Genomic DNA, 144,179 nt, shown 5'->3' with positions numbered 1-144,179 from the left:
TAAGCTTGCTAATTTCTTCAGCATTCAACAAATAGATTTCAGATCCTTTGACTTAGCTTGTGGAGGACTCCTTCTCCGTGTAGGGCTTTAAAGACATTTCCAAGAAAGATTTGGAGGCATGGGAATCCAGAAAGTGGTATGTTTCCCCCGAAGACACAGTTTGGGTGTATACTCAGCTTTCCACATTTGTTAGAATGAGGGGCACAAGACCCCCATGAAAGTGAAAAACTATGAATAAAGAAATTGCCCTTTTTAACAAACCTGAGAGGACACCTCTGTATGAATGTCTACTTCTTTCAGTACAACTCTGCAGTCACCTTCTGCTTGAAACTGGTTGTAGAAGTGCATTGGACAACCTAGAAATTAGCCATTATAGAATCATAGAATCATAAAATAATAATATTGGAAGAGACCACATGGGCCATCTAGACCAACCCCCTGCCATGCAGGAAAAGCACAATCAAAGCCCCACTGACAGATGGCCATCCAACCTCTGTTTAAAATTCTCCAAAGAAGGAGCTTCCTCTAGACTCCAAGGCAGAGAGTTCCACAGTTGAACAATGATATTAGAGGATCTAGAGAATCCTGGGGATTCACCAATTCCATGAATAACCAAATCCCGCAAAGTCAAAGCTGCCAATGTGGAGGGACAATTGCACTCCCAGTGGCATCACTATGGTAGTGTCACCTAAGGTGTATCTACTTCTATAGTTAATGCACTTATCCTTTTAACTGCCATGACTCAATGCTTTGGATATCTGGGAGTTATAGTTTGGTGAGGCACCAGTGTTCTGATAGAGAAGGATAACAACCTTGTTAAACTACAGTAAAGTCTCACTTATCCGACATTCGCTTATCCAACGTTCTGGATTATCCAACACATTTTGTAGTCAATGTTTTCAATATATCATGATATTTTGGTGCTAAGTTCATAAATACAGTAATTACTACGTAGCATTACTGCATATTGAACTACTTTTTCTGTCAAATTTGTTGTATAACATGATGTTTTGGTGCTTCATTTGTAAAATCATTACCTAATTTGATGTTTAATAGGCTTCTCCTTAATCTCTCCTTATTATCCAGCATATTCACTTATCCAACGTTCTGCCGGCCCGTTTATGTTGGATAAGTGAGACTCTACTGTATAACTAACTCCTATGGTTTCTTATAATTGAATCATGACAGAAAGTGGTGTTGATTTGCATAAATTCTGCAGTGTAGATGCATTCTGAAATGGAATCCAACAGCTGCCCATAGAAAAAAGGAAGAGCTTCTGAAGCAGAATGGGGAAAAATGTGGGGCATGAATCCAGTGGGACATCCTTTCCTTCACTTTTCTCCACTACAGATATCCTTCAGGCCTGCCTTTAGCACAGCCGGCTAATCGCCAGCAGCAATAGATCTCTACTGACTGAAAGGTTGGTAGTTCAAAGCCCAGGTTGGGGTGAGCACCCGACCTTCAGCCCAGCTCACTGTCCACCTAAGCAGATCAAAAACAGCTGTGAGTAAAGAAATTAAACACTGCTTAAGCGGGGAGGTATTTTACGGCACCATAAAAGGAAATATCAGACATGCCAGCGATCAAAGAACAGGAGGAAAAGTTTGTGATCAAGGGTTTGTCATCATAGAGGACAGACCAACAGCACCCCCTGTGGCCGGAATCGAGCACAACCTCCAGGATGCCGAAGTTGGAAAAATGCCGACATATCTATTGTCTGTTCTGTATGTCTAACGGCATTTAATGTTTGCCATGTATATGTTCTGTGGTTCACCCTGAGTTCCCTTCAGGGTGAGAAGGGTGGAATATAAATGCTGCAAATAAATAAATAATAAATAATAAGCGGGGGGGGGGGGGGGCTGTATTAAAAACAGCTTACAGGTAGTGGTGTAAGAAGGAACTGACAAACAAATGAGACAAATTGGGAAAGGGAAAGAATTAAGTGACACTCAAGTGCCTTGTGTGCCCAATGGCATTCTCAAAGGGAAAGCAGGTCTCCTTTAGGCCATTGAGAGCTTTCTGGTGGAAGGATTCTGGGTGTGATACTTTCCTGATTTGCCATTGACAGTCAAAATTTATTCTCAAAGCTCCCATTGTTCCAGCTACTTTGAAACAACCACAATTTCAGTCTCCTGCTCCCACTTTCCCCCCTTCATTCTCATATTATTCCAGTTGCTACAAACTGAGTTCGAAGTCTAAACATCATTTGTTTGGAATTAATTCAGGAAGGGAAGGAAAAAGAGGAAAGAGTGGAATTTTGGCCTTCCCAGTTGACTCAGACAAAAGCAAACTGCTACAAATTACACTGCTACATTACCCTATACTTTCCCTTTAAGAATCTCTAACATATGCCCTTGAATTAAAAGAAAATTGGATGAAGCTATTTTACAGATGGTATATGACACCAAAAAAACTTGGCTACATAAACAAAAATTTAAATACGAACTGCTGGAAATGTGGTAGGGAGGAAGGTGGCTTTTACCACCTATGGTGGAAATGTTGCAAAGCAAGGGAATATTGGACTATGATACACAACAATATACAAAAAATATTAGAGACGAAATTTATCCAATTACCGGAAACCTATTTATTAGGTATATCCAAACTACAAGCAGGGACGAACGACGAGAAACTGATGATCTTCCTCACAACAGCGGCTAGAATAGTTTATGCCAGACACTGGCGACAAAAGGAAGTACCCACAAAAACAGAATGGTTAGTAAAAGTTCTCGAAATAAAAAACATGGATAGATTAACATTTTTATTAGCAAAACAAAAGGGAACTCCAAGAACAGAAACTAAGTGGCAACAGGTGGACAGATATATTAGTACAAATGAACTAAAAGAATAAAACAGACAGGGGATGCCACTCAAGAATAATCCACATTTTTTATTACAAGGTAATAAATAAAAAAATAAACAATCAATATAAAACAAAATAAATGTAAAGAGGGAAGGAAAAAAAAGGAACTTAATCAATAAAAATGACTCCCGACTACATCTTAAATTGAGCTATAAGAAATAGACTCGACCTCGAGCCGAACCTGATGGGAATCTAAATTCCCACATAACCTAAAATCAAATAAAAAGAGGATAAATAAACAATAAACAAATAAATAAACAAATAATTTAATTTTTTTTCTTTCTCTTCTTAGACAGAAATAAATATATAGATATACGTATAAATAAATAGATAATTAAACATCCTAAACATCTTACAACAGACATTGAGAAGAACAGAACTCTTAAAGGAACAGAATAATCGAACGAAGACTGCAAGAGAATATGGACTAAGCAAAACTCAAGCCTCTACGATGCGTCGCGGAAGTCCCCTCTGTTTTTAACTCTCTATGTGTTTCTTTTTTTTTTTTGTCTCCCTCTTTTTCTACTGTCCCTTTTAATTTTATTACATTTCAAGCCTCCCCAGCACCCATTCCCCTATTCCCTCACATCCTTGCAACCCATTGTTTTATGTTGTATTTGTCTTCTTGAAAATCCTAATAAAATTATTTAAAAATAAAAGAAAAAAAAGAATCTCAGTGTCCTGGTTTTCATTTCTGAAATGTTGAAGGGTACACCATGTGCCAAAAGTAATATGCCTGATCTTCGGTTTTGGGAACATGAAGCACACAATCCACAGCCCTGGCTGACTGAGCTGACTTCCCTCCATCCATTGTGGAAAGAAATGCTATTTCTCTTCCTTTGAGCTCTAGATCTTGAGCTGACTCACTCAAGACATTTGGTTTTCAGTCTCTGGTCAAATGAGCGGAGCCAAAACCTACACAGCTTCGAGGCGAGGAAAATGTCGGGTTTGGCAGCCTTGTCCCCGTTTTGCTGACAAAGGCTCTATCCAGTGGGAAGGGAGTCAATTTCACCGTGGCAAGAAATAAAATCATTATGTAACCGCCTCCTGGGATCCAACTCAGCCCTGGATGCCTCTCAATGTGGTTTGGGATCAGCCGGCCTTTTCTTCCAGCTTTGGCTCCGTTGGCTAAGAGGGAAAAGGAGCTGGGAGGGCCCCAGTGCCAAATTGATGGCGTGTCCACACACCCCAAAATTGCTACACAACAGAAAAGGAGAAAAACATCCAAACTGTATACAGGAAGGTTTCTTGCCAGGACTGAGGACGAAAAGGATAGTGGATCTGAGAAAAGGAGTGGGGCTCTCTCCTCATAAGACAATCCCTGGTGAGACAAATGATCTTTCTGATCAACAAGCATCCAGTCAAGTCTGTCACTGTATATACACACTCCACTTACCTCACTGCCAACAGAACCTCTGAAGATGCCCGTCACAGATGCAGGTGAAACATCAGGAGAGAATGCTACTGGAACATGGTTATGCTGCTCGAAAAACTCGCAGCAAGCCAACCTTGATATTTCTTCTTCATGGTCTCTCAGTCCAAATAGTAAGCACTGCAGCCTTGCTCAGGTTCTGAAACCAGAGAAGATCAGTTGTGTTCAAGGTGGTGTGGTGGAGGTAGACATTCTCTTTATTAAGGTGATGGAGATTCCTTCTCTGGAGTTTTTTAAATCAAGGTCGGTGTCGCACCTCAGGTTAGCTTCACCTTGCTAAAGACACCAGACTGCACACCAAATGTAGCCTTTTGTAGTTTATTAGGAAATAGGGAAAAGAGAGTTAATAAAAGGCAAAAGTTCAGTTACAAAAGATAGTTACAAAAACAAGGCTGTAAGAACAAATCCATGGAAACATTAAGCATGAAACAAAGTCCTTAAAATGAAGCCAAAGTCCCAGAAATGAGGAAACATCCAGGCTATACAGGAAAGCAGACTTGGTTCTTGATTCAAGCGAGGAAAATTGATGAAGATTTCCCTCTCAGCAGACTGTTTTAATAGCATGACATGAAGGCATTTCTTTGCCCTTTGAACTCCCTATTATGTGCTATTCTGAAACTTCTGTGCAACCCCCGAATTTCCAAATGACTAGCCCGATCTAGAGACACAGCCTCATTGCTTTCGCTTTCAATGCCACAGAGCTCGTTAGTGTTATCAGACTGAGGCTGGGAACCGCTCTCCCTTTCTGCTACTTGCACCTGAAAACCATCATCATTAGCAACATCATTTCTTCCTGTGGGAAAGCCTCCCTGCTCCTCATCTCCCACAGCAGGAACACTCTGCACCTGAATCCCATAATCCCCATCAGAGTCATCTTGAAACTCATCCTGAACTTGAATCCCATCATCTGGAAACTGCATCCCAAAATCCTCATCAGAGTCACACAAAGGTGGCTGAGTCACAACAGTCGGATGGCCATCTGTTGTGGGTGCTTTGAATGTGTGTTCTTTCATGGCAGGGGGTTGGACTGGATGATCCTTGGGGTTTCTTCCAACTCTATGATTTTAAGGATTGATTTCTTTTACAAACTCAATGTTGCACCCCTAGGCCATGTAGGCACCTCAAAACCACACTGAAGCTTCAGAATATAGCAAGCAAGCTGTTTATTGAAGATTATATAGGAGCAATAGCAAAATCAGAGTTCAAAGTCAATAAAATGGGTTTAAGTCCACAAGAACAAAGTACTTGAAAATCTTGAAGCAAGAGTCTATAAAAGTCACTCAAAGAACATAGTCCAAACCGGATATCAAAGTAAGTCCCAAGAAAGGTATCAAGAATAATCCAAACCAGCTATCAAGGATTAATTCCAAGGCATGAGACAAACTGGAAATACAGGAAACAAGGCTAAAATGCAAGATCAAACTCCAAGGCAGTCCAAGGTACAAAGTCAATGCTGGAAAACAAGGCCACAGTCTTGGCTAGAATAGAGATCCAAACGGCAAAGTCACTGGAACATTCAACTTGAATCACAGGCAGAAGTGAGGCTGGAACTTGAAGCAAGATACAGGCTGCACAGGAACACAGAGCAAAGATCTTTCTCTCTTGGATTAGCAATGTTACCATCTCTGGCTATGTCAGAGAAAGCAAACCTTTTAAAGGGAAATTCAAGGTCTTTTTTCCGTGAGAAGATTGCTCATTATTTTGCTTCAAAAGCAACCATCTACTTCTTTTCACAAACTCCCGTTCCCTCCTCAAGTGAGTTATCGCTTTCTTCCTGTCAAACTCATTATCCCTCTCCACTTTATCAGCTCCTACATCCAAACTAGAATGTCCATCTGGCACCTGGAGATCCGACCTTGACTGCTGTGAGGAATGTGGTTCACAATGCCTGCTTGCAACCACTCTGTCTCTGGTCCCAGAATCCACTGGGACAAACGGTGGTTGCATCTCAGGCCCAAAACCAGAGTCCTCTGGCAAGGCAGGTGCAGGGACAATCACAGGCTGAATAGGCCCAATCTCAGGCTCACTTGACAGCTCAGATGGAGGCTGGGCTACAACACTCAAGAAGACATTGTCTTCTGTGAACGCAATGTCTTTTAGTGTATCTTTCTTAGGTGGAAACAAGGGAAGTAAACTCCCAGCAGCTCCTAAATGTCCTGCTCCCAGCTTCAAACAAGATCCAGGCTTCCTAGGTCAGAAGCTATGGAGGCAAGAAGCATCTGGTGCCCAAACAATCCATGGTCAAAAAACTGCAAATCAGAGACAAGATTCCAAGGAGTCTTAATTCTGATGAGGAGCATCACACTACGCAGTTGGGACTTGCGTTGTGATCCCGAAGGCAGTGAATTGGCACTCTGATCAGCCGTAACCAGTATGTCCAACTGGTTACAGCATAGCTAAAGGTGGGAAAACTGGGAGATTCAAGTCAACCACATCTGGAAGTCAAGTGATTCATTCTCTGGCTCATGGGACATGTGATTCTTTCTTAAAACATTCTTTATAGTCACATTTTAAAAACTCATCATTTCCAGATTCACTAAGAAGTCTATGGCTAATGATCCTCTTTCAAAGAGACCATGTTGCATGCCAGCTTTTCTCAATGCTACTGTCATTATCTGGGTTGTATTGTCAATGGGAGCTGTGATCCAGTATTATTGGATGATGTTAGGTTAACATCTGCAGCCAGTGAGAGGCATCCTCCTCCATTATTGATAAACCTGAGATAGACACAACCCATCGACTCAGTGCCAGTGAAGCTACAGGGCACTGTTGTATTGTTACACTTGGCAGCGGCAGTGGATGGCGGCTCTTCTGATTCAGATGAATTCTGACATAATCCCACAGATGGTTGTTTCACCCTCCTGGCTTCTCAGCCAAGCACATCAAGCACATCTCCGTAGCTTCTCTTGCAGAGAACGGCATCAGTATTGGAACGAACACCATCAAGTTGTCAGCTTGGATCAAATCATCTGTACCATATGAGTCATCTGTGTCCTTTCCTTTGCAAACACCTGTCAATGTCTTGCCATCCCATTTGCTCTCAGATGTGTTTTCCCAAGGCTGAGTGAGGAATGCCATCGATTGAATACCGGGAAATGGCCTCGCTCCTTTTTGCTTTCCGACAGGCCAGTGTTGATGTTCCAAGACTAGGTGGATAAGTGTTCTGTCATGCGCTGGGCCTGTAACTATTGTCTTTGTATAGGACGTATATTTTATGCCCAGCAGGAAGCCAGGATGCCTTGAAAGAGAGGTTCTTGAGGATTTCCCTGAAAAGGATGGCCTTTTGAGTCTTTCTTGAAATAACAAAGTCTTTATTGATGAACAAATAATAAATCTTCAAGGAGTCAAATAACACTTCAAGGTTTCCTTAATAAACTGTTGGCTTTTCATTCTTGTCCCCAGGGGACGGGCAATTGGCTTTGGATGACTGTACTTTCTCTGTAAAGGGAAAATCCCCTTATAAGCTCTCCCAGGCTGTCTATCATATGGGCCTAGCTGATGTGTGACCTACTACCGATTCCAAATGCGTCTGGGCATCGAGTAGACCTACCAACCAAGGCTTGCAGATGTTTCAGCTGGGGTTCCGTGGATCTGTGATGCTGTTCTCTCTCCAAGGTTTCTTTGGAAACTTGGGACTGTTTCCCTCAGGAGCTGTGAGTCTGAGAGGCTGTGATCTCTCAGCCAGAGCTTTTAGGACCTTTTCCCCTGGAATCTCTGTTTCTGTTTCTCGGATGTTCTATATCCCCGGATGTTAATGAGATATGAAGCTTTTCTATGGGTCAAGCTGGTCTACGTCCCTATAGCTTAGCTTCCTTAAGTGAGACTGACTTAAAAATGGCTCTTTCCCTCCCAGAGCCCTGAACAAGGGGCCGAACCAAACTTAATGATGATTGACAGGCGGCCTGTCCTATGACTGCAAACATTAGCAGCAAGAAAATAAAGTCAGAGCTTCTGGTACAGCCGTACCAGCACAATAAGAGATGACAAGACATTCAGCTTCTTCTTGGGACCTTTCACTCTATTGCATGGAGGTGCCAAACCAGTACTGAAGAAGGATCTTCACCTTGGTGATGGTTTCTATTACACGAGGCCATGTTCAACCTGTAGCCGGTCCACAACTTCACTGTGGCAAACCTTTCCCCTGATATTGACAGGGATACTTTGCACTTTTCCTGCATGATAGGGAGTTGGAGTAAATGGCCCATGTGGTCTCTTCCAACTCATGATTCTATGATGGGTTGATTTCTGGCTGTCATTAAAATAATACAGCACTTTTGGTGAGAACCATGGTTTCTTCTGGGCTTAACTGGCTTTGCCCTGCTTATGGCAAAGTCAGGGGATGCTTTGCGACTTGCTACACTGTAAAATCATTGCAGTTTGATGCTACTTTCAGTGCCCTGATTCATGCTATGGAATCCTGAAAGTTTTACAACTATAGTAGAGTCTCACTTATCCAACATAAACGGGCCGGCAGAATGTTGGATAAGCGAATATGTTGGATAATAAGGAGAGATTAAGAAAAAGCCTATTAAACATCAAAATAGGTTATGATTTTACAAATTAAGCACCAAAACATCATGCTATACAACAAATCTGACAGAAAAAGTAGTTCATTACACATTAATGCTACAGTAGTCTCTCACTTATCCAACACTCGCTTATCCAACATTCTGGATTATCCAACGCATTTTTGTAGTCAATGTTTTCAATACATCATGATATTTTGGTGCTAAATTCGTAAATACAGTAATTACTACATAGCATTACTGTGTATTGAACTACTTTTTCTGTCAAATTTGTTGTATAACATGATGTTTTGGTGCTTAATTTGCAAAATCATAACCTAATTTAATGTTTAATAGGCTTTTCCTTAATCCCTCCTTATTATCCAACATATTCACTTATCCAACGTTCTGCCGGCCCGTTTATGTTGGATAAGTGAGACTTTACTGTATGTAGTAATTACTGTATTTACGAACTTAGCACCAAAATATCACAATGCATTGAAAACATTGACTATAAAAATGCGTTGGATAATCCGGAACGTTGGATAAGTGAGTGTTGGATAAGTGAGACTCTACTGTAATTACAATTTTTCTGTCTCACCAAACTACATCTCCTAGAATTTTGTAGCATTCAGCCATGGCAATTCCAGTGGTGTCAAACTGCATTAACTTTACAGTGTAGACACACTCTTGATTCATTTCCAAGCGACTGATTCTTTGTTGCTGCTCATAATATATTCATTGGCACATTGTGTAAGAGCTTGGAAGAAAGGTGTTTTCCCTCCCTTGAGTCATTCTTGCCTAATGTCATCCTCACCTGGGCATTTCCCTCTTCTTACGTAACAGCTCACAAATCGTCTCCACTCCACATCACTGGGCCAATTCCCGTCTTTTCTCAAAGAATCATGCTTGACACCGATGACTAAAAATTGCAAGAAAATTCAGGACAATTCTTGTTCCTGAGCTGAGATCTTCCCTTTCTTTTCTCCCCAAATGAAAATATATCATGGTACATTCTTAATGATTTACACTTGTGTGCCTTCCCTTGAGCATGAAGTTATCCTTTTTGCATGCATGGCATAACATCTGTCTTCAGCAGAACATTGTAAAAGTAGAGTATTGTAAAAGTTTATTATTATTATTATTATTATTATTATTATTATTATTATTATTTTTTTTTTTTTTTCCAACAGTGGTACTGGAACAACAATGACTGTTTAGTTTAACTTTAACAGTTTTTGGCAGTTCTTTGTTAGAACATTACCAATGTTAGCTGCTTCTAACCTAGCAATTTTACTCAAAGTGTTTAAAGCTAGTGCTAATGCTTTTTTTTGCTTTTTGGTGTGTTTCTTTGCCAAGTACTTTTGCATTATTATATCGCCATTTGTTCAGATATATCTATCTATCTATCTATCTATCTATCTATCTATCTATCTATCTTTCTATCTCAAAATATGGATACTTTAGCTTTGTTTTTGTTTTTTGTTTTTATTCTCTCTCTCCCTTTTTGATCCTTTTTTAATCGCAGTTTTCCTACTTTCTATACAATCAAATGTTCTCACTCTTTTGATGTTAATTTACTCTATCTTATAAGGTAAAACTTCAATAAAAATATATTTTAAAAAAAGTAGAGTTGAGCATGGAGTTATTGAGCATATTGATATGGATTGTGTGTTGCATTATGTAAGAGTCACATTTGTTTCCTCATTTGGTGGCAGAGTGTTTGTTTGTTTGTTTGTTTCATTTATATGCCACCTTTCTTTCAGAATACTTCAAAAAAAAATCCAATATGGACAATATCACACCACACTGTTAAAGCATTATTGTTTCACTTTAACCCCTATAGCTGCCTCCTGAGAAATTCTGGATTTTGTAGTGGGATAGAACCACTTCAACAGTGTAGTGTGATTACTGCTACTGTACTACTATTACTACACTACTAGGATCTATGTCCACTGTCATGTAATAGAGTTTGGAACCATTATATGGTCCCCATCTACACTGCCAGTTTAAATCTGCATTGTATGGTCAGTGTAGATTCATAGAATGCAGTTTTAAACTGCATTACATGTTACAAGTAAATAAATAAATAAAACTTTATTGATCTACTGCTTCATCTTCTTGAGAGAACTCAAGGTAATTTCCAACATGCAAAAACATTCAATTGTCAAAAAACACCAGACAATTTATCAAAAGGGTTCTGGCTCAGAAGGCAAATCAGGCAAAAAAATCCCAGTCCTGTGAGAGTACAAAAGGTAAAGTATTAATTGTTATAATAGTTATTATAAGGCAAACAGCCTTACACACACAAAGGTTTATACCATGCAAAATGGCTACTGCGAAGCGTGTTGCAGTTAACAAAGAATATATATCTTGGCTTATCTAAACTTGACCAATTGCTGATGGTCTTCCTCACCTTCCACACCTATTTTGGCACAAGTGATGTCTGTGACCTAACTTGTTTACTCTGAGCTAGCTTCTCTCCTCAGAACTTTCTGGAGAAAGGCACCAGCGCACAAGAAGAGAGGGGCACAGGCCCTGTGTCACAAGCACTACTTTGGTTTATGCAAAGAGCTTACATTGTCTGTATAAAAAGCTAATATGATATATGCAGAGGCAAAGCCACATATGCAAAAGTTTACCATTTTCTGGCTTATGGTCCCTTCAATACACCAAAGTTAAACATAGTAAACATAATAAACGACATCATAAGACAGAACCAAAACAATTCTATTAAAAACAGACATAAAATTACAACTAAAAATCAATATACTCCATTAAGGGTTCAAATTCCAGTAAATGGGACTTCAAGGTAGACATGGTCAGTTATAAGAGATAGGTAAAACATGTGCATCAGAGTTTCATAGGGCCAGGGAGTGGATAAAGTACAGAGCAGGGTCTTTGTTGACAACCGGGGGTGAGGGGTGTCTATGGACTAATTTTGCTCAAAACCCTGCAGGAACCACCAGGTCTTCAGTTCCTTGCGCAAAGAGGACAATGTAGGGCAGTGATTCCCAAAGTGGGCACTACCACCCCCTGGTGGGCGCTGCAGTGATCCAGGGGGGCGGTGATGGTCACAGGTGTGTTTGGGGGCAATGAAAATATAAAAGAAAGAAGAAAAGATTTAGAAAAAGTACTTTATGTATTCCGCTTCCAAGAGCGCGAGACAGGGTTGAACCTCTACCTCTCTCCTGAGGCACCTATTAGGACATGGGGGCGGGACCAGGGGAGGGGCGGGGCCATTTCCCAAGTGCCGGAGACATGGCTGAGCCCCCAAGATGCCTGTTAGGACACAGGGGGCGGAGCTAGAGGAGGGGGCGTGGCTTCTTCCCAAGAGCCCGAGACAGGGCTGAGAATCTATACCTCTCCTGAGGCGCTTGTTGGGACATAGAGGACAGAGCTAGAGCCTGAGACAGGGCTGAGCCTCTATACCTCTCCTGAGAGGCCTTTTAGGACTAAAGGGCGGGGCTAGGGGCGGGGCCTCTTCCCAAGAGACTGAGACAGGGCTGAGCCTCTATACCTCTCCTGAGAGGCCTTTTAGGACTAAAGGGCGGGGCTAGGGGTGGGGCTTCTTCCCAAGAGACTGAGACAGGGCTGAGCCTCTATACCTCTCCTAAGAGGCCTTTTAGGACTAAAGGGCGAGGCTAGGGGCGGGGCCTCTTCCCAAGAGCACAAGACAGGGCTGAGCCTCTATACCTCTCCTGAGAGGCCTTTTAGGACTAAAGGGCGGGGCTAGGGGCGGGGCCTCTTCCCAAGAGACTGAGACAGGGCTGAGCCTCTATACCTCTCCTGAGAGGCCTTTTAGGACTAAAGGGCGAGGCTAGGGGTGGGGCTTCTTCCCAAGAGACTGAGACAGGGCTGAGCCTCTATACCTCTCCTAAGAGGCCTTTTAGGACTAAAGGGCGGGGCTAGGGGCGGGGCCACTTCCCAAGAGCACAAGACAGGGCTGAGCCTCTATACCTCTCCTGAGAGGCCTTTTAGGACTAAAGGGCGGGGCTAGGGGCGGGGCCTCTTCCCAAGAGCACAAGACAGGGCTGAGCCTCTATACCTCTCCTGAGAGGCCTTTTAGGACTAAAGGGCGGGGCTAGGGGCGGGGCCTCTTCCCAAGAGCACGAGACAGGGCTGAGCCTCTATACCTCTCCTGAGAGGCCTTTTAGGACTAAAGGGCGGGGCTAGGGGCGGGGCCTCTTCCCAAGAGACTGAGACAGGGCTGAGCCTCTATACCTCTCCTGAGAGGCCTTTTAGGACTAAAGGGCGAGGCTAGGGGTGGGGCTTCTTCCCAAGAGACTGAGACAGGGCTGAGCCTCTATACCAGGGGTCCCCAAACTAAGGCCCGCGGGCCACATGCGGCCCATCGGAGCCATTTATCCGGCCCCTGGGGTGGTGGCTCCCTCCTCTGCCAAGAAAGTGTGGTGTGGAGAAGGAGGAGAAGTTTCTTGTCAACCTCTCCTCATGGGCACTTTTCCGGCTGCTGCCGCCGAGGAAGGGCCTCATGAGGCGAGGAAAAGGTGTGCGGCTTTCCTCCCTCACACCATGGGCAGCTTTCCTGCTGCCACCACTAAGGAAGGGCCGCACGGGGCGAGGAAAAAGCATGCACCTTTCAGCCCTCGCCCCGCGGGCAGCTTTCCTGCTACTGCCGCCGAGGGAGGCAACGGGAAAGGTGCGCGCGGGGTGAGGGAGGAAAGAAAGGTGCACGCCTTTTCTTCGCCCTGCATGCACCTTTCCTGCTGCCTCCACTGAGAAAGAGCCGCACTGGGCGAGGGAAAGGCATGTGCCTTTCCTCTCTCACCTCGCGGGCAGCTTTCCCGCTGCCGCCGCCGAGGAAAGCAGCGTGAAAGGTGCGCGTGGGGTGAGAGAAGAGAGAAAGGCTCATGCCTTTTCCTCGTCCCACACACACCTTTCCCGCTGCCGCCGAGGAAGGGATGCACGGGGCGAGAAAAAGGCATGCGCCTTTCCTCCCTCGCCCTGCAGGCATCTTTCCCGCCGCCGCCTCTGACGAAGGCCTGCACGGGGCGAGGGAGGAGGGAAAGGTGCACGCTTTTCCTGCCTCCTTGCTCGCCTTGCATGCTCCTTTTCCGCCTCCTCCCCCACCTGGGATGGAGGAGTCAAAACAACAATGGAGGCATGCCTGTGGCAAAAGGTAGAGACCTCCCGTTTTATCTTGCCACGTAGACTCCCTCCTTTGCAACCCTGTCATGGATTCATTTTTCTTGAAGGCTAGCACTCTTCCAACCCCGAACATTACAGTATTATTATTATTATTATTATTATTATTATTATTATTATTATTATTGCCATTGTTGGTCAGGGGTGCTTTATGTTTTGGTTCACAAAGGGAGAAAGGGGTTGGACTATATGGCCCATGGGGTCTCTTCCAACCATGTTTATTATGGTGGTGTTGTTGTTGTTGTTGTTGTTGTTGTTGTTGTCGTCATTGGGTGGCTATCTGTCAGCGGTGCTTTGATTATGGTGTGGTGCACAAAAGCAGAAGGGGGTTGGAGTAGATATCCCAAGGGGTCTCTTCCAACCCTCTATTATTTTTATGATGATGATGATGATGATGATTAACATTGAGGCTGTATTTGTTCCCTTTTTGTTTTGTTTTTTACTTCAAAATAAGATATGTGCAGTGTGCATAGGAATTTGTTCATAGTTTTTAAAAAAACTATAATTTGGCCCTCCAATGGTCTGAGGGACCGTGAACTGGCCCCCTGTTAAAAAAGTTTGGGGACCCCTGCTCTATACCTCTCCTGAGAGGCCTTTTAGGACTAAAGGGCGGGGCTAGGGGCGGGGCCTCTTCCCAAGAGCACAAGACAGGGCTGAGCCTCTATACCTCTCCTGAGAGGCCTTTTAGGACTAAAGGGCGGGGCTAGGGGCGGGGCCTCTTCCCAAGAGCACAAGACAGGGCTGAGCCTCTATACCTCTCCTGAGAGGCCTTTTAGGACTAAAGGGCGGGGCTAGGGGCGGGGCCTCTTCCCAAGAGCACAAGACAGGGCTGAGCCTCTATACCTCTCCTGAGAGGCCTTTTAGGACTAAAGGGCGGGGCTAGGGGCGGGGCCTCTTCCCAAGAGACTGAGACAGGGCTGAGCCTCTATACCTCTCCTGAGAGGCCTTTTAGGACTAAAGGGTGGGGCTAGGGGCGGGGCCTCTTCCCAAGAGCACGAGACAGGGCTGAGCCTCTATACCTCTCCTGAGAGGCCTTTTAGGACTAAAGGGCGGGGCTAGGGGCGGGGCCTCTTCCCAAGAGCACAAGACAGGGCTGAGCCTCTATACCTCTCCTGAGAGGCCTTTTAGGACTAAAGGGCGGGGCTAGGGGCGGGGCCTCTTCCCAAGAGACTGAGACAGGGCTGAGCCTCTATACCTCTCCTGAGAGGCCTTTTAGGACTAAAGGGCGGGGCTAGGGGCGGGGCCTCTTCCCAAGAGCACAAGACAGGGCTGAGCCTCTATACCTCTCCTGAGAGGCCTTTTAGGACTAAAGGGCGGGGCTAGGGGCGGGGCCTCTTCCCAAGAGACTGAGACAGGGCTGAGCCTCTATACCTCTCCTGAGAGGCCTTTTAGGACTAAAGGGTGGGGCTAGGGGCGGGGCCTCTTCCCAAGAGCACGAGACAGGGCTGAGCCTCTATACCTCTCCTGAGAGGCCTTTTAGGACTAAAGGGCGGGGCTAGGGGCGGGGCCTCTTCCCAAGAGCACAAGACAGGGCTGAGCCTCTATACCTCTCCTGAGAGGCCTTTTAGGACTAAAGGGCGGGGCTAGGGGCGGGGCCTCTTCCCAAGAGACTGAGACAGGGCTGAGCCTCTATACCTCTCCTGAGAGGCCTTTTAGGACTAAAGGGCGGGGCTAGGGGCGGGGCCTCTTCCCAAGAGACTGAGACAGGGCTGAGCCTCTATACCTCTCCTGAGAGGCCTTTTAGGACTAAAGGGCGGGGCTAGGGGCGGGGCCTCTTCCCAAGAGACTGAGACAGGGCTGAGCCTCTATACCTCTCCTGAGAGGCCTTTTAGGACTAAAGGGCGGGGCTAGGGGCGGGGCCTCTTCCCAAGAGACTGAGACAGGGCTGAGCCTCTATACCTCTCCTGAGAGGCCTTTTAGGACTAAAGGGCGAGGCTAGGGGTGGGGCTTCTTCCCAAGAGACTGAGACAGGGCTGAGCCTCTATACCTCTCCTAAGAGGCCTTTTAGGACTAAAGGGCGGGGCTAGGGGCGGGGCCTCTTCCCAAGAGCACAAGACAGGGCTGAGCCTCTATACCTCTCCTGAGAGGCCTTTTAGGACTAAAGGGCGGGGCTAGGGGCGGGGCCTCTTCCCAAGAGCACAAGACAGGGCTGAGCCTCTATACCTCTCCTGAGAGGCCTTTTAGGACTAAAGGGCGGGGCTAGGGGCGGGGCCTCTTCCCAAGAGACTGAGACAGGGCTGAGCCTCTATACCTCTCCTGAGAGGCCTTTTAGGACTAAAGGGCGGGGCTAGGGGCGGGGCCTCTTCCCAAGAGCACGAGACAGGGCTGAGCCTCTATACCTCCCCTGAGGCACTTGTTAGACCACGGGGGTGGGGTATAGAGGTTCAGCCCCGTTAGGCACTTGGGAAGAGGCCCCGCCCCCTCCTCTAGCCCCGCCCCCTGTATCCTGGCAGGTGCTGCAGAACAGGGATAGAAGCTCAGCCCTGCCACAGAGCTCGTAACTCCGGCCATCCCAGTCCTGGCTGCCCATTTGTGGCCCCGCCCACCTCCCCTCCCAGCCCTGCATCTTGGACTAGAGGAGAGGCTCAGCCCTGCCCTCTGGAGCAGGAGCCACACCCACCCCTCTAAGCCATGCCCCTTTCCAGTAATATTTGAGTAATATTTTTTCTGGAAAGGGGCAGTAGGCCAAATAAGTTTGGGAACCACTGATGTAGGGGCTTGCCTGATCTCTCTGGGGAGGGCGTTCCAGAGCCAGGAGGCCACCACTGAGAAGGCCTTCTCCTTTGTCCCCACCAGCCACGCTTGCGATGGCAGTGGGAGCGAGAGGAGGGCCTCCCCGGCAGATCTTAAAGCCTGTGCCAGTTCATAGGGGGAGATGTGGTCACGAAGATAGACAGGGACCAAGCCGTATAGGGCTTTATAGGTCAAAACCTGCATCTTGAATTGGGACTGGCAGCTTATCAGCAGCCAGTGGAGTTGTTTTAGTAGGGGCTCCCAATAGCTAGCTCCCGTTAGGAGTCTGGCTGCCAATCTTTGAACCAATTGAAATTTACGGGCTGTCTTCAAGGGCAGTCCCACATAGAGAGCATTGCAGTAATCCAATCTGGATGTAACCAAGGCGTGGACCACCATGGCCAAGTCAGACTTTTCGAGCTGACACACTCCTAAGTCAAAAGCATTTCCCACGCTTCTGCAAATGTACGTTCAGCTGTGGAGATGGTTAGAAATTTCTCTCAGATGTGAAACATCTGCATTTTGCTCAAGCTTTGGCACAATTGGGTTGGGAGAGCAGTTGAAAAACATGTTTCTCAAGTGTTGAGAAACCCTGGTGAGAAAAGTCTTGAACTGATAAGGATATTCAGATCTTGAGACCCAATCTGTACAAAATTCACAGATGACTGTTCCTTCCTAGAAATGCTCTTGACTTGTGAATGGTCTCGGAAACTGGAGCTTTCAAAGACATTTTTGCACTGTAACAAAAATGCTAAAAGTACCTTTTACTTTGGAGACTAAAATGAGGAAAGAATTGCAGACCTCATTTGGGATAATCCTAACCCTAACCCTATGTCCAGTTCTGGGCAATAATTCCAGAAGAAAATTGAGAAGCTGGAAGGTGTCCAGAGAAGGGTGACCAAAATGGTCAAAGGTATGGAAGTCATGAATCCCTATGGTTTAGGAAACTGGGGATGTTTGTTTACCCTGGAGAAGAAGTGGCATAATAGCCATGTTTAAATAAGTCATGGATCCATGGATCCAAATTGAAGGAAAAGAGATTAGGAAGAACCTCCTGATGATTATTGCTGTTCGGCAGAGGAATACGCTTCCTGGGAGTCTGGTGGAGCTTTCTTCTCTGGAGGTTTTTAAGGAGAGGTTGGATGGCCATCTGTTGGGAGAGCTTTGATTGTATTTTCCTGCATCACAGGGAGTTGGACTGGATGGCCCTTAAAGTCTGCTCCAGCTCTATGATTCTATGATTTATACAATCCTGATGTAAAAAGGTGGCCAACATCTTTCCAACCCAAGCAGGATTCATTGATTTGCTGTCCTTGATTTGCTGTCCAAGAGCGCTTGCAAGTGAGAGACAAAAGTTACCAAACTTTTGTAAAAAGCCCATAACTACCAGTCACAAACAACAATGATGAGCTGCCCAATCAATGGAAATAAACTGAAACCTTTGGCAAGAAGGGTGTTGTGTCCCATCTGATCTGGCCCGGGAGGAGTTTAAGGAGAAACGAACGGGTGTGCATAGACACAGAACTTAGCACCTTATGGCTTTGATGGCCCACTGGGACCCCGGCGACATATTCCATTACCGTATAAATAATTGAGAACAGAAGGGAGGTCGGCCCATCTGGCCCTTTAATTATACATGAATCCCTCTTATTTTTCTTCTTTTAATGTGGTCCGAGGACTCATCACCGCCATGCCTCCGGGGAAGAGCCTTGAAAGGAGGATCCAGCTTGTAATTACGTTTGCCGCCCGTCTGCAGGAAGACTTGGGCACCGACTGCAGAGAGACCCAAACTGGGGAGAGATGGAGAAATAAGTGCAAACAGGGAGAATGTTGTATTTCCTTCTGTTCAGGGTCCTAATATTTGGGGACAACATCCAGACCCAGGACAAGGGGAGGACAATTTTTGGGATGGAAGAGACAGACAATGTACACCCAAACCAGAACTTGGGGAATCATGGTAAAGGATTCCCCTTGACATTAAGTCTAGTAGAGTCTGACTCTGCAGGTTGGTGCTCATGTTTTTGAACTGCTAGGTTGGCAGAAGCTGGGGCTAATGACAGGAGCTCACCCTACCCACAGATTCAAACTGACTTTCCCGTCAGCAAATTCTGCAGTTTAACTCACTGCGTCACCATATATCCTTCTGGGTAATCATAGCAACATAGAAATTGGAAGAAACCCAAAAGGCCATCCAGTCCAACCCTCTTCTGTCATGCAGGAAGGCACAATCAAAGCCCTCTCAAAACATAGCCATCCAGTCTCTGTTTAAACACCTCCAGAGAAGGGATTTTTTGGGAGGAGGGGAGATAATATTTCATAGAATCTTCCATTTAAAACGGATTGATCCCTATAACTTTTCTATAAAAAGGGAGCCTTACCTATTCTTGGTGGAAACCAGCAACAGAGATGTAGAGCTTCAAGGAAAAGACCTTGCGTTCAACACTGCTGTGGCATTAGGAGAGTCTGGATATTGTCCATGTTAAATTTCCTACAGAAAAAGCAAAAATAAAAATAAAAAATAGCAATGGCTGCAGAATTGCCACAAAATAATTGCACATTAGTAAGGATACCTCCATACAGAAATACATGTAGGTTTTCTGTGCAGAAATCACATTTTTGTACAAGGAACAGCGTGTTTCCTTTCTGTCCAGAAAATGCTGTTCTTGGGAGGAGAAAAGACCGCATGTATTTCTGCACAAATACCTACTGAAGTGTAACTTGCCAGAGGTTTTTCCATCTTTGCCTGGCAGCTAGTATTTCAGGAGGTCTTCTGAGGACAATCCTCGGTTCTGTCTGAAACTTGAACTATATCATCAGCAACAAAAATAAGGAATTCACCTTCCTTTTTTGCTCATTTTCCGTTTTGGATCTGTGAGTGGTATCATTGCACCCCACAGACATCCTTTCCATAGAAAACTTTTCAGTCCAAAGTAAGGAGTGAGGTTTATAGTACAACACAAAGGATAAAATTATTTAGTTGCACCCCCTGCTATGGAGGAAGACACAATCAAAGCACCTCCAACAGATGGCCATCCAGCCTCTGCTTAAAACCCCCCAGAGAAGGAGATTGTATCGTATTCTTGGGCAGGATCTCTTTCTATGGGTGTCTTAACAAAGAAGCTGCCTCACTCCTGCTAGGGATGTTTCAGCTGGAGATCCTGCGAGGAGCAGTAGTTAGTTAGATGAGCAAGATGAGTAACATATCTGCTCTTTCTGAACTCCATCTCCTCTGATACACAGCTGGCATTTATTTAGCTTTAGTCCTTTGAGAGAGTGAATAATTTGCCATGGTTCTCCTTGCCTATTCCCACTCTAGGTCACAAGGATTCCAAGTAGGTAACTTTTCCAGCATCTATTTATTTATTTATTTACAGTATTTATATTCCACTCTTCTCACCCCGAAGGGGACTCAGGGCGGATTACAATGAACACATATATGGCAAACATTCAATGCCAACAGACAAACAACATATATAGACAGACACAGAGGCATTTAACATTTTTTTTCCAGCTTCACAATTCCGGCCACAGGGGGAGCTGTTGCTTCACTGTCCACTAGTGGCTGTACTTCCTCATTCCTTTCCTCGTGTTTTGCTGGCAGTTTTATGATGTTGTAAATTAGTTAAATTAGCCTCCCGCATAAAGCGTACCTAAATTTCCCTAATTGACAGATGCAACTGTCTTTCGGGGCTGCATAGGTCAACAACAAGCCGGGCTATTTAATGGTCAGGGGGCTTAACCTGACCCGGGCTTCGAACTCATGACCTCTCGGTCAGTAGTGATTTATTGCAGCTGGTTACTAGCCAGCTGCGCCACAGCCCAGCCCTAATAAGTGTAAACATATGTCCATCCTCGTATGAGCAAATGACAGGAAAGCTTAACCTATAGCCAGACAGCACATGATATGAGACCAGATACTATATGAGTTGTTGTTGTTGTTGTTGATGATGATGATGATGATGTTGCTGTTGTTATTGTTATTTAGAAGTGGATCAGTACCTTCATTTTTCTGCCTCTGAATCTGATGCTGGTGGCAAGCTTAACCTATAGCCAGACAGCACATGATATGAGACCAGATACTATATGAGTTGTTGTTGTTGTTGTTGTTGTTGTTGTTGTTGTTGTTGTTGATGATGATGTTGCTGTTGTTATTGTTATTTAGAAGTGGATCAGTACCTTCATTTTTCTGCCTCTGAATCTGATGTTGGTGGCAAGCTTAACCTATAGCCAGACAGCACATGATATGAGACCAGATACTATATGAGTTGTTGTTGTTGTTGTTGTTGTTGTTGTTGATGATGATGATGTTGCTGTTGTTATTGTTATTTAGAAGTGGATCAGTACCTTCATTTTTCTGCCTCTGAATCTGATGTTGGTGGCAAGCTTAACCTATAGCCAGACAGCACATGATATGAGACCAGATACTATATGAGTTGTTGTTGTTGTTGTTGTTGTTGTTGTTGTTGTTGTTGTTGTTGATGATGATGTTGCTGTTGTTATTGTTATTTAGAAGTGGATCAGTACCTTCATTTTTCTGCCTCTGAATCTGATGTTGGTGGCAAGCTTAACCTATAGCCAGACAGCACATGATATGAGACCAGATACTATATGAGTTGTTGTTGTTGTTGTTGTTGTTGTTGTTGTTGTTGTTGTTGATGATGATGTTGCTGTTGTTATTGTTATTTAGAAGTGGATCAGTACCTTCATTTTTCTGCCTCTGAATCTGATGTTGGTGGCAAGCTTAACCTATAGCCAGACAGCACATGATATGAGACCAGATACTATATGAGTTGTTGTTGTTGTTGTTGTTGATGATGATGATGATGATGCTGTTGTTATTGTTATTTAGAAGTGGATCAGTACCTTCATTTTTCTGCCTCTGAATCTGATGTTGGTGGCAAGCTTAACCTATAGCCAGACAGCACATGATATGAGACCAGATACTATATGAGTTGTTGTTGTTGTTGTTGTTGTTGTTGTTGTTGTTGTTGTTGTTGTTGTTGTTGTTGATGATGATGATGTTGCTGTTGTTATTGTTATTTAGAAGTGGATCAGTACCTTCATTTTTCTGCCTCTGAATCTGATGTTGGTGGCATTTTCTGTGCCATCAGCTTCTCATAGGCTCTCCACTGGAAAAAGGCACTTTCGTTTCCAACCTCTGGGAAGTTTGTATAATTCAGGAAGGGGAAAAAATGCCTCTGGACATTTGGGAGAGTTCAAAAGTTGATGGGACTGTTTTGCTACTGTGCTTCTTATTAATGTTTAAGCCTCAAATGGTGATAAGAAGCTTTCAGCATTTACAGACAGAACCGGCTTTTGTGCAAGAAGGGTGGGAAAACCTCCCAAGGGAGGAAAGCTGTCCGGCATGCTGTGCTGCTTTCTCTCTCTCTCTCTCTCTTGCTCCCAAATCATAAATTCTTTATGAAACCATGTTGAATGTCACTTTCTCTACATGTGACTTGTCTCATCTTGTTTGCAAATCGTTCTGGAAGATCAAAGCAAGGATGGGTTTGCTTGCAAAATGGAAAACAACAATAATTAACCACTCCGCTCTCCGATGCTGTAGGTGGATCATGCCATGGCAACATTTAGTCACTAGGTGGCACTGGGTACATCCCTGTGTAATTAATGCAGTTCGACAGCACTTTAATTGCCAGGACTTAATGCTATAGAACAGGGGTCCTCAAACTTTTTAAGTGGAGGGCCAATTCACAGTCCCTCAGAGTGTTGGGGGGGCCAGACTATGATTAAATAGTCCAAAATTAGGATTGTTGTTGTTGTGTGCCTTCAAGTCATTTCAGATTTAGGTCATTTCAGATTTTGGGGCCGGGCTGTGGCGCAGCTGGCTAGTAACCAGCTGCTATAAATCACTACTGACCGAGAGGTCATGAGTTCGAAGCCCGGGTCGGGTTAAGCCTCCGATCATTAATAGCCCCGGCTTGCTGTTGACCTATGCCGCCCCGAAAGACAGTTGCACCTGTCAATTAGGGAAATTTAGGGACGCTTTATGCGGGAGGCTAATTTACAACACCATAAAACTGCCAGCAAAACACGAGGAAAGGAATGAGGAAGTACAGCCACTACTGGACGGTGAAGCAACAGCTCCCCCTGTGGCCGGAATCGTGAAGCTGGAAAAATGTTAAAAATGCCTCTGAGTCCGTCTAATGTATGTTGTTTGTCTGTTGGCATTGAATGTTTGCCATATATGTGTTCATTGTAATCCTCCCTGAGTCCCCTTCGGGGTGAGAAGGGCAGAATATAAATACTGTAAATAATAAATAAATAAATAAATAAATAAATAGGTCAACCCTAAGTCTAAAATTTAGGACAGAGGCCAGGTCAATGACCTCGGAGGGCCACATCCAGCCTACGGGCCTTAGTTTGAGGACCCCTGATCTAGACGATCTCATAAGACCATAGGTAAGCCAAGAGACCGCCAAAGACTATCTAGATGGTCTCATAAGACCATAGGTAAGGAAAGGGACCCTCAAAGGCCATCCAGATGATCTCATCAGGCCATCAGAAGATCATAGATAAGGAAAGGGACCCTCAAAGACCATCTAGATTGTATCATAGGACCATAGGTAAGGAAAGTGACCCCCAAAAGCCAACTAGATGGTCTCATAAGGCTGTAGCTAAGCAAAGAGACCTTCAAAGACCATCTGGATGATCTCATAAGGCCATAAGTAAGCAAAGAGACCTCCAAAGACCAGGTAGACTTAGGTCAACCCTAAGTCTAAAGTTTAGGACAGGGGCCAGGTACATGACCTTGGAGAGCCGCATCCGGCCCACGGGCCTTAGTTTGGGGACCCCTGCTATAGAATCTTGGAAGTTGTAGTTTTAGAAGGTCTTTAGCCTTCTCTGCCAAAAATTGCTGGGGCCTCACCAAACTACAATTCCCATGATTCCATAGCATTGAGCGATGACAGTTGAAGTGGGATCAAAATGCAAAGCAGATGCACCCAAAGAAAACTCTATGCACTCCATAGGTTTGCCATAAGGCAACAGGTGACTTGAAGGCATGCAGGTAAAGGTTTACCCCTGACCTTAAGTCAAGTCGTGTTCGACTCTGGGGATTGGTGCTCATTTCTAAGCTGAAAAGCCGGCGTTGTCCATAGACACTTCCAAGGTCACGTGACTGGCATGACTGCATGGAGCGCTATTACCTTCCTGGTACCTATTGATCTACTCACCTTTGCATGTTTTTGAACTGCTAGGTTGGCAGAAGCTGGGGCTAACAGCGGGAGCTCACCCCGCTCCCCAGATTCAAACCACCGACCTTTTGGTCTCAAGTTCAGCAGCTCAGCGGTTTGACCCGCTGTGCCACCGCTGTGCCATACCCTTAAAATCTATTACTATGAAATATTTATTTCCGTCTCTTCTTTTTTGGGAGTTATAGTTTGGTGAGGCACTGACACTCTTTGGTGGAAAAAAGCTCAAGACCATATAAAACTAGAGCTCCCATGAATCCATAGCCTTGAGCCATGGCAGCTGAAGTGGTTCAAACTGTATCAGTTCTACAATGTAGATGCATCCCAGGTTGAGCCACAGGTTACAATCAAATTGGTGTTTTACACATGTGTACATTCTCTTATGGAAGTGGTTTGGTTATAACAGATTTACACCACATTAACTGCCATGGCTCAATGCAATGGAATGCTGGGATATGTAGTTTTGAGAGGCATGTACACATCTCTGTTAGAGAGATCAGGGTGACATGAAATACAAATCCCAGGATCCCATAGGACAGAGCCATGGCAGTTAAATTGGCTTGGTGTCCAGACTTTTTACCATTTGGGTTGCCTTTCTCTGGTCACTGGTCACCCTTCTTGACTTGCTTTGTCCACAACTGGACACAGGGTCATTCCAGGTGAGAAGATCAGGCCAAAGCAGAAGGGAGTGGGACCATGAATTCACTTGATTTAGACGCTTATCCAAAGTTCTGAACTCAATTAGGAAGAAAGTGTTAGGATTTTAGGATAGCAACATTTTGTTTTGTACTAAAACTCAGAGTTAATTCACCGCCCTACAGACATGAAAGACAGGATGAAACAACAACAACAAGATCAATGACAATGATGATGGTGATGATGATGATGATGATGATGGAAGCAACCATGCATCCTTTGCCTCCCTGGGTTTCTTTTGGAGATGGATCCTGGGACTGACAAAATTGAAGATTGTTGGCTATTGCTTCCATTATGTTCTGCCTTCAAAAATAGATTTTTACATGTGGCTCTAAGGTAAAGGTAAAGGTTTTCCCCTGACATTAAGTCTAGTTGTGTCCGACTCTGGGGGTTGGTGCTCATCTCCATTTCTGAGCTGAAGATCCAGCATTGTCCATAGACACCTCCAAGGTCATGCGGCTGGCATGACTGCATGGAGTGCAGTTACCTTCCTGCCAGAGCAGTACCTATTGAGCTACTCACATTTGCATGTTTTTGAACTGTTAGGTTGACAGAAGCTAAGCACTCATTTCGCTCCCTGGATTCAAACCGCCAACCTTTCAATCAGCAAATTCAGCAGCTCAGCGGTTTAATCCGCTGCACCACTGGGGGCCTCATTTTTAGTCCAAAAAAAGAGTATACCCATTGATTCATTGAGATTTGCCCCACCAGTCAAAAACTGATGACATAACTCCTTTTCAGTTGGAAGCAGCAAATTGCGCCTTCTCCGTGTAGCACCTTTGTGTTTATTCCAACTCCCATCATCCTGGCTAGGCGTGATGGGCATTGCATTCCCACAGATCTGGCCACAGCAGCACCCCTTGATTTCCAACATTTTCTTGCCCTTTTTTCCAAAGACATGGCAAAGAAAGGCTAACCCTCTGAAGGCTGCACTCAGAGATATTCTGGCACATCGGCAGGAAACGATAAACTTTCTGACAACCTGGCCCCGGGCTGTTGTTTTGAGCTGCGCAGGATCTGTTTCATTGCCAAGGCCACGCTGGTCCCTCCTGCCGGGAGAGAAATGTGCTTGAAGAGACAAGGGAGATGCCATTTCCCTGCTATCAAGACTCACAAAAGGAATGGTCACAAAAGGACTTATGGAATCGTAGAATTGGAAGACAACTCCAAGGGCCATCCAGTCCTTGTGTCGAAACACACAAGCAAAACACTCTCAGCAGACGGCCATCTAGCCTCTGCTTAAAAACCTCCAAAGGAGCAAACTCCACTGGACTCCTAGAAAGCATATTCCATTGTTTAACAGTTCTAACCATCAGGAAGTTCTTTCTAACATTTATGCGGAATCTCTTTTTCCCTCCTGCAGCTTAAATTCGTTGTGCCATTATGTCCTTGTCTATAAAAGGTAAAGGTTTCCCCTGATGTTAAGTCCAGTCATGTCTGACTCTGGGGGTTGGTGCTCATCTCCATTTCTAAGCCGAAGAGCTGGCGTTGTCCGTAGACACCTCCAAGGTCATATGACTGGCATGACTGCATAGAGTGCCATTACCTTTCTGCCTGAGTGGTACCTATTGATCTACTCACATTGGCATGTTTTCGAACTGCTAGGTTGGCAGGAGCTGGGGCTAACAGCGGGCGCTCATTCCGATCCTGGGATTTGAACCTGGGAACTTTCAGTCCGCAAGTTCAGCAGCTCAGTGCTTTAACACACTGAGCCACCACAACAGCAGAAAAGAAGTTTGCCTTCTCCTTAATTTGGCCTCCTTTCAAATATTGAAACTTGGCTATCATGTCCCCTCTCAGACTTCTTTTCTCAGAGCTAAACATAAACAGTTTCTTCATCCACTCCTCAGGGAGAGTCATAGTTTCCAGAAATTGGATCATTTTGGTTGCCCTTCTTTGGACACCTTACGGTTTGTCCATCTGGACAAAGTATTATTTCAGGTGAAGTCTGACCAAAGCAGGATAGAATGTGACTATGACTTCCCTTGGACCATCTAGTATACCCCTATTGATGCAGCTTACAATCACATTGGCTTCTTTAGCTGCTGCATCACACTGATGACTTATGTTCAGCTTGTGGTCTCCTAAGATCCTTTTAACATGTTGTTTTGAAGCCAGTTGTCTCCTATCCTAGATCTGTGCATTTGATTTTATTGTGTAATATAATATGCATGCAATATGAAATCATATAGCAGCATAGGTATTTTTGGAGGCCAGTTTTCTACTTCTGGTACATCTCAGAAGTTGCACGAAGGGCCAAAATGCTAAATGCTAACCAAAATGCTAACCAGCCAAAATTTAACCATGTCTGAGCAACATATCCAAACTACTTCCACCCAAAATTAGGAAGAAGTTTCTGACAGCCTGCTGTTTAGCAAGGGACTCTGCTGTTTTGGGAGGTGATGGTGTCTCCTTCTTTGGTCTATAAACAGAGCCAGATGTCCATCTCTCAGGAGTGATTTTATTGTGTCTTCCTACATGGCAGAATGAGTTTGGATTGGATGGTCTTTAGGGTCCCTTCCAACTTGAGGATTCTATGATTTTACATCAAGGAGAGGAACTTAACTTTATGCTCACAGAGCACGTTGTTAGGGAATTGCTGATCCAAAAGTACATCTGTGTCTGTAAATGAAACCTTGCATCAGTGTGCATTGATGCAGTCTAGCACATCACTGCAATGTTTACTTCTGATGACAGCTTTACCATGGCAGATCATCATCCTCAATATCATCATCATCCCCATCCTCATCCTCATCAACTATATCCTGCTTTACCAAGTACTTCCAGGGAGAACCTATGTCTCTGTAAAACAGCAGTAGGAATCTGGTGATAATCCTGTGTCTCTGGAGCGGAAGGCACTGTTTGATGTTGAATAATTTCTTTCTTTGTAGAGGCTTAGTGATGGCATTACTTTGGAGGGAAAAAAAAACACCTGACAATATATTCCAGGAATGTCTTCAGTTTAGGATGATTTGATCCAGGGTTTATGAGTTATCAAAGTCTTTTTCTGGGATCCATTTAAAGGGATATGTTAATTCTGAAGGAGACTTTGAAAAAGGGTTATGCCAGAAGCTTGTAAACTGAAGATGGCTCTGTAAAACTTTAACTGTTTGTTATCAACCATCTCGTTAGTTGTTTATAGGTTTCCAGGAATTATAAACAAATTAATGAACATGTCTTGCATTTTTCTGCATCTTCTTATCCTTCTCCAGTAAATTCCAGTATTTACTATTTAACTGCTTTGCTTTCCACGGCCCAAATACTCTAAAAGTAACAGAGGCGAAACAGGGTCAGCTCTGGTTAGTACTTGAATGAGAGACCACCAACTAAAACCTGCTGTCGGCTCTATTTCAAAGGAAGAACTGGCAAAATTACGTCTGAGGATTCTCTCCCTAAGCTTGCATCTACACAGTAGAAATGATATAGTTTGACACCTCTTTAATTGCCACAACTCTGTTCTATGGGATCCAGAGAGTTGTAGCTTTCTGTTGTAGCCCAGCTTGCATCTGAGCTGTCAGGTGAGTTGGGCCTGTTCAGCCTGTGATTGTCTCTGCACCTGACCTGTAAGAGGATTCTGGGTTTGGACCTGAGATTCCCATGCAGCCAGATGAAGCTGTTGTTCCCAGACAGCCAGAGTTAGAGGTATTTGTGCCTGAGGATTCTGGGAGCAGGCAGCTTGAAACACATTCTTTGGGAAAGTCAAGGTCGGGCTATTCCTTGGCAGATGGGCATTCCAGTCTTGATAAGAGTAATGAGGTTGACAGAAAGAAAGCAATATGTCAACAATGGCAAGAAAGGGAGGTTGTGAGAAGAAGCAGAAGGTTGCTAATGAGAAAAGGTTTTGAGCAACCTTCCCATGGAAAGAGGCCTGGATTTTGGCATTAAGAGGAACTACTTCTGAGAGAGGTTTCAGAGGTGGTAACTTTGCTCATCAAGAGAATCACTCCTGTTTCATGGAATCTTCATGGATTCTTGTTTCGTGATACTTTTGGACTTTCATGCGAAGTTCCTGTTGCCTTGCATCTTGCATTTTGTTCCAGTTCTTGTTTTTGCTCCTGGGGATTTTGGATTGTCAAGTTCTTATTCCTAAAAGCCTTGCAGTTTGGATTTCATGTTCTGGTTAAAGATCTTGTCCTTTTGATCCTGTTTCTTGGACTAACTTTGATACCTTGTTAGAATTCATTCTTGTGTTTGATTTTTATCGACCCTTGCTTCAAGATTCTCAAGTATCTTGTACCTTGTGGGCTAAAACCTTGTTTCATTGACTTTGAACTTTGATTTGCTTTTGCTTACATATAAACTTAAATAAACAGCTTGCTTTACTTATAGTCTGGGGCTCCAGTGTGGTTTTAAGGTGTCTCTGCAGCCTAGGGGTGCAACACTTTCAAAGGTTTTTAGCCTTCTCTGCCCCAAAGTGTGGGTGCCTCAAACTACAAATCCCATGATTCCACAGCATTGAGCCATGGCAGTTAAAGTGGTGTCAAACTGAATTTATTTTGCAATGTAGATGCACCCCCTGTCTGTCTTTTCTGCTTGCCGATTCTCCTCTACAATTCTATCTGCAAGTTGTTTTTATTTTGTTTTGAATATAACCAGACATACTAAAGACCTTTTTTAAAAAATTGTTTTTATTGTTGTTTTGTTGTTTTACCCCACTCCCACCCTCCCACCCTCCCCTCCTTGTACATACACTTTATACAACAAACTACAGAAGTTACATTTGAAATATCAATCTCAATCTTAATTTTTCCACTCCACATCTTAGTACAATGTATTAAGGGAAGCAAGAAGGAAAATGTTACAAAAATGGTACAGAACTTCTGCACAACTTTCACGTTTTTTTACCAGGGATGAAAGATAGGTGTTGGCACGGTTGTGAACAAAGAAGGGTGTTTAATCGCATGGTATGGGAGTGCGATCGGGTGCAAGAATACTGGAGAATGATTGAAGGAGAAATCAATAGAATGCTAAATCTACAAATAGTAATAGTTAATAGAAATGTACTACATGCAAAAATCACGGAAGTGAAGAATATACAAAAAGAAAAAATGATTGACAAATTAATAGCATGTGCACAAATTGTTTTAGTGAGGGGTTGGAAAGAGAAAACAAAATGGACTCTGACGAATTGGTATAAGTATATAGTTGATATGTTAAATGTAGAAATCGCAAATTGCAAATGGAATAATATAGATAAAATTGAAAATATTGCAATAATCAAGGGGATGTGGGAACTAGTTAAGAACTATTTAGAGAACGTACTAAGAGGATACTAAAGACCTCATAAAAGTACTATTCCCATGATTCCGTTTAGCCATCACGGAAAAAGCGGTGTCAAACTGCATAGCAAATGCAGCAAAGAAAATTCCATGGAATTCATGCATTTGCCATAAGTCAACAGGTGACTTGAAGGAACACATACACACCTTTCGCTATCCATTGCTATGCAATACTTATTTCCCGCTCCTATCCTTGCACTTTACATAGACATTGTGTATGAATCAATTTGCAACTTGGATGCTTTGGAGCCTCTTTTTAGTAGTGATAAGGACTTTCTCATCCCTTTCCTGCACGGTCCAGACTCAACAGACAGAGAGCTGAGTAACGTTTGAGGATGTGTGATGGAGAGCCTGACTCACCACTTGGCACTATAACACCGATGTACCAACACTTGTGGCCTCAGAGGGATGCTCAGACACATTGAAGAGGGTTGGAGAGTTCCGGCTTCCTTATCAGAAGTTGACAGAACACTTCTTTTCTGATAAGCTGGGCAGTTGCTGCCTCAAGCACCTGAGCGCAATGTGCCATTATCTGCATGTACCGTAATCTTTCTTTTGGGAAAAGCAAGCCTTTGGTCATGGACGACAGCTTGTCCTTCTATATAGCGTAGAATTCCATATGTGGAACAATTATATTGTCAACCTTGCTACGGAAAGTCAAAGCCAATTAGCTAAATACGCAGCTGCATTTATAACAGAACTTGCACATATATCCAGTGGTCAGAGGAGCCGCTTTCCCCCTTCTCCCTTGCTTTCCTTCATAACCTTCCCCCCTTCTTTCCTTTGTTCCTTTCTCTTCCTTCCTTTCTTCCAGGTTATGGCACAGCTCGTTAGTAGCCATCTGCAATAAATCACTACTGATTGAGAAGTCATGAGTTCGAAGCCAGCCGGGGTCGGAGTAAGCTCCCAGCCATTAATAGTCTAGCTTGCTGTTGACCTATGCAGCCCAAAAAGACAGTTGAATCTGTTGAGTAGGAAATTTAGGTACCGCTTTATGCGGGGAGGCTAATTTAACTAATTTATGACACCATAAAACCTTCCAGCAGCGTGCGGAAGAATGAGGAAGTACTCAATCAAGGACTTGGTATCACAAGTGGACGGTGATGTGGCAGCTCCCCCTGTGACCACAATCGAGCATACCCTCATGAAGCCAGAAGCTGGAAAATGTTAAAATTGCCTCTGTGTCTGTCTATATGTGTCATATGTCTAATGGCATTGAATGTTTGCCATGTATATGTGCATTGTGATCCACCTTGAGTCCCCTTAGGGTGAGAAGGGCGGAATATAAAACAGGTAAATAAATAAATAAATAAATAAATAAATAAATATCCTTCTTTTCTCTCCCCTTCTTTCTCTTTCTTTCCTTCTCTCCCCTCATAGCCTTTTCCCTTTCCCAAAGTTATGAACAAGATAGGTTGCATGTTTAAGTGTACTTCTATATATATGTGGAGTTTCAATTGGTTTCAGAGATTGGCAGCCAGATTGCTGACAGGAGCTCCGTACACACACACACACAAACACACACACACACACACACTTTGGATAGCACAGGGAAAGGTGAACACCTTTGTGGCATTTCCTTTGCTGCCTGTGCCCCTGTTCAGAAGATTTCACCTCACTTTCTGTTCCAGTGAGAATTGAAGTTTGAAAAACGTGGCTTGTTGTGGAAACAAGAATGGATGATAATGCTTCAGTGGAGACCCCTTTTCCCCATGATAATAACTCTTCCAGGAGTGGATTTCCCTTCCTTCCTCTCACTTCTTGTTGTCTCAGCCCTGTTCTTAACTAGGAGTCATTTGTAAGTTGGATGTTTGTAACTTGTGTGTATTTATACTCCACTTTTTCTCTACCAAAGGAGTCTCAAAGCAGCAGACATTTGGGAAACAGCACAGGGTAAATCAATGGATCTTTCTTGCATTGCCACTACTCCTAGCCAGCCATTCTTTTTGCAAAGCAAGGAGCTCAAGAAAAATTAGTGTTATTGCAATAGAGCTATGACATATGTTTCAAAGCACTTTCCTCCATGGTATTAGTGCATAGTGCCTTTTTCTTTGGCTGTTCATTTAGCAGCTCAGAGAATCTGTCTTCCGTCACTTCTGAAAAGCCATCCGTTCTCTACGGATCTTAAAGTGGCGCACCTGGCCTTGAATTACCCCCAGAATGGGAAGGTTTGCTTTTTTAGACTCTTCAAGGAGGAATGCCATCAGCTCAAGACGCAGGAGGAGAGCTGTTTCCCAAATGTTTGCCTTGATGAATTGGCAGGGTAATGTGCTCAGGCGTAGCGGGAAAGGCTGTGCGCGGTCCCATTTGCCTCCCGCTTTATGGCCTGCGCATCCTCAGAGGACGGGGACCAAGGTCGGGGAGGATCCGCACGTACGGCACAGCGCGGCTGCGAGGGAGAGTACACTTTGCTCTTTTTTGAAAATCAATGGTCCCGCTGAGATTTCAGCCACATCGCGTAGAGCGCTGTCACATCTGTGAAAAGATCAAGTCGTCTCCGGGATTCAGGATATGAGCGCTCTTCTGAGTGACACTGTACTGTGCGTTGCTTCGGATTGAAGTTTTCTAAAGTAAATACTGGAAGACACTGAAGCAAAAAAGAGATACTATTGATGCAAAGTAAGGATAACTTCATAAAATGTAATGAAATGAACAAGGAAGGGGTGAGAAAGACTGGATTAGAAGACCAGAGGGTCTTGCTATCGACATCAGTGTAGACTAAAGGTAAAGGTTTTCCCCTGACGTTAAGTCCAGTCATGTCTGACTCTGAGGATTGGTGCTCATCTCAATTTCTAAGCCAAAGAGCCGGCGTTGTCCGTAGACACCTCCAAGGTCATGTGGCCGGCATGACTGCATGGAGCGCCGTTACCTTCCCGCCGGAGCGGTACCTATTGATCTACTCACATTGGCATGTTTTCGAACTGCTAGGTTGGCAGGAGCTGGAGCTAACAGCAGCCGCTCCCGGGGTTTGAACCTGGGACCTTTCGGTCTACAAGTTCACCAGCTCAGCGCTTTAATGCACTTCGCCACCGGGGCTACAGTATAGACTACAAGCCCCATCATCCCCAGAGGATTCATTCACATGAATATGATAAACGGTGAATAATAGCTAACCTTATTCCAGTGTATTACGGATTAATGATGACAAATGGAAGCTCTTGTCCTGTTTTGTCTTTCAAGAACAGCCTTAAAACACTGTGGTAAATGAAAACTGCTTTACTTCAGCAAAACATAAAGAACAACACACTCTGTGGAATAATGAAAAAGGAAGAAAGGAAGTCTTAGGGCAAACACAGTTCTTAGTCTCTGTTATATTCCTAAATCAAATAGCAGTCTTACTTCAGACAAAGAAACAGCAATAAATCCTTAGGAGCAGTTTCCCAGATGCAGACTCGAAGCAGGCACAAGGGGAGTGAAGAGTCAGTTTGTTACCAGCAAGAGCTGGCTGCACCTGCTTCTGCTTTATAGCCCTGAGTCCCCTCACAGCTGCTAGGGTGGTTCCCAATTACTCAGCTGCATTTCTGGAGCTATTCTAGCTGAACGACGTCTCCGCTCTGTTTCCTTTCGCCTCTCCTGAAAAGTGGGTACTTGCAAAATCTCCTCCTCAGATTCCAACTCACCCTCAGATTCATGAACACTTTCCTGCTCCCCTTCCTCTTCCGAAGAAGAGGAATCCCTAACATCTCTTACGTGTGCCCGCAATCCAGAGTCACCCGCAGAACAATAACATGCCACTCAGGTTTGCAGAACAAAAATACAGGAACTTTACTGATTCCAAGAGATAAAAATACAGTAGTATTTACAATGGTTCCTCTGATCACTTACAGAAGTCCATAGTCAAAAACAGTCCTTTCTCAGTCCACAAATCTGCTTCAGAGAAAAACACAGTCCTGGTTCTTCACCCTCTTTTCTCAGCAGCAAACAGGCCTCAAAATAGCAAGGCCTCTCTGAGTACACTGCTCTCTTCCCCAGCAGTATTCAGCCAGCACTGTCTGAACAGGTTCTGCAGCAGCAGAACAGAAACAGTATTGAATCAATCTCCAGGTCTTTGCAGGCTCAGCCAATCGACATCATGCATTTCATTTTCCAGTTAACACACACAGCACAGTGCCTTTGCAAACCATGACACAGTGAAAGTAGAGCACAGACTGAGAACCACTGAGCTATGCAGTCTTTGTGCTAAATGGCAATGTTGCACAACTGAGCCAAGGCTAGCGTTCTGTTAATATTGTGTACACATTAAAGTTCCCTTAAGAATGGGATTGTACTTATTTGGCCACAATACAATGTATTTATTCATCTGTGGGAAAAGAGATTCCAGATAAATATTAGGAAGAACATCCTGATGGAAAGAGCCATTCAACACTGAAATATGCTACTTCCTGAGAGTCTGGTGGAGTCTTTCTCTGGAGGTTGCTGTGAATCTTCTGGGCCATATGGCCATGCTCCAGAAGCATTCTCTCCTGACGTTTCACCCACATTTATGGCAGGCATCCTCAGAGGTTGAGGGGTCTGTTGTGGGGTTTATATATCTGTGGAATGTCCAGGCTGGGAGAAAGGATTCTTATCTGTTTGAGGCAAGTGCGAATGTTCCAATTGGACACCTTGATTAGCATTGAATGGCCTTGCAGATTCAAAGCCTGGCTGCTTCCTGCCTGAGATAATCTATTGTGAGGTGTTAGCTGGCCCTGATTGCTTCTTGTCTGGAATTCTCCTGTTTTCTGAGTTTTGTTCTTTATTTACTCTCCTGATTTTAGAGTTTTTTTCAATACTGGTAGCCAGATTTGGTTCATTTTCATGGTTTCCTCCTTTCTGTTGAAATTTTCATAGAGGCTCTCTTTATTACTATTGAGATATGGGCTTTGGTGTTATGGGTGAAGCTCTGAAATCCAGTACAGTAAAGTCTCACTTATCCAAGCTAAACGGGCCGGCAGAAGCTTGGATAAGCGAATATCTTGGATAATAAGGAGAGATTAAGGAAAAGCCTATTAAACATCAAATTAGGTTATGATTTTACAAATTAAGCACCAAAACATCATGTTATACAACAAATTTGACAGAAAAAGTAGTTCAATACGCACTAATGTTGTGTTGTAATTACCGTATTTATGAATTTAGCACCAAAATATCATGATATATTGAAAACATTGACTAAAAAAATGGCTTGGATAATCCAGAAGCTTGGATAGGCGAGGCTTGGATAAGTGAGACTCTACTGTATTTCCAAATATGAGCTGAAACCCTGCCTTGTCTCATTACAATGATGATGGAGCTTTGGTGTTGTAGTTACGACTGACAACCTCCCAGGCCAAAACCATCCCTAGTGGTCTAGTCTTTAGAAACACACCTAAACTTCTCTTTGTTGGGATACTTTCACATTCACAACAACCTCTCAACACGCTCTTTTGATCACCGAGTGTTTTGTCCTCCTTAATCCAGCCTTTGAAAAGCCTGCTATGTTGACAACAGTTGGCTTTCTCTGCTGTGTTGATAGTCTAGAAATATGTCAAACAGCCACAGGAGCAACCCATCCTTTGCGCTTGCCAAGTGACTGGGTCAAGGCCGACAGGTCTGGACTGCGGAAGAGCGCATGAGTCACTCTGTGTCATGTTCTAGCGATGGCATGAATTTGCCTCTTTTGGATGCTCACCAAGGCAAGAGAGAACTTGCTCGCCAGCATAAAAGGAGAGGCATGGCAAGGAAGGGCTTCTTTGTCCCTTGAGTGACCTGGGTATCTTAGAAGGTTCTCAGGTTGGAACCCATCCCACAGAATCATGTCACAGCTGTTGCACCTTTCAGGAAACTTTTCTATGTATTTGTGTTGTGGAGACTAGGACACAACGGAGCAATGGATTCAAATGACAGGAAAAGAGATTCCACCTAAACATTAGGAAGAACTTCCTGATGGTAAGAGCTGTTGGATAGTGGGCTATGCTGCCTGGGTGTGATGGAATCTCCTTCTCTAGGAGATTTGATGCAGAGGCTGTATGGCCATCTGTCAGGAGGGCTCAGATTGTGTGTTCTTGCCTGGAGGAAATGGGGTGGACTGGATGGCCCTAGGAAACTCTTCCAGCTCTGATTCTATATGTGGCGACCGCAGTTTCTCCAGTCTGGCTTGGAAATTTCAGCACCTTTAGACTTGGAATCATTTGCGGTGATTTTGCCTTTGGAATAAAACCTACAGCATCTGCTATTTGTTGATGGTATCCCATCCAAGTCCTAACAAGAACGGACCATGTTTTGATTCTAAGATCTGGTGCTTTTATTTATTTATTTATTTACAGCATTTATATTCCGCCCTTCTCACCCCGAAGGGGACTCAGGGCGGATCACATTGTACACATATAAGGCAAACATTCAATGCCTTTAACATAGAACAAAGACAAGACAAACATAGGCTCCGAGTAGGCCTCGAACTTATGACCTCCTGGTCAGAGTGATTCATTGCAGTTAATTGCAGCTGGCTTGCTCTCCTGCCTGCGCCACAGCCCAGGCTTTTATGGTATTGAGGCCAACGGACCATGTTTTCATTCTAAGATCTGGTGCTTTTATGGTATTGAGGCCATAGAAAGCTAAATAACAAAATGGTAACTATTGCAAAACATTCCCCCTAGAAATTCACAATGCACTGGAGAAGGATGAAGAAGACACATTAAAATGCACAGCAATTTTTTTATTAATCTGTTTATAGATTCCTGGCAAAGTCCTGGATACAGTGATGGCTGGTAACAAATGCTTAAAGTTTTACAAAGCTGCATTAAATTTACAGGCTTTTGGCAGAACCCTGTTTCAAACCTATCCTTTTAACTGGATTCCCGCAAAAGACTTTGATAACTCATAAACCCTGGATCAAATAATCTTGTGCTGACGACATTCCTGGAATATATGTTAGGTTTATTCCCTATCACTAAGCCTCTCCACACAGACAAATTATATCAGTTTGACATCATACTCTCAGTCTTATTAGAATCATAGAATCAAAGAGTTGGAAGGCCATCCGGTCCAACTTCATTCTGATAGGCAAAAAGACACAATATAAGCCCTCCCGATAGATGGCCATCTTGTCTGGAGTGCTTTGATTGTGTCCTCCTGTCTGAAAAGGGTTGGACTGGAGAGCCTTTTGTGGCCCCTTCCAATCCTATGACATAATTCTGCAAGTGTAAAATTGCACTCCATGTCTTTGATGCAAGCTCTCAGCCAAAAAGCCCTTGGTCTGAATTCTGGATCAACTGTGTGATTTCCCGAATGAGGAGTTTTTGCACAGAATATCTATCATTGCGTCCTCAGCAAATGACCGTCTTTTTCTAAATTGTTGTCTGGGACAAAGCTCAGGAATAGCTTTGTGTATAGATTTCCATGACAATGGTGCCATTAATACACCCAAGACCACTTATGCGTGGTTTGGGTGTTTACTTAAGGACATGAGCGCATCAGAACGGAAGGCTTCCTCCACGTTGACATTGTCTGCTCAGCTCAGCACAATTCTGTCCTGAATGAGCAAGTATGGCTCACAACCAAGACGTGGCTTCATCATCTTGCCAGTCCGTTTCTTTCAGTGCCTTGTTCTCCATTAAACACATTTCTCCAGTCCCAAGCAGGAAAAAAATCCTTTCAAGCATCAGAAAACTTTGAAACCTAATTTCTCTGCACATTATGTTCTTTGTGTGTTGGGCATGAGGTGCATTATGCGCTCATGCTCATGCTTATACAAATCACTCTCCATATTTGCCTGACTTAGGGGCAGAGGGCCTCCATGAAAGTAAAAAAATGCTGATAAAATAGTATTTTAATATTTGTCTATTGATCTTCTCGCTATAGAAAAGTCAGACTATGTAATACGAGGGTTGAATGAAAAGTAATGCCTGCACCTTCGTAATTCCTCAACAGATGGCAGTCCTGGTCTGCGGCAGGTCCTGGCTTGTCCAGTAGACTCTCCTCTACAGTTCCATTTGGCGGGAAGCCTTAGCATTGAACGGTTGTGTTGTTAAAGTGTGAAGTATGGAATCCTGCACAGACGGTCAGTCAATGCGACTTAAGCAATGTGCAGTCACTGAATTCTTGACAGCAGAAAGTGTCACTCCAAAGGAGATTCATCAGAGACTCCGTCTATCCCCAATAATGAAAGAAGATCTGCGGAAACATTCTTACTTCTTAGGCGATCCCTCGTCGTTCGAGGATGATGGTCTTCCAACCTTGGTATCTTGGGCGTGTGTTCTTAGGTGACTGAAGAGACCGATTCTTGACCCGCATATTCTCCCGCAGTGAGGACATCGGTTTCCAGGTGGAAGGCGGTCCCGGTCGGGGTTAGCTTGACGCTCCTTCCTCTTGGCACGTTTCTCCCTTAAGCCCTCCGTTCGTGCCTCTTCAAACTCCGCAGCACTGCTGGTCACAGCTGACCTCCAATTAGAGCGCTCAAGGGCCAGGGCTTCCCAGTTCTCAGTGTCTATGCCACAGTTTTTAAGGTTGGCTTTGAGCCCATCTTTAAATCTCTTTTCCTGCCCTCCAACATTCCGTTTCCCATTCTTGAGTTCAGAGTAGAGGAGCTGCTTTGGGAGACGGTGATCGGGCATTCGGACAACGTGGCCAGTCCAACGGAGTTGATGGCGTAAGAGCATCGCTTCAATGCTGGTGGTCTTTGCTTCCTCAAGCACGCTGACATTTGTCCGCCTGTCTTCCCAAGAGATTTGCAGGATTTTCCTGAGACAACGCTGATGGAAACGCTCCAGGAGTTTGGTGTGACGTCTGTACACAGTCCACGTTTCGCAGGCATAGAGCAGGGTTGGGAGGACAATGGCTTTATAAACAAGCACCTTGGTCTCTCTACGGATGTCCCGGTCATCGAACACTCTCTGCTTCATACGGAAAAATGCTGCACTCGCAGAGCTCAGGCGGTGTTGTATTTCAGTGTCGATGTTGACTTTTGTGGAGAGGTGGCTACCAAGGTAGCGGAAATGGTCAACATTTTCTAATGTTGCACCGTTAAGCTGTATTCCTGGCTTTGCAGAGGGATTAGCTGGTGCCTGTTGGAAGAGCACTTTGGTTTTCTCGATGTTCAGTGAGAGGCCGAGCTTCTCGTATGCTTCTGCGAAGGTGTTTAGAGTGGCTTGTAGGTCTTCTTCTGAACGCGCACAGACTACGTTGTCATCAGCATATTGGAGTTCTATAACAGATGTTGTGGTGACCTTGGTTTTGGCTCTCAGTCTGCTGAGGTTAAATAGCTTGCCATCTGTCCGATAGATGATTTCCACTCCGGTGGGAAGCTTCCCATCAACAAGGTGAAGTATCATAGCGATGAAGATGGAAAATAAGGTGGGGGCAATAACACATCCCTGCTTGACACCTGATTCAACCTTAAATGGGTCACTTTGGGAGCCGTTGCTGTCCAAGACTGTTGCCATCATGTCATCATGGAGGAGCCGCAGGATGTTCACAAATTTGTCAGGGCACCCGATTTTTTGGAGGATGGTCCAGAGAGCGCTGCGATTCACTGTGTCGAATGCCTTTGCAAGGTCAATGAATGCCATGTACAGAGGTTGGTTTTGTTCCCTGCATTTTTCTTGGAGCTGTCGAGCAGTGAAGATCATGTCCACTGTTCCTCTGGAGGGGCGGAAGCCATTCTGGGATTCTGGGAGGGTGTCTTCTGAGACAGGGAGAAGGCGGTTTGCAAGGATTCTTGCGAGGATTTTCCCGGCGGAGGTTAGAAGGGAGATACCACGATAGTTCCCGCAGTCTGTTCTGTCCCCTTTCTTGAAAAGGGTGATGATGGTGGCATCCTTGAAGTCTGCTGGGATTTTCTCGGTCATCCACACCTTTTCAATGAGCTGGTGGAGTTGTTGCATCAGCTCAGGTCCACCCTCTTTGAAGATTTCAGCGGGAATCCCATCAGGTCCGCTAGCTTTGTTGTTTTTTTGTTGGCTGATGGCATTGCTGACTTCTTCCAAACTAGGCAGTGCTGCAAGCTCATCCCTGGTTTGTTGTTGCGGGATTTGTGAGAGGGTCTCTTCGGCCACATTGGAGCTGCGATTCAGCAGGTTCTGGTAGTGCTCTTTCCAACGTAGTGCAATTGATGTTTTGTCCTTCAGAATTTTGGTTCCATCTGATGAGCGTAGGGGCTGTATGCCATGGTTTCTTGGTCCATAAATGATCTTTGTGGCTTTGAAAAATCCCTGAGCGTCATGGGTATCTGCAAGGTGTTGGATTTCTTCAGCCTTCTTTGTCCACCAGATGTTCTTGAGTTCTCTGGTCCTTCTTTGGACCTCAGCTTTTGCACTGGCATAGATCTTTTTCTTGGCAGCACAGTTGGTGTCTCTCTGCCATGTTTGGAAGGCTTTCCTTTTGTTATCAATCAGCTGTTGGATCTCTTTGTCGTTATCATCAAACCAGTCTTGATGTTTCTTAGTTAGGTATCCAATGCTTTCTTCGCAGGCTGTGATGATGGAGGTCTTCAGTTTGTTCCAATGTTCCTCAACATTTTCGGGGTGTTCTGTGGGTAGATGATCTTTGAGTGTTGTTTGGAGAAGGGCTCGTTTGGAGGGCTCCTGAAGGGCTTGGGTGTTCATTTTTCGCCTTGTTTTTCTTCCTTGGAGTCTGCGTTTGGGGACGATCTTGATAGCCATCGTGGATCGGATTAGCCTGTGGTCTGTCCAGCAGTCATCAGTACCTGTCATGGCTCTTGTGAGAAGCACATCGCGGCGGTCTCTGGCACGTGTGATAACATAGTCCAGGAGGTGCCAATGCTTTGACCGAGGGTGCTTCCATGATGTCTTGAGCTTGTTTTTCTGGCGGAAGAGCGTGTTGGTGATGACAAGGTTGTGCTCTCCGCATTTGGTGAGAAGCAAGATGCCATTCGAGTTGCTGTTTCCGACCCCGTCTTTTCCTATGATCCCTGGCCACAGGTCAGAGTCCCTTCCGACTCTTGCGTTAAAGTCCCCCAGGAGGATGATTTTGTCCTCCTTAGGTATCTCCGATAGGATGGTATCCAGCTGACAGTAAAAATTTTTCCTTGATGTCTTCGTCAGCATCTAGAGTTGGTGCATAGGCGCATATGATGGTTGCCTGTTGGTTTTTGGCAAGGTTAATTCGGAGGGTTGAAAGTCGTTCGTTGATGCCAGTGGGTGCTTCAGTCAGGTGCTTCACCAGGTCGTTTCTGATAGCAAAGCCAACTCCGTGTATTCTTCTTCGCTCTTCTTCAGGTAGTCCCTTCCAGAAGAAGGTGTAGCCTCCCTTTTCTTCCTTCAGCTGCCCCTCTCCTGCTCTCCGGGTCTCCTGAAGGGCTGCTATGTCGATCTTGAAGCGTCCCAGCTCTCTTGCAATGAGAGCAGTCCTGCGTTCGGGGCGCTCGCTGTCAGTGTTATCTAACAATGTCCGTACGTTCCATGTTCCAAAGTTCATTTTTCTTTTTTGGCCGCAGAGTGGTGACCCCTCTGGACGCGGCAGTCCAGTCAGGGTAGGAGAGGCAGACTATGTTTAGGGCACCTTTTCTAGCCCCTTCCCCGTGTGGGGTGAGCAGAGCGGATCCTAAAAAGGGCTGCTCAGTCATGGATACAGCTGCCGGACTACTCAACTGCCTCGGTCCTTGAGGTAGAACGACTGAGTCCATATCCACCGCCCATGTGCCAGTCTGTGACTAGGGGCTTCCAGATTTCACAGTCCTGCCCCCGTCGCCACTCGCTGATCGCCATGGGACTTTTGTAGGTTTGTTTTTATTTTTGTTGGAAGACGCCTGTGCGTGATTTTTTTTAATGTGTGGAGGTCGGTGCACGGCCGGTCAACACACAGTCTTCACAGAGTGAGGTTCCAGCAGTGGTGTGGTTAACACAACGACAGTGGCTTCTCAGTCTGTTGCAGCCTTCTTCCGCCTTCACAGCCGTTGTAACATGTACCATGTTATCCTCCGCCTGCTCCGCCGTTGAGGTCTTTGGGTCTTCGGATTGTGCTTGGTCTGGAACCTCCCCTGCGGCCACTCCTGGGAGTGCATCACTCCAGTGCCCACAGGATCATCGGAACACGCAAGCCCCCTCACCACGGCAAGGTGACAATCCATCGAGGGGGTGCGGAAACATTATTATGCTTCTGATGAAGACGTTGAGAAAACTGTCGACTTCTTCCATGACGGTTTCAGAAAAAAATTTCATAATTGGCAGAAATGTAGCCAATTGTCTGGTGATTATGTGGAAAAGTGAACAGTGGTAGTTAAAGAGCACATTATAAGGATTATTTCTGCGTTTGATTTATTAAAATATTCCCATTCAAACCCAAGTAACGAAGGTGGGGGCATTACTTTTCATTCAATCCTCGTAGTTTGATGAGGCATTTATTTATTTATTTATTTACAGCATTTATATTCCGCCCTTCTCACTCCGAAGGGGACTCAGGGCAGATCACATTACACATATAGGCAAACATTCAATGCCTTTTAACATAGAACAAAGACAAGACAAACATAGGCTCCAAGCGGGCCTCGAACTCATGACCTCCTGGTCAGAGTGATTCATTGCAGCTGGTTGCAGCTGGCTTGCTCTCCAGCCTGCGCCACAGCCTGGGCATCAGCACTCTTTGGCAGAGAAGGATAAAGACCTTGGGAAATTACAGCTCCCAAGATTCTATAGCAATGAGCCAGGGTAGTTAAAGTGGTGTCAAACTGCATTTATTTTGCAGTGTAGATGCACCCTAAGAGAAGCAGAGAGGAATAGCGCATTGCAGCAGCTTCCTTCTACCTCTCTGACAGTGTTTACCATGTTTTTGTTTGTTGCGTAACAGGTCTTTATTCAATGATATCGATAATTTCAATAACAAAAAAGTTATGTCAAGAACAATTGGCTGGCATCGCTTCTCTAAGCTGATTTACTGGTGTGAGCCTATTCCTTCCTCTCGAAATGATGCTTCTCTATCGGGGGAAACACACGCATCCCAGCAAGCCGCTTACTCTTTCACATTATAGAAGGAATGTAAGATGCGCTTCTTATGTAACACATTTTTATTGAGTGATTTTTGCTGTTTCATTGAAAAAGTCTCACCAAAAAATGCAAGCAGCATTTCCTAATGCAGCATCTTCTGTTGATTCCAGTTCCTTCGTCTTTCCTCTTCTTTCTATCAGAATGAACCAAAGCGCCAGCAACGTGCTAAACAGTATGTCAGAGTTATTATCAGAGCTTGGAAAAAGCTATAGTTTGATGTGTTGTCGAAGACTTTCATGGCCAGAAACAGAGAAATTCCAGACATGAATCAATCAGGGGCAGCTAACACCTCTGAACAAAAGATTCCTCCCAGGCAGGAAGAAGCCAGGACATGAAGCTTGCAAGGCCATTAATGCTAACCAAGGTGATTAATTACAACATTCACACTGGCCTCCAACAGACAAGAGTTCCTTCTCCCACCCTGGACCTTCCACAGATATATATACAGTAGAGTCTCACTTATCCAACATAAACGGGCCGGCAGAATGTTGGATAAGTGAATATGTTGGATAATAAGGAGGCATTAAGGAAAAGCCTATTAAACATCAAATTAGGTTATGACAATGAAGCACCAATACATCATGTTAGACAACAAATTTGGCAGAAAAAGTAGTTCAATATGCGGTAATAGTATGTAGTAATTACTGTATTTATGAATTTAACACCAAAATATCCCAATATATTGAAAACATTGACTACAAAAATGCGTTGGATAATCCAGAACGTTGGATAAGTGAGTGTTGGATAAGTGAGACTCTACTGTACCTTCCTTGCTTAGTTTTTTCCGATATACCTCACAACCTCTGAGGATGCCTGCCATAGATGTGGGTGAAACGTCAGGCGAGAATGCTTCTAGAACATGGCCATACACCCGGAAAACACACAACAACCCCAGATATAGTTTGGACTACATTTCCCAGAATCCCCCAGGAAGCAACTTCACCTTCTAGGCTGCTTCCACAGATGCCTTGTACCCGAATCAAGGGAAGCAACCTATCAACTTAATGCAGAGTTACTATGAGTTTTCTGGGCTGTATGGCCATATTTCTAGCAGCATTCTCTCCTGACGTTTTGCCTGCATCTGTGGCTGGAATCCTCAGAGGGTCTGCTGGCAATGAAACAAGTGTGGTGCATATATACTTGTGGAATAATGTCCAGGGTGAAAGAAAGAACCTTTGTCTATTTAAAGCAAGTGTCTCTGTTGCAATTAGCAAGCTTGAATTAGCATTTGGCTAGCCAAGAAGTTTGTAAAGTCAATCAGTGAGGGTATCTGCATAGAGGTAGCCTGGTTTTTGTTGCCTGGAGGCATCCTCTGTTTGGGAAGGTGCTAACTGGCCCTTGATTGTTTACTATCTTGAGTTCTCCTGTTTCTGAGTGGTGTTCCTTATGTACAGTAGAGTCTCACTTATCCAACATAAACGGGCCGGCAGAACACTGGATAAGTGAATATGTTGGATAGTAAGGAGAGATTAAGAAAAAGGCTATTAAACATCAAATTAGGTTATGATTTTACAAATTAAGCACCAAAACATCATATTATACAACAAATTTGACAGAAAAAGTCATTCAATATGCAGTAATGCTACGTAGTAATTACTGTATTTACTAAATTAGCACCAAAATATCACGATGTATTGAAAACATTGACTACAAAAATGCGTTGGATAATTCAGAACATTGGATAAGCGAATGTTGGATAAGTGAGATTCTACAGTACTGACTTTATTCTGGTGTATATCCATTATATCCGTTATATCCTGGCCCTTACCCACATCGAAATTTGCCCTGTCACGTTATAGTTTGATTTCCATCCCATATTTATCTTCCCTATCTACTTTTTAATATAGACACACTTTTTATCAGTTTGATTGTTTGCCCATTTATGTCCATGCTGGACCTTTTAATGCTGTGGATGATTGTTTATATTTCCTGCTCTTAATTATGTTTTTAAACTATGGCCTGTTTAGTTTGTTTTTAAATGTGATGCTTGTTGTTTTAACTGTTTGCTTTTACGATGTTATGTGATTTGTACTGGACTTGCATCAACTGGAATTATAGTGACCAGATTGAGAGATGCCATAGCTCCAATCTACTCGGTTTTGTTCAGACTTCACCTGGAATGACACTGTGTACAATGTGTTTTCGAAGGCTTGTTGTTGGTTGTTGTGGGTTTTCTGGGCTGGATGATGTCTGCCATAGATGTGGGCGAAATGTCAGGAGAGAATACTATTAACGAGTATAGCGGAATCCAGCAGCGTCCAGTTAGCACCATGTGCAAAAGACTCACACCAGGCAGAGGAATTGAAAGAACAAAAGAACTTTACTCTTGCTCGTTGAGTTGAAATATAAAACAGTTCTGCAATCGTACAATGTCCATGTAGTTGCATAAGATCAATAACATCAGCATTCTATTTACAGCATAGCATATTCAAACTGCTACTTGACCGTAGCTAGAGAGCTTCTCCATTTCAGTGCTCTCCCTGCAAGCTCAGATTACCAACTGACAAACCCAGACATCTGCCAGCAAACCGATACATTGTTTGAGGCGTGGCTTGCCTCTGCAAAAAGCTCAGCTACCTTTTTGCAGAGATGTTTTGCAAGCAACTTTGCAAGGATTTCTTTACACACACACCCATAGCAATTTGGCGCAATAAATACTTCTGGAACATGGCCATACAGCCTGGAAAACACACAACCACACTGTGTACAGTTTGGGGCAAAGCAATTCAAGATATGGATACAGACATGCTGGAAGGTATCCAGAGAAGGGTGACCATGACAAAAGTGTCCAAAGGTCTTGAAGTCATGAATTCTTCAGTTGAAGGGTTTATGGATCTGGAGATGTTTAGCTTGGAGAAGAGAAGGTTGAGAGGGGCATGATAGCCATGTTGAAATATTTGAAGGGATGTCACATTGAGGAGGGTAAAGCATGTTTTCCTCTGCTCCGTAGACTAGGACACAATGGAGCAATGGGTTCAAAATGCAGGCAAAAAGATTCCACCTGAACATTACAGAAGAACTGGGTTGCTGTGAGTTTCTGGGCTGTATGGCCATGTTCCAGAAGCATTATCTCCTGACATTTTGCCCACATCTAAGTTGTGAGATCTGTTGGAAACTAGGCAAGTGGGGTTTATATATCTGTGGAAGGTCCAGGGTATGAGAAAGAACTCTTGTCTGTTTGAGGCAAGTGTGAATGTTGCAATTGGCCACCTTGATTAGCATTGAAAAGCCTTGTAGCTTCAAAGCCTGGCTGCTTCCTGCCTTGAAGAACGTCCTGTTGTTAACAGCAGTTTGGCAGTGGGAGATATTACTGCCTTGAAGTCTACTGGAATCTTCTTCTTTGGAGATTTTAAAGCAGAGATAGGATGACTATCTGTCAGGAGTGCTTTGATTGGCACAGTGGAGTTCGACCAGTGAGTAGCCCTTGTGGTCTCTCCCAACTCCTATGAGTATAATGATAGTCCTACAAGAATGAGAGCTCTGCTGCCATCTCCTGGTCTTTGATTCCCATGACACACCAAAAACTACTAATTTGATGGCCTGCCCTGAGTATTTGTCTCTTTTGAATTTCCGAGTTTAACAATACAGTTTGATCACCATATCCGCAAGGCATACAATCGTATGTGGAAACCTGAAATTCTAGATAACAACAAATACATTATTAGAACTATATTCCTGCTGGAAGCATGGCATAGATTCCACTGGAAGAGCTAGTGAAACATGGAAACACTTCCAAGGGAGATATTTTTTGTAGCATAGCTAACTCAAACATTGATATTATTGAATCCATGCATAAGATAGTCATACTGTAAAATGTTTGGGAAGCATTAATAGAATATTAATCAGAAAAGCCTGGGTGAACTTTAAGTCATTCTCATTCTTTGGTGCTTGTTCGCTGCAGTTATGGGTGCATTTACACTGAAGAATTAACACAGTTTGATACCACTTAAACTGCTATAAGAGTTGTTTTGCAAAGTGTTTAGCTTTCTTTGTCAAAGTGTGTTGCAGCAAATCCTGCAATTCCATTGCTGTGAGAACACAGAATTAATTCTACAGTATCGATCAGGCATGGGCCAACTTTGGCCCTCCAGGTGTTTTGGACTTCAACTCCCACAATTCCTAATAGCCTACCGGCTGTTAGGAATTGTGGGAGTTGAAGTCCAAAACACCTGGAGGTCCAAAGTTGGCCCACGCCTGGTATCGATGCATCCTATGTTTCTTCTCTACTCCTGCGTTGCCATTGATATTATTATTATTATTATTATTATTATTATTATTATTATTATTATTGACACAACGACGTTGTATGACACAGCAAACAAGATAGATATGCTGGATTTCGTTTCACAAAATCACAAGTCGAACACTTCCCAAGTGTCTAGGACTGTGTGATGTATTTTCGGATGATGCGTGCAGATCCCAGTAAGGTGGCCTTTTGCAGTTGGCAGATCGTAATTTTGTCAATGTCTATTGTTTCCAAATGCCGGCTGAGATCTTTTGGCACGGCACCCAGTGTGCCCATCACCACCGGGACCACCTGCACTGGTTTCTGCCAGAGTCTTTGAAGTTCAATCTTGAGGTCCTGATAGCGGCTGAGTTTTTCCTGTTGTTTTTCTTCAATGCGACTGTCACCTGGGATGGCAACATCAATGATCCAAACCTTGTTCTTTTCCACAACTGTGATGTCTGGTGTGTTGTGTTCCAGAACTTTGTCAGTCTGGATTCGGAAGTCCCACAGTATCTTTGCGTGTTCATTTTCCACAACCTTTGCAGGTTTGTGATCCCACCAGTTCTTAACTGCAGGGAGGTGATACTTGAGGCATAGGTTCCAATGAATCATTTGGGCCACATAGTTGTGCCTCTGTTTGTAGTCTGTCTGTGCAATTTTCTTACAGCAGCTGAGGATATGATCAATGGTTTCATCGGTTTCCTTGCACAGTCTGCACTTTGGGTCATCAGCTGATTTTTCGATCTTGGCCTTGATTGCCTTTGTTCTGATGGCTTTCTCCTGGGCTGCAAGGATCAGGCCTTCTGTCTCCTTCTTCAGGGTCCCATTCGTGAGCCAGAGCCAGGTCTTCTCTTTATCAGCTTTTCCTTCAATTTTGTCAAGGAACTTTCCATGCAGTGTTTTGTTGTGCCAGCTGTCAGCTCTAGTTTGTAGTGCGGTTTTCTTGTACTGGTTTTTTGTCTGCTGTGCTTTGAGGAGTTTCTGATTTTTGACTTCAATCAAAGCAGGTTCTTCACTTTCCTTGACATATTCTGCCAGGGCATGTTCTTCTTCTTTGACTGCTTGTTTTACTTGTAAGAGTCCTCTGCCCCCTGATCTTCGAGGCAGATACAGCCGGTCAACATCACTGTGAGGGTGCAGTGAATGATGAATGGTCATGAGTTTTCTTGTTTTTCTGTCCAAATTGTCCAGTTCCACCTGTGTCCAATTTATAATGCCAGCAGTATATCTTATGACAGGTATGGCCCAGGTGTTTATGGCCTTGATGGTGTTGCCTCCATTGAGCTTGCTTTTGAGAATTTTTCTGACCCTTTGTGTGTATTCTTTACTGACCACAATCTTCACATGTTCATGCTTGATGTTGTCCAGCTGTAATATGCCCAGATATTTATAGGCCTCTGGCTGGTGACACTTTATTGTTTGGCCATTGGGCATATTGATGCCCTCACTTTCAATTATTTTTCCCTTCTTCAATGCCACTGTCGAACATTTGTCCAAACCAAACTCCATGTTTATATCAGTGCTAAAAATTCGGACAGTGTTGGTCAGAGATTGGATTTCAGTTTCCGTTTTCCCATATAGCTTCAGGTCATCCATGTACATCAAATGTGAAATTTTGTGAGAATTCTTAGATGTTTGGTAGCCGAGATTTGTTTTTTGTAAGATTGTTGACAGAGGGATCATGGCAATAATGAAAAGCAGAGGGGACAATGAGTCTCCCTGGAAAATTCCTCTCCTGATGTTGACAAGTCCATAACTTTCATTTCCAACAAACAGTTCAGTTTTCCAGTGCTCCATCATGTTTTCAATGAAGGTGCCAATGGTTTTACTAATCCCGATGGCGTCCAGGCACTTGATGATCCAGCTGTGTGGGAGTGAGTCAAAGGCCTTTTTGTAGTCAATCCACGTCATGTGAAGATTAGCTTTTCGGCTCTTACGGTTCTCCAGAATCATTTTGTCAATCAATAACTGGTCTTTTGTGCCCCTGCTTTTCCGTTTGTTGCCTTTCTGTTCATCTGGCAAGATGTTTTTTTCTTCAAGATAGTCTTGAATTCTGTCAGCTATGATGCCAGTCAGTAGTTTAAACATAGTGGGCAGACACGTTATTGGCCTGTAGTTTCCTGGTGCTGCTCCTTTTGCTGGATCCTTTTGTATCAGGTATGTTCTTCCAGTTGTTAGCCATTCACTGATACTTCTTTTCTGCAGCATCTCATTGAATTGTTGGGCCATTTTTCCATGTAAACTAATCAGATGTTTGAGCCAAAATCCATGAAGTTGATCACTACCAGGCGATGTCCAGTTCTTGACTTTTTGCACTCGTTTGCTGATCATTTCAGTTGTTATTTCCATCTGTTCCATTTTGTTCTGTGAGAATTTTCCTTCAAACTCCTTTATCCACCCAGCGTTTTTGTTGTAGTTCTTATTGTTTTCCCAAAGCTCTTTCCAGAACTTCGTTGTTGCAGTTTTCTCTGGTTTTATGGTTACTGTGTCTGTTGTTTGGTTCAGGCTCTGGTAGAACCGTCTTTGGTCTGATTGAAACAGTTGATTTTGTCTGTACTGGATGATTCTGGCTTCATACCTTTCAATTTTTCTGGCTGTTGCTGTAATTTGTTCTTTCACAATTTCCAAAGCTTCTTCAATTTTTCTGGTGTTCAGCCAGTACTTTCGGATCAGGTATTGCTTGATTTTGTCATTCTTCAGTTTCTTCTCTTTATTATTATTATTATTATTATTATTATTATTATTATTATTATTATTATTATTATTATGGTCCTTCTTTGGAAATGTTTCCTTTCTTGATACAAGCCAAGGTACAGTACCGACACTGACTATGAAGAAGTTGACTCAGGTTTTGGTTCGGTTTTATATCTAAAATTTCTAGACTTATACACAAATATTTACAATACTTTGGTGTGCTAATGTGATGTGACCTGGGCACAGCGTGGCCCCTGAGCATTTGCCCATCCCTGTTTTATGGGTTTCTTTTCCACTGGTTTGACTTTTCTTCAGCTTTTTCATCTCACCATCTCCTGCTTTTCTCCTCTTCCTTCCCCAACATTTGAAGATTTTTCAACTTTTGTCAGTTGGACCCCAGGGAAGGCTCGTTATTCCACCATGTAACCATCCTTCTGACATTGACTTTGGCAAGAAACCACCTCTCCAGATGTCTGGGAACAGGTAAATCCCAATTTCATGTCATGGGGATTGTCAAGACTGCCTCTGTAACTTGGCTGCTCACATCGGAGGGGAAAAGTTTGCTTATCAAATTTGCAGGATGACACCAAATTGGGAGGGAGAGCTAATACCCCAGAGGAAAGATTTATTTATTTATTTACAGTATTTATACCCCGCCCTTCTCACCCCAAAGGGGACTCAGAGCAGCTTTATAGAACACATAGAAAGCAAGCATTCCATGCCGTTTATACAATTAACAAGGACAGGCAACACAGAAGAGGTAAAGGCAGTTTTTTCCCCATTTTATTTCCTGCATCTTTGGAGGCTGTGCTGTCGCTCCATCTTCCATGCCGAGGAATTTCTTCCTAATCGATGTCCTTAAAGACACCTTTAATAATCTCCCTGCAAAAAAATAAAATAAAAAAATCATTACCTATTTTATCTACTCGCATTTCTGCTTTCAACCTGCTAGAAAACTATCCTCCTTTGGAGGCTTTTAAGCAGAGGCTGGATGGCCATCTGTCGGGGGTGATTTGAATGCAATTTCCTGCTTCTTGGCAGAATGGTTAGACTGGATGACCCATGAGGTCTCTTCCAACTCTATGATTCTATTACTTCAGATTAAAAAATATTGGGGGGGATGTATTTGCATATTTTATTATAATGATATAATGAGAACACTTTCTCCGGCTCTGAGGGTGGTCTCATCTCCATTTCTAAGCTGAAGAGCCTGCGTTGTCCATAGACACCTCCTGAATCATGTGGCCGGCATGACTTCCTGGAGTGCCATTTACCTTCCCGCTGAGGCGGTCCATATTGATTTACTCACATTTGCATGTTTTCGAACTGCTAGGTTGGCAGAAGCTGGGGCTAGCAGCAGGAGCTTACCCCTGTCCTGCAGATTCAAAATGTCAACCTTCTGGTCAGCAAGTTCAGCAGTTTAACCCGTTGCGCCACCACAGCCTCCAGTTGCGAGGGATTGCACTCCTAACTCCAGCGAATGTGGAAGGCTGACTCTGGACTGGATGGCTGGATGGCTTCTGGAACATGGCCATACTGCCCGGAAAACACACAACATCCCTGTGATCCCGGCCATGAAAGCCTTCGACAACACAAAGTGTGAATAATTTTTGACTCATATTTGTAATATGTAATAGAATCTATCAGCTGTGACTGCAGTCACTTGGCACCATAGTTCTTTTATAGATCATGTACAGCTAAGAACCTAAATATAAAATGAGTTTAAAAAAACCCAACACAAATGACAATAGGATGTACAACAATGGAAGTTTATTGAGTTGTTCCTAAGTGTACAGGTGGCAGAGGGCAAGAGTGCGGTTCCTGCCATTTCTTCTGCTGGAATCAAGATCATTTCCTCCTCTTGTCATGGCAAAAGCAAGGCTCCAAGTACTCTAGAATCAAGGGAGAAGAAAAACCAAAAGGAAAGACTGAGTAGAGGCCAAATATATAACTTGGATACCTTCAGACTCCAAAGAAACAAGCTAGTGCATTTTGACAGCTGTCCTCCAATTTAACTCATCTATTTACTCAATTTACCCCAGACAGGATTCAAGAAATACCTATTACTCACTGTACAATCACTCTGTATGAGACTATGCTGTATGAGACCTTTATCCATGAGGGATATTTTCCAAGACCCCTGTAGATATTGAAAACCATGGATAATAATGAACCCTAAATTCTGACCATAATAGGACCATAAGGATGCCATAAAACCACATTGGAGGTCCTAGAGATGTTCATACTTTCCACAGCTGAGTTGGGATTTGAACCCTGGTCTCCAGAGTCCTAATCCATGACACTATCCTGGCTGTCCTTAAACAAAGCCTAACTACACTTTCAGAATGCTACATTCAACTAGGGCTAAAGAGGATTTAAAGTGTGGCAATGATACTTACCAGAGGTTACTTATGCAGAGATTGGGTTGACAAACCTTCCAAGGTGGTATCAGGTTGCGTTACGCAATAAGGGTCAATTTCTTGATTGTTGATACTTTCCCTGGAAAGAGTTTCTTTTCTTTCGGGGAGTTCCCCCCATTTCTTGCTGATATAGGTCACCAAATCAGCAGCCACCTCTTGAAGGTCTTGGTTGGAGCTCTTCTGAAACGTCTCCAGAGCTGAGAGGAAAAACAGATGGAGATTAGTCATTATTGGCAGAAGATGGCTGCATCCTAGTCAGCAAGGTGATGAACCAAGTTTTAGTTTGAATTTTCAAGACCCACAGAAGTGGGCCTGAATTCCTCCAAAGGATTTAGCACCTTGGATAGCTCCTCGGTGTTCAGATTATAAACTGGTGCACTGGCTTCAAATCAATCAGTATCATTGCTTTTTGGGTATTGTAAGCAAGGGATCCCATTCTGGAAAACAATATTTATATATAATCTGGAATATATAGATCGATACTCCAGCAGGCATCTATAGGTCCTCCAGAGTAAATCTTCAGTATGCTTCAGCTTTGTGATGAAGCCAGTGGAGTTTGTATGTGTTTCCTTACTGTCTGTAGTTATTCTGTTTGTTTTGCAGAAGTCCCAGTTCATTCATGCTCATGCAACCCTAAGCATGGTTTGCCATTCAAAAGGAACCACTCTTTGCAAAACACATACAAAAGGAAAAGGCATGTAATTGCCAAAGGCATATTTATAGTTTTATTAACATTTTATATTTTTGTAGGGACAGTGCTTGTGAACTTTGAAAATGTGGAAGTAGTTTAACTGCCTCAGGCACCTTCTATACTGCCATATAAAATCCAAATTATCGGCTTTGATAATCTAGCAGTGTAGACTCATATAATCCAGTTCAATGTGGATTATCTGATTTGAAAATGTGGATTATATGGCAGTATAGAAGGGGCTTCAAAGTGGCAATACATGGGTTGGGAGGAGTTATGTCCTAGCAGATGCAAAAAGCTAAAAGTGCTTTCAGCTTTCTGAGAATACTTAGAGAAAAGTTCTCTGTATTTACCTACCAGTCTCAGAACTGCCCATAATGTTGTTTAGAGATTAAAAACATGTCCAGGTTATATGCAGAGCTTTTTAAACAATTACTTACATTTCAGTAGAAACTCCCATGTTGCTTGGTCTAGATCTGTGACTTGCATGCTTTCCAACATGACTCCTTAGGAAAGAGAAATTGAGTAAACAAAGGGTTAGGTCACCAGGAGGGCTTCCTTAGGGAATTGTTACCAGGAGACTTGCTCTGAAGGAAGTTGGGAGAAAGTGTTGAATGGGAATCAACATATCAGCCTTATTGTATCCTCCCACGTGGAAGTTAGGAAGGGCCCTGAAATGGAGCAGAAAGTTAAATGGAGAACAAACAATAACTTTGGCCATGGGAACTACCACTGCTTTTGGTGCAACCTACTCACATAACTAGAAGAGGTTGATAAAAGTTATTCAAATCATCAGTATTTTACACAACTTCAGAGTTATGGAGATAATGACAAAATGCGCATGTGCAATAGCTAATGCATGCATTGTAATCTCAATTTGAAATCTCTGTGACCAGCTTAGAATGTAGTCAGGGCTTGTTTGCTATTTAGGAGGATGTTCTTAGGGTCTGGCATATACGAGGGTTGAATGAAAAGTAATGCCTCCACTTTCGTTACCTGGGTTTGGATGGGAATATTTTAATAAATCAAATGCAGAAATAATCCTTAGAATGTGCTCTTTAACTACCACTATTCGCTTTTCCACATCATCACCAGACAACTGGATACATTTTTGCCAATGATGAACAAGTTTTCTGAAGCCATCATGGAAGAAGTCGACACTGTTTCCGCAACCGGCGTCTCACAGGACCCATCGTGCACAGATCTTCCAAAAGCCAAGCAAAGCAATAATGTGACCCATACTTTCTTCTGAAATGCCGATTATGCTTGAAATTTCTCTCTGAGTGATACGACGATCGTCCTGAATCAATCTGTCAATCTGTTTTGCTCGGTGGTTGCTGTCACAGGATGTCCAACTCTTTGTTTGTCACGCAAGTCAGATGTTCCCACCTCAACATCTTTAAACTTCCTCGCCCAACGACACACAGGACTCACATCAACACAATCACCATAAATATCTTGCCTTCTCTGATGAATCTCCTTTGGGGTGACACTTTCTGCTCTCAAGAATTCAATGACTGCACGCAGGGCTGGTCCAACATGGTGACCAATTATGCCCCCGCTTGGAGCGCATGGTCCCCGGGGGCGCCGTCGAGCCCCCCCCCCCAGCGGGGACCATCGGCTCGCTCGCTGCCGAACAGGAAGGCCTAGCTCTTCTGCTGTTTGGCGAACGATGGTCCACGGCAGCGGTGGCGGCGGGGTCCATCGCTCACCAAATCGCAGAACAAGGAAGGCCAGGCTCCAGGAAGGCCAGGCTCTTCTCGAGAGACCTCGGGAGACATCGCGAGACTTCGTGAGACCTCGCGAGGTCTCCCTAGAAGAGCTAGGCATTCCTGGAGCCTGGCCTTCCTCGTTTGGCCTTTCTTCAGCTCTCAGGTATTGGTTTGTGTGGGGGGGGAATTCTGGGGGGGCACAAAGATTTGGTTCGTCTACCCCCCAAAATTACCTAGGGCCGCTTCTGACTGCACGTTGCTTAAGTCACATTGACCAACCCTCTCTGCAGGGTTCCATACTTCGCACTTTAACAACACAACCGTTCAATGCCAAGGCTTCCCGCCAAACAGAACTGTAGAGGAGAGTCTACTGAACAAGCCACTACCTGAGGCAGACCAGGACTGCCATCTGCTGAGGAGTTACGAAGGTGGAGGCATTACTTTTCATTCAACCCTCGTAATATTGTATTGACAGCCTTTTCTAGCATACCACAATGACAGAATTCAGCAAACAATGCAGGCCATGGAGAGACATCAGATATTGTCAGGATGGAGTTGAACGGATTAGAATTCTTATTTTATGCCAACAACAAAATGAAGCTTAAGGGCTTTTTGGAAGCATTGGTCTGATCCTTCTTGCTATCTATGACATTGATACCAACCTTCAGTTGTCCTATCCCAGTTCCCCACCTTTCCCAGGATCCACAAGTCAAATAAGAAGCCCGCATTTTGAAAATACTTTTCAGAAGTTTGAAAGCTACTCAAGCTCCCCTTAAATGACTTCAACTCCCACCATTCCTAACAGCCTCAGGCCCCTTCCTTTTCCCCCTCAGCCGCTTAAGCGGCTGAGGGGGAAAAGGAAAGGGCCTGAGGCTGTTAGGAATGGTGGGAGTTGAAGTCCAAAACACCTGGAGGACTCAAGTTCGCCCATGCCTGATCTAGATTCACCATTTTAGTTGAATCCATCAATAATACTTTTAACAAAATTTGGAAAAAAAACCTGTTCCTGGTCTGAAAGTGTTATTTCCTGTTTAATTGTGTGGGATTTACCTATAGTCCAAAATCTTCATTTTTGTGGCTGCCACATATTAGGTTGAGACTATGAGATATTCATTGAAAAACTAGAGCCAAATGTGCTGCAGGATGGCCCACAAAGACAACGTTTTCGCAGTTTAATAAACCTTTTCCATGTTTTTTTTTAATGACAAAACCAATTAGGAAATGATATTTATAACCCCAGAGAAAACTGTGTTACAAAGTGTAATCAAAGTGGGTCGGGCTGTGGCGCAGCTGGCTAGTAACCAGCTGCAATAAATCACTACTGACCGAGAGGTCATGAGTTCGAAGCCCGGGTCGGGTTAAGCCCCCGACCATTAAATAGCCCGGCTTGCTGTTGACCTATGCAGCCCCGAATAATAGTTGCATCTGTCAATTAGGGAAATTTAGGTACGCTTTATGCGGGAGGCTAATTTAACTAATTTACAACATCATAAAACTGCCAGCAAAACACGAGGAATGGAATGAGAAAGTACAGCCTCTACTGGACAGTGAAGCAACAGCTCCCCCTGTGGCCGGAATCGTGAAGCTGGAAAAAAAAAGTTAAATGCCTCTGTGTCTGTCTATATATGTTGTTTGTCTGTTGGCATTGAATGTTTGCCATATATGTGTTCATTGTAATCCACCCTTAGTCCCCTTCGGGGTGAGAAGGGCGGAATACTGTAAAATAAATAAAATAAAATAATCAGATCTGCATGAAGTATGACTGTAGCTGAGCATCTATCTTCTTTGATCATATTGCTTTGGTACTTATTTCATCCTAAGTCCTTCTTCCACTCCCAGCGGATTTGCATCTGCGTCCAGGAAATTTCCCAAACAGGCTTTGGTGTGCCTTTTCTCCTTTCCTACCTGTCAGTTCCAGGGCTCTTGTTTGCAGCTCTTCCCAGCTGCTTTGGAAATATCCTGCCGTCCTTCTCAGCAGCTCCCCTCTCAGCTCTGGGTGGGCATTGATCTGCAAAGATAGTATTCACTTGAGATCTGCATCTCAAGAAATGGACATCAAAAATGACACAATAATACCATGTTTCCCTGAAAATAAGACAGTGTCTTATATTAATTTTTGCTCCCAAAGATGCACTAGGTCTTATTTTCAGGGGATGTCTTATTTTTCCATGAAGAAGAATTCACATTTATTGTTGAACAAAAAAAATTGAACATTTATTATATAAATGTGGAGCCTCCGGTGGCCTAGGGGATAAAAGCCTTGTGACTTGAAGGTTGGGTTGCTGACCTGAAGGCTGCCAGGTTCGAATCCCACCTGGGGAGAGTGAGGATGAGCTCCCTCTATCAGCTCCAGCTCCATGCGGGGACATGAGAGAAGCCTCCCACAAGGATGGTAAAACATCAAAACATCCAGACGTCCCCTGGGCAACGTCCTTGCAGACAGCCAATTCTCTCACTCCAGAAGCAACTCCGGTTGCTCCTGACACACAAAAAAAATTATATACTGTACAGTAGTTGTCATCACAAACCAGCATAACCAAACAAACTGTGAATCCTATCAAGAATTTCTTGTTACTACCATTATTTCCATGCACAACAATCTATGTACCAATCCTGCATGCTCTGGTGTTCTGTTTGGCAGGCGCTGGGCCTGCTTCCAAACAAAAACTTTGCTAGGTCTTACTTTCAGGGGAGGTCTTATATTTAGCAATTCAGCAAAACTTCTACTAGGTCTTATTTTTCGGGGATGTCTTATTTTCGGGGAAACAGGGTAGGTATCTGACACATGGATTTTGTCCTGACAGATAGCCATTCACCTCTGCTTAAAAACCTCCAGAGAAGCAGATTCTACTGGACACCTATAGATTTTGGATCGTTTTATTCTTATTTAAATACCTCTCCCAATTCCCTATATAAAATCTAGTTTTCGAGTAAATCTTACCCTTTATATTTTATTAGCTTGGGTAGCCGGCAGTGCCCGGGTTATATGAAAAAGGCATTGGGGGGGGGGGGGGGGGGGTTAGATAATATTTATTTATTTATTTATTTATTTACAGTATTTATATTCCGCCCTTCTCACCCCAAAGGGGACTCATGGCGGATTACAATGAACACATATATGGCAAACATTCAATGCCAACAGACAAACAACATACAGTATAGACAGACACAGAGGCATTTAACATTTTTCCAGCTTCATGATTCCGGCCACAGGGGGAGCTGTTGCTTCACCGTCCACTAGTGGCTGTACTTCCTCATTCCTTTCCTCGTGTTTTGCTGGCAGTTTTATGGTGCTGTAAATTAGTTAAATTAGCCTCCCGCATAAAGCGTACCTAAATTTCCTAGCTGACAGATGCAACTGTCTTTCGGGGCTGCATAGGTCAACAGCAAGCCAGGCTATTTAATGGTGGGGGGTTAACCCGACCCGGGCTTTGAACTCATGACCTCTCGGTCAGTAGTGATTTATTGCAGCTGGTTACTAGCCAGATACACCACAGCCCGACCCTAATATCAATTAGTTAATTAGTAACTAGGGGCCAGGCTGTGGAGCAGCTGGCTAGTTATCAGCTGCAATAAATCACTCATGACCGAGAGGTCATGAGTTCAAAGCCCGGGTCAGGTTAAGCCCCCGGTCATTAAATAGCCTGGCTTGCTGTTTACCTAAGCAGCCTAAAAGACAGTTGCAACTGTCAACTAGGAAATTTAGGTACGCTAATGTAACTAATTTACAACACCATAAAACTGCCAGCAGCACACGGAAAAGGAATGAGGAAGTACAGTATTCGGTGTCACAAGTAGATGGTGAAGCAACATCTTCCCCTGTGGCCGGAATCGAGCATATCCTCATGAAGCTGGAAATGTTAAATGCCTCTGTGTGTGTCTTTATTGTATGTTGTTTGTCTGATGGCATTGAATGTTTGCCATATATATGTTCATTGTAATCCACCTTGAGTCCCCTTCAGGGTGAGAAGGGCGGAATAGAAATACTGTAAATAAATAAATAAATAAATAAATAGTAACACTATTTATTCAATGCCTGTTGGTTTGCTGTGTGCCATAGGAAAGGGTAGGAAAGGGTTAAGGGAGAGGCAGTGGGCGGGGTCATGCAAATTCCACACCAATGGAGAGAGAAAGGAACCCTGGGATGCCTGCCTGTGGTGGAGGAAACACATCAAATCTATGATGAAATTGTCCACGAATGAAAGCATTCCTTGGGTGTCTCTGTCTGGACAATTTCAACAGAAAGGAGGAAACTACATCAGAACAGTAAATAAGGAACAATACAGCCCGGAAAACACACAACTACTCTGTGATTCCAGCCATGAAAGCCTTCGACAACTCCAGAGCAAAGGTTTGCTAAATTACTCCTTTTCTTCTATATCAGGGGTGTATGATTTGTGATAGACAGCAATAACCATCAGCCCCAGGCAGTAGAGCCAATGGACAGGGAAGGCATGAACTGAATGTCCAAGTTATGACCCGTCTCCTTTTGTTGTAAGCTGCTGGAGGCCAGATATTGGTTTTGAGATTTTTAGCCATTGGCGGTCAAACCACTCATTTTGCCCACTTGGGGTCAAATTAAAAAACCTTTCTTTGTGACCACCCACATTGCAGATTTATACCAGTTTCACACGCCTTTAGCTGCAGTAGCTCCGTCCTATAGAATGTTAGGATTTGTAGCATTGTAGGATTTCTTGTATTTGTCTCTCAGCCAGAAAAAGATGAATACTTTACAAAACCATAGATCTTAGAATGTCATAGGATTGAGTCATGAAAATTAATGCAGTGTCAAAATGTATAATTCAGCAGTTTAGCCTCCCTCCACCTTTTCCCTGCTGAAATTGTATTGAATATATCTTCTTTTAATTCTGTTAATTCAAGATGCTCTCTCTGGGTGTAGAGTGAATGCAGTTTGATCCCACTGTAATGGCCAGGGCTCAATCCTAGGAGTTGCAGTTTGACAAAGTCTTTAGCCTTCCCTGCCAAAGAGGCCTAGTGCCACACCAAACTACAACTCCAGAGCATTGAGCCATAGCAGTTAAAGCAGATCCGACTGCCTTATTCTATCTCATTCTTTTGGTCTCACCACTTGCACACAGATGTGGCCCTGAAGATTCGGGAGGTTCAAATTGGTGACACGGTAGAGTTCTTCAATGTAGCCCCGGAGCTTCCTTTTGGCCAAAAATTGCACACACTTCAGAAAAGTAGCTCTGCAGGCCTGGAAAAACAGGAAAACTGTTTCAGAAGAACTTCTTGCAAAAAGGGAATAAGAAGACGGCATACAAACTAGTAGCAGAAACTGATTTATTTTACTTTATTTGAAACCTCTCTCTCTCGCACAAACACACAAACAAACACAATAGATAGACAGACATACAGAGATAACTGGATAGATGATAGACTTTGTAGCAACAATTAGCAACATGGGAACTGAATCATCATCATCATCATCTCTATTTATATCCTGCTCTATCTCCCCAAGGGAACTTGAGGTGGATTACAGAACATATATACGGCAAACATTCAGTGCTGTTATGCAATTAACAAGGACAGACAATACATAAACAGAGGTAAAGGCTTTTCCCAACTTTTCCATTGCTGTGCTCGACACCGGCCACTGGGAGGGGGGGAGCTTTGCCGAGGAGCTTTGTCATCCTTAGACAATCAAATCACTGGCATGTCCTGATTGATGCCTTTTATTATCTCCTCACTGCTTAAAGCGGTACCTATTTATTTACTCACTTCTGCTTTTGATCTGCTAGGTGGGCAGGGAGCTGGGGGTGATGGCAGGTGCTCACCCCAACCCAGGCTTGAACTGCCAACCTTTCAATCGGCAGGATTTTCTGCATCTTAGCGGTTTAACCCACTGTACTAAGCTCGGCCCCTGAAACCTGTTGTTAATTCTATTTATCATGATCTATCTATCTATCTATCTATCTATCTATCTATCTATCTATCTATCTATCTATCTATCTATCTGACATATACCAGTCTTTCTCCAGAGATTGGATTCAAGGAAACTTATAATAATTTAAAAAGAGCAGGTAAACATATTAATGTACAAAAAATAATCTTAATTCGAATGCCAACAAGATCTAATATACTGGCTAAGCATGGACCAGGAGGAAAGGGCAACAAAAGACAGGTAAGCAAGGCCATTTGTCCTTTCTCCATCCCTGGCCAAGAAGGAAAATGTACTTCACTGAAACCCCTCCATGCCATTTGAACTGACCACAGAGTAACATTTGAGACAGAATGCAGGTATGGGACTATAAAATCCTCATCATTTTTTCTCCTACATGATTTTTAATATCTTTGTCTGATGAAGAAGCCAGGGGTTAAGCCTCGAAAGCTTGCACTGTGCATTTCTTGAATTTTGGTGGTTGTCACTCTTTTTGCATTTTCCTGTATGCCAGGATAGTTACTCCAGAATACATATATCTTCCAGAAGCAACAAGAGTGTCAGTTACATCTGAGTCTCACCAAGAGGGAATTACTAGTTGATGATGTGAAAGCAGTAGAGACTTTGGTGGAAGATGGAAACCACTTTTGCCCCCACAGTTGGACACTTTCACAATTTCCAGCACAACTTACCTCAGAGACCTTGGGGCTGGGGTCACGCTGGTGGATGAGGAGTGGTACCAAGCTCTTCCTGACCTGCTCAATAAAAAATCTTTTGTACCTGAGCTTTGTCCATTCCGCCAGGACTCCAAAAAGGTGCAATGCGGCCTTGCGAAGATCAGTGTTGTCCTGCACACAAGGAAACAATTCCCCCTTAATATGCAAGAAATGCATTGGAATAACAGAAAGTGAGACCACGAAATTACTCCATGCTTAGACTTCTTTTATGTACAGTCAGTGGTCCATGTTCTCTGGGGCTTTGCCACTATATTTAGAAAAGGAGATTGTTCATTTTTATAAGAATTAATACTATACCCTAACTTCCATCCCAAAGGGAGCATCCACTTTTCTGAGTTGTGGCAAAAGCCTTTCTGAATACTAGGGTGGGAAATGACAATAGCCAAGGATAGTGGTTTCCCTTCTTTGCAGAATGATCTTCAACTTATCCATAAGTTATAAGTTTTGGTCTCAAGATCTGCCCCCAATATATGCATGAACCCAACTTATACATGAATAGGTACCATGCATCTATACAGAAAACAGTAACAAAAAGGAAGAAGATGGACAAAATCTTGAGTAGAGAAATGGAACAAAAGGTCTACTCTGTAAGAAAAGACTGCTAAATAGAGTTCAGTGAGGTGAAGAGGAGTTCTGTTATGGTTATCTTACGTCAGACATGTAGGTGGTAGTCTTCAGCGTGATGTCTTTGAAGAGGAAACTCACTTCCTTCTGTTTCAACCGAGGAAGAACCAGGGCAAGCATCTCCAGACTCTCAAGGACCACCTTGGCATCGTACAAAGCGCCAAGGAGAATCGCCACAATGGTCTTCTTCTGTTTTTTAACCTGAGTGGACACATTGGATGCACCTGAGATGCTGAGGATTGACAAGGGCCTCTTAAAGGCAGAGGAGACAAAGTGTTTGTTAATGTGGGATTTGTGTATTGATAGTGTTTAAATGCAATTTGTGCCATAATTGTATTGCAACTGATTGCATCATCCAGAATGTACCATAGTGTGGAAAGAGTTAATTGCCAAGAAGCTATGATGACCTTGATGTGTGGCTGGAACTAGGGAGTATCCAGACACAAGTATTTGTGCATTACTGATTGTGTCAGTTCAGTTCTGAGTTCAGTTGAGTTCTGTCTGCCTATCCTGTTTCCCCTAAAATAAGACATCCCCAGAAAATAAGACCTAGTAGAGGTTTTGCTGAATTGCTAAATATAAGGCCTCCCCTGAAAGTAAGACCTAGCAAAGTTTTTGTTTGGTAGCATACCCAACGAACAGAACACCAGAGCATGCAGGATCGGTAAATGTACATATCATAAAATGTACATGGAAATATAGGTAACAAGAAATTCTTGATAGGATTCACAGTTTGTCTGGTTATGCTGGTTTATGATAACTACTGTACAGTATATAATAATAATAATAATAATAATAATAATAATAATAATAATAATAATAATACTTTATTTATACTCCGCCACCATCTCCCCGTGGGGACTCTGGGCGGCTCACAATGTTACAAAAGTAACAGCGCAAATACACTGACAATATACACAGTTTAAAACACAAGAAGATGATAAAACAGAAGTTAAAACAAAGGTTTATACAACAGTAATAATATCAAACAACCACCAATGCAATTCAATGCAATAAATGTTCAATTTTTTTGTTCAATAATAAATGTGAATTCTTCTTCATGGAAAAATAAGACATCCCCTGAAAATAAGACCTAGAGCATCTTTGGGAGCAAAAATTAATATAAGACACTGTCTTATTTTCGGGGAAACACGGTAGGAGTTGAGTTCTGTCTGCCTAGAGTTTGAGTCCTATGTTCATCTGTCATCTGTTAGTCTGTTTCTGTTGATACAGTAAAACTTTGTAAATAGTTTTACCAACATCTCTGAGTGTCTCTTCGTTCTGCGCTCCACAGCTTCCATCCAACTACTGCTGCGCTGCAAATACTCTGACAGTGTTGCCCACAGGTGAACCCTTGGAATGGCGAAATCCAACTTCTGAAGTTCATCAAAGACCCCAGGATGATTTTTTTCCTCACTAGGAATTGGCCAAATCCACCCAAGACCAGTTGCAAATGTGGCATTTTACTTAAAAGAGCAAGATTTACCTTGTCAGGTGCCACAAGGACAATGTTGCCAAGGCCTTTGAGGGCCATCCGTCGGATGCCTGGATGCTGGTCTCCTGCTCTCTGTAGCAGGGTCGTAAGGATCGATCTCAGTTGCTCCCTCTCTCTTAGCATGGGATCCTGAATCACCTGCAGGAATCGAAAGTGTTCATGTTGCACATTAGAGAAGTGATCCAATGGAAAGGACAGTGGATGTAACTTGGTGATCAAATAGTTGCAACTGCATGTCATGATGCATTCATGAATTGCAACATGTGCATGATGGCATTCCATGCACAGTTTTGCATCTGCAACTTTGAGCTGAATGCAAGTGATCTACCGTATATACTCGAGTATAAGCCGACCCGAATATAAGCCGAGGCACTTAAATTTACCACAAAAAAACTGGGGAAAAATTGACTCCAGTATAAGCCGAGATACCAATAAAATTACATTAATTGAGGCATCAGTAGTTTAAATGTTTTTGAATCTTTACATCAAACTGTAATTTAAGATATGACTGTTCAACTCTGATTAAATCATTATTTTCATCTTCTTCAATGTAAATGTGCTTTATGTATCCTTTTAATAATAATAGTGAAATAATAAATGTAATAATAATAATAAATGCAGTAAAATAATAAATGTAATAATAGAGTAAAATAATAAATGTAACAATACCAATAATGGAGAAAAATAATAAATATACCATATATACTTGAGTATTTATTTATTTATTTTATTTATTTACATCACTTTTACCCCGCCTTTCTCTCCAAGGAGACTCAAAGCGGCTTACAGTAAATAGGCAAAAATTCAATGCCTAAAAACAATGTAAAAACAACAATTCATATAAAACAATCTACAAAACAACAGTTCATATAAAACAGGTACCATTACAAAATAAAATCACATTATATAAAATTTTAAGAATGTTCAAGATTAAAATCCATTCATCCAGAATCCTCAGGTCTTCGTACAGGTCATGTAAAGTCCATGTTCTTATTCATTAAAAGCTTGTGAAGCCTAGGAGAGTTGGTATCTGCCGTATGTTGCTGGGGAGGGTGTTCCACAGCTGAGGAGCCACCACCGAGAAGGCCCTGTCCCTCTTTCCCACCAGCCTTACCTGCGAGGCTGGTGGGACCGAGAGCAGGGCCTCCCCCAATGATCTAAGAGTTCTAGAAGGCTCATGGGGGGAAATACGTTCGGACAGGTAAGATGGGCCAGAACCATTTAGGGCTTTGTAGGTCAAAACCAGCACTTTGAATTGGGCTCAGTAGCATATTGGCAGCCAGTGGAGCTGGCTCAGCATGGGAGTAGTACGCTCCCTGTAAGCCGCTCCTGTTATTAGTCTGGCTGCCGCCCGTTGTACTAGTTGGAGCTTCCGAGCCGTCTTCAAAGGCAGCCCCACGTAGAGAGCGTTGCAGTAGTCCAAACAAGCTGTAACCAGAGCGTGGACCACCGTGGCCAAGTCAGACCTCCCAAGGAACGGGCGCAGCTGGCGCACAAGGTGGAGTTGTGCAAAGGCTCCCCTGTATAAGCCGACCTGAATATAAGCCCACCAGGAGTATAAGCCGAGGAGGTTTTTTTTTCAGTCCTAAAATAGGGCTGAAAAACTAGGCTTATATTCGAGTATATACAGTACATTGGGCTCAAATTTCCCAGCACTTCTCTAGAGGAATTTAAGGAATAATCATACAAGGCTTGTAGCATGCATTGGGAGCTCCTTAACAAGAAATTAAAGCACTCACACTGTATGGTGTCATTGTTAGAGCACTTCAAAGCAGTCTGCAACTCAAAGTGTTGTTGAAGGCTTTCATGGCCAGGATCACAGGGTTGTTGTATGGCCATGTTCCAGAAGTATTCTCTCCTGATGTTTCACGCACATCTATGGCAGGCATCCTCAGAGGTTGTGAGGTATGGAGAAACTGAGCAAGGAAGGTTTATATATCTGTAGGAGTTCCTGGGTGGAGGGAAGAACTCTTGTCTGTTGGAGGCCAGTGTGAATGTTGTAATTAATTATCTTTGTTAGGATTAAATGGTCTTCCCAGCCTTGCATCCTGGCCTGGGGGAATCCTTTGTTCAGAACAGTAAATAAGGAGCAGCACTCTGAAAACAGAAGAATTCCAGACACGAATCAATCAGGGGCAGCTAATGACTCTGAACAAAGGATTCCCCCAGGCCAGGATGCAAGGCTGGGAACTTCTACAGTTATATAAACCTTCCTTGCTTAGTTTCTCCACACCTCACAACCTCTGAGGATGCCTGCCATAGATGTGGGCGAAATGTCAGGAGAGAATACTTCTGGAACACGGCCAAACAGCCCGGAAAACATAACAACAAACCAGTCTGCAACTCATTTCCAGACTGTACTTTTCAACAGATGGAGGAAACCTGTTTTTAGACTTCAGAAAGTGCTTCCTGTGTTCGAAGTGTTTTCAGGCAGTGCAGTAAGTGCAAAGTGCTCTTGCCGTGAGTTTGGAGACAGGGATTTATCATTGCCTCACTTTGAACTGTTTCACTTCCCAGTCCCCAAACTGCTTCCCATTCTGTGTCCAGTGAACACCTTGTGCTTGCAAAGCCACAACTTTCCACTTTTGCCCCATTTGCTCCCTTTTAATTTTTTTTTAATTCAAGTAATTGTTCAGTTTCATGGGTAATAGTTATTTCCCATCTTGATTGAGGGTTTTCTTACTCTTTGTGAGCTCCTTTGTTCATTTTGCCAAAGTTTTAGCTGATGCAAACAAGGATTGCCAATCAAAAATTCACCTCCCTGTTGCAGAACACACAAAATAGGAAAAGGTTTGCACTTGTAAGATGTATCTTTATTTTTATTAATATTTTAAGTGTTATTTTAAGTGAATTTGGAAAACGCTGAAGTAATGAACTACGAAGACCCAATCTCTCAAGAATTTCAACTCTCGGAGATGTGCAATTCTTCTGGAAAAATACATAAATGTGGGAGCATTTCTGAAAAGGGGCAATCCATAGATTGAGAGGCATTAAGTCCCAGCAGCTGTGATAAGCTAAAAAAACTTTCTGATTTCTGAAATTGTCAGAGTAATGGTTAATATAGTGTGTGAAATGTCCACTCATTGTTAAAGTAAGTGTGTGGTGCTTCGGTAAGCATTCCAGCAGAGGAATGGTTAACTGCATAGAATTAGATTTACTGCCTAGAGTGACATTAATTCAGCTTCCGCTTAGGTAGCCGGACATAAGTCACTAGGAATGGAATATGGGAGGTGACAAGTTTTACTGATAAGCTTCTTTGCTGGTCACCATCAATTCTGCCAGACAATGTGTGTTAGCTGCGCTTATGTACATAGCTATAAATAACTTCAATAAAGCTCTGAACTGTTGGGATTGGCAGACAACTGACTGATGAGAATTTATTTCCCGTGAGATTGAACAGATTGCCAGGTCTTCAGAAGGAAGAAATTCTGAGACAGAACAGTACAAAGCCAACTTTCTACAAAGAAAAAAAGATAGCCATCCTAAAAGAACTCCCAAGGATAACACTGTATAAAAGAAGAAAATACATGTTCTTAACAGAAGAACTTAAGAAACTACAAATCAGGTTCAGATGGGAGAAGTCTGAAGGACTCATGGTAACATACAGAGATCAAAGACTTTGGCTAACAACAGAAGATAAGGCAAAAGATTTTTATAAGAAACTGAAGAAAGATATAGATCACAATCCACCCGGCCAGAGAGAAAATAAAGGAAAGGAAAAACCCAAGAAACCCCAGTTCCATCCACCTGAAAGTGAAAAGACGGATATGGAACAAGACACTCCGAATCTCGATAAGGTGGATGAAGACGAAGATGAATTGGGATAAATATAAGGAACTGAAGAATTACAGCAAGAATAATGTATGTGAAGAAATGAAAATTTGAGGAAATACTAAGTATAGAACATTGATGAAATAAAATTTTGGAAATAATGGAGATGGACAGATTAATGTTTTTATTTATTTATTTATTTATTTACAGTATTTATATTCCGCTCTTCTCACCCCGAAGGGGACTCAGGGCGGATTACAATGAACACATATATGGCAAACATTCAATGCCAACAGACAAACAACATACATTAGACAGACTCAGAGGCATTTTTAACATTTTTCCAGCTTCACGATTCCGGCCACAGGGGGAACTGTTGCTTCACCATCCAGTAGTGGCTGTACTTCCGCATTCTTTTCCTCGTGTTTTGCTGGCAGTTTTATGGTGTTGTAAATTAGCCTCCCCGCATAAAGCGTCCCTAAATTTCCCTAATTGACAGGTGCAACTGTCTTTCGGGGCTGCATAGGTCAACAGCAAGCCAGGGCTATTAATGGTCGGAGGCTTAACCCGACCCGGGCTTCGAACTCATGACCTCTCGGTTAGTAGTGATTTATAGCAGCTGGTTACTAGCCAGCTGCGCCACAGCCCGGCGCAGAGTGACCTGAGACTCCAACAGACTGGAGATTGTTCAAAGACTAAGAAGGCATTTATCAGTGCCAGATAATTAAGCAACGGAGAAATTAAATTTAAGAAGGAAGGAACACGAATCAGACTAAAGAAAAAGGAAAGGACAAAATAAAGAAAGATAAATATCAACAATACAACAAACTAGAAGAATACACAAAGATGAAGATTGGGAAGTCAAGAACCCCCCTCTCCCAACCATCCTACCCCTTGTCCCATTCCTACCCTCCTACCTTTTCCATCACCTACCATACCTGAAACATCTACCCACACTTACTGCATTCCCTTATAGATTTTTCCTACTATTCTATCACCTCTATTGTTCTCCCACTTTACTTGTAAAAGAAAAATACCCCTTCCCCCCTCTTTTTTATTTTCCCTAATAAAAATATATATTTTAAAAAAATAAAAAAGGAGATGAATTGAGATGAAAAAGGTGAATAAATCTCAATTAGCCTCTCACATATCGATAGAAATCCCTTCATAGAAAGGATTGGCATGACAACAGCAGTTGCTATCATGCTGTTCATCAGCACAAAGCAAGATGGGTGTGCAATGGCAGGACCCATTTTAAGAGTCTCATGCTTGTTTAACACACTGGCACGATTCCCGTTTACAATTTGATTTTGCACAAGAATTGCTCAACAGACCGGAAATAAAAGCTATCCTCCATGGTTTTGAGATACAAACACTCCAAAATGATACACGCAGGGACTCCCACAAATATATGTATGCAAGCGTAAAGGGCATTGTTCTCCAAAAGCAAAGGAGATCGCTCCTTTCTCATCGTGCTCTGGTCTTACCTCTGTAAAGAAGGCAATTCCCGTCAGCTTAAGCTTTTCAGATTCCGAATTCATCCAGGGGAGGACATTTTGGATGGCCTTGGGGGTCAGCAATCCATTCTGAAACAGTCGACTGGAAGAGAAAATGAATGGTAGGATGATATAATGCAAATTGAGGCAGGGGGGAGTCTTTTATAATATCCCACTGCTGCCACCAATATAACGGAAATGAGTGAGCGGGGAGAGGCTAATTATAACAGATTTTCTTTTAAAATGGTAGCTGCCACCAACCTAAAATGTCTTTAGGATTTTTGTTGTTAAATGTGTCTGAGGCAAATTTCTCCCATTCCCTGCCCACACTGTTTCTACCCCTGGCTCCCAAACTGATGTTCACTATGAGGCTTTTCTGTGGTATTTTATTGTTGTACTGCTGGAACTTTTATTAAGTCTTCCCGATGGAAAATATACACTGTGGAGGCACTTGAAAGTTGAAAACAGAATAACAATTTATTTTCTTAAAAACAGGTAAATGATTACTTCAGAGAGGTTCATAAGCGTAATCGGTTACAGACGTTCTTCAGCTTAACTTAGTTGTATGTCTCAGATTTACTTCACTTAGTTTCAAACAGTTCCAACCAACCAATCTATCTATTGGTCACAAAAACCCTCACTCTATTTGCTGAGAATAGTCACGAGTTCCCCTGGGTTGTTAATTAACTCTAACCTAGAGTCCTTCTATTAACCAGCCCAGTAGTGAGAGTCAATCCCTTGAGTTATCTTTCTCCCCAAGAGATCCAAACTGCCTGAACTAGCCTGTCAGTTTCCACAGCTTTCAGTTCTCTCTCACACACACACTCTCCAAACTCCAAAACCAAACTGCTCTCTTCAAATCCTCAAACAGAACTCCCTGGAGCTTTTTTTCCCTGGAACTCTAAGACTTGGCTCCTCCCATCTGCTCTGGTTGGCCAATCCTAAGAATCTCTCTCTAAGCTCCTCCCCCTTTCTAACCACCCTCAAGATGGCTGCCTGGCATTCCTCAACAAAATGGAGGCTGCCTCACTCACTGTTACCAAGGCTTCATCCCAGGCCTAATAGGTAAGGTTCACTACAGATGACCATAGACAACATCAACATCTATAGCTGCAAGGAATGATTGTGGTGAAGTAAGGCCTGTAGAAACTTGAAACATGGATGCCCCTCAAGTTATCCAAGAAATAGTAGACAAAAACCTAGATTTTGGCCATTCCATATCATTATTATAGTAGTCATTGCAATGTTGCTTACCTGGTCAGCACACAAACGCCTTTCTGGTGGGTTTCTGGATCTCTGAGTAAGGCCCAGACATTCACCTCGCCAATTTCTGCAAGTGATGGATCAGAGGTAACTTTCAAAATCAGAGCCTTCAGGCTTGCCACGGAAAGTCTGAATGAGGAAAGAGCACAGAAAGGGTTTCAGAAGATCCACCAGAGAAATGACAAACAAAAGGGAAGGCTACAGGCAGTAGAAAATAAAAGTCAGCCAGTTGTTTAACAAGCATGAGTGTGTGTCTTCAAGTTGCCTTTCGACTTAATGGCGACTTCATGAGTTTCATAGTGTTTTTATTTGGCAAAGAATTCTCAGAAGTGGTTTTGCCAATTGCTTCCTCAGAAAAAGAGACTACAGCACTTAATATCCTTCGCTGTCTTTCTGGCTGGGGGAGTCTGGGAGTGACAGTGCTCAAAATTCACCTTAATGATCTGGACATTTTAGCCCGCAGCATTTGCAGGAAAGAGACCATGGCTGGATATTGTGTGTCTGTGTATCTGTGTATCTTCAACACGCCTATTGACTTATGGTGGCCCATTAATTTCATACATTTTTAAAACAAGTGCATAGGTGGTTTGGTCAGTTCCTTTCCCTGAAATAGAGCCCACAGCGGTAGGCATTTGTGGGTTGTTTCCCATCCAAAAGCTATCCAGATCTGATCTCGCTTAGCTTCCAAGAGCAGACAGAATCTAAATGGCCAACTTATGAGAATATTTTTGTATGTTAGGAAGTATTGTATTGGTTCATGCTTAAGGTAAAGGTAACATTAAGTCTAGCTGTGTCTGATTCTGGGGATTGGTGCTCATCTCTATTTCTAAGCTGAAGAGCCAGAGTTGTCCACAGACACCTCCAAGGTCGTGTGGCCAGCATGACTGCATGGAGCACTGTTACCTTTCTGCTGAAGCAGTACCTATTGATCTACTCACATTTGCATGTTTTCGAACTGCTACGTTGGCAGAAGCTGGGGCTAACAGTGGGAGTTCACCCTGCTCCCCAGATTTGAACCACTGACCTTTTGCTCAGCAAGTTCAGCAGCTCAGTGGTTTAACCTGCTGCGCTACCTAGGGCCCCTACAGTTCATACTTATATACATGTACAGTAGAGTCTCACTTATCCAACATAAACGGGCCGGCAGAATGTTGGATAAGCGAATATGTTGGATAATAAGGAGGCATTAAGGAAAAGCCTATTAAACATCAAATTAGGTTATGATTTTACAAATTAAGCACCAAAACATCATGTTATACAACAAATTTGACAGAAAAAGTAGTTCAATACGCAGTAATGCTATGTAGTAATTACTGTATTTACAAATTTAGCACCAAAATATCACGATGTATTGAAAACATTGACTACAAAAATGCATTGGATAATCCAGAACGTTGGATAAGCGAGTGTTGGATAAGTGAGACTCTACTGTATATAGATTTGTTTCACTGTTTTTACTGAATATGTACATTATTAATTCCAGAATATTTGTGGAAAGTAGAGTCAAGAAAGATGCAATGAGTGACAGTCTGATATTGCAAACATCCAACCAGCTAAATGAATAAATCAAATAAAATAATAAGAAAAAATGGCCTAGTATTAGCTGCCTCAAACAAAACAGAACAGATGGATATTTCAGGAATAATACAAGCATGTGTGACAACAAACTGTCTTGTGAGGAGGCAATGCAACAGACATCTTCCTGGTTTATGTAATTCATTCTTCAGTGTGACAACAAATACCAGCTGTTGATAAAAGTCATCTTACTTCTGTCTGTTTCTACCAAATATTCATTGCCAAAAAAAAACCTCCATGGCAGCTTGATGTAGTAACAACCCTCGTCCAAGACAGAAAGAATGCCTCATGTGGCTAAAACTGATCACAAAGGCAAGGGGCCCATCACACTACGCAATTATAGCACAATTATTCCACCTTGACTATCATGGTCCTATCCCTTGGAATCCTGGCATTTGTAGTTTAGGAAGGAGTATTTAGAATTCAGAGCTGATTTTGTGCCAGAAGTGGGTGCAGCTCCAGGCTACCCAGAGAGATATGTTTTGGTGCAAAACCAAGACACATAGATATCACAACTGGAAGAAACTCCAATGGCCATCTAGTCCAACCCCCTTCTACCATACAGGAAAACACAATCCAAGCACTTCTAAAAGATGGCCATCCAGTCTCTATTAAAAAAACTTCCAGAGACGGAGACTCCACGGGACTCAAAATAACTTGTATACTCTGACAATAAGGAAGTTCACCTTAATGTTTCAATCACCCTATATCCTAGTCTCAAGAACAGCAAGCTTGACTCACATGAAATTTGACGTCACTTCAACTGCTAATGCTCAATGCTATGAAATCGTGGGAGTTGTAGTTTGGTGGGGGACCAGCACACTTTGGCAGATAATAATAATAATAATAATAATAATAATAATAATAATAATAATAATAATAATAACTTTTTATTTATTTATTTATTTATTTATTTGCAGTATTTATATTCCACCCTTCTCACCCCGAAGGGAACTCAGGGCAGATCACATGGTACACATATAAGGCAAACATTCAATGCCATATAACATAGAACAGAGACAGAGACAGACACAGAGGCAATTTAAACCTTCTCCAGCTTCCAGCTTCCTGAGGGTATGTTTGATTCCGGCCACAGGGGGATCAGCTGCTTCATCATCCACTGCAATGGCAACTTCCTCATTCCAACGGCGGCTGGATGATTTTTATGGTGTCGTAAATTAGCCTCTCCACATATAAGTGGTACCTAAATTTCCTACTAGATAGGTGCAACTATCTTTTGGGTTGCTTAGGTCAGCAACGAGCAGGAGCTATATATTTTTTATTTTTAATTGTCAGGTGCTCACCCCGAAACGGGCTGGCCTCGAACTCATGACCTCTTGGTCAGAGTGATTTATTGCAGCTGGCTGCTAACCTTACTTACTTACTTAAGCGATCCCTCCTAGTTCGAGGATGATGGTCCTCCATTTCTTGGAAGACGCCTGTGCGTGATTTTTTTTTTATGTGTGGAGGTCGGTGCATGGCCGGTCAACACAGAGTCTTCACAGATTGAGGACCCAGCAGTGGCTTCTCAGTCTGTTGCAGCCTTCTTCCGCCTTCACAGCGGTTGTAACATGTACCATGTTATCTTCCGCCCGCTCCGCTGTTGAGATCTTTGCGTCTTCAGATTGTTCTTGGTCTGGATCCTCCCCTGTGGCCACTCCTGGGAGTGTGTGACTCGTGTGGTTGTGCCTGCAGGTTCATTGGAACACGCAAGCCCCCTCACCACGTCAAGGTGCTAACCAGCCTGTGCCACAGCTCGGCCCCTATCCCTTATATTCTGCTCTATCTCTCCAAGAGGACTCAGAATGGATTCCAAGAAGACTAAAAGCTTTATAAAACTACAGGTCCCATGATCCCATAGCAGTAAAAGTGAGGTTAACCCGAACGAAATCTAGTTAAATGCTTAAAAACCAGAGTAGGAAGTTCTTCCTAATGTTTAGGTGAAACCTCTATTCCTGAAACTTCTTTGAATCTATCACTCTGTGTCCTATCTCTGGAGCAGCAGAAAACAAGTCGGCTCCACCTTGAATATGACTTTTGTTTAGCAATGTGAGTACGGAAAGGAAGGCACCTTACCGGCAAGGGTTGCCCTCTGAGACCTGCTGTTCCCTTCGGAAGAGCCTCCGGCGTCCCCCGCAGAAAGGCATTCTCTGCCCCAGTGTCTTGCTGACCTGCCACAAGAGAGCATAAAGCAGGTCTGGGAAGAGCTCCTGGAGGACGTCTTCATCTTCCAGAACAGAGAGGACTTCGTAGATGGCGCAGGTGGCCTGAATGGGAAAAAGACACACAAAGATAAATGTTGAGAGCATCTTTTGTCAGACCGTCCCCTTCCCAGTGAGAACCAAGAAAACTATGTCACTTCTGTCAAAAAAGCACATCTGTTTTACCACCTTGTGTAATGAAGTACGCACTTTGGTTTACAGATGTTATGTTTAATTATAGGTATATGTTTGGAATGGGTAAGTATTAGAGTTACCAGTGTGTGGCGGATAGTAGCCAGCTCAGCATTCTGAGGCAGGTTGCCATAGAAGCATAGCTGCTTCTGTAGAAATGTAACTATTTCGAAGCTAGCAAGAAAGGGGCGGAGCTAGCTGGATGAAAAAGGAGGGAATGTTTTGAAGAGAGTTCCGTCTGTGATCAGAGCAATCACAGGGAAAGACTGGTTCTGAGGTGGTTGGAACCAGGGAAGTTCAAATCTCAGTCTGTGCTCTGATGAGGCACAGGGAAGATTGATTCTAGGTTGATGGGATCAAGGAGACTCAATTGTTCATTTTGAGTCGGTTTTAAATAAGTTTGGTGACTTATTTAATGTAGTCTGTGTCCTGGAAAGGCACAGAGAATCTCTGATAGTATATCACAGGGGTGACTGTGGTTTGAAGTCACTGGATGGTCCAAGTTTCAGACTTTGGGAACCAATCCCAGCTGGACTCACTGAGATCCATTGAAGTAACAGTTAGAAAGGAGCAGAGGAATAGGTTTTAACTATTTTAAATAAAAGAAGTGATACTTTAGAGAGTTGATTCATCTCATTCTAGTATTGTAACTGTTAATAAGAATACCTCTAAGTGAGAAACAACATTGTAACCACTAAGCTCTGTGCCTGAATAAACTTGTTATTGTTCTTCCAACATCTAAGCCTCTGTCGCATATATTCTAAACCAAGTTATGCTACCATCTAAAGTGAAGAAGAAGAAAGGGAAAAAAGTAAAAGGTCTCCTCTCTGAGCCTTTGGTGGTCATCCATTGCTGAAATAGGAGGCACCTCCTTGCCAATTGGTGGTTGCTACATTCCAAATTGGTGGCAGTCGTTATTAGTTCTTTACAAATTGGTGGCACGGTGGGATAAAAAGATTCCCCCTGCCTGAAAGAACCTTAGTCGTTCTTAGTCTCTTACACCTTGCTATAGAACTTTTGAGATGTTTCTTGCTGGTGCTGCTTGAATCCAGAGTCATAATCCAATGCCCAGTCACTACAGATATATCAAGCTTTCCTAAGTATATAACTGAAAATCCTATTATTTTATTCAAGATGAAAAGGGCCTACTACTTAACTGTTACATGAAAATACTGGGAGAGGTCATCTAAAGTTTTGGGGAAGCAGTCTCACTGTTATGCTAATGACATCCAACTCTTTTTCTTCTTACCACTTGGTTCAATTAAAGAGGTCTACCTAATGGACCAGCATCTGTTGTCAGTAATGGACTGGATGAGTGAAAACAATTTGAAAGTGAATCCAGACAAGACCAAAGTGATCCTGGTCAGTTGGAAGGCAGATCAGGGAATGGGGACTCCAACTTTGCTGGATGGAGTTACACTCTGCCTGAATTCTACTATCTGGAGTGAATTACAGGGAGAGGTCAACCCCCCTGATGCACTTTATTTTATCCCTCATCTGAGAAAAAATTCATTGTCTAGCTTAGCCTGCTCAAGTTTTCCTTACTACATGCAGCACCTCTTCTATCTACCTCATCCATGGGCTTTTCTAGTTTTGTGCCTTGTACTTTGGCCCAGCTTGTCTTCATTTTAAACTTTGTACTGTTGTTACATTTTGCTTATTGTGCCATTGTTCCTATGTTTTGTTTTGTTATGTATAGGCACATAATGGGATGCTGTTGTGTGCCTGGTTTGTATATTAATGCTGTTTTATTGTAATTGTTTGGGCTTGGCCCTGTGTTAGCCGCCCCGAGTCCCTTCGGTGAGATGGAGGCGGGATACAAAAATAAAGTTATCATCATCACCATCAATTCTCAGATTCACAACTTGTGTGTTTTTCTGGACTCAATGCTAAACCTGAATGCCTAGGTTTCAGGAGTGGCCAGGAATGCATTTCCATAGTTGAATTAGTTTATTTGTTCATTGAGATGCCAAATAAAGCTTTTATAACATATACTTTGATGAGATTGCCACAGCCTTCGCACCTTATCGATGTTCCTCTCTTGTTGATTTGATTTTTAAATGAGATTACTCTTCCTGATCACCCTATATTTTATCCTGAGCCTTATGTTGAGTCTGTATAATTCTTGCCTCTCTCTATATATTGCACTATGCTCAGACTCATGGTTCTGATATGCTGTTTTATCCTGTTTTATGCTGTTATATGGTTATTTTGTTTATATTGGTTTTATTGTATCACTGTTTATTATATGTGACATTGGGCTTGTTCCCCATGTGAGCCACCCCAAGTCCCCCTGGGGGAGATGGGAGCAGGATATAAAAATAAATTCCTCTTCTTCTTCTTCTTCTTCTTCTTCTTCTTCTTCTTCTTATTATTATTATTATTATTATTATTATTATTATTATTTGGATTACTGTAATGCACTCTACATGAGAGACCATTGGAGGCTGTTTAGAAACTTCAGCGGGTCGGTCCCAAACCCTGTAGCTAGATTGCTAATCAGGGCCAGTTACAAATACAGTTACAAATGCTTTTGTTGAAACAATTACATTGGCTACCAGACTGTTTCCTGATGAAGACCTATAGGTTCACACCATATTTACTTATCTAAGCCTGTCTAAGTTCTAAGACTTTCTTGGGACGACTTTCCCAGGTATAGTGACAATACCAGTTGAGGCATTCTAGGAGTCCAAAAAACTAACATTTCCAAGGGCAAATCTTACTTTGAGAGGTTCTTCCTCAGCAACTTCTTCACTTTCCTCACTACCTGAGTGTGAAGCAGCTTGGAAGTTTGAAGGCTGCATTATGCAGACTGCTAGCTTATGCAGAATCAACAAGGCCAGGACAGGATCTTGGCCCAGGGACCTCCAGAGTTCTCCAGTCTCACTAGAATTCAAGAAGACAGGTATTAGAGGCATCATCTGATGGATCACAAATCAGCATGATGCTGGATCTAATGCAGCTTATTGCTGAGACTTGAAGGGAGCTATCCAAGGTGCTGAACTTCCCAAATGAGGTTCAGCACCCTGGATAGCTCATTGAAGGACCAAAACAGCAGCAGATTTACCACCTGACTGACAGCAGATACACAAGGCAGCACTGTCCTTGTATTCACAGGCAAATTAAAAAACACTGAGTTGCAAATTGGTTGGAACCTACAGTTTTCCATATTCACTGGGTTTAGGGACACGGGACCCCCTCCTCATGAAAGGGAAAAACTGCAAATAATTGAGAAAACACATCTGTAGGACCCTCTAGGTTTTCTAGCATGGTTCTGTAGTTAATTTCTGCTAGAGATTGACCATAGCATTGCGCGGCTAGACGATCCTGAGATCCCAAAAAAGGCATGACTGGAGGAAGTCGCCCATGAAGTCATATTGGAGAACCTACAGATTCCAAGAGGGAACATTTTAAACAAACCCACAAATATCAAAGCCACAAATATGAAGGGACGTCTGTACATGTGCTGATGCCACATCTTTCTCATTGCACGTTTACCATAGCGCTGAAAAGAGTGCTACCTATTGAGTTCTTGCATCAAGCTAAAGTTTAATTCATTGTTTTGGACAGTTCATTCAAAGTCTGGACTAAAACTCAATGTAGATTCTCCACACAGTGACTTCAACTGCATCTGTACTGTAGAATGAATGCTGTTTGACACCACTTTATATGCTATGGCTCAATGCTAAGAAATCCTGGGAGTTGTAGGTTGGTGAAGCACTAGCATTTTTGGCAGAGAAAGCTCAAGGCCTTGTCAAACTGTAGTGCCTATGACTCTAGCATTGAACCATGTCAGTTAAAATGGGGTCAAACTGCATTCATTCTCCAATATAAATGCACCCATAGAAACCACCAGCAAGCAGGTGCTTCAGGCTTGCCAATTATTGTTGTGCTTGTTGTTTATATAACACCATCAAGTGCACATGGTGCTTTACAAGAAAAACAATGGCTCCTACCACAGCCGTGCAATCAAAAATACATGTGTACACATCTACCCACAGAGGAAAAGAGGAACAACAAAGCATTGAAGTACGCAAATTGCAAAGTAAGCCATCCAGATGAAATTCAGATTAAGAAAACATAAACAAATACAAAGCAAGCTCACATGGCATATAATTAAAATATATGTACAAGGCTACAAAACATCAAACTAAAGTACCCCAAATTTTGGAGAATAAAATTTTTTTTCAACTGAGATGAGGAAATGTGCTGTTTGCAATCCTTTGCAAGAGGCAAAGAATGGACAAGAACTACATCAGGCCTAGCCAACACAGAATAGATGAATAGATTTGTAAGAGACCACATGGGCCATCTAGTCCAACCCCCTGCTATGCAGGAAAAGCATAATCAAAGCACCCCCAACAGATGGCCATCCAGCCTCTGCTAAAAAGCTTCCAAGGAAGGAGCTTCCACCAGACCCTGAGGCAGAGAGTTTCATTGCTGAACAGCTCTTATTACAATCAGGAAGTTCTTTCTAATGTTCAGGTGGAATTTCCTCCCCTGTAATTTGAACCCATTGCTTTCCTGTAATTTGGACATCAACAGGGCCAAGCGGTCTGAACGGTCAGGAGCTATCTGAAAAGTTGAATGCCAAACTCAAGTTAGTTTGACATCTTGGGAGCCTCCCTTGAAGTTTGTACTAGACTCATAGAACTGGAAAAGACCACAAGGGCTATCCAGTCCAACCTGCCTGTGCCATGCAGGAAGACACAATCAAAGCACTCCTGACAGACAACCATTTAGCCTTTGATCTGTTACAAGAAGGATAGTAGGTTACTCTGAAGCTTCTAAGGAACTCTGGAATGACCCTGATGTCTTGGAATTGTGGACAGCTCCACAACTGTCTCACTTTCCCATGCAGTACAAGATTCCACTTTCAAACCATTCTAACCAGTAGGAAGATTTTCCTAATGTTTAGGTGGCATCCCTTTTCCTATAGTTTGAATCCATTGCTGCATTGTATCCAAGTCTCTGGAGGGGCAGAAAGCAAGCTCTCCCTTTCCTTAATGTGGTATCCTTTCAAATGTTTAAACATGGATGTTGTATCCCCTCTCCACCTTCTATCTCCAAGCTAAACATGCCCATGTTTTTAAATTGTTGTTGTTGTATGCTTTTTCTTGATGCATTTATTGCTGTGTTTGGATTTGTTTTTACTGTTGTATTTTTATATTGTTTGGGCATGGTCCCTTGGGGAGATGGGGCAGAAAATAAGAATAAAGTATTATTATTATTATTGTTATTATTATTATGATTTGACACAGCAAACAAGATAGATATGCTGGATTTCGTATCACAAAATCACAAGTCGAACACTTCCCAAGTGTCTAGGACTATTATTATTATTATTATTATTATTATTATTATTATTATTATTATTTTATTATGACACAGCAAACAAGATAGATATGCCGGATTTTGTATCACAAAATCACAAGTCGAACACTTCCCAAGTGTCTAGGACTGTGTGATGTATTTTCGGATGATGCACACAGATCCCAGTCGGGTGGCTTTTTGCAGTTGGCAGATCGTAATTTTGTCAATGTCTATTGTTTCCAAATGCCAGCTGAGATCTTTTGGCATGGCACACAATGTGCCGATCACCACCAGTTATTATTATTATTATTATTATTATTATTATTATTATTATTATTATTATTATTGTTATTGCTATTATTATTATTATTATTATTATTATTATTATTATTGTTATTGCTATTATTATTATTATTATTATTATTATTATTATTATTATTATTTTACACAGCAAACAAGATAGATATGCTGGATTTCGTATCACAAAATCACAAGTCGAACTCTTCCCAAGTGTCTAGAACTATTATTATTATTATTATTATTATTATTATTATTATTATTATTATTATTATTATTGTTGTTATTATTATGCCACTCTTCAGAGGGATTCATGGTTTCCAGGCCTTTGACCATTTTTGTGGCCCTTGTCTGGACACATTTTAGATAGTCCACACCCTTCTTGAATTGCTTTGCCCAGACAGGGTTATTCTAGGCGAGGTCTGGTCAAAGCAGAAAAGAGTAGGACCATTACTTCCTTGATAGGGCTATGGTCCTATTTTTGCAGTCTAGAATCACATTGGCTTTTAAAGCTTTCATCAGCTATGGAAGTTTACTCTTACTGCCAGCAATGCAAAAAGAAGGAAAGAAAGGGGAGAGGGAAAAAAAGAAAGAGAAAAAGTCCTAAAGAAGTGTGCTGCCAAAACAATTAAAGCAATATCTTATCTCTGGGACACACCTGTCCATCGGAAGACGGCGGCACAGGAGGCTGTTGAACACAGTGTCCAGATGAAAGTGAGCGACAACGGACACGGCATCCACAAGGACACCTCGCAAATCATCTTGCTTGATGGTTGGCAGGCGGCTGTAGAATACATCTAGGATTGCAGATATCTGGGAGGGAAAACATAGGAATATCGTTAACAGCAGTTGTGTTTGTTTTCACAAAGGACTTCGCAAAAGCCTCCTAACAGCAGGGCAATTTCCTCCTCACTTTGAAGAAGGACATATTGTCATTTTAAGTCTGATTTCAAGTGTTTCCTGTGCTTAAATTTGTTCAACATGGCAGACAATTGAAGCAAGAGCTGTTTGACAGTGGAATCTCACAGGACCCACAGTGCACAGATCTTCCAATAGCCAAGCAAAGCAATAATGTGACCCACACGTTCTTGTGAAATGCCGATTACGCTTGAAATTTCTCTCTGAGTGATACGACGATTGTCTTGAATCAATCTGTCAACCTTTTGCTTGTGAAACTTGGTGGTTGATGTCACAGGACGTCCAACTCTTTGTCACGCAAGTCAGATGTTCCCACTTCAACATCTTTAAACTTACTCGCCCAACGACGCACAGGACTCACACCAACACAATCACCATACACAGCTTGCAGTCTCTGATGAACCTCCTTTGGGGTGACACCTTCTGCTGTCAAGAATTCAATGACTGCACGTTGCTTAAGTCGCATTGACCAACTGTCTGTGCAGGGTTCTGTACTTCACACTTTAACAACACAACCGTTCAATGCTAAGGCTTCCCACCAAATGGAACTGTAGAGGAGAGTCTGCTGACCAAGCCAGGACCTGCTGCAGACCAGGACTGTCATCTGTTGAGGAGTTGTGAAGGTGGAGGCATTACTTTTCATTCAACCCTCGTATGATGTATCTGTGGCCCCATCTATACTAAGCACTCGAATCAGTTCCAAACTGGTATTGAAGAAAATAGTTTCTCCATGCAGATTACACAGGACATCCCGGACCTAGTTTGAGTCCCAGGTAGTACAAGGCACAGAGTACTGATGCACATTAAGAGCTTTCTTTGGCATGTTTTCATGGAAATTTATTGCCTGGAATGTATCATTTGAAGTATTTTGTCTGGTGTCGGTACAGCCTTCATTACTTGCTTAAGTTACTCAGTTAAACTTGGTATATATCATCAAGTAGCTGATGAAGAATGCTGGCTCTTATTTTCTTGGGTTTTGCACAGAAAGCAAGCAGGTGCACATTTTGTGTAGATATCACACCAGAGTTTACGGGTTGGGCAAACTGGATGCATCCCATCTGAAATCCTGTGGCTTTCTTCTGAAGGATTCTGGGGCTTGCAGTTTAGTGAGACTTAGGGCCTTTCTGTCTTGAGCATTTTAAAAGCCTCTCCCCTAAACAACAAGCCCCAGAACTCTGCAGGATGGAGGCAGTTGCAGGATTTCAAATGGGATGCAAACCCTTTGCCTCCTCTTCCAGCTCTAGTGTGATATCGGCCTCAAAATGCCAAGATCAGTCCAGGATTCATATGATCAGATTTCCTCAGCACTCAAGAAACCACCTACTATTAAAAGCCAATCTTGACCAATATTCTTTCCATCCCTAGTCCCGAGAGACTCTTATAAACAGCTTGAAAACTCCATAACTGTGGCCAATGGTCACCTGGGCTTCCATCCCATCGCCACAGTCCTGGAGGATGGTCAGTAGCCAGTGACCGGCAGCCATGGCACACATTTGGTTTCCGGATACAAGGTCTTCCAGGATGGCCTCTATGAAATCCAGGGCTTGATCAGATGGGAAGTAGACGCTGATCACCTGCAAGCACATCAGGTATTAAGGGTTATATACCTATAGATCAGTGGCACAGCACAATTTTTGTTCCTGTAATAAAATAATAGAGCACATAATTCTGGGCCGGGCTGTGGCGCAGGTGATTAGTAGCCAGCTGCAATAAATCACTACTGACCGAGAGTTCATGAGTTCGAAGCCTGGGTCAGGTTAAGCCCCCAACCATTAAATAGCCCAGCTTGCTGTTTACCTAAGCAGCCTGAAAGACGGTTGCATCTGTCAACAAGGAAATTTAGGTACGCTTTATGTGAAAGGCAAATTTACAACACCATAAAGCTGCCAGCAGCACGGGGAAAGGAATGAGGAAGTACAGTACTTGGTGTCACTAATGGACGATCAAGCAACAGCTCCCCCTGTGTCCGAAATTGAGCATATCCTCATGAAGCTGGAAATGTTAAATTGCCTCTATGTGTGTGTATACTCTATACCAGGGGTCCCCAAACTAAGGCCCGGGGGCCGGATGCGGCCCGCCAAGGTGATTTACCTGGCCCCTGTCCTAAACTTTAGACTTAGGGTTGACCTAAGTCTACCTGGTCTTTGGAGGTCTCTTTGCTTACCTGTGGTCTTATGAGATCATCTATATGGTCTTTGAAGGTCTCTTTGCTTAGCTACAGCCTTATGAGATCATCTAGATGGCTTTTGGAGGTCACTTTCCTTACCTATGGTCCTATGAGACTGTCTAGATGGCCTTTGAGGGTCCCTTTCCTAACCTATGGTTTTATGGAATTGTCTAGATGGCCTTTGAGGGTCCCTTTTCTTACCTATAGTTTTATGAGATTGTCTAGATGGCCATTGGGGGCCCTTTCCTTACCTATGGTCTTATGAAACCATCTGGATGGTCTTTGGAGGTCTCTTTGCTTACCTATGGTCTTATGAGATCATCTAGATCAGGGGTCCCCAAACTAAGGCCCATGGGCCGGATGCGGCCCTCCAAGGTGATTTACCTGGCCTCTGTCTTAAACTTTAGACTTAGGATTGACCTAAGTCTGAAATAACTTGAAGGCACACAACAACAACAATCCTAATTTTGGGCTATTTCATCATAGTCCGGCCCCCTAACAGTCTGAGGGACTGTGAATCAGCCCTTCACTTAAAAAGTTTGAGGACCCCTGCTCTATACTGTATGTTATTTGTCTGATGTAATTGAATGTTTGCCATATATATGTGCATTGTAATCTGCCCTGAGTCCCCTTTGGGGTGGGAAGGGTGGAATATAAATACTGTAAATAAATAAATAAATAAATAAATAAATGCCTCTTTATGTATGTATGTACATGTGTGTATGTCTGTATGTGTAAAAATACACATAGTGGGGAAGAAATATTTTTATGACACCTTCTAGAATATTCAGCCAGCATTCTGGGAGTTGTAGTCCAAACAAAAAAGCACATCCAAACTCTATTATTTATGTTTATGTGCTCAAACAATCAGCCCTCTGTATCCACAGATTCTGCTGCCATGGATTCAACCGAGTTTTAAAATGTGTAATCACTTTTGCAGATTCACAAGCAAAGCTTCCAACGTATAAAGGGTGCTGTAAGCTCTATTTCAAAGATGGAACTGGAATGACTGTCTCTTTACACACCTTGCCTAAGAAAACCCAGTGAAATCACGAGATCACCATAATTCAATAGGCAGATGGAATATGCCCACATACATATCTGCATTATATGTATAGGTCATAAAGGCTGTCAGAAGTATTAAAAATTAACTAGGTATTTTTAATTACAAAGATGTGAGTCAAGCACTGAAAGGGTTAAATAAGCTAGTGTTGCCCTGAGGAGAGTGAGAAGGCCAAAGTCTGTTAGAGTTAGTGGCTCAAAGCTAGTGTTGTCCCGAGGTGTGTGAGAAGGCCTCAGTATGAGAAGGCCTGGTGTGAGAAGCTTAGGTGAGAGAAGCCCCAGGTTGACGGCCTTGTGTGTCAAGCTCCAGTGTGAAGGCCTCGTGTGTAAAGCTACTGTGTGACGATCCTGTGTAAGTTCATTGTGAGAGGGGGCTCTGTGAGAGCGAAGCTGTTTATCTGCATGAGAAAGAAGCCCAGCGTGGAAGCAAAGAAGAAAGTATAAAGTGTTGTGGTAATCTCTGAGCGGTTAGACTCAATTTAACCCTCTCTGGGGGAGATTCCACCAAAAATCAGCAGAGTAGCAAAAGCAAAGCTTTCAAATGTAGAAGTTACTTACACGGGGTGAGCAAAGAGAAGCCTTTGACCATTTAGGATTGCAATTGACTGCAGAGTCTCAATAAAAGTTCAAAAAGTATTTATTAAGGTAAAAAGAACTCCATTGTAGATAGAAAGGCTTGGGAGCTGTCTAGTCTACTCTAGACTGGTTTCTAAGGAAAAATAAGAAAGGAAAAATAACAAACATCTAAATAGTTACATCTTGCCAGGAGAGATGGCAGGATGTGTTGTTAGCTTGAAGAACAAAGGGAGAAGAGATTGAACTAAAATGGTTCCAACCTCATGGTCCAGTTTATTGGGGCCATAAAAGACAATCTGACCAATGAGAAGTTAATGTCCCTGAAGATTCACATTTCTACTAACTTCAAAGTAAGGGATGTGACATACACAGTGAAACACAGTGAAGCCTATCTAGGCATGCTTTGGAAACAGGGAAAGGATTCCCTCAATCTAACTCTATCATCTATCTGACTACATCTAGACTTGAATAGTCCGGGATGATTCCCAGCATAAAGAACATTATTTGTGTAATCAAAACCTTGTTCTTGTAAATAGTGCAACCAGATTATTTTGCTCCAAAGAAAACCCTCCAAAGAAAAAGATAATGTCGGTCTGTGTGTTTTTGTTCTTTTTATCACTTTTGGCGACTGGTGCTCGGTCATGCTGCTGCTAATAAGTTACTCTGCTATACATTTATGGGGAGGGTCTTTTGTTAATAATCCCACTTGCCCAGCAAGGGCTACTGCACCTTCCACTCCATCCAAAAATGTTGGACAATGTTTTCCAAGAGGAGACACTCACTTTGGCCATTCTAGTGGAGGCATTGAAGAGATCGCTGGAGACGTCGCCCTGTAGCTCGGCATAGGCAGAGAACATCTCTTCTTCTTCTGCATATGTGACTTTGGACTTAGCTGTGGAAAAAGAAGGGAAGAGAAGGATCAGAGGAAAAGAAGAACCCATAAAAACAGTAACTGTGGGTGCTATGTCTGCTTATTTGCATCCAGGAAAATATCGTCTTGCTAGGAATTTGTGTCGTCTTCCACGTGGTTCTATGGTCAGGTGTACCAAACTCAAATTAAGAATTTAATTAAATTGTGCACAAAATTAACACTAGTGCAAAACACAACTGTTAAAATGGTAAAATAAACAAAATATAGGTGCACTTTTAGAGGGGGGTTAAATATGGATCCAATCACAACTGCCCAGCTATCCTAGAACCTTTCTTTTATGTAGAGCTCAAATAGTTCAGCCACAATGTCATTGCCTCCAGGTTGCCTGGTCTTGGACTTGGGGCAGGTAAAGGTTGGGGATATTGATGCTGTCCCTGTTGATACTGTCCTCACCTTGTATGTACATCAGGCAGGTGATACATTGGGCTGCCCATTGGCGGCACTGGATGGAACGGTCACAGGTGTATGGGGCAAGGAAGGCAACCAGGGACCCAAACTGTGGGAAGTTTTCTCCCTCCTATTAAAGGAAAATAAAAAAGGTTACAATAGCAAAGGCTACCTAATCGCTTATGACTAGGTATCCCTTCTCTTACAGTTTAAATGAATGGTCGTGCTATTGGCATGCAATAATAATTGAAAATTCGGCTGTATCTTGACCTGTTTTAGGAGCCCCGGTGGCGAAGTGTGTTAAAGCACTGAGCTGCTGAACGTGCAGACCAAAAGGTCCCAGGTTCAAATCCCGGGAGCGGAGTGAGCGCCTGCTGTTGCTCCATCTTCTGCCAACCTAGCAGTTCAAAAACATGCCAATGTGAGTAGATCAATAGGTACTGCTCTGGCAGGAAGGTAATGGTGGTCCATGCAGTCATGCCGGCCACATGACCTTGGAGGTGTCTATGGACAACGCCGGCTCTTTGGCTTAGAAATGGAGGTGAGCACCAACCCCCAGAGTCAGACATGACTGGACTTAATGTCAGGGGAAACCTTTACCTTTTACCTGACCTGTTTTAGTGAGTCTGAAAAACTCAGTTTTGGCCATCTTCCTGTGGTCTATATCAGGCATGGGCAAACTCTGGCCCTCCAGGTATTTTGGACTTCAACTCCCACAATTCCTAACAGCCACTAGGCTCTTAGGAATTGTGGGAGTTGGAGTCCAAAACACCTGGAGGACCCAAATTTGCCCATGCCTGTTCTACATATTTTGATGACTGAGATCTGTTATTTGTACTAGACTAGAGAAATGCTGTAAATGCAATACTATATGCCATGAGCCACAGACCGGATGTTATGGCTACATACAGTACCAAATCCTGAGAACACCTTCTTGAATGACAAACAAACTCTGGATACATTATGTGCTGTGGTCATGTAGACCTCAGGGAAAGAGGAATACTTCTGCATTAAATATTGCTCATGCACACTGTGTCCTTCCATAATTATGAAGTTTTAAATACTGATGGTTAAATAAACATTATTTATCTCAACCCGTACTGTTAGTAGGTTGGACTGAGAGCAGCAATGGGTTCTGCAGTTCCTTTGGCCAATGCTATTGGTTGTTGTCTGTTTGCCTTCCTACTCAGTTTCAGGACTCATACTAGTTTCATACCGCACGTTAAAGGATCCTGTATGGACCTCTAATTGTTGACTAATACTGAAATATCATGTTCCAGATGGGACATGACGCTAGGATGACTGACACAGGGTGTTTTAGGACTTTTCACTGATGATGATTTTCCTGAGGGTTTGGCGCTTTATGCCAGATTTTAGTTCCGCGTTTAATCCAATCCTCTCAAACAGACTTGTTTCTAAACTCATGGGTCTTAGATTGTCATATTCAATCTTGTTGATCTTTGGATGATGGATGTGAAGTGGATAAATTGAGACACTATCAGCCATCCGTCTCAATTTTCCCCTCTATCTGGCAACTCAGCAACTGCTTAGTAGCACGAACAAAGAAAACTGCATAGCTGTCAGTCGATCCTGCGGTAATTAGCTTATTTACAAGTATTTACATAGATAACAGCTGGAGCTGCTTGCATGCATGTTTCTTCGACAGCAAGGTGAATGGCGACTGCAAGAACTCTTATCAGTGAAGAATAACTCTTCCCAAATTCCATTGTCTGCCTTCTATGTATGCAACAGTGGAAGTCTCATTCCTTTTCTCTCTAGGCTGTAAATCATTGCTCTGTGCGATTAACTACTTCAGTACTAGATTGCTAACTAAAGCAAACTTACATTGAAACAATGGGTTAAACATTTCATTAAATTTAACATTTACCTTGACAAATCTGTTCCTGGATTATGGACTTCTTGTCTGAATGTTCCCAGAAGGTTAGATTAGGTCACCATACCTCTTCAGCTCTCACTCTCAACACTGGGACGTTACAAGGTTGTGTTGTGTCCTCTGCTTTACACTTTGTACACATATGATTGTACCCCCATCCACCATAGCAATATCATTACCAAATTTGCAGATGATGCAACCATGGTGGGACTTCTTATCTCTGCAGGGCATGAGTCTGCCTATTGGGATGAGGTGGTTTGGCCGCTCTTGTGGTGTGGGGACAATAATCTGGTTCTGAACATCAATAAGACCAAGGAACTTATAATGGATTACAGAAGGAACAAACCGGAAATCCAACCTTTCATCATATATGGAGACCATGTGGAGCAGCTGGTGGCCAGTTTCAAGTTCCTGAGTGTCACTGTGAAGGAGGATCTGACTTGAGGCACCATTCATACAGCAGTGTTGGGGAAGAGGGCCCAGCAGAGACTGTATTATTATCTGAGACTTCTAAGGAAGCACCAACTGAATGGAAAACTAATGGTGACTTTCTCCTGCTGTGCCATAGAGAGTGTCCTAACCTACTTGCGCATAGTTTGGTAACTGCACAGTGGCAGATAGGAAGGCGCTCCAAAGGGTCACCACTTCTGTACAGCTAATCATTGCTTGCCCTCTTTCTCCCCTCGTTTGAAGACCTTTATAATTCCCGCAGCCTTAAGAAAGTTCAGAGCATTCTTGGGGATCCATCTCATCCGGCATTTCTTTTTCTTTCTTTTTTTAATTATTACCATCTAGCAGATGGTACAGGGTGACAAAGGCAAGGACAAACAGACAGAGATAGCTTTTATCCTAGAGGTGTAATTGTACTGAACTCCAAGGTTTCTCATTGCTGTGTCATTGGGGGCTGTGTGGTGGTGGTGGTGGGGTGTGTGTGGAGGGATTGGAGTGTTGTTTTGTGATATGTGCTAGGGAAAGCATTTAATTTCACTGTACTGTTGAAGTGGGAATGATTGTATATAGAGTTGTTTAAATGTAATTGAGTCATGGTTGTGCAATGTGTGCTGGAGATTGCATCATACACTGTGTGCTGCTAACTATGCAAGTGTGTAAAGGGTTAAACTTGGATTGCATCAGACAGCAGAGGATGAGATAAATAGCCGTCTACTTCCTATCTCTGCCCCTTCCCGTGTGTGCCTGCGTGAGAGCTGTGTATCGTCTTCTGGATTTCCGTTCGTAAGTAAACTTTTGATAGATAACTGAAGACTGCAGTGTCGTCATTTATTCAGAGCTTCCTCGCCAGTTACTTCTGCTGTGTGTGCCTAGCAAAACCGCTCTGACATGTACAACATACAATGACAATAAAATTATTATATTCTACTATATTCCATTCTATGCCTTCCATGCTTCAAGTTTTGAAAGGAGTAGGCAACTTACAGGAAGGTGGACATTCTCCTGGAAGGCAGCCAGCACTTGGAAGCTGGCCTGCAATGCTCTCTCTCTGCTGCATTCTCTTTCCGTAAACCAGGGATCTATCAACTGTTGGATCAAGAGGAACAGAATCAGAACTCTCAGGATTCCATGCCTAGAAAAGCAGCAGTTAAGTTCACACAGAAGATGGGCAGTTGGACTCTTAAGAGAAGTGACTTTTCTATTGCTCATGGGAGTTGATACTTTATTATCTTTTATTGCTCTTTCTCCCTGGTCTTGACATAGTCAAATACAGGGGGTAGTCTCCACTTGCATTCAAATCCCTCAGTGGCAGCTTAACTGACTACTTATCAGACTAAATAAAGAGTGGTCAGCATTATTGCCTGGTGTAGAACATCTGCCTTCAATTCAAGGTTATGGAAGGAGAGTTGTGCATATATTGCTGCTGCAGATAGTCAATTTCAAAGTTGCAGACACAGAGCTGTGCATGTGCATAACTGCATTGTGCTTAGGCATACATTGCAGAAAGTTGCACATAGATGCTTATTGTGTATTGCACGTGCTGATGCTTGTGCCGGTTTGGTTGTGCGGTGTCACAATCTGCAATAAAGCAGCAATGAAAATGTAAACTACTCTCTGCTTCCTCAGTATAATACATGAACTGAAAATCAAAATTACAAACACTGGACATCTTTCCAAATCTCTTGAATACAAAACCAGAGGTTTTCATGCAGGTAGATGTCTGCTGCAACGAATGCTCACCTGGAACATTTCATCCAGCAGCTCTGAAGTTGGGTTTTCCTCAATGATGCTCTTCAAAAGGTCTCCAAAGGCATCCATGGAGGAAGTGTATAGTTCCTGCAGTGACAATAATAATAAAATTTTAATAATAATTTATTTCTTATATCTCGCCTCCATCTCCCCAAGGGGATTCGAGGCGGTTTACATGGGGACAAAGCCCTAAAAACAACATTTGATATATGTATAAAAACAGTACAAGTTACAAAATTAAAATACATAGCAAGAACCAAACAATTTTAAAACTTTAAGATAAACACATAACATATCAGTTAGACAAGGGAGTGGGGCTGTTTAGGATTATGTGGGAGGGGCACTATTCATGTGGAAACATGAATAGTGGAACCAGAGTGGGGTAAAGTGCTGGGAGCCCACAAGGCAAACTGTGGGACCTAAAGGCTAATCATACCAAATAGTTTAATGAGTTTAATTGGCCTTTAATAATATTTTTCCATGTCAGGAGTGACTTGAGAAACTACAAGTCACTTCTGGTGTGAGAGAATTGGCCGTCTGCAAGGATGTTGCCGGGGGATGCCTGGATGTTTTTGATGTTTTTACCGTCCTTGTGGGAGGCTTCTCTCATGTCCCTGTATGGAGCTGGAGCTGATAGAGGGAGCTCATCTGTGCTCTCCCCGGGTTGGATTTGAACCTGCCAGCCTTCAGGTCAGCAACCCAACCTTCAAGTCACAAGGCTTTAACCCACTATACCACTGGAGGCTCCTGCCCTTAAGATGTGTTATGTCAAAGCCCAAAAGACCTTTACAGGAATGAAACTAGACGAAAAGTACAAACTAACATTGTCCTGGACTCAGAGAGAAAGAAAAGAGGCAAGAAAGAAATGGTCTGCATGTACCTCGATATCTAGCACATCCTTTTCTGTCTCTGCTTTCTCCTTCAGTTGTTCCAGGGGAGGGAGCGGAAACAAACTTTTGATGCTTTCATCCAAGACAGTGCGGATGTCCTCTGTGCTAAGAAGAGGCTTCACTTTGCTGTCAGAAGAAGGAAGAATGGAAAAGAAGCCACAAGGCAGAAGTTTACAGACTGTTGTTATGTCTTAATGATTTTTGAGCAATATAAGAATTTTCTTGACAGAATTTGTTCAGAGAGGGTCTGACTTTGCTGCCCTTTGAAGCTGAGAAAGCGTGGCTTTCCCAAGGTGGTTTTGCAAGAAGAGTCTTCAATAATTTTGAACATGCTTGGAGGACATCAACCAAGATGATTAAAAGTCTGGCAACCAAACCAACTGAGGATGTGTCATTTGGAGAAGAAGAGGGATAACATAAAATTATAGGTTTGGAAGCGACTCCAAGAGCCACCCAACCCAACCCCATTCTGCCATACAAAAACACACAATCCAAGCCCTCCTGACAGATGGCCATCAAGTCTCTACTTAAAAAGCTGCAGAGAAGGAACCTCCAATGAACTTCCAAGCAGTATATTCCACTATTAAATGGCTCTCACTATCAAGATACCCTTCCTAATCTTTTGTTTGTTTTTGCTGTTGTTTTTTGGCATTTTGTTAGGTTTTGTTTTTCTCATTTTCCTTTTTGTTATTTTCTCTCATTATATGCCTTTATTGTCTCCCCCCCCCTTACTCTTTTTCCTTTTTATCTTATTGTTTTCCTTATATTTTACAATTGTTCCCCCACTTTTAGTGTAATTCTAAAACCATAAATAATTTTTTTAAAGGATACTCTTCTTAATGTTCATGTGGAATCTCTTTTCCTGGAGTTTGAATGTACTGGTCTATGTCTAAATCTCTGGAGCAGCAGACAATAATCTGCTTCACTTTCAGCATGATACAATTTCAAGTATTTAAACATGGCCATCATGTCTAAATCCCTTCACCTTCTCTTCTCCAGACTAAACATACCAGAAAAAGGCCTCCCTGACAATCTGAAAATATAGACAGGTTCATATTGGAGAATACCATTAGCTTTGCATGTCAACCAATTCTGGAGCCATGGATTCAACCATCCATGGATCGAAAATGTTTTTTAAAATTCCAAAAAAGTAAACTATGATTTTGCCATTTTATATAAAGAACACAATTATACTGTGGCATGATAAATAATGATCTTGGGCATTTGCACACTGCCTTGGAACCAACCCCCAATGGATACCAAGGACCCATTGTATAGTCCTTTAGATTTCTGGACCTGAGCAACATAGTGATTTTTCATTTACAACTCTGACTATTGGGCCCATAAATAGCCTACCTCAGAATTGCAATGGCAGTGATGGCTTTCTGACGAAGTGGAGTCTCCAGAGAATCTAGTGGTTCATCCTTCATGAAATCCTGAACTTACAAAAAGGAGTGCAAAGTAATAAGAGAATACTATTCCACCAGAAGCCAGCAGCAGATAAAAACACCATCACTTGGACCCAGAGCCTGCTTTGCTGAGCAACAGCCAGAGGGTGAGAGCTCTACCTAAGAACTTCTGCCTGGGGCCAGCCTCACCAAACAAACTGGGTGTGGCTCCCACAGCTGTACTATTCCACCAGAAGCCAGCAGCAAATAAAAACGCCATCACTGGACCCAGAGCCTGCTTTGCTGAGCAACTTTTACCAACATGGATAGAGACACCTCACCATCACAAGAAAAAACACCTCCATCTACTTCCCCAAGGACCTCATATCACAGTTTACACCGCCCATCCCCCATGAAGACCTGGGCTTTGCCTGAACAGTATCCAGAGGCGTCCTTATTTGCAAAGATCTTGGGAATCTTTGGGAGGGCATAAAGACTGGGGCTAGACATTATGGGGAGGTAATTTGGGAAGCAGGTGGGGGGAGGGGAATGGTAACCAAACCTTCTTAACTTGGCCCTTTTTATCTTGTGGAATTGTGCAATATAATCTAATTCAGACAGCACTTTAAACACTGACACTACATCTGCCTGTTGGCTTGTTGCAAATTGCCTTTTTACGTTTAATGTTTAACTGTTTACTAATATTAGATCTATTAGTAAACATGTCCTAAATGTTTGATTTATATATTTAAATTTCTATTTTTGTTATTTTTGAGTTGTTCGATAAGTACACTTGATGTTGCTCATTTATTGTTTATGATTTGATCAGTCTGTTATGTTTTCTAATGTATGGTTGGCATTTTGCCATTATGTTGTAAACCGCTTTGAGTCCCCCCAGGGGTGAGAAAAGCGGTATATAAATGCAGTAAATAAATAAACAAATAAATAAATAAGAGAATGACAAAGATATGCTGCGGAACAGTGAATCTGTTCCAGGTACAGTCTAACTGTTTATGGAGCTGTCCAAGGTACTGAAGCTATTTTAGTAGAAGTCTTGCACCTCCAGGCTCATCTGCGCAAATGAAAATACATGGACATCCTAGGGGGACAGATGTAGCCGTACTACAAGGGTTGAATGAAAAGTAATGCCTTCACCTTTGTTACTTGGGTTTGGATGGGAATATTTTAATAAATCAAACACAGAAATAATCCTTTCCCACATCATCACCAGACAGTTGGATACATTTCTGCCACCGATGAACAGGTTTTCTGAAGCCGTCACGGAAGAAGTCGACACTCTGTTTCTGCAACCAGTGTCTCACAGTCCCCATCGTGCACAGATCTTCCGATTGCCAAGCAAAGCAATAATGTCACCCATACTTTCTTGTGAAATGCTGATTATGCTTGAAATTTCTCTCTGAGTGATACGACGATCGTCCTGAATCAATCTGTCCACCTTTTGCTTGTGAAACTCGGCGGTTGCTGTCACAGGACATCTAACTCTTTGCTTGTCACGCAAGTCAGATGTTCCCACCTCAACATCTTTAAACTTACTCGCCCAATGATGCACAGGACTCACATCAACACGATCACCATAAACAACTTCGGGGTGACACTTTCTGCTGTCAAGAACTCAATGACTGCACGTTGCTTAAGTCGCATTGACTGACCATATGTGCAGGGTTCCATACTTCGCACTTTAACAACACAACCGTTCAATGCTAAGGCTTCCCACCAAATGGAACTGTAGAGGAGAGTCTACTGAACTAACCAGGGCCTGCTGTATACCAGCACTGCCATCTGTTGAGGAGTTACGAAGGTGGAGGCATTACTTTTCATTCAACCCTAGTATCTGGACAACAATGTGGCACTGCAATGGCTTTAGCTGAATGTGGACTATCACCATCATGGTCACTCCAAGGCCAGTCCAAAGCATAAGACTTCAGACTGTCCTTGGATTAAGTGGAAAATGTAGGCGTGCCCTTAGAGGGTTTCTTTGTAGTTCAAACTAAAATCCAGAGCAGATTTAGCAGCCCAGTGGCATAGACATCACCAACGGAAACAGCCAGTCAGTGAAAAAAATGCCTGCATCTGCATCACTCACCAACAAAATATCAAGCAGTTCCTTTTTGCAGGATAATTTGACGTTCTGGAAATCCTTGGTCTGATGGATGGCCTGGCAGATATCTATCGTGCTTTGAACGAAGGCCAGCTTGAGGTTTATGTCCTGAAATTCCAAAAGAACCATGCAATATCCTGTCTGGAGCACTCAACTAGAGATATCCAGGATTAGGTCCCACCAGGAATAGAAAGGTGTAGTGAACCTTAACTATTAGGCCTGGAATGAAGACTGGGTAACAGTGAGTGAGGCAAGCCTCCATTTTGTAGAGGAATGCCAGGCAGCCATTTTGAGTGTGGTTAGAAAGGGGGAGGAGCTTAGAGAGGATTGGCCAACCAGAGCAGATGGGAGGAGCCAAGTCTTAGAGTGGAGAAAAAAAAAGAGCTCCAGGCAGTTCTGTTTTAGGGTTTGAAGAGGCAGTTCAGTTTTGGAGTTTGGAGAGTGTGTGTGTGAGAGAGAACTGAAAGCTGTGGAAACTGACAGGCTAAGTCAGGCAGTTTGGATCTCTTGGGGGGAAGAAAACTCAAGGGATTGACTCTCACTACTGGGCTGGTTAATAGAAAGACTCTAGGTTAGAGTTAATTAACAACCCAGGGGAACTCGTGACTATTCTTAGCAAATAGAGCGAGGGTTTTGTGACCAATAGGTAGATTGGTTGGTTGAAACTATTTGAAACTAAGTGAAGTAACCTGAAACATACAACTAAGTTAAGCTGAAGAACGTCTGTAACCGTTTACGCTAATGCACCTCTTTGAAGTAATCATTTACCTGTTTTTAAGAAAATAAATTGTTATTCTATTTTCAACTTTCAAGTGCCTCCACAGTGTATATTTTCCATTGGGAAGACTTAATAAAAGTTCCAGCAATACAACAATAAAATACCACAGAAAAGCCTCATAGTGAACATCAGTTTGGGAGCCAGGGATAGAAACAGTGTGGGCAGGGAATGGGAGAAGTTTGCCTCAGACACATTTAACAACAAAAATCCTAAAGACATTTTAGGTTGGTGGCAGCTACCATTTTAAAAGAAAATCTAAAATCAAACGGTATACCCTCGCCTATCACATACATGTGCTTGCGTGTGAGCATGAGGAGAGTGGAGAGGTGTCCGATATATTTGGTGTCAGCGCCTTCTTATATGGGTATTAGAGGTGGGATTTAAAAAGATTCCCCCCTGCCTGAAGGAGCCTCTCCGCTCCCCGCTCATTCCATTGAATTATAAAAGGGTATTCCGAAATATGCAAAAAGTTCTTGAAAAACGTATTTCTGAAGTGCCAAGAAGCCCTAAGGGAAAATTCTTGGAATGAAACCCCATTTCTCCCTCAGAGCCAGTCACAAACTGGAGGGAATGGCTGTAAACAAACAGAGATCCCCATATGGCTACAATACAGATAGATCTCTCATAACTCACCTTGATTTCAATGCTAACACCCAACACCTGAAAAAAGGAAACAGAAAATCTAAGGCATCTTTCATTTATTGTGAAATAACAAATGAAGCCCCACAACAAGCCCATTATGCTATAGATTCCTGGGAATCAGAGTTAGAAGAGGCATGAACGCTCTTTCAGAGAGAAGACTAGAGACACGGCAACACTGTAACTCCCATGGCATTGAGCTATGTCACTATCAAACTACATTAACTATGCAATGAAGATGCATCACCAGCTGGATGGTCATAATGAATTCTCTGAAAACTGCTCCAAAATGGACTAGTAAAGGTCTTTCGACAATGGAGTTATGTGCTATGTGTTACCAACACCAGTCAATAATCTGTCCACAGCATCCCAGACTCACTTAAGATTCCAGAGTGAACTCTATCTACAATCCAACTATGTGTCTTCATACCTAGATTTAGCATCTCCAATGGTGATTTTAAGCCCCATATACACTTCCATATAATATAGTTTGAAACTGCATTATATGGTCAGTCTAGACTAGTGGTTCCCAAAGTTTTTTTTTGACCAGGGACCATTTTGACCAGGGACCACTTTGACCAGGGACCATTTTGACGAGGGCCACTTTGACCAGGGACCACTCTGACTGGAGTCCACTTTGACCAGGGACCACTTTGATCAGGGCCCACCTTGATTAGGGCCCACCTTGACCAGGGACCAGTTTGACTGGAGTCCACTTTGACCAGGGCCCACTTTGACCAGTGACAACTTGACCAGGGGCCACTTGACTAGGGACCACTCTCCAACATAAGTACCAAAAGGGTTACGAATCCGTTTTTGGTCAACTTTAGATTCGGTTTAGTTATTTGGGATGCTTATTCAGAAAACTGCATTAGATAGACCACATCACCTCTAGTTTCTGATACAGAACATAGGCCATCCAGTAGTCGCCATCTGCTCGCCCACAGAAAACCATATTTAATAATCTAGAGCCGTGGACCTTATTTTAGGTCTCATGGCCCACAGGTTGGGAATCAATGGTCTAGACTCATATAATGCAGTTCAATGCAGTTAAAATGCATCATATGGCAGAGTGGACTGGGCCTTACGTTTTTTTATAATCATGTGAGAAGTGACTTGAGAACATACTGCAAGTTGCTTCTGGTGTGAGAGAATTGGCCATCTACAGAGACGTTGCCCAGCGGATGCATGGATGTGTTAGCTGAGAGGCTTCTCTCATGTCCCTGCAAGCTAGAGCTGACAGATGGGAGCTCACCCCGTCTCGCGGATCTGAACCAGCAACCTTCAGGTCCTTCAGTTATGTGAGTGCAAAAGCTTTGATGAGAAAGAAGATCTCTGTCTGAATCTAGAGTTTTTAAAGTTCCTACCTGGCAGCTCATCTGGTGATGGAGGAGGACTCGCTTCAAGAAGCCATTCTCCACCCTGGAGAGCAGGAGCTCCTTGGGGCCTTGGGCAGCCACTTTGCCATACGTGAGCATCAGCGTTTGGTGAATGTGGCTCCTTCTGCCTCTCTGGTAGTCCTGAGGAACAGAAAACGTTACTTGATATGGCTGATACTTCTCTCCTTCTAGCTTAAACCGTCCTAAAATGGCATTAACAGCAGCAGAAGCTTGGATCCTTTTTGACAGCGTCCAGTTTGAGACCAAGTGAATGTAGTGTTAAAAGGAAAGTCAACAGAAATGCACATCCTTTTGTTGATTTAATGGGTCTACCCCACCCAGGACTTAACAATCATAGAACTGGAAAAGACTCTCAAGGCCATTTAGTCCAACCCCATTCTGATATGCAAGAATGCACCATCAAAGCCCTCCTAGCAGATGCTCATCCAGCCACTGAATTCCCAGGCAGCAGCACTTTCCATGGTCAAACAGCTCTCACCGTCAGGAAGTTCTTCCTATTGTTTAGACAAAATCTATTTTGTGATTTCGTCCCACCAGATTACTCACAATGCAGGCCTCCCGTTAATAATAATAATAATAATAATAATAATAATAATAATAATAATAATAATAGACAATAATAATAATAATAGACAATAATAATAATAATAATAATAATAATAATAATAGACAATAATAATAATAATAATAATAATAATAATAATAATAATAATAATAACAACAATAGACGGTGACAAAATTACGATCTGCCAGCTGCAAAAGGCCACCCTGCTGGGATCTGCACGCATCATCCGAAAATACATCACACAGTCCAAGACACTTGGGAAGTGTTCGACTTGTGAATTTGTGATATGAAATCCAGCATATCTATCTTGTTTGCTGTGTCATAATAAAATAATAATAATAATAATAATAATAATAATAATAATAATAATAATAATAATAATAATAACTGGTGGGATCACAAACCTGCAAAAGTATTGGAAAATGAACACACAAAGATACTGTGGGACTTCTGAATCCAGACTGACAAAGTTCTGGAACACAACACACCAGACATCACAGTTGTGGAAAAGGAAAAGGTTTGGATCATTGATGTCGCCATCCCAGGTGACAGTCGCATTGACGAAAAACATCAGGAAAAACTCAGCCGCTATCAGGACCTCAAGATTGAACTTCAAAGACTCTGGCAGAAACCAGTACAGGTGGTCCCGGTGGTGATGGGCACACTGGGTACCGTGCCAAAAGATCTCAGCCGGCATTTGGAAACAATAGACATGGACAAAATTACGATCTGCCAACTGCAAAAGGCCACCCTGCTGGGATCTGTGCGCATCATCCGAAAATACATCACACAGTCCTAGACACTTGGGAAGTGTTCGACTTGTGATTTTGTGATACGACATCCAGCATATCTATCTTGTTTGCTGTGTCATAATAAAATAATAATAATAATAAGCCTTTATTTATACCCTGTCTCCATCTCCCATCTCCCTTAGTGACTTTCATTGAAAATTGTTTGCCTGCCCTCAGAAATAGACTTTTTGTGGGTGTGAAACAAACTCCTGTAGATGACTGACAGACTAGAAGAAGAAGACAAATCTTCTAGTATAAGGAATATGGAATATGAAAGATGAGGCAATAGCTATAGTACCTGGGATTAAGGGTGCATCTACACTGTAGAATGAATGCAGTTTGGCATCACTTTAGTTGCCGGTTCGAATCTGGGGAGAGCACAGATGAGCTCTCCCTGTCAGCTCCAGCTTCCCATGTGGGGACATGAGAGAAGCCTCTCACAGGATGGTAAAACATCAAACATCCGGGCAACGTCCTTGCAGATAGCCAATTATCTCACACCAGAAGCGACTTGCAGTTCCTCAAGTCACTCCTGACACGAAATCCCCATTTACCTTATAGCGACTGACGATATCGAGAAACTGAATTTTCTGACCCATTTCGGCTCCAAACGCATGCAGCGTGGCCAGAGTCAGGTCAAAGTGACTCACGGCAGAAAAGGAAAGGACCTGGATGACTTTCTACAAGGGAAGAGAAAAATGAAATGTCAGTCTGTACATTTTATCAGCCCTCCTTAGTGTGTGTGTGTGTGTGTGTGTGTGTGTGTGTGTGTATGTGTGTGTGTGTGTGTGTGTGTGTATATATATATATCGTGTCAAAGCCCTCCTTAGTAATGTATATCAAATGGACCTGGTCTTATAATGCCAAATATTCAATTTCACATTTGTCTATGTTGGATTAGACAAAGGCTAGGTTGGGGCCAGTATGGCCATCCAAGGCTTCTCTGGTGATCCTCAATTCCATCAAATTGAAAGAAATGAAGTGCTTGGAAACTAGGTTGCTGTGAGTTTTCTGGAAACCCTTTTGCAACAACAACTCACTTGCTAAATAGGGGATAAGCACAGTGCTTCCTGTAAGCCTTATGGGGTGATCCCTGGGAATTCTCCTTAATTCTACTGTTGGAAGAGACCCCAAAGGTCATCCAGTCCAACCCCCTTTTGCCATAAAGGAAGACACAATCCGAGCCCTCCCAACTGATGACCAATCCGTATACTGTGCCGTCCAACAAATCTTACCATCTGGGCAGCTTGCTGGGCTCACAAGCCTCTCACCTCTCTCTCTGATGCTTCCAAATAATTGGCATTCTTGATCAAGTGCTGCATCTGCTCTTGAACAAAGTTCAGATCATCACAACTTGCCAGCGAAACTCCCAAAGCTTTGTAAAGGAAGCTCTGGAAGAAGAAGAAGGAAGAGGTAGAGAAAGGCAGTCGGCAAGATGGTAGATTCCAACTCAATGCCAAGATAAACATCAGAACGATTCAGCGATAGAACAGGAGATCTCAAGTGTATCTAAAGTCAGCACTCCACATTCATTGGAATTAGGAGCACAGAACTCCTGTGAAAGTGAAAAGCCACAAAAAAGAAAATGCTATATTTAATCTAAGGTAGCACCTCTTTAGGTGGTCAACATGTGCTGGAAGCTGACCAAGAATTGCATTGGAGGACCTAGACATCCCTAGAGATGTACTCTCTCTAAGAATCTCTAGGTCTGGCATGGGCAAACTTTGACCCTCCAGGTGTTTGGACTTCGACTCCTACAATTCCTAACAGCTGGTAGGCCAAATTTGCCTATACTTGCTTTGGGTCTTCCAGAGTGTCTCTTTGGGGGAAAGATTCCACCAAGAACCTAATGATTTCTAGAGAGAACCTCTTCATCAAATCTATGAATAATCCAATCTGCAAATGTGGAGAGTCAACTACAATTATAACCATCTGATCCTATTTTGTCAAGGTCCCTATATATGGATCCTGGGATTTATAGTTTGGATGGCAATTTAATTTATATATTAAGGAGATCTCCATTCAGGGGAAAGCAGCAGAACTCTCTAAAAGTAGCTCCCAAATTTCAAATTCTTGAATTCTGGTTAAAGTTGTATCAACCTGTTACACAGCTCAACAAAAAGAATTTATCAGTACCTTAGTTTTTAGACCTGTTTCTAAGTTTTTTGGGGACATTGATTCAGAAAATTGCATTGGATAGACTGCATCAGCTCTAATTTCTTAGATATAGTTATCATGGTTTTCTATGGGTGAGTAGATGGCAACTGGAGAGGACATATGTTCTGTATCTCAAAATTGAGAGTGGAGAGGGGTAAGTTGGTGCCTCTTTTGGAATCCATAGATCAATTATATCCAGAAATAGGGCTAACATCTGAGGCACTGAAATGTGTGTTGGCGAGTGTGATAATAATAAAGCAATGTATGAGCAATCACTTGATGAAGGCTACCAAGCTCAATGTGAGCATTGGTTTGTTGAGTCTGCATTCACTTCTACCAGTCGACTGTACCATGTCATCCTACAGACATCTGCATCAAAATAAATGTGTCCAGTGGGCAAGCTCTGTTAGATAGAAATGGGACAACATTTCTAATCACATAAAAATATTATTTGATGAAAATGTGGTTGATTGATAGTACCTAGGTAATGACTGTGAAAGTCATGATGCAATACCTAAGGGAAAGTGGTAATGGGAAGGTGTACTGGGGTTGTTGTGTGTTTTCTGGGCTGTATGGCCATGTTCCAGAAGCATTCTCTCCTGACATTTCACCCACATCTATGGCAGGCATCCTCAGAGGTTGTGAGGTATATTGGAAAAACTAAGCAAGGAGGTGGCTACATAACAAGGTCATGCTGGCCACATGACCTTGGAGGTGTCTATGGACAACACCGGCTCTTCGGCTTAGAAATGGAGATGAGCACCAACCCCGAGAGTCAGACATGACTGGACTTAACGTCAGGGAAAACCTCTCTCTCCTATGTGACTCAGTGTATCTGCCTATGTTGATTGTGAAGACTGATTGTATGCAAGTTTACAAGGAAAGTGGATCTATATATCCTATTTGTACATTTGTATATATTGCAACTGTGAATATTAAAGGCTCTGGATATTTGGGATGAAAACCTGAATATGTGAATTTACTAATACAGTGTTTATATAAGGTCAGATATTGGAAGTTGGACTCTGCTGATAGACGGGTTGAAGCATATTTTTGATGTGAAAGGACTTTGCTATGTATTTTTGCTTGCTTCTGTGACACTTGCTATCCAGTTTGGGGAGGTCGTGATTTGGAAACCATAAATCACTTCAAGACCAGCATATCCCATAACAAACTACCAGGCAACTGGACATAGGATGGCAGCTTTAGCCCAAGGACCTTGGAACAAACCTTTTCTGTTGATTGATCGGAGTAGCTGGTCATCTGATTTTCCAGTTCTCTGCTCAAGTTCTGGCTCCAAGTGTTATCATCAATGGTCTCCAGGGACCTTCTAAGAAACTGAAGAGGACAGAACAACAAAGACCCAAATCTTGTTAAGGTATAGCTCTGGTGTAAACCTGCATTCCACTAGTTATGAAATCCGTGCACAAAGAAATATCCAGTACCCTTTTTAGTGAACAGTTTCTTCTTTTCTCTCAATGCAGGGATAACACTATGCAACACAATTTTTGTTCCTGGGTTATAAATGTCATTTTCTAATTGGTTCTATAAAAAAACATGGAAAAGTTTATTAAACTGCCAAAACATTTTTTCACAGGGCATATTGCAGCACATTTTCCTATAGTTTTTCAATAAATATCTCTAGAGCAGTAGTTCCCAACGGGTGGGCTGCGGATGAGCAGTTGACCGCGAGAACGAAAATAAGGTCTGCGAACCTCCTTCCAGTTTGTTTGTTTGTTTGTCTGTTTGTTTATTTATTTTATTTCCACTCCTTTCTGCAGAGCTGACCATTGCATTGGATAGACCACATCAGCTCTAGATTATTACATATGGTTTTCTGTGGGCAAGCAGATGGCAACTACTAGATGGCATATATTCTGTATCAGAAACTAGAGCTGATGTGGTCTATCCAATGCAATTTTCTGAATCAGCACCCCAAATAACCAGATCAAATCTACAGTTGACCAAAAACAGATTCATAACCCTTTTGGCACTAATGTTGGAGAGCGTGGGCCCTGGTTAAAAAAAGGTTGGGAACCACTGCTCAACCAAAATTAAAAGAGTTTGTGGTAGCAACAAAAATGAAAAGAGAGAAGCAAGAAGGGGTGAGGTCTAGCTCTTACTAAATTCAGTGCAGTAGACGTTCTTCTTTTCACAGAGGTCAAGGGTTAAAGACAACTGCAAAAATAGAAAATAATGCGAATCCCTCTCCCATTCAGACAAAAGGTAATAATCTACCTGCAACAGCTTCTGCTGCCATTCAGGGCTGCTGACTCCTGGGCTTTCTGCAAGGAAAACATAAAATAATCATGCCACCTGAATTAGGAGACCACACAGGCTCTCTGTGTGCAATGCAGAAGGACATTAAGAAAACAACAGCAATACAAGTTTTATAAACATCTTCTAAATCTTCCTATATAAAAGTTGAAGTATATATGGATGTTTGCACTATAAATGCTATTGCGAGGTGAAGTGACCCACTGTGATGTCGTTGGGAAAGAAAAGTGATACGTGTGTGTGAGTAAGGGAAGCAGTAAGGAAAGAAAGAAGGAGAAAAAGAGGGGGGAAAGGGAAGAAGGGAGAGAGAGAGAGAGAGTATGGGGGAAAAGAAAAAGGAGGGAAGGAAGCAAGGAAGGCAAAGGAAAGCAGAGAAGGGAAAAAATACCTAGCTGGGTAAATATGCAAGTAAGCCCTTGTGCTGGCAGACTGCTGACCTGAAGGTTGGGTTGCTGATCTGAAGATTGCCGGTTCGAGTCCAACCCGGGGAGAGCACGGATGAGCTCCCTATGTCAGCTTCAGCTCCATGCGAGGACATGAGAGAAGCCTCCCACAAGTATGGTAAAACATCAAAAACGTCCCCTGGGCAATGTCCTTGCAGACAGCCAATTCTCTCACTCCAGAAGCGACTTGCAGTTTCTCAAGTCGCTCCTGATATGAAAAAAAAGCGTGCAAAAATAACCCAAGATTGTGTTTTAGGACTAAAGACAGTTTTGAGAGACAGTTTATTGTAGGGGATACAGTGACAGGAAAGTCAAGGTTAGCATTCACAAAGATCACCGAAGGATGGAGGATCCAGAAATGCCTTAAAGGGAACACTTCTCTAAGCATTTCAAGGTCTTCCCGTGTGTTTCCACAGTCAGCTTCTGCCAGGTATTGATTACAAAACCAGACTGGGGAACTTAGAAATACCCAGAGAGAACATATTTTTGTGGCAATGTGTAGGGCAGCAGAGGAGGTGGCAGGAAATACAACAACCCATGAATAATCAAGTTCTCAATTTCTTAACTCGCAAATATACCAAGATGATTGTAGTGATGAATCTTTTTTCCTGACCTTACGATGGGAGCCCAGGGAGGCTTACCTACCCACTTGGAAGAACTCCCAAAGGCACGGGATTTGTTTGGACCACAACTTTCGGACGGCTGAATGGATGTTGCTATGGAGGACATGCAAAAGCTGCAAAGCCCAGCTGCCTCTCTGGGTCGGATTGGAGGCCAAGACCTACGGAAAGGGGAGGAAGCACAGAGATGGAGCACTTCCAAGGAACCATTTCTGGTGCTCCTCTTCCATCTTGGATGACCAGGAGATGACATTCAGGAACACAACCACCTTAAACAGGAGGGCAGTTGGTTCTCGCAGAAGTAGAGGCAGCAGGAGGACATTTTTGCTCCCTGGCTTCAGGTAGGATTTGGCTAAGATTTGAAAATGAGTGTGGGCTTAGCTCCTGTGGTCAAAGTCTAACTGTTGTGTGACTGTTGTGTTGAAAGAGAGCCAGGTACTTAAGTTGATTGACAGCAGGCATTGTCCCCTGTTAATTGAGTGCCTGGGAAAGCTTTATTTGCAACAAGCCAAAATGAGATAAAGCAGTGCCCCCCCCCCTTTTTTTTTTTTTGCACAAAGCCTCCCAGGCTTCCTATCACCTACAGAACTCTATCTCTCTCCCTTCTATAAAATAAATTTTATTCCACTATTATTTTTATGCATCTATTAAATATGTTCTATTTTACTTCTGGGACAGGAAATATTGATCTCTACCTGACCTATGCCAGGAAGCAAATGATCCAGCTATTGTTTCATATTTGGAAACAGCCTCGGGTGTGGTTTAAAAACAAAAGGAGACTGTGGTCATTCAACATTCTCTGTTTTCTGTGTTGTCGAAGGCTTTCATGGCCAGGATCACAGGGTTGTTGTGTGTTTTCGGGTCTGTATAGCCATGTTCCAGAAGTATTCTCTCCTGACATTTCGCCTACATCTATGGCAGGCATCCTCAGAGGTTGTGAAGTATATACGTCACAACCTCTGAGGATGCCTACTATAGACGTGGGCAAAATGTCAGGAGAGAATACTTCTGGAACATGGCTATACAGCCTGGAAAACACACAACAACCCTATCTAGCTGTTGTTTCACATTGGGAAACAGCCTTGGGTGTGGTTTAGAAACAAAAGGAGACTGTAGTCATTTCAACATTCTCTGTTTTGCCTGGCCTGGGAAAAGAAATCTACATAATCCCATCATCTTCATGCTTATTTATTTATTTATTTATTTATTTATTTATATCCCGCTCTTCTCACCCCGAAGGGGACTCAGAGTGGCTTACAAATCAAATGAACATACAATATATTATTAGCATAGCATCATATAAGCATTAAATTACTGTATTGTACTAAATCATTATTATTATTATTATTATTATTATTATTATTATTATTATTATTTAATACATTTATATCCCGCCCTTCTCACCCCGAAGGGGACTCAAGAGCGGCTTGCAAATTAAATGTGCATACAATATTATATTATTAGGATAGCACAATACTGGCAATAAATTACTACAGTAGAGTCTCACTTATCCAAATTTATTCCCTTTTTATATACTATTTTTATTTAATATTTTTCCCCAAAAATTAAAACAAGGTCATAAAACAATAGTATAGTATTTATCTTGGATATACGTTGGATAAGCTTAGATACCCAAAGACAGACCCACCATATTTATATCTGTTCTTTTCTGCATAATTTTTATCCTTTTATATAATGTATCTATTTCCCAAATTTGAAATGTATAAAGCAGTGGTTCCCAAACTTATTTGGCCTGACGCCCCCTTTCCAGAAAAAATATGACTCAGTGACCTCTGGAAAATGGGCGTGGCTTAGAGGGGTGGGCGTGGCTCCTGCTCAAGAGGGCAGGGCTGAGCCTCTCCCCTAGTCCAAGATGCAGGTCTGCGAGGGGAGGTGGGCGGGGCCACCAATGGGCAGCCAGGACTGGGATGGGCGGAGTTACGAGCTCTGAGGTAGGGCTGAGCTTCTATCCCTGTCCTGCAGTGCCTGCCAGGACACAGGGGGCGGGGCTAGAGGAGGGGGCGGGGCCTCTTCCCAAGTGCCTGACAGGGCTGAACCTCTCTACCCCGCCCCCGTGTTCTAACAAGCGCCTCAGGGGAGGTATAGAGGCTCAGCCCTGTCTGGCGCTCTTGGGAAGAAGCCCCACCCCTAGCCCCGCCCTTTAGTCCTAAAAGGCCTCTCAGGAGAGGTATAGAGGCTCAGCCCTGTCTCGGGCTCTTGGAAGGAGGCCCCGCCTCATTCCCTAGCTCCACCCTCTGTCTCCCAACAAGAGCCTCAGAAGAGGTATATGTTCTCAGCCCTGTCTTGGGCTCTTGGGAAGAAGCCACGCCCATTCCTCTAGCTCCACCCCCTGCGTGTTCTCTAATAGGCGCCTCAGGTGCTCAGCCCTGTCTCCGACACTTGGGAAGAGGCCCTGCCCCTCCTCTGGCCCTGCCCCCATGTCCTAATAGGTGCCATCACCGCCCCCCCGGATCACTCCAGTGCCCACCGGGGGGCAGTAGTGCCCACTTTGGGAATCACTGTGCTAGCCTCGTCTCTGAATAGTTTAGTGCAGTGAATTTGAAATGCCTGTACTACTAAGCTGTGAACACCTTCAACTTCTATATTTAATAATAATAATAATAATAATAATAATAATAATAATAATAATAATAATATTGTTATTGTTGTTGTTGTTGTTGTTATTTCCAAGTGGGGGATAAGAACATGTTGGTTTTTTCCTAAGTTTTTCTTACCAGGAGTCTTGCCATTATTCCTTGGGCACTTGGAAGGTTCACTAAGAAAAAGAAGAACCACAAGTGTAAGAAAAACACATCACAGTAGGTTTAAAATAATGGGGTCAAGGAGGGACGTGCATCTACACCAGGCATGGGCAAACTTGGGCCCTCCAGGTATTTTGGACTTCAACTACCGGCTGTTAGGAATTGTGGGAGTTGAAGTCCAAAACACCTGGAGGGCCCAAGTTTGCCCATGCCTGATCTACACTATAGAACAAATGCAGTATGGTTCCACTTTAACTGCCATGGCCCATGCTCCGGAATCCTGGGAGACACCAGCTCCATTTTATAGAGAAGAGAAGCGAAAGACATTGTAAAACCATGAATCCCCATGAAGAGTGGCTTAGGGAGCTGGGGACACTGAACCTGGAGAAGAGAAGGTTGAGAGAAGAGAACCTGAGACTCAAGTTAAAATAATTGAAAAGATACCCCATTGAGGAAGGAACAGACTACTTTTCTGCTATTCTGGAGACTAGGACATAAATGAGCAATGGATAGGAGATTCCACTTGAATATCAGGAAGAACTGCCTGACAATAAAAGTGAAATAGATCATCTCAGTGTCTTTTCTGAAAGCCTTTAAACAGAGCCTGGACAGCTGTCTGTCAAGAGGGATTAGATTGTGTCTTACTGATGGCAGAAGGGGGTTGAACTTAGTCCTTTCTTATTCAATGATTCCATGCAATGCATTAAAGGAATCGAAATGGGATGCAAGCAAGTCCCATGTCCCCTTCTTGCACAAATGACCTTTGGGCAAGTATGTAGGGAATTGACAGACCTCCTTTGCATGAGCCAAGGAAAAGGATGGATTCGTCCTGCCGGATAGCAGCCAGTTCCTTCAAACATCTACAAAGGGGGACCAAAGTTGGCGTATATGGTGCTGGAACCACAAAGAGAAGCAGCTTTGGCCAGAGAGCCTGCAAAAAGGAGGGAAGCAGAAATCAACCCTTAGTACAATGTTACTGGACACGATGCGAGTAGGATAACATTTATGATAGGCTACCTCTATGGACACAGTAGACAGTAGACTGCTAAAATGACAAATCACTGAATCCTAAGACATATCAAGCCTGAACTCTCTCTAGAAGCCAAGATGACCAGATCAAAGATTATTGTACTTTGGACATATTGTAAGATGACATGACTCACTCAAAAAGACAATAATGCTTGGGAACGCAGAAGGCAGGAGGAAAAGTGGAAAAGTGTCTTCCAGGTAGATAAAACTTGGAGGCCTATGATTCAAAGGTTTGCTGTAAGATGAAATTAACTTGATGACATTTAACAACTTGATGGAGATCCTTTGCAGTTTTGAGACAGGAGTTGTGTCTAAACAGTAGAACTGTTGCACCTCAGCACTGGTTCACCTTGCTCTTAACACACACTCCACCACAGCAGACTTGGTTTTTTACAGTTTATTGATAAAAGATAGCAAAGTCTTATTAAAAAGCAGCGAAGAAAGCAATAATCCAATTGCAAAGGCAATCTGCAGAATATAATTTAAAGTCACTGCAGAATATAGTTAAAAGTTTCTAATATAGCAAATAAATCCTGAAAATCAAGGCAGCATGAACTCCAAAATACAATCCAAAACACAGGATCTAGGCATGAACAAAAGCAAGAATCCTTTTCCAAAAGCAGAGACAAGGCAGGAATTAAGCTTCCAAAATCAACATTGCTTCATAGAATCATAGAATCATAGAATCATAGAATAGTAGAGTTGGAAGAGACCTCAAGGGCCATCTAGTCCAACCCCCCGCTAAGAAGCAGGAAATCGCATTCAAAGCACCCCCGACAGATGGCCATCCAGCCTCTGCTTAAAAGCCTCCAAAGAAGGAGCCTCCACCACGGCCCGGGGGAGAGAGTTCCACTGCCGAACAGCCCTCACAGTGAGGAAGTTCTTCCTGATGTTCAGGTGGAATCTCCTTTCCTGTAGTTTGAAGCCATTGTTCCGTGTCCTAGTCTGCAGGGCAGCAGAAAACAAGCTTGCTCCCTCCTCCCTATGACTTCCCTTCATGTATTTGTACATGGCTATCATGTCTCCTCTCAGCCTTCTCTTCTGCAGGCTAAACATGCCCAGCTCTTTAAGCCTCTCCTCATAGGGCTTGTTCTCCAGACCCTTAATCATTTTAGTTGCCCTCCTCTGGACGCTTTCCAGCTTGTCAGCATCTCCCTTCATCTGCGGTGCCCAAAATTGGACACAGTATTCCAGGTGTGGTCTGACCAAGGCAGAATAGAGGGGGAGCATGACTTCCCTGGATCTAGACGTTATTCCCCTATTGATGCAGGCCAAAATCCCATTGGCTTTTTTAGCTGCCGCATCACATTGTAGGCTCATGTTTAACTTGTTGTCCACGAGGACTCCAAGATCTTTTTCGCACACACTGCTGTCAAGCCAGGCGTCCCCCATTCTGTATCTTTGATTTCCATTTTTTCTGCCGAAGTGAAGTATCTTGCATTTGTCCCTGTTGAACTTCATTTTGTTAGTTTCGGCCCATCTCTCTAGTCTGTCAAGATCGTTTTGAATTCTGCTCCTGTCTTCTGGAGTGTTAGCTATCCCTCCGAGTTTGGTGTCATCTGCAAACTTGATGATCGTGCCTTCTAACCCTTCGTCTAAGTCGTTAATAAAGATGTTGAACAGAACCGGGCCCAGGACGGAGCCCTGCGGCACTCCACTTGTCACTTCTTTCCATGATGAAGACGACGCATTGGTGAGCACCCTTTGGGTTCGTTCGCTTAGCCAATTACAGATCCACCTAACCGTAGTTTTGTCTAGCCCACATTTTACTAGTTTGTTTGCCAGAAGGTCGTGGGGGACTTTGTCGAAGGCCTTACTGAAATCTAGATATGCTACATCCACGGCATTCCCTGTATCGACCCAACTCGTAACTCTATCGAAAAAAGAGATCAGATTAGTCTGGCATGACTTGTTTTTGGTAAATCCGTGTTGACTATTAGCAATGACCGCATTTGTTTCTAAGTGTTTGCAGACCACTTCCTTAATTATCTTTTCCAGAATCTTGCCTGGTATTGATGTGAGGCTGACCGGACGGTAATTGTTTGGGTCGTTCTTTTTTCCCTTCTTGAAGATAGGGACCACATTCGCCCTCCTCCAATCTGCTGGGACTTCTCCTGTTCTCCAAGAACTCTCGAAGATGATTGCCAGTGGTTCTGAAATAACTTCCGCTAGTTCCTTCAATACTCTTGGATGTAGCTGATCTGGCCCTGGGGACTTGAATTCGTTTAGAGTGGCCAGGTGTTCCTGGACAACTTGTTTCCCTATTTGGGGTTGGATTTCCCCCAATCCTTCGTCCATTCCATGTTGCTGAGGTTGAAGATGGCTTTCTTTTTGTGAGAAGACCGAGGCAAAGAAGGCATTAAGCAGTTCTGCCTTTTCCCTATCCCCTGTCACCATCACCCCATCTACTCCTTGCAGTGGCCCTATCGCCTCCTTTTTCTTCCTTTTTCTACCAACATAAGCAAAAAAACCTTTTTTGTTGTTTTTTATGTCCCTGGCAAGCCTGAGCTCATTTTGCGCTTTAGCCTTGCGAACCTTTTCCCTACAGGAGTTGGCTATACGTTTGAATTCTTCTTTGGTGATTTCTCCCCTTTTCCACTTCTTGTGCATGTCACTTTTGAGCTTTAGCTCAGTTAGAAGTTCTTTGGACATCCATTCTGGCTTCTTTGCACTTGTCTTATTTTTCTTCTTTGTTGGCACTGTTTGCATTTGCGCCTTGAGTATTTCACTTTTGAAAAACTCCCATCCATCCTTAACTCCCTTGTTTTTTAATATCGGCGTCCATGGAATGCCGCTCAGTAATTCCTTCATTTTTTGGAAGTCAGCTCTCTTAAAGTCCAGAATGCGTGTTTGACTTGTCTTAGTTTCAGCATTCCTTTGTATTGCAAACTGCAGGAGCACATGGTCACTTGCCCCTAAGGATCCAACCACTTCAACTGTATTGATCAGGTCTTCCACATTTGTTAAGATTAGATCAAGAGTTGCTGATCCCCTTGTTGCCTCTTCTACCTTCTGGACCATAAAATTATCTGCAAGGCAAGTGAGGAATTTGTTGGACTTTGTACTCTTGGCTGAGTTTGTTTTCCAGCAGATATCGGGATAATTGAAATCGCCCATGACTACTATATCTCTTCTTTGTGCCTGTTTGGTCAGCTGTTGACAGAAGGCTTCATCAAGTCCTTCATCCTGACTCGGAGGTCTGTAGTAGACACCCACGACAAGATCTTTTTGAGTCCCGGTTCCCTTGATTCTTATCCAGATGCTTTCAAGCTGGTTTCCCGGATTACAGTCTTGCATTTCTTCTGCAACGTAACTGTTTTTGACATATAAAGCTACTCCCCCTCCTCTCCCCTTTGTTCTATTTATGTGAAAGAGGTTATAGCCCTCAATGGTTAAATTCCAGTGATGGGAGTCATCCCACCAGGTTTCAGTGATGCCTATGACATCGTATGTGTGGTGCTGTGCTAGGAGTTGGAGTTCGTCTTGCTTATTTCCCATGCTCTGAGCATTAGTGTAAAGACATGTAAGCCCCTGTGACCTCCCCTCGAACTGTTTATTTGGGATTATTGTGCTCTCTGTACTTGGTCCTTGCTGTGTTTGTGCAGCCCTCCGTTTAGCCTTACGGCGGTTCCCTGTGGTCGTGGGTAATATAGTGTTCGCCAGGCTGTTGTTCCCCTCCCCCAGTGGATCTAGTTTAAAGTGCGCCTGATGAGGTTTGTGAGTCTGTGTGCAAAAAGATGTTTTCCTACTTGTGTGAGATGCACCCCATCGCTTGCCAGTAGTCCATCCTCTTGGAAGAGTAGACCATGGTCAAGGAAGCCAAAATGCTCCTCTTGACACCATTTTCTGAGCCAGTTATTGACCTGTACTATTTTTCCGGCCCTTGTAGAGCCATGTCCTACAACAGGGAGGAGGGATGAAAAGATCACATGTACATTATACAGTTTTAGCTTTGTTCCCAGAGCTCGAAAATCATTTGTGATCTTTTGAAAAGTATGCCTAGCGGTGTCATTGGTACCTACATGAATCAACATAAGGTGGGGAGGGTGATGGGGCTTTAGGAGCCTGCTGAGCCTCTGAGTGATGTGGTGTATTTTTGCCCCCGGGAGGCAGCATGTTTCTCGAGCCATCCCATCCGGTCTGGAAATGATGGCTTCCGTTCCTCTAAGGAGGGAGTCACCTACTACCAAGACCTGTTTCCTTTGAGGATTGACAGGGTCCCTTTTGTGCAAGACAGTGTGTATGTCCCCTGAAGAGTGTTCCTGTTGAAGTGAATCATGTAGGTGTAAAGTGTTGTCCTCCTCCTCAACATCCCCAGTGCATTCATCAATGACAATCCATTGAGATACATCCGAGAGCCCATTACTCTCCCAAGGATGTTCCTGTTGCTCCTGGTCTATGATTGGGGATGGAGCATTTGCATGATTACATAAGTGTGACTGTGGTGATGCACTGTCCCCGTCAGGGCTATCCCCTGCGCATTGATCCAGGATGGTCCACTGAGTGGTATCTAAGAAACTGTGGTCCTCCACAAGATGTGTTTCCTTATTGTATGTTAATGATATGTGTGTCATCTGAAATCTTTTCCTGTTTCTCCTTATTTAACCATGCTTACAGGCTAAGAAAGCATTCCTTTGTCCTTGAGTTCCCACATGCTTACCAGCTATTCTCAGAGAACGCCTGGGATGATGAACTCTTAACCTTAACCTTGTATCTCTATCTGAGGAAGACTCCTCTGACTCGCTGCCCGAGCCACCTGTGACTTGTTGATGTTCTAAATCCTGTAAAAGGTCACCCTTATCACTGACTTCTGTTTCAGTATGTTTATCACAACCTTCTGCTTCCCTGCTAACCTGTGGCCTTTCTGACAATTCAGAACCTTCAACATTTCCTTGGACAGACCTCATTTCTGACAATTCAGAGCCTTCAACATTTCATTGATCATCCTGCATAAACCCAAATCCCCCTTCATCGTCAGACTGAACCACAACAAGAACTAATGCAGTTTGGCAGCTCTTCAACTGCTTTGGCTCAGTGCTATAGAATCATAGGAGTTCTTCTCATTCGCTGCCAGAATGTGCTAGTAAATCACCAAACTACCAATCCCAGGATTCCATAGTATTTCATCATGGCAGTTAAACTGGTGTCAAAATGCAGTGTAGATGCACCCTAGCCTAACCCCTAAAGATTATGCTACCAATCTCTAAGATCCCTTTGTATCCTCTCTGATACTGGAAGCCAAGCAGAACGAGGCCAGGTCAGTACTTGGAAGGGAGACTATTGAGGCAAACCTGGTCCTGTAGCCTATATCCAGAGGAACGCAATGGCAGACCACTTCTGAGCATTCCTGGCCTAAGGAAATGCTATGACATTTATGGGGCCACCATAAGTCAGTGGCCAACTTGAAGGCATGCCTTACTGGTTACTGTTGTGGTTGTGTGCCTTCAAGTCATTTTGGACTCAAGATGATATTAAGACAAAGTTATCCTGGAATTTTCATGGCAGATTTTGATCAAGAAGGAGGTGGGGATTTGCCATTGTCTTCCTCTGAGGCTGAGAGATTGTGCCTTGCTATGGCCACCCACTAAACCTCAATGGTTGCAAAGGGATTCGAACCGCAGTCTTCAAAATTCAAGTCCAAGGCTCAAACCCTGACAAAATCCTGACAAGCCGCTCACTTTACTCATCCCTTCGGCAGACGTGTTGAGCTGCTCCAAGGCATCAATGCAAAGTTCTTGAATGTGCTCTTCTTTCTCTCTTTCTTTCTGATTGGGAAGATGGTCTTTTCCCTGCATTTGACGGACAAACCAGAAAAAAAATTCAACACTCAGGGTAGATCTACGCTGTAGAATGAATGCAGGATGTTTGGTGAAGCACCAGCACTGGGTGGAAAACAAGGCTAAAGACCTGGTAAAACTACAGTTCTCGTGATTCCATAGCACTGAGCTATGGCAGTCAAAGTGGTGTCAAACTGTGTCAAGTCTATAGTGTAGATACATCCTCAGAGTTAAAGACGGGACTATTTTTTTTAGTATAGGGTTGGAAAAGTGTGGGCTGTGTGTGGCTCCCCAAGATGGTTTTTGAAGTTTTGACCCAGACATGCTCAGCAACCATGTGCCTCTTTTCCCACCTTATGCAAAGCAAACTGTCCCAAAATCATCCAGGAGATGCAATTTGGCTTTTAAATTCGATTTTCACCTACTTCTTTTAAAATAAGGCATTAGCAATCCACACAACTGCTGGAGGATTCACAGGGCAGAACATTGGACCCCAAATATGCTATATGTGTATTGTCAAAGGTATATGGACTCCACTTGCTTTACTACCATCAGGTTCTTAGAAGATGCGAACCACAAATGCAGGTGAAACAGCAGGAGAAAATGCTGCTATAACACGGCCATATGGCCCAGAAACCATACAACACCTCTATGCTATATTTGTCCACTTTGGACTACAACTCCCAACATAGACTCTTGGGGTTGCAGTCCATTAAGTTACTTTCTTTGGTGCCATGACAAACTTCTACCTGAAGAGGAATGCAAAGCTGAAGAGGGTCAAAATGGGAATTTTACCCTTGTAATGACGATTCTACCCTCTCCAATGTAATTTCTCTTCAGGACTCGAAGGGTCATTGGGAACTCCAATGCTCATGTGATATCAGTGTGGCTGGTGGATTCCATGCCACTGGGCTTATGGACCTGCTCTGGGTTTTAGTCTGAACTTTACAGGCGCTGCTGGCTTGGGGTGTATCTAAACTAGAATTAATGCAGTTTGACATATCTTTAACTGTCATGGCTCAATGCCTATGTTCTGTAATCTGCTGAGACAACAGCATATGCAGAGCAGGATAAAGACCTTGTAAATCTACAGTTCCCACGATTCCATAGTATTGACTTATGCCATTAATGCGATGTCAAACTATATTACTTCTACAGTGTAGATGCACCCCTGGATACCAGCCCTTGGGAGCAAAGTATAAAGGGCATTTGAGTGATTTTGTCCCTGACTTACCGGTTGGTTGAAAGGTACAGTGAATTGTTGGAAGATGTAGGCTACCATGTCCCATACGGCACAACCCTCCACACTCTGAGAGCGAAGGAGCTCCTTAATAAAGGACAGGATTGCTTTTCTTACCTGGGGAGGAAAGAAACAGGCAGGGAGGGAAGGGAGAGCTAATTTGATTAATATTGTCTCTCTCGGTATCTCTAGATCTTCTAGTATAACTCTATGGTCAAACTGTGCCATAGATTTCCCAGAAATTGAAAGACTCAGCTATCCCAAGGCAAGAAAATTGGCGTTTGAAGATATGGAAGTTAGCTGATATAGACAAATCATTGATATTGATCAAGGAGAAATCCTTGACCAATTTTCAAGTAAGACTGGAGAGTATTTATCACCTTTTAACACCAAAGATGGGGACACAATTCTACTATTGGTTGTATGACAGAAGAGTGTTACTAAAAGTAGAAGGGTGGTTATACACTACAGTATATAGTATACATTAGGGCCGGGCTATGGCGCAGCTGGTTAATAGCCAGCAGAAATATATCACTTCTGACCGAAAGGTCATGAGATCAAAGCCCACGTTTGGATTGAGCCCCGACTGTTAATAGTCCAGCTTACTGTCCACCTAAGCAGTTCGAAAAAAGCTGCAACTGTAAGTAGAGAAATTAGGGACCGCTTAATGCGGGGCGGTTAATTAATTACTTTCTAGAGAATCTCTACTTCCTCCAACACAACTTTATACTTAACTTCCATAGTGAATTGACCATATCGTTGCACTAGAGGACTTAAGAGATTTCTAAAGGTATTCTATCAAATAAAACTAAAATAGTGTGGATGGCTGACTGTACTAGCAAACTATCCCTTGTTGTCTTACTGTTTGACGGTGGTCATCCATCAGGCATTTCACAGCTTCCACAATCGGTTTCTTGCGATTTTTGGTTGAACTTTCTGGAGGTAAAGAAGAAATGCATTATATTTTGATGAGCAAACTTGGGCCCTCCCGGTGTTTTGGACTTCAACTCCCACAATCCCTAACAGACTACCAGCTGTTTAGGAATTGTGGGAGTTGAAGTCCAAAACACTTGGAAGGCCAAAGTTTGCCTATGCCTGCTCTACACTGTAGGATGTGTTATCGAACACCAATACTGACACACAATAAAAAGGATCTATAGCTAGAGACCTATAGTTTGTCAAGGATCTCAGGCTGAAATGGTATAAAAGAGATTAAGTCTTGGCCACTTTAGAACAGGACTAACAGCAGCCAGGATCCCCTTCCCATGTTAGATCTGTATACACCTTCTCATCATAGTTTATATATATTTATAACAGAAATGGACATATAGCCAATATGCTGGAATTCCTGACCTCTGTTTTACTTGGTTTTACTTTACTTTAGACCTGGTCACAGTACCGAGACGGCTTTGGTCGCCTTGGTGGATGACCTCCGCAGGGAACTGGACAGGGGGAGTGTGACCCTGCTGGTTCTCTTGGACATCTCAGCGGCTTTCGATACCATCAACCATGGTATCCTTCTGGGACGGCTTTCTGGGATGAGCCTTGGGGATTCTGCTCTGCAGTGGCTCCAGTCCTTCCTGGAGGGCTGTTCCCAGTTGGTGAAGCTGGGGGACACCTGCTCGGACCCCTGGCCATTGACCTGTGGGGTCCCGCAAGGTTCCATTCTGTCCCCCATGCTTTTTAACATCTACATGAAACCGCTGGGTGAGGTCATCCGGAGTTTTGGAGTGCGGTGCCATCTCAACGCAGATGACACCCAACTCTACTACTCTTTTCCACCAAACTCCAAGGAAGCCCCCCAGATACTGAACCAGTGCTTGGTAGCTGTGATGGGCTGGATGAGGGCGAATAAGCTGAAGCTTAATCCTGACAAGACAGAGGTCCTCCAGGTCAGTCACATGCCTGATCGTGGTATTGGGTGGCAACCTGTGCTTGACGTGGTCGCACTCCCCCTGAATGCGCAGGTCCGTAGCTTGGGGGTCCTCCTGGACTCATCGCTGACACTTGATGCTCAGGTGTCGGCGGTGCCCGGGAGGGCCTTTGCGCAACTAAAACTTGTGCGCCAGCTGCGACCATACCTCGTGAAGTCTGACTTGGCCATGGTGGTCCACGCCTTATTTACCTCTAGATTGGATTATTGCAATGCACTCTACGTGGGGCTGCCTTTGAAGACGGCCCGGAAACTTCAATTAGTTCAACGCTCGGCAGCCTTGGTTCTTGAGAACGGTCAACCCTCCTGTTTAAGGAGCTCCACTGGCTGGCGCTTATTTTCCAGACCCAATTCAAAGTGCTGGTGATCACCTATAAAGCTCAAAACGGTTTGGGACCCATCTACCTTCGGGATCGTCTCTCCCCCTACGAACCTGTACGGTCTCTTCGGTCATCGGGGGAGGCCCTCCTCTCGCTTCTGCCAGCATCGCAAGCACGGTTGGTGGGGACGAGGGACAGGGCCTTCTCTGTAGTGGCCCCCCGGTTATGGAATTCGCTGCCTAGGGAGATCAGGCAAGCCCCCACCTTGATGGCCTTTCGGAAGAGTCTGAAAACTTGGCTTTTCACTCAGGCCTTTGGTTAAGATCATCTTTTTTCCATCACAATTATTATCCTCCTCGACCTTTTGCATTGGTCGCTCTTCCCGATTCCTGATTGATTGATATTACTCAGGACTCCTCTCTACCGTACCTAATGTGACCTTAAATGATTCTAATGCACTTTATCTATTTATGAATTTGTTACCCATAATGTGCACCGTATACTTTGCTTATCCACTATTGCAACCTCATTGTTTTTAACCTGATGTTTTAATTCTGCATTGTGTTTTTTAACTTATTGTGTATATTTTTTATTGGTTTTTGTTTTTGTCCTGATGTTTTATATTTTATCATTGTTTGTATTTTGATTTTGCTGTAAGCCGCCCCGAGTCCCCTTTGGGGGAGATGGAGGCGGGATACAAATAAAATTATTATTATTATTATTATTATTACTTGGGTTGACTAGCCCCAGGCAATGACTCAGGGACAAAGGAATTGCAATATCCTTGTTCAGTTAAACCTAGAAAAGTCATAATCTCCTCATCTTTAAGCAGCCAGGGAGAAACCAAGAAAACAGCTGCTATGTTTTGTTTCTACATAGGTAAAGATAAAGGTTTTCCCCTGACATTAAGTCTGATCGTGTCCGACTCTGAGGGTTGGTGCTCATCTCCATTTCTAAGCTGAAGAACCGGCGTTGTCCATAGACACCTCCAAGGTCATGTCGTTGGCATGACTGCATAGAGCGCCGTTACTTTCCCAACAGAATGGAAGTTATTGATCTACTCACACTTGCAACTGCTAGGTTGGCAGAAGCTTGGGCTAACAGGCGGGAGCTCACCCCGCTCCCCGAATTTGAACTGCCGACTTTTCGGTCAGCAAGTTCAGCAGCTCCGTGGTTTAACCTGCAGCACCACTGGGGACTCTTGTTTCTCTGTTCTTGTCTTTGGCTGCTTAGGTGAGTTAATTTTAATCTGGAACTTTGGCTATTAATTTTTAGCATTTCTTGCCAGGCAGGATCCTCCAAGTATTGTGGTCTAGATTCTGTATCAGATGAATGCAAGCTGACACCACTTTAAAATTGCAACTCTTGGGATTCCATAGCATTGAACTATGGCAGAGTAGATGTACACAAAAGCACATGTGGGGAATGCCGTTTGTGACTTACGCTCATCCCTGCCCACAATCATTTTCAGGTTCCTTAAGAATTCCACTCGGATTTCTTCGGCATCTTCCTTCATCTGGGTCTGCAAGAAATCCAGTGCTTCCGCAGGGCAACAGGAGACTGGGTGAGAAAAGAAGTCCCAACTTCAGAAAACACAAACATTTCACCTTTGATGCCATTGGATATATTTATGCATTGCTGTTGCATGCCTTCAATTCATTTCCAACTTATGGTTACCCTAAGGCAAATCTATCACTGAGTTTAATTGGACTGAGAGAATGTGACTTCTCCAAAGTTACCCAGTGAGTTTCCATAGCTAAGAGGAGATTTGAACCCTTGTATCGAGAGTCTTAGACCCCATCTACACTGATTGATTAATGCAATTTGAAGCTAGCTTCAAGTTGTGGCAGCTACACATGAAACTCACATGAAAGAAATCCTTTAATGTGCATCAGTGCTCTGTGCTTTGTGTAATATAACCCTCCAAGCCTCAAACTTGTTCCACGATTTCCTATGTAATCATCTGTACTGTATAGAGAAACCACTTTTTCAATACAGGTTCGAGTTCTTGGCATGCCTGAGCTCCAATCCAAATAAGTCACAGCAGAAGACAGAGAGCCATAGAGCCAGTTTTCAGTTTTCCAATTCTTACCTAAATGGCCAAAAGAATCCATAAGGATATTGCAATGATCTCTGCAGAGCTGTTGTTCTCCATAAACAGACTGCAAGAAGCAGAAGAAAGAAGATTTCAGAGGAAGGAGTTATCTTATCATATTAAGAACTAGCTGTGCCCGGCCACGCGTTGCTGTGGCGAAGTATGGTGGTATGGGAAATAAAGTATTGAGGAATTGGTGGTAATTAAGGTAAAGGGTAAAGGTGTAGAGTCCAGATAATCCAGTTAAAGCAGATAATATATAAGATTATATGGGTTATATAGCTGTGTGGAAGGGCCTTGAGTCTTCACTGCTATCTAATCCAGTTAAAATCTGATAATCTGTATTTTATAGGCAGTGTGGAAGAGGCCTAAGTGAGGCCTAACTCTGCCTGTCCCCTGGGTGAGTGGGTTGCTAGGAGACCAAGTGGGCGGAGCTTAGCCATCTAACTGGCAGCAATTGGATAAAAACAATTATTCCTCTCCCTCTAATTAGGACTTTATTTTTCTTTTCTTTTTGTTGTATCAACCTAGAGGCATGAATGATGGGTTGTGTTGTCAATTTTTGAGGTTGTGGGGTGTTTAGTTTTGTTGTTTTGGCGGTCGCCAGGATTCCATCACTCTTTTATATATATAGACTAGGCAAATTCTTTAAAAAGTTTTATTTCCCGTTAAATCTCTGATGTCTAGTAGCGTAGCTTAAGGAAGGGGCCAAAATGCAGACATTGCCTTTTAGAATAAGAATTCTATTCCCAAGGAAAGAATATATCAATTCCCAATTTTAGTACTGTCAAGGGCAAGATTCTGAAAATTGTTTACACCTAGAAGTCTTCTGCTTATATCTGTTGTGCTGACATTGCATACCTGGACAACAGTGAGGATAGACACTATTATAAATATATATCTGTAGAGTTGGGCATGGATTGTGCTATACTGCTTAGCTCTTCTTGAAGATACATTTGCTCTGTTGAATTAATGCAGTTTGACATGACTTTAACTGCCATGTCTCAATGCTATGGAATCCTGGGAATTACCTGCCGGCTGTTAGGAATTGTGGGAGTTGAAGTCCAAAATACCTGGAAGGCCAAAGTTGGCCCATGGTTGTTCTACAATGTAGATGTGCTCCTAGTTGAGATGAGCAATACAGTTTAACCCCACACTAACTGTATGAAACACGCAGTAGTCCAATACCAGGTCATACGTAGATGATTCTCCTTTCTCTGCCTTTTTTTCAAATGCCGTCGTTTGGATTTCAGGTTTCTGGCTGTGATGGAAGAACCGCTCCACAATCTTTGGAGACTTCTTTGACTGTTGGACTGGAGTGCCAACTGGGAGGATCTGGAACAGGTCAAATAATTCAAGTAAGGAATGGTACTGGTAGCATTTAGGCCTAAATGCCCTAAAAGGACTGGAATCCATACAGTCTTGGAAGCTAAGCTGGACTACTTCACATAAACAATATGATATACACATAGCATTTCTACAGAGTAAAATTAATGCAATGGGTTGTCGAAGGCTTTCATGACTGGAATCACAGGGCTGTTGTGCGTTTTCCGGGCTGTATGGCCATGTTCCAGAAGCATTCTTTCCTGATGTTTCTCCCACATCTATGGCAGGCATCCTCAGAGGCTGTGAGGTATATTGGAAAAAACTAATCAAGGAAGGTTTATGTATCTGTGGAAGGTCCAGGGTGGGACAAGAAACTCTTGTCTGTTAAAAGCCAGTGTGAAGGTTTTAATTAATCACCTTGATTAGCATTTATGAATCAATCAGGGGCAGCTAACACCTCTGAACAAAAGATTCCCCCAGACAGGAAGAAGCCAGGACATGATTCTGGCAAGGCTTTTAATGCTAATCATGGTGATTAATTACAACATTCATGCTGGCCTCCAACAGACAAGAGTACCTTCTTCCACCTTGGACCTTCCACAGATATATAAACCTCCCTTGCCTAGTTTTTTCCCATATACTTCACAACCTCTGAGGATGCCTGTCATAGATGTGGGTGAAACGTCAGGAGAGAATGCTTCTGGAACATGGCAACAAGCCTGGAAAACACACAACAACTCTAGAATTAATGTAATTTGACACCCCTTTAGTTTCCCTGGCTCAATGCTATGGAACAATGGGAGTTGTACATTTATTTATTTATTATTTATTATTATTAGCAACATTTATATCCCGCCCTTCTCACCCCGAAGGGGACTCAGGGCAGTTTACAAGTATATATACATACAGTATATTATATTATACGACTATACTGCAATATTATTAGTAATATTGCATGTAATATAAATATACAAATATAATAGTGAATTATAATTATTATTACATTGTATTACATCATATTATTATTATTATTATTATTATTATTATTATTATTATTATTATTATTATTATTTACAAGATCTTTAACTTTCTCTACTTAATAGCACTGCTGTCTATACAAAACAATGACTCCAGTGATGCTGTAACATGGACCTATGTCAATTAAAGTGATACCAAAGAGCATTACTTCTACAGCATGAATGCACACATCAGCCATGTAGTTGTACTTGTCATAGTAAACATGCAGTTAATATTAAGTTTTGCTAGTTTACAGCTTGGAACAATTGTGTTGGACTACAGCTCACAGAATCTTTCAAACAGTGGTCATGTCGGTGGATTCTGGGCATTGTAGCCTTAAATCAGCTTTCTCAAGCTCTCAGTGTTGCAACAACTTTAAAGATCAAAAGAAACTATACAGTTGCTCCATCACCTGTTTGAACACAAAGTCACAAAGAGTTTGGAATATCTTCTTGGGAATGTGGGGTTTACACTCCTCGCAGACGTCAAGGAAAAGGCTGAGCATCTAAAAGGAGGAATCAGGATTTGTTAGACATCCTAATGCACAGCTGGCTCATGACACAAACAGAACATTTGGAAATAAAAAAAATCTGAGTTGTGGAGGGATAATGGATTTACGATTGAGTAAAAGTTTCCTCTTGATATTTTCCATCCTATTTTTGTGAAGAGAAAATGTGGGAACTCAAACAATCCTCCCTCCACTTTCATGGGTTTCACTCTCACGGTTTTGGTTATTTGCAAATTTGATACACTGCCCATGTTTCGCACTTCCTAAACCTGCTCCACCATTCCTTACACATATACGCAAACCCCATTCTGATAATGCCATGTCTCTACCCTGGGGATAAATAAAATAATGTTTAGGTAAATTATTTTCAAAATAATGAATAAATTGCTTAAGGCAAGCTGCACAACCAATTGCTGCAAAAACATGGTTAAAAATGGTGCACAGGGGAGATTTTGGTGTTAGCCTCCAAACAATATCAAATCACTACAATTTCTAGTCTTGGTCTGCTTTTCTCTGTTCTCTTTATGGAGAATGAGTGTGTTGACACTACAGAAAATTAGTAGAGACAAAACAATGTTCTTTGATTTAATAATGTTTCTGTTTTGTTGTGTTTTCCTGCTTATCGGGCAGGCAAAATAAAAGAAATCCCTTATAAGCTGTTTCTTACAGTGCAGGACTTTGTAGCTTCACTTAGAAACGAAGTTATAAAAGTACATTCAATTTGTAATTATATTCTGACTAAGATGAAATGTTAATATGTCAAATATGATAATGTTATGCCAAGCCTTGAGATAGGCACTCTAATTTATATTTCCAAAGTGATTTTCAGTCTAGGAAAATGTGCCAGCATTAGATTTTTATGAAATATTATGCTTAATAAAGGCTGAGAAAAACAGAGGGATTTTTCTCTCTACTGTGCTTTTGCAATTATTAGAAATTTAGCAAAAATGTTTTGCTCGTGACTTTCTTTACTTTAGCGACGAAGAAAGAGTCAAGGATCTTGCTGTCGAGGAGGACTTTTGGAATATTCCGGATGATTTCCTCTTGTTGCTCTCGACGACGAACCAGGACGCCTAACATTGGCCATTGAGCTTTCACAGACGCCTCCTTGACCTGCCAAAGAGACCGATGGGAAGAATATCCATTCAACATGGTACAGTTACTGTCCCTTATCCTGTAAATGGCTCTCCACAGAATCTGAGAGAAGATCCTCCAAAGGCCATCTAATCCAATCCCTTGTTCAATGCAGAATCTCCAGCTAAAGCATTCCAAGGAGGTAGCTTTCCAGACTCTTTTGGAATACACCTGGAGAAGGAGACCCCACCACCTTTCCAGGCAATTAGGTCCATTGCTGAATCACTCTTGCTCAAGACATTCCTGCATTAACACAACACTGTATCTTGTATTTCCCAGAAGTTATCAGGATCCTATTCTTAGGTGCTACTATACTCCTAATGTTCTTGTCAGCGGGATTCTGGTGTGTGACTTACAGTTTTCCAAGAATGAGCTACCTTAAACCCTGCACACTGGACTGACAAACAGCACAGTAGCAAGCAAAAATAGCAGAGTACATTCACAGCAGAGTATAGCTTATCAGCTTTTCAGCAGAGTACAATTTAACTTCTAACCTTCTTTCTACACATTGTTTAGATCAGTGATTCCCAAAGTGGGCGCTACCGCCCCCCGGTGGGCGTTGGGGCGATCCAGGGGGGTGGTGATGGCAACTATTAGGACATGGGGCGGGGCCAGAGGAGGGGCGGGGCCTCTTTCCAAGTGCCAGAGACAGGGCTGAGCACCTGATGCGCCTGTTAGGACACACAGGGGGCGGAGCTAGAGGAGTGGGCGTGGCTTCTTCCCAAGAGCCCAAGACAGGGATGAGAATCTATACCTCTCCTGAGGTTCTTGTTGGGACACAGAGGGCGGAGCTAGGGGACGAGGCGGGGCCTCCTTCCAAGAGCCCAAGACAGGGCTGAGCCTCTATACCCCTCCTGAGAGGCCTTTTAGGACTAAAGGGCGGGGCTAGGGGTGGGGGTGGGGCCTCTTCCCAAGAGTGCGATACAGGGCTGAGCCTCTATACCTCCCCTGAGGCGCTTGTTAGAACACGGGGGCGAGGTATAGAGGTTCAGCCCCGTCAGGCACTTGGGAAGAGGCCCCGCCCCTCCTCTGGCCCCGCCCCCTGTGTCCTGGCAGGCGCCGCAGGACAGGAATAGAAGCTCAGCCCTATCTCAGAGCTTGTAACTCCGCCCATCCCAGTCCTGGCCGCCCATTTGTGGCCCCGCCCACCTCCCCTCGCAGCCCAGGGACTAGGGGAGAGGCTCAGCCCCGCCCTCTTGAGCAGGAGCCACGCCCACCCCTCTAAGCCACACCCCCTTTCCAAGGGGTGCTGAGTCATATTTTTTCTGGAAAGGGAGTGGCAGGCCAAATAAGTTTGGGAACCACTGGTTTAGATCAATGGTTCCAGAGCTGGCCCTAGGTAATTTTCAAGTGTAAGCAAGCAGTATTTTTGATGCCCCACCCCAAACCAACCACTCACCGCTTCTCTCTTCGACGAGCCCCCAGCCTCCTCCCTTGCAGCAAGGAAGGAGGCTGGGGCTTTGGGGAGGAGAAAAGCGGCATTTCCCTTGCCAAAGTGCCAGCCTCCTTCCTTGCAAGAAGGAAGGGGTCCGGCGCTTTGGGGAGGAGATAAGCGGCATTGCCATCTCTCTTTTTGCAGCTGGAGTCTGGGCTCGAGAATGCGCCTCAGCTGTGCCCCCTAGAGGATGGCACCTTACGCAAATGTGTAGTTTGCTTACCGCTTGAGCCGCCCCTGAATGGTTCCCAACCTTTGGGCCTCCAGGTGCTTTGGACTTCAGCTCCCACGCTGGGTTGCTTTTGGGCTGTATGGCCATATTCTGGAAGTCTTCTCTCCTGATGGTAAGCTGGCTAGGATTTCTGGGAATTGAAGTCCAAAACACCTGGAGGCCCAAAGGTTGGGAACCACTGGTTTAGATAAATTCACAGAATCCATAGTTGTCATCAAAAACAACAGGAGGGTTTAATCTTCAGTAGTTCCACTATTGGAGTCCCTGATGGTGCAGTGAGTTAAACCGCTGAGCAGCTGAACTTGCTGACCGAAAGCTCGGTGGTTTGAACCTGCGGAGTGGGGTGAGCACCTGCTATTAGCCCCAGCTTCTGCCAACCTAGCAGTTTGAAAACATGCAAATGTGAGTAGATCAACAGTTACCGCTCCGGTGGGAAGGTAATTGTGCTCCATGTAGTCTTGCCAGCCACATGACCTTGGAGGAGTCTATGAACAATGCCGGCTCTTCGGCTTAGAAATTGATATGAGCACCAACTCCCATAGTCAGACACAACTAGACTTAATGTCAGGGGAAAACCTTTACCTTTACTAGTTCCATTATTATGATTATTATTATTATTGACACAACGACATAGTATGACACAGCAAACAAGACAGATATGCTGGATTTGCATCACAAAATCACAAGTTGAATGCTTCCCAAGCATTTAGGACTGTGTGATGTATTTTTGGATATTATTATTATTATTATTATTATTATTATTATTATTATTATTATTTTATTATGATACAGCAAACAAGATAGATATGCTGGATTTCATATCACAAAATCACAAGTCGAACACTTCCCAAGTGTCTAGGACTGTGTGATGTATTTTCGCATGATGAGTGCAGATCCCAGTAGGGTGGCCTTTTGCAGTTGGCAGATCGTAATTTTGTCAATGTCTATTGTTTCCAAATGCCGGCTGAGATCTTTTGGCACAGCACCCAGTGTGCTGAATAATAATAATAATAATAATAATAATAATTATTATTATTATTATTATTATTATTTACCTTATTTATATCCTGTCTTTCTCAACCCCGGAGGGGACTCAAGGTGGCCTACTTACAGCTACTTCCACTACTTTACAGCTGTACAACTCAGGATACATCTGATCCACAAGCAGAATTTTGTCACAAAAAGTGTAACATTTTGACTAATAGGGGAATAATCTGCCAAATATTTGTACTGCATATAAATATTTGATGCTTACAATGTTTGTCGGTTCTGACAAACACTGGGATATAGCATCTGGTTCCTGTTTCTCTTATATAAAGCTTTGCTACCTCAAAGTGAGCTTATTTTCTGAAACAAAGAAACCTGTATTTGATAGAAGTGATTGAGAACTGTAAACAAAGCTGTTTGGATGCTCACTTTTGTTTCCTCGTCCCGGAGCCAGTCGCCAATCAGACGGTGATAGATGGGAAGGACAGGACTGCAGAGCTGGGATTCGGCTTCTCTTGGGAAGGAACACACCCTCCAGTTTTTGTAGTAATAATTGATTGCGGTGCAGAAATTTTCCATAACTGGGAGATACAGGGAAAGGAGTCATAATCTGACAAGTGGACTGGGTTAGCATGAAAGTTAGCATTATGGCTACATAGATCTTGACAAAAATGGCTAATGCTGACCATTTTTGCATTGCTTATGATTATGTTACTTTCATTGGGTCAAAATATACTGTATAAGCTATGTCATTTTAGCAGGTAAATTTGCCATTGCCCTTTTGACTTCTTTTGTAGGAAGGTTTTGCCTCATCATTTAACAGGTCCAGCATATCATTAGATCAGGTGTGGGAAAATTTACGGCTGTTAGGAATTGTGGGAGTTGAAGTCCAAAACACCTAGAGGGCCCAAGTTTGCCTATGCCTATGCCTGCCTTAGGTTGAAAGGCAATGTTGTGCAAATGAACACAGACATTAGATTGCAAGCATAATTTTAAAAACGAGCATTCTTTGTAGTATAAGGTAAAGATGCTCATCTCCATTTCTAAGCCAAAGAGCCAGCATTATCTGTAGACACCTCCAAGGTCCTGTGGCCAACATGACTCCATGGAGTGCCATTATCTTCCCATTGGAGTAGTACCTATTGATCTACTCACATTTGCATGTTTTCGAACTGCTTAGGTTGGCAGAAGCTGGGGCTGACAGCGGGCGCTCATTCCATTTCCTGGATTCGAACCGCCGACCTTTCAGTCAGCAAGTTTGCTCAGCAGTTTAATCTGCTGCACTACCAGGGGCCTCCCTTTGTAGTATACATTTATATTTTTTATTTATTATTTTATTTGTGACATTTATATCCTGCCCTTCCCATCCCGAAGGGGACTCACGGTGGCTTATAAGTTATATATACATACAATAGATTATATTATTAGTATAGCACAATATAAGCATTATATATTATCATATTGTACTATATGACTATATTGCAATATTATTAGTAATATTACATGTAATATAAATATATAATTATAATAGTGTATTATCATTATTATTACATTGTATTACATCATAATATTATTATGTGTATAGATAGATAGATAGACTAGCTTGGGGACCTGGCGGTGCCCGGGTCATTTGAGAAAGGCATTGTTTGCCTGTGTTCCAAGTGTAGTCTAGATCCAATATCATCTGGGTTCAGTTTGTGCAGGTGAACTACAACTCCCATATGCAAGTCCCATCGTCCATAGTCCATCCCACTCTTGGTGTGCATCCAAAATAACAATGCCCCATGGGAATCCATCCAAAACAGTTCCAGTTCCTCAACCTTGAATTAGAATAATCTATTTAGAAGAAAGAGACCACAAGGACCATCCAGTCCAATTGTTTTCTTCCAGGTAGGATCTCACAATCAAAGCACTCCTAACAGATGGCTATCCAGACTCTATGTGAAACACTTCTGACCACTAAACAGCTCTGACCACCAGGAAGCTTTTCCTAATACTCAGGTGGCATTACATTTCCTGCAGCTTGGATTCACTGCTCTGAGTCTCCAGAGGAGCAAAAAACAAGCTGGTTCTCTCTTCGATATGGCATCCTCTCAAATACCTAAATATGGCTCTTATGTCTCCTCTTTATCTTCTCTCCTCCAGGAGAAACATCCCAGGCTCCCCAAGCCTCTCCTTGTATGAATTCATGGTTACCAGACCTTTGGCCAATTTGGTAACCACAAAAGTGTTATAGGTACTTCCGTCATAGGACCACAAATAGACAAAAGAACACAACTGTGCAAATGAAGAGAGGTGCAATATCAAAGGTACTCAAGCTGGTATGCATCTGCTATCAATGATATGAGCATGACTGAAGTGGAATAGATTATATGTTATGGTTTATGTAGTGTGAAATTTTCACTTATGATTTAAAGCTAGTGTGTGCAGCATTCCAGTAGAGCAATAGTTAAATCCATAGAGAAAGATTGATTGCTAGAGTGACACTGTGTAGTTTCCACAAAAGTTGCCGGGCATAAGTCACTGTTGTGGAATGTGGGCATTGACATGTTTGTAGATAACATTCTTAGCTTGTCGCCATCAATCAAGCTGGACATGTAGATAGTTTTCTCTGGCTGTGCTGTGTATATAGCTGTAATTACTGCAATAAAGATTTAGAACCGCTGGGTTCGGCTGACAACTGTGGATTTATGTTCGTGTGACTAAGCAGATCGCTAGATCGCCGACGGAGAGGAATTGAGACGGAGAGGTGAATGAGTCTCAATTTAACTCTCATATCGATAGTATTTATTAAAGTTTATTTGTAATAATCATTGGATGCACAACCCAGAGAGGAAAGGGGGAAAAGATGGAATAATGTTAAAAATCAATCATTAAAAATCAATCATCTAATTACAAAGGATAAAGTGAGAAGAAAGGAAGATACTCCTCACTTTCTTCCTTACTCACCATAACATATTTCTTCCTTCATGTGGCTGATCATAGGCAACTTGAGCATCAACCTTATATACAGAAAGGTCAGAGACAAAAACGGGATGCATTTGAGAGCTGTGGAAAGAAGGAAGAGATATAAAAAATGGGTCAGATGGGTACCAAACAAACCCAATGGACAATTTCAGAGGCAAAGCCCTCACTTGTTCTCAGGTAGAAGGAGGCAAGCACTAGTTTTGGGTACACTAAAAGCACAAGAAATTGTTACAATCTATCTATATCAGGCCTTGGCAAACTTGGACCCTCCAGGTGTTTTGGACCTCAACTCTCACAATTCCTAACAGCCTACCGGCTGTTAGGAATTGTGAGAGTTGAGGTCCAAAACACCTGGAGGGCTCAAGTTTGCCCAAACCTGGTCTGTATTGTAGAATGAATGCAGTTAGATACTACTTTAACCACCATGGCTCAATGCTATGAAGTCCTGGGAGTTGTAGTTTGGTGAGACACCAGCTGTCTATGACAGAGACCTCATAAAACTATAACCCACACTATCCCACAGCATTGACCCATGGCAGTCATTGTGATGTCACAGTGTCGATGTACTTGTTCACATACGAATTCTTCTTGTTGCCTGCCTCCAAGTTGACTTTGATTTGTGGTGATCCTATGGATGAGAGACTTTCAAGTCCCTCTATCCTTAAGAGCCCAGCTCAGGTCTTGTAAACTCAGGGCAGCCCTGTCTTCCTTGCCTGAATCTCTCCACTTCAAATGCTGTTTTCATTTTTTCCTATTGCCTTCTACCTTACCGATTACACCAGTGGTTCTCAACCTGTGGGTCCCCAGAAATCCCAGTCAGTTTACCAGCTGTCAGCATTTCTTGGAGTTGAAGGCCAAAACATCTGGGGATCCACAGGTTGAGAACCACTGGATTACACTATATAACATGATTTTTGTTCCTGTGTTCTAAATGCCATTTTTTAATTGGTTCTGTTATAAAAACATGGGAAAGGCTTATTAAACTTCAAAAACTTTGTTTTTGGGCAAGAGCCATCCTACAGCACATTTTGCTCTAGAGTCTCAGCGAATTCAACCTAGTTTGTGGTAGCCACAAAAACAAAGTTTCTGGAGGTGTTGTCGAAGGCTTTCATGGCCAGAATCACAGGCTTGTTGTGTGTTTTCCGGGCTGTATAGCCATGTTCCAGAAGCATTCTCTCCTGAAGTTTCACCCACATCCATGGCAGGCATCCTCAGAGGTTGTGAGGTATGCTGCCATAAATGTGGATGCCTGCCATAGATGTGGGCGAAACGTCAGGAGAAAATACTTCTGGAACATGGCCATACAGCCTGGGAAACACACAACAACCCCAAAGTTTCTGGAGTATAAGACCGCACAATTAAACAGGAATAACATTTTCAAACCAGGAACAGAAACATATTCAGATTTTGTTACTTATAGTGTCATTGGTAACTTTCCCAAAAATATTATCAGAGGACTGGTATGCTCTTTCCTCCTTCCCTCTAAGGCCCCGTCTTCACTGCCATATAAAATCCAGATTATCAGTTTTGAACTGGATTGTAAGAGTCTACACTGCCAGATAATCCAGTTCAAAGCAGATAATCTAGCAGTGCAGAAGGGGCCTTAGACAGTGATTCCAAAACTTTGGTGCTTCTGTTGTTTTAAGCTGGATCCATATACTACATTGTCGTATAACCCAGATTATCAAATCAGATAATCCATAGTTTCTGTGTTCAACTGGATTGTTTGAGTCTACACTGCCATGTAATCCAGTTCAAACCATAGAATAGGTATTTAATATGGTAGTGTAGATAGGGCCATAGACCTCCCCATCCAGCTTGTCCAATGGTTAGGAATTGTGGGAGCTGGAGTCCAAAATGTTTGGAGGAGCAGTCTTTGGGGGCCAGCGATCTAGATGTGGGTGGCTGAAGGACTGGAGCTGCCAGACCGTAACGAGAGGCCAGGTTTCCCAGAGTCCTGAAGACCATGTGGTGAGGAAGTGTTCCAGTCTTGACGTTCCTTTGAAGCTCGTACATCACGTCATTGAAGTGAGAACCGGCCAGAGAGAGAAGGACCATGCTGGCTTGCGTGCTGGTTTTCTCAGGTGCCTCCTAAGAAGAAGAAAACAAATATTCTGGACCATTGTATTCACCAATAATATTTCAATGATGCCAACTCCACCACCAGGCAGAATGGGGGAATGCCTTAGAGATGCTGCCCCAATACTTACCATTCATCTGAAGCTTTGTGCCACAAAGTCCATTTGGCCTATGTACATAACATGCAGGAAGGCTGTGCTATCTTGTCCCCTTTGTTACAAGTAGCAAAATATCATAGGTCAGCATGACTTCCTAAGAACTAGAAATCCTTATTCACCCTCCACCACACTTGGATTGTCTTTCTCTTTCTTTCTGTTCTTTTCTTCTCCCCCCTAAATTCTTGTATTTTCCTCTTCTTGTACTTTGGCTCATCCAAGTCTTAGTCTTTGAATATTTTGGAGACCCTATAAGAGGGTATATTGAAATCCCACTGTTTAGGGAGCCCTAATCAAACTCCCAGGTCTGGCTTTAGCTTTCTCTAATTGCAATTTGTCCCGGTGGCCAGGTTCAAACCCCGGGAGCGGTGGGAGTGGCCACTGTTAGCTCCAGCTCCTGCCAACCTAGCAGTTCGAAAACATGCCAATATGAGTAGATCAATAGGTATTGTTCCGGCAGGAAGGTAACCGCGCTCCATGCAGTTATGCTGGCCACATGACCTTGGAGATGTCTACGGACAACGCCGGCTCTTCGGCTTAGAAATGGAGATGAGCACCAACCTCCAGAGTCAGACATGACTGGACTTAATGTCAGGGGAAACCTTTACCTTTACCTTAATTGCTATGACAGTTAACAAAGGATGGCTAAGTCTGCCACCTACTGACTGAAGATCATATTGCAAGACATAGACAAATTATGATTAAAATATAACATTTTTATTATGAAGTACTATATTGGAGCCCCGGTGGCGAAGTATGTTAAAGCGCTGAGCTGCTGAACTTGCAGACCGAAAGGTCCCAGGTTCAAATCCCAGGAGCAGAGTGAGCGCCCGCTGTTAGCTCCAGCTCCTGCCAACCTGGCAGTTTGAAAACATGCAAATATGAGTAGATGAATAGGTACCGCTCCTGCAGGAAGGTAACGATGCTCCCTGCAGTCATGCCGGCCACATGACCTTGGAGGTGTCTATGGACAACGCCAGCTTTTCGGCTTAGAAATGGAGATGAGCACCAATCCCCAGAGTCAGTCATGACTGGACTTAACATCAGGGGAAACCTTTACCTTTTTTACTATATGGCTATTCTCAACAATCCAAAAAAATATATGCTCACAACAAAGAAGCAAGATTTGGAAGCAACTTTCTGTATCTGCAATCATCTCTTACCTCCTTTTGCATTTCTTCTGCCAAAATATTGATGGCCAGCTTGATGTTAAGCTTTCCAACTGTCTTGGCAATATCCTGAGCAGTTTGGTCAGCATTTTGCACACATTCCAGGTGGAAGCTGATATAACCATAAATCTCTGAAAAGGAATGAAATGGCACTGAAAGTTGTTATCCAGTAGGCTGTTAGGAATTGTGGGAGTTGAAGTCCAAAACACCTGGAGGACCCAAGTTTGCCCATACCTGATCTAAGAATTGCTGGACCTGTTAAATGAGGAGGCCAAACTATCCTACAAAAAAAGTCAAAAGGGCAAATTTACCTGCTAAAATGGAACTGTAGAGGAGAGTCTACTGAACAAGCCAGGACCTGCCACATACCCTGGACTGTGGTGGAGGCTCCTTCTATGGAGGCTTTTAAGCAGAAGCTGGATGGCCATCTGTTGGGGGTGCTTTGAATGCGATTTCCTGCTTCTTGGCAGGGGGTTGGACTGGATGGCCCCTGAGGTCTCTTCCAACTCTACTGTTCTATGATTCTATGATTCTAGTACTGCCATCTGTTGAGTTATGAAGGTGGAGGCATTACTTTTCATTCAACCCTCGTATTACCTATTCCATGGCTAAAAGACACTGATCTAGATTGATTGTGGCCAGAGTGGCAGGAAGATTTTGTGAGCTGTCACCCAGAAAACTCAAAATGTTAACCCTTCCCAGCACCTGCCTGTGTTATGCCTGACCTTTCTTTAGCTTCAGATCAAGCGAGGGGTCCATCGTGAAGAATGTTGAATCATTTCCTTTGGAGTTCATGTGCCAAGTCCTTGCCGCCACCTGGGTAACAACTTAAATGAGCTGAGACTCCAACCCTATGCATATTTACTTGGACGTAAGCACCACTTCAAAGAGGGCTTCTTCTGAAATCCATTTGCTTGTCTCGGGGCAAGTAAAAGGCGAGACCAACTTATATATTCTATTTTGTGGTGACCGACCGATGGCATCATTCATATCTATTGTGATACAGCTGGTGATGTCGTTCTACCTTCAGTGTTCCACTTTTATCACAATGTTTTTTGCTGAAATAGTGGGAATAACCAACCAATTTATAAAATCATCTCCTGTTTTGGGATTTTATTTTACTCTGTGACATAGTGGTTTGGCACTATGGAATCCTGAAATTTGAATTTTTACCAGCTCTTTAGCCTTCCTAATAATGCTGCCCAATAGTGCTGGTGTCTCACCTAGCTGCACAATTCTGTACTTCTGCGTGTTCAGCTTACTGAAGCACTTTCCTTCCAGACACCTAAAATATTAATTAAAAGCAAAGAAGCATGCTGCAATTAAAAGTATTTCCCTATTTTGTGTATTCTATAAGGGATATGTGTGATATTGACTTGGATGGAAACCTTGTTTGACAATGCACAGCCATGCATGAATGGGAAGCGTTGCAAAAAGGAAACATTTAATTAAAAGAGCAAATCCATATCAGTGAGTTGGCTCCACAGTTAATTGATTTTTTTTTTTGGGGGGGGGGGGGAGAAGTTATGGCTTTGCAGTCAAAGGACTTCTCTATCTGCGTACCAGAAGTTTAAACAGCAGCAGACTGAAAACAGAACCGCAGAGAAAGGAACAAAGGAGCATCCATAGCATATCCACAATCAAGATATCACTGGCCCCAAAGTCACTGCAAGAGCATCTTGAAATTACCACATGGGTGAGAAAACTCTGAAGACTCACTGAATGCACATTCAGCAACCCCAAAACAGGTGTCCTCCATTTTCTAAAAATGGATGCTTCACCATAAGCAGAGTTTAGACAACATCATGCAGTGGCAGTGTTACACCCCAAGGTAGCGAGAGCACCCTGAAAACCACACTGGAGCCAGTGTGATGCCCCATGGGCCTCGGAGTTCTGACCCCAGCGCCATCATGGATCATGATGATGAAAACATGGTTTTTTTGCCGTCTCAACAGGAGACGGAGTCGTTCCAGATGCCTGTTGTGGACAATTCTTGCCAAGAACTCATTAAAACAGACCTTGAACCAGTTCTTCCCAGCGCTTCTCCCCCCTTTGCGAGAAGGGAGTTCTATCAGGCGAGCCGTTTCCAAAGAGAACAAACGAGCAGAAGTGCGAGATTAGCAGCCAGACAGGGCGTTAATTAGCTAGTTTCCCCTGGGAGCTTTCAGGGAGGGACGCATCTGGATGAAGATGTGTTTCGCTTCTTTTTCCCTTGGGAAAGGAAACTCTGGACACCTGCTCTGCAGGAAGATTAAAGTTCTTTAAAAGTTCCCCGCACTGGTGAATCCGTTGCGGAGTCAACAGATCAGCTTAAGGATTAACTTCGGTTCCAGCCAAGTGTGGACTGCGTTTGAGTCTGCAACCTCCAGTTTCTTCGTGCCTTGCCTTGCCATGTTTCATGACCTATCTCATCGTGTTTTCCAGCCTTGCATCTTGTGCCAAGTATCCAGTCTTGTCTCCAACTCCCTGCCTTGGACTTCAGTAAAACTTCTGGACGCTTTCCCCACTCTAACTGCTTGGAAGTGGAGTGTGTTTCGGTTCTGGGATTACAACTTTGAACTCTAAAATTATATACTGGGCAATATATTTCTGGACTATATTTGACCTTCCCTGAAAGGTCTATTGCTGGACTACATTTTCTACTTGTTTTTATCCTATTATAGTATTTCCTTAATAAAGATATTAGATTGTTATTGGCCTCCGTGTGTTGGTTCTTAGTGCTCCGCTGCCAGGGCGTGACAGCCAGAAACATAAGCCAAGAAGTTTATTATAGGATATATATATATAAGCAAGCAAATAGCGTAAAAGAGGAATTGGTCCATAGTATAAAATCTGTCACTGTTCAACACAAGTCCAGTAAAGTCTTTCAATATTGTAATCCGTAACAATGTCCAAACTGGGTCAGCCAGAAGTTGCAAGGAACAAGGACAAGACACTGTAATCCACAAGGGAAGCAGTTGCCAAAGAGTCGCAGATTCGAGGTTAACAAGGCGAGGTATACTCAAGAGTCACGAAGCATGGACACAGCCTGGAAATCCTGAAATCAGGCACGGGAGCAAGGAAAGGAGCAAGAGGCAGGAACACAGATTCTTCTTCCAAGAATAGCAAAGTTGACACCACAACCAGGGCAGGGAGAGAAGCACCTCTAAAGAGTTTTCAAGGCTACAAGTCAATGAGAGTTGGAACGTACAGAATTTCACATGGGAAAGTTGGTCATTAGTGCTTCTCAGAGCCAAACGGCGACTTCTTCTTACACCCTTCCTTTGACTTCTTTCCTTTGCAAAAGATTCTCTCTGATTAAAAGCAGCATCCTCCCCTACGTCAACAACATCTGACAAAACCAACCTTGACTGAGGATCGGAATGTTTGCCAATTAGTGGAGTCTCTGGCTCCACTAATTCGGGCACCTGCAAAGGCTTTGCCCCAAGTCCTGGATGGACCCAAAATCTGAATCAGACTTTGAATCAGACTCCAACTCCTGCTGTAATACAGGCCGCGGTGGTAGGTTGTATCATCCACAGCTACGGAGCTTCCGATGTGTGTTACAAGCCTCTTGTGATAATGTCCATAGTAGGCCACAAGCAGAACATGAGTCATCAGGCTGATATGGCTTTAAAAGCCAATGTAATTCTAGGCTGCACCAATAGGAATACAGTACAGTATGTAGATTGAGGGGAGTCACAGTCCCACTCGATTATGCTTTGGTCAGACCTCTTGACCTGGAAGAACCCTGTGTCCAGTTCTAAGCAAAAATAATTCAAGAGATGGAGAAGCTGGAAAATGTTCAGAGGAGAACACTTTCCAGTCATGGGTCTGGAAGCCAAACCCTATGAGGAATGGCTGAGAAAGATGGGTATGTTTAGCTTGGAGAAGAGAAGTTTAATGGGGAAATGACCACTATGTTTAAATACTATATTAAAGGGTGCCTCATTGAAGAAAAAACAGACTTGTTTTCTAGAGATGTGTGACTTCATCACATGCAACAAAATCAGCATTTCTACACACTTAGAAACTGCAACCGATGGTGCCCTTCACACAAAGCAAGCTACAAATGTGAGATAGAGATATCTTGCCATTTCTAAAGTGTGGGTTTTCCTGACAACTCCTAAGCCAGTTGGTAAACATCTTAAAACTCAATGCCCAATTTAACATGTGATGGGAATCCCCCCCACACACACCTGTTTGTAAACATAATGATGATGTCACTATGGAGGGAAGAGCCAAAATGGGTGGTATTGATTCCTTTCCTCTGCCATTACCATTTGGGGACTGAGGAGGTATAGCAAACATTCAAAGATATTCAGAACATTCAGGAGAAAATAGCAAGCATGCAAATCCTGTGCTACTTCTAATGTCTCTGTAACCTTAGGAAGTTCCCTCTTTCAATGTTCTCAATTGCTTCTTTGAAACTCCGGCTGTGCTGTCAGGCTTTTGTTTTGCTTATCAAAAGGCTAGCAGAGAGAGACATATAAGAGGGATAAAGCTTCATTTCCTCCCTCCCTCCTATTCTCAATCCTGCAACATAAGAATTACTCCTTTATATATGTTTTTGTGGGGGGTTTTGGGCTGTAAGTTGAATTACAAAGATTACAAAGAGAGAAGTTTTTAAAAAGAAAGAAAACGGGAGAGGGACAGTGGGCGAAACAAGTTATACCATATAATGGCCAATCAAAAAGATAAATCTTAAAGAAAGTGGAGAGAAGAATTAGTGTGATGGGGTTGGAAAATCTTCCATTTACTGTAATTTCAAAACGGGGTGTCACAAAGCTTAAGGGAAAACCAGCTCTCCCAAATGCTTAACTTATCCTGTGAGATGAAGTCGGGATGAAGATAGAGCAATGGAATCAAAATTCAGGAAAAGAGATTTTACCTGAATATTAGGAAGAACTTCCTGAGCATAATAGCTGTTGAACAGTAGAATGTGATGCCTCAGAGTTTTTGGAGGCTTTGAAACAAAGGCTGGATGGCTATCTGTTGGAAGGATTTGGATTGTGTCTTCGTGCATGGTGAAATGGGGTTGGACTGTATGGCCCTCAAGTTCCCTTCTAACTTTTTGATTCTATGTTTTTATGACTTAGATCTTTGGAATCTACTCTGAGGTTAAGCATCCACCAACACTGGCCAGCAGAAAAGAACCCAGCTGTTTTTAGTTGGCTTAGGCAAACAATCATATTAATTAATTTTTTTTTCAAAGACTTCAGGTCTGGCAACACAAAAAATACCAATAGAAATATAACTCCTGTTAGATCTGAGAGTTATATTTCTATTGGTAATTTTTGTGTTGCCAGACTTAGTTCATTGTGCAGATGAGTGATTTAAAGATTCATGGATTTGGGGCTGAAACCTTTCGCAAAGGCCTTTGCATTGGCCTTCCTGTATCAATGCAGGAATTAAATCATTACAGTAAAACACTGAGATGTTGTTTTGCTTGGCAAAGGCCACCATGATCTCATCCAAATGTCATGAAAAGTGAGTCATTTCTGGTCATCTCCTCCCCCTGTCCTGAATCAATAAATAACAAGACCTCATCGCAGCCAAGGACAGTAAATTTAATAAACTTCTGCGATCGGATGCTCTGTGAATCCTAAAAACGATGCAAAACGAGGCTTTGATAGTTTCCTCCACAAGCCACCAATTCTGGGTACAACTGTTGGGAAGTTTCTGAGCCAAATGTGCCCCAAGACCAAGATGAGATTGGTCACATATGCCACCGGTTTCTGAGGCATGCCTTGCCACTTGCTCGCAGGTGGTCTGAATTTGTGTTCCTGACAAGGGAGATTTAATATTTCTCAAGGATTGCACTCTGTCCCGTGGCTCTCTTATTGACTCCACATGGAAGTCAGGAAATTAGGCCTTTCTGGGAATGGTTTGGAGAAGTATGCGCCCTGTCAACCCTTCTTCGGGGGTACATTAAGGAGAGGGGCTTGCAATTTCCAGCGCATGAACCTTCTCTAGATGTTTGCAGGCACAGCTCCACTCCAACTTTCTCTTTCGATCGACAGGACGATCATGACGGAGGAGAAGAGATAAATATTGTAAACATTATTTCCAAGAGTAACAGCAAAAGCAGGGTAGAAAAACACTTCACCCCAAAAATAAATGATGGAAATATACGTTTGGCTGATCCACTTGGTCGTCTCTCCATTCCTCCCCGCTTGTCAGTTCCCAGTCTTTGCTGAATTTCCATCCCCTCCCCAGCATTCACAGCTACACTCAACTCCAGGCGGATTTAATTCTACCTCTTTGAGATACTGTTTATGTTACACACATTAAAGTTAGGAAACGTCTTTAATAAGATGGAAATTGGAAGTGAGATGCAAAAAAAGTTTTTAAAAAGAGAGGGGAAAGGGGAATAAAGAAAGTTACTGGCTTCGTGCCACATTTGGAGAGCACATTTGGGGGACGGCGACCACACGTGCGCTCAGACACAAAGGAAACAGATGAGGCGCAACAAGTAAAATGCCGCTGAGATCCCATCTGTGTGCTCTCACTTGTCTTTTGGAAGGGAAGGAGGGCTCACTAAAACAGCTACAAAATACCAGGAATTAGCTGAAATTGACTTATGTGGTCCTTCATAGCATCTCTGGTCACAGTGTGTTTTCTTTTGGTGTGATTTTGGATGTTTCATCCAAAAATGTTTCCATATTTTTTTCTAAGTGCCATTGCTCAAGGCAAGCAACGACCCTTGTAATGATTATGCCCTTGAGGCGGGAGGTTAAAGAACCCCAGGAAATACCATATATGGGCAGAGATGGCGACAGCTAGCGACCCGGGTGCATAAACTCACAGAAACATGTGACTTCTGGGAAATCATGTGTTTCTGAAGAAATGAAAGCTAAAGATAAACAAACAGCGCATGCGTACGCAGGCGCTTTGAATGATTGTGAGCACGGCACAGAAAAAGTGCAGCCGGCCCGCTGGTCAGCACTGATTGGGTCCAAGTCAGGCAGCGTCACAACTCTAAGCCAATGAATTTGCTTGTGGGCGGGCATAACCCGAACCCTGTAGTGTGTATAAATATTTACTCAGCCCGCCACTGGGGGTTCTCCCTGGAAAAGCACTTACTTTGTGCGAGGGGGAACCCTAGTGGCCATTAGCGAAATAAAGCTGCTTTCTTGGAATTCCTTCAGTTGTTCGTCTCCAATTCCTCCACTGCGCTCAAACAAGGACCGTAGCACAAAGGTTCCGCTACATTTTCTGGTGACCCCGACGTGATTTCCTATAAGACGGGCCAGGAGATTGGAGACGGATCCCGTTGGCGGGACGGCCTCAACTCAGCGGTGGGGGCCTGAGGCAACTACTGTGAGACGAGAAGGGGCCCCTGAATATTACAAGACCGGCTGCGGTGCTTGCCTCTGATGCCAACGCCGACTGACGGTGGGAGCTGCAACACCAGCGAGGTTCCATAGAAACCAGCCAGGAGGAAGAGGATCCAGGGAAAAAGCCCAGGGGCGAAGGTTGGTCCGACGTCTACAGAAATCTGGCAAGTATAGTGGTTGCATGAGACATTAAGGGAACACCAGCGCTGGGAGGGACACAAAAAAGTTCCCAGGGAGGTAGAAAGGGGCTCTGTCTTGTGTTTCCTGACGCATGCCGTTGAGTGGCCGGGTGCCCAGGCCAGGACAGTCCCCTCTATTAGGCAGGATGGGAGGGAAAAATTCAAAGAGCTCCACTCCCTTACAATGCATCTTAGATAATTTTGGCTCTTTTGCTATCAGAGCCGTAGCAGGGAATCCAAGGGACCTGAGGGATTATAGACTGAGGAATTTGTGTCAGGGAGAATGGCCAGAGTTTGGGTTAGGTTGGCAAGTAGAAGGAACGTGGGATCTGAAACTGATCCGAACAGTGGAAGAATATTGTGCTGTGAATCATCCGAACCAGTGGGTCTATATTGCTACTTGGGAACGGGTAGTTAGAGAAGATCCAGGTTGGGTTCGACAGTGCAGGAATGGCAAATGTATGGTGGTGAAGAAGGAAGGGAAAAAGAAGGAAGTTTTCCAATCCAATGAGGAGGACTACCCAGATTTACAGTTGAGTGTACAGGCTAGACAACAGGAATTATTGCCGCCACCCTTGCCACCGCCCCCCCCCCACCCCAGGGAACAGCCCCCGGTGCACCTACACTAGGAACGAGACCCCCACCCTACTCTCCAGAGTCAACCGAAGCAGCCAAGAAACACTACCCTAGCCTAGAAAAATATCAGGAGGAAACAAAGGAAAAGAAGAGGTCACAACGGATGCCCAGTGATGCTTCTCCGGCACAAACTCGGAGACATGGAGCTCCGGTGTGGCCTGGTGATTCACCGACCGGACCGGCCCTCCAGATGCCCTTGAGAATGGTGCCTGTGATAAACAACAGGAATGAGATAGTTCAAGTATACCAGGTAGTGCCTTTCAGTAGTAGTGACATTTTGAACTGGAAAAATAATACTCCACCTTATAGTGAAGAACCCCAAGCTATGGCTAGGCTATTGGAAGGGATTATGGCAACCCATAATCCCACCTGGCAAGATTGCAGACAATTGTTGAATATGTTGTTCACATCAGAAGAGAGAAGAGCAGTGTTGAATAATGGGGTAGCCATAGCCCAGGTGGGGGCCCCACAAGATGGTGATGCAGCCGAGTGGGGAGCATAGAGGTTTCCTGTGGAAATAGATCCCCAATGGGACACCGCAGAAGAAGGACATTTGCAGAGACTGAAAGGATTCCAGCGTATATTGGTAGAAGCGGTAAAGAGGGGCCCGCCGCGACCCGTCAACATTGTAAAAATTCAGGGAGTGGTACAGGAAAAATCTGAGTCACCAACAGCCTTTTTGGAAAGGCTGGAGGCAGCATATAGAAAGTATAGCCCGTATAATTTGGAGGATGAAAACGGTAGGAGGGCGATTCAACAGTCTTTTATCAGTCAAGTGGCTCCTGACATCCGGAGAAAGATTCAAAAGCAACCAGGATTTCTAGGAAAGACTATGAATGAATTGTTGGCACTCGCAGATCAAGTTTATATGGCGAGGGACCAGGTAGAAGAAGAGAAGAAGGACAGGAAGAAGAAGCAGGAATACCAAGCATTAGTTACCATGATGGAACAAAGTGCAAGTGGACAGAGAGGAAGAGGAGGATATGCCAGAGGGGGACAAGGAGGAAGAAGAGGGCCCCCTCGGAGGTTAGGTCGAGACCAATGTGCTAAATGTAAGAAGTTTGGACACTGGAAAGGTGAATGCCCAGAAGGAAGAGAAGGAAGTCAGGAAGGACCGAGAGAAAGAGGAAGGCCTGAGAGAGGAAGAAACCCAGGAAGGGGAAGAGGACGTGGGAACTACGTACCTTTTCCTGCAAGAGAGGTGATAGCTGCAGCAGCTGTGATGGAAGAAGAATGGGAAGATATGGATGGAGGAGAGGAATGAGGAAGCCAGGCTCTTGTTTTGTTGGACCCCGGGGAGCCGATGGTCACACTTGAAATCGGGGACCAACAATTGGACTTTTTGGTGGACACAGGTGCCGAAAAATCAGTAGTAAATACAAAAATTAGTCCACCAACTCGGGAAACTACGAAAGTAATAGGGGTGTCTGGGAAGACCCAGAAGTGCCCCTTCCTTAAGGAACGCACCTGCAATCTGGCCGGACATCAGGTCAAGCATAAGATGTTATATCTCCCAGACTGCCCAGTCCCTTTATTGGGAAGGGACATTTTATCAAAATTACAAGCACAACTCCAGTTCATGAAGAATGGACAAATGGAACTATCATTTCCCATGGAAGAGGAATGGAGACTGTTTCAAGTTAGGATTTTTACTGAAGAAATACAATGGCCATGGCATGAGACTCCTTTAGTGTGGGCAGAAGATAATCCTCCAGGATTAGCTAAATATGTTCCACCGGTGGTGGTGGAAGTGAAAAGAGGAATGGGACCCATATGTAAGCCACAGTATCCCGTCAGTCAAGAGGCGGTGCAGGGGATCAGAAAGCATCTAGAGCGACTTCTGCAGCATGGGATATTGATACCATGCAGTTCCCCGTGGAACACGCCCCTGCTCCCAGTCAAGAAACCTGGAGGACAAGGAGAATATCGCCCAGTTCAAGATTTGCGGGCTGTAAATCAAGTCACCGTTCCCCTAACCCCGGTAGTGCCAAATCCATACATCATGATGAGTCTAGTACCAGCATTTGCCAAATGGTTTACTGTATTGGATTTAAAGGATGCATTCTTTTGCATTCGATTGGCCCCTGTATCCCAACCGATCTTTGCTTTCCAGTGGGAATCTCAGCAGTCAGGGCAAAGGACCCAGTATGTTTGGACACGCCTTCCTCAGGGGTTCCGGGACAGCCCGACCATTTTTGGTCAAGCCCTGGCCAAAGACTTACAGGATTTTGTAATACCTAAAGAAGAAGGAATTTGGCTTCAGTACGTAGATGATCTGCTTATCGCTTGCCGGACACTAGGGGGCACTAGAGAGCATACTTTGAGATTACTCAAGACATTGGAAGAAAAGGGTTACAAAGTGTCAAAGAAAAAGGCCCAGTTGTGCTGTCCCACAGTGAAATATTTGGGGTTCCATCTGACCGAAGGAAAGAAGATGTTAGGAGCTGAAAGAAAGGAAGTTGTTTGTGCCATCCCCACTCCCAGTACCCGGCGACAGGTGCGGGAATTTTTGGGATCAGCAGGATATTGCAGACAGTGGATCCCCAACTACGCCGTGTTGGCTAAGCCGCTGTACCAGGCTACGAGATGTGGAAGAGAAGATCCATTTGAGTGGACAGAAGAATGTCAACAGGCATTTAAGGCATTAAAAGAAGCATTGATGTCATCTCCAGCATTAGGACTGCCCGATTTGGAAAAACCATTCACTCTGTTCGCTGCAGAGCGGGAAGGAACAGCGGTTGGAGTATTGACCCAACCACTAGGTTCATGGCAAAGGCCGATTGCCTACTTGTCAAAGCAATTGGACACAGTGGCTCATGGATTGCCACCTTGCCTGAGGGCTGTGGCAGCATCAGTAGATTTAATCAAAGAAGCGAATAAATTGACCCTAGGACAGCCACTGACAGTTAAGGTGCCCCATAGCGTTAAGGCACTGTTAGACATTAAGGGACCGCGCTGGCTCACAAGTGAGAGGTTAATGAAATATGAGGGATTGTTGTGTGACAACCCACTGGTGACCCTGGAGACTTGCTCCACTCTGAATCCGGCCACCTTGCTCCCGACTCCAGGAGACACCACGATCCATCAGTGTGCCCAGGTGATGGATGAGGTATTCTCCAGTCGACCGGATTTGAAGGATGTGCCACTAACTAAGGTGGACGACACTCTGTTCACAGATGGAAGCTCCTTTATGGAAAATAATCAAAGACACTCAGGTTATGCGGTTGTTCGGGGGGGGGGGAGAGACGCTGGAAGCAGAGTCACTGCCCCCGGGAACTTCTGCCCAGAAGGCCGAATTGATTGCCCTGACCCGAGCGTTGGAATTGTCAAGCGGAAAGCGGGTTAACGTTTACACAGACTCAAAATATGCCTTCACTACCCTCCACGCACACGGAGCACTGTACAAGGAGCGCGGGCTCCTCACGTCTGGAGGAAAGTGCGTGAAACATGCTGGAGAGATTGTGGATCTCCTGGAGGCGGTTTGGAAGCCAAGGCAGGTGGCTGTGATGCATTGTAAAGGGCACCAACGTGGAGACGATCCCGTAGTGCAAGGAAATAGGCAGGCTGATCTGGCAGCCAAAGAGGCAGCTAGGCTGCCCTATATTGAACATCAGGTAATGGCCCTACAGGTAGAATTAACTGAACATAACATTACATATACACCAGAGGAAGAAGAATGGGCCTTAAAGGAGAAGGGTCAGTGGTCAGGAGAACTCATAGTGATGCCAGACGCCCGTGTCTACGTCCCTAAGGACTTGGCATGGCACTTAGTCCAACACATGCACCAAAACACACATTTAGGAAAAATGGCATTGGCAAATCTGCTGGGACGACAGTTGTATATCGATGGATTACATAGCCTAACGGCAGCAGCAGCCCGAAGATGCTGGACATGTATAAAAAATAACCCCAGAGAAGGACCCCTCAAGCCACCAGGAGTCCAACATGTGGGTGGGGTACCCTTTGAAGCTTTAGTCACTGACTTTACAGAAATGCCCCCATACAAAGGATACAAATATTTACTGGTGTTCGTGGACACATACACAGGATGGGTGGAGGCTTACCCTACAAGGACTGAGAAGGCTGTAGAGGTTTCAACAGCTCTAATGAAAGATGTTATTCCCAGATTTGGCATACCCTTAGAAATTGGATCAGATAATGGCCCCGCATATATTCAACAGGCTGTGCAAGGATTATGTAGAATTTTGGGCATAAAATGGAAGTTACATT

General features: G+C 43.3%; 1 protein-coding gene across 1 annotated transcript; it reads right to left on the bottom strand.

Moving 5' to 3' along the window:
* Positions 1 to 51,513: 51,513 nt before the first annotated feature.
* On the bottom strand, positions 51,514 to 132,766 carry mroh2b (maestro heat like repeat family member 2B). The gene is made up of 43 exons (XM_008120824.3): positions 132,541 to 132,766; positions 131,810 to 131,946; positions 130,341 to 130,503; positions 128,395 to 128,493; positions 125,875 to 126,026; positions 122,630 to 122,770; positions 121,562 to 121,654; positions 119,995 to 120,141; positions 118,804 to 118,873; positions 118,155 to 118,271; positions 115,321 to 115,394; positions 114,453 to 114,575; positions 113,120 to 113,230; positions 107,205 to 107,343; positions 106,386 to 106,426; positions 103,676 to 103,811; positions 102,549 to 102,595; positions 101,541 to 101,648; positions 99,425 to 99,544; positions 98,708 to 98,833; positions 96,765 to 96,917; positions 95,392 to 95,418; positions 93,966 to 94,088; positions 91,830 to 91,909; positions 90,464 to 90,599; positions 89,575 to 89,670; positions 88,819 to 88,920; positions 85,497 to 85,620; positions 84,955 to 85,064; positions 81,789 to 81,941; positions 80,108 to 80,262; positions 76,563 to 76,725; positions 73,523 to 73,713; positions 69,863 to 70,000; positions 68,600 to 68,711; positions 63,333 to 63,479; positions 61,874 to 62,047; positions 61,178 to 61,333; positions 59,670 to 59,801; positions 56,489 to 56,591; positions 53,312 to 53,377; positions 52,163 to 52,380; positions 51,514 to 51,655 (listed from the first exon to the last, which is right to left on the bottom strand). Exons 1-42 carry the CDS (start codon positions 132,608 to 132,610, stop codon positions 52,169 to 52,171), a joined length of 5,067 nt encoding a protein of 1,688 aa, XP_008119031.2. The 5' UTR covers positions 132,611 to 132,766; the 3' UTR covers positions 51,514 to 51,655; positions 52,163 to 52,168.
* Between the last annotated feature and the right edge of the window lie 11,413 nt (positions 132,767 to 144,179).

The sequence above is a fragment of the Anolis carolinensis genome, chromosome 1 (genome assembly GCF_035594765.1).
Source record: "Anolis carolinensis isolate JA03-04 chromosome 1, rAnoCar3.1.pri, whole genome shotgun sequence".
Lineage (NCBI taxonomy): Eukaryota > Metazoa > Chordata > Lepidosauria > Squamata > Dactyloidae > Anolis > Anolis carolinensis.
Note: the sequence above shows the minus strand (reverse complement) of the source record. Positions and strands in the feature narration are given on the sequence as shown.

Bases quoted from the DNA above. Each gene is read 5' to 3' on its own strand.
- mroh2b (XM_008120824.3), bottom strand. From the start codon at position 132,610: ATGAACTCCAAAGGAAATGATTCAACATTCTTCACGATGGACCCCTCG. The intron at 103,812-106,385 runs GTAAGAAAAACT...CCCTTTCCGTAG, and splicing joins GAATAATGGCAAGACTCCTG to GTCTTGGCCTCCAATCCGAC. The intron at 90,600-91,829 runs GTAGGCTATTTA...TTCTTCTGACAG, and splicing joins ACTGCCATTGCAATTCTGAG to CAAAGTGAAGCCTCTTCTTA.